The sequence below is a fragment of the Fringilla coelebs genome (assembly GCF_963513975.1).
Source record: "Fringilla coelebs genome assembly, chromosome: 2".
Taxonomy (NCBI): Eukaryota; Metazoa; Chordata; class Aves; order Passeriformes; family Fringillidae; genus Fringilla; species Fringilla coelebs.
Window position 1 is genome coordinate 2,874,530 of NC_140029.1, and position 144,179 is coordinate 3,018,708.

At 45.3% G+C, this 144,179-nt stretch overlaps 1 protein-coding gene across 1 annotated transcript; it reads right to left on the reverse strand.

Moving 5' to 3' along the window:
* Window positions 1–5,592: 5,592 nt before the first annotated feature.
* Window positions 5,593–119,243, reverse strand: KCNJ6 (potassium inwardly rectifying channel subfamily J member 6; the record flags this gene model as incomplete). Its single annotated transcript, XM_084226022.1, has 3 exons — window positions 5,593–5,918; window positions 42,623–43,543; window positions 119,219–119,243. 3 exons carry the CDS (start codon window positions 119,241–119,243, stop codon window positions 5,593–5,595), a joined length of 1,272 nt encoding a protein of 423 aa, XP_084082148.1.
* Window positions 119,244–144,179: the final 24,936 nt, after the last annotated feature.

Here is a 144,179-nt window from a genome sequence, read left to right on the forward strand (position 1 = left end):
CTTTATTCCTCCTTTCTTTTGGATTTCCATCCCTGGCAGTGCCCAAGGCCAGGTTGGACACTGGGGCTGGAGCAGCCTGGGGCAGTGAGAGGTGTCCCTGCCATGGCAGGGGGGGCTCTGGGTGGGCTTTGGGGTCCCTCCCAACCAATTCCAAGGGATTTTGGGAAGAGCTGGTCCATGTTCAGCATTCCTGAGGAGCACGAGCAGAGATCCAGCTCCATGATCCCATCCAGCTGAGCCAAGAATGTTGCTGTGAAGAGGAAATAACTTCCACCACCATCTGGGCAAGATTCCTTGGAGTGGCTCCAGACTGTGACAGTTTGGGCTCCCCAGCCCAAATCCCACTGATCTTCTCAGATTAGAGACTTCTCCTTGTGATATCATAATCTTCTTTTTTTTTTAAAAAAAATGCTATTTTTGTTTTGATCAGAGTTATATTTTGGGAAGATTTGGGAAGATTGAAGAGCTGTTGTAGGGATGTGATGCTCCAGTGAGGGATTTGGGATATGATGAAGATGGGGAAGTGGCCAGGGAAGGTGACTGTGAGGATCCATCCTGATGAGCCAGGAACACTCCTTGCCTGTGCTGGAAGGAGTCCAGAGGACTCCAACCCAACACATGAAGGAAAACTCGGTGGGATCACAGTTCTCCAGCAGTTCTCACAGCTTAAATTCCCCAGAAACTTAAATTTCCCCAGGAAAGCCAGTGCAAATGATTGCCTGTAATGATTTGAGGGAAAACAGCTTCAGCTGTGAGTTTGGAGCTGCTGCCTTTGATTTTAAAAAAGAAAAAAAGGAAAAACAGTAGGGAGAGCTCTCCCCATTCCTGCCCTCTGAAAAAACCCAAAAATCCCTAAAAAGCAGCTGATGTTACCAGAAACTCTGAAGCTTTTACTCTGTGTGGATGACACGTGAGCTGGGGAGAAGGAGGGATGAGCTGTGGTTTGTAGCTGTGAATTTGCTTGGAATAGAAACCAGATTTCACACTTGTGGTGAAATAGGAAGATCCGAGTCCCTCTGGAACTCTATTTTTGGATATGATGTCTCTGGGCTCTCCATGGGAAACTCTTGGAGCATCAACAGGCAACAAATGGGGCAGTGGAAGTGGTAAAATAACTGCACCTCTGCCCTGGAGTGGATTATAATTTCTGTAAATCCAGAGGATCTGATAAAACTGTGAGAATAAATCAGGAGAAAGAAAAGCTAAACCCACAAAATGACCTGTGAACGTCTGACACCACCTCTTCCCCCCAAAATACCAAACCCTGGAAGTTTAAAATCCACTCAGGAAATGATTAGCAAACAACAGCTCTCAGGGTTGTTTTTAGAATTATTTACAGCTCAAAGCCCAGATTTATGCCTGCTCTCCACGTGCTTCTTTCCAAAGAGGTGTTTGGGAGCTGAGAGGCCAACTCCTCGTGTTTTAGGTTTGATTTATGGCCTAAAAAGTGCCTGGGTGGGGTAAGCTGTTTTTAAGGAGGTTGATATTCTGAAAAGAAAGATATTTTGATGGCAGGGAGTGCCACAGCAGTAAAAATTCAACGTTTGACATCCAGAAGCTCTGCTGGTGGCTGCTAAGGAATGTCCAGGTGCCCAAAGAAAAGGAGACAAATTATGCTGAGCCTCTCATCCACAGCCACACCAAAGATCTGGAGGAAGTGATATAAATTCACCACTTCAAATCTCCCAGGAGCAGGAGGGACAGAGATCCCAGGTTTTCTGGGGATGGCACAGTGCATCCCCCAGGGCTGTGCCCTGCTGGACAGTGAGATCACACAGCTCCAGGTGAGGAGGTGACACACCTGGGCATTTTCCTGCCTCAGCCTGAGGCTGCCTTTGAGCCAGGAAATGCCTTCAGGGGTGGGCTGGGCCCAGGGAAGGAGGGATGTTCCCTTCTTCCATTAAAAACCCCAAAGATTTCACAGAATCCTGGAATTACAGAATTGGAGCAGAATGGTTTGGGTGTGAAGGCACCTTAAAGATCATCCAGCTCCACCCCTCTGCCAGGGGGAGGGATCCTTGCACAGTCAAAGGTGAAAGCTGAGAATTCCAGAGCAAGCAAGCCCTTGGCAGAGGGGCTGGTTTGTTTTTTGGGAGAAGTGGGATGTGGTTTTGGACATCCCTGGGCTGAAGGGAGCTCTGCTTCCAGTCCTTCCCCTTCCTAAACAGCCTAAAGTGCTGCCCTGTGGCTGGGAACAGAACAGGGATTTCAGGAATTTCATCCTTCCCTGGGTTTGGAAGGCTTGAGTGACCTCTTTAACTCCAACAGAGGAACATGAGCAACCCAGACTTGAAACCAAAAACTTGAAGTGAACTTCAGTAACTTTTTTTGTCCCTCCTGGGTTTGGCAGCTGCTGAATTTGTTGGGATGGCTCCCGTGGCTTTGGGGTTGTAGGGCAAAGATGCAGATCAGAACAGCTACAGACACCCACCAGGACATCTGCATCCTGGGGTGATACCTCAGAATCATGGTGGTGATTAATTTTAATTCTGACAGGGTGGTATTTGCTGGGAAATGATAAAGCTGAGCTTGGGGTGTTCGCTGAAGGTCACCTTCTCACTCAGCAGTGCTTCTGGTCAGGGAAGAAGGAATTGAGAGCTCCAGGGGATAACTGAGAGCTCACATTTACCTCTGGAAATCCTCTCTCTCCTGGAAATCACAAGATAATCCAAGAAAAAGCCATCAAAAGATATTAGTGAATGAAATAGAAGTGGAATGGGTCTGGATTAATTTTGTAGCCAATTACATGAAGACGTTACGTTATTATTCACATCCCTTAAATGTCATTTGCCACAAATATTCCCACAGGGAATTGAGCTTTCCTCAGAGATTGTTGAGCACCAAGAGCTGAAATTCCTGGGTTAAATGATTTACTGTCAATGAAAACACCACTCAGGATATACGGCTTGAAAATCCATTGTTAATTAACAGCATTCAATTCTTAATTGTCTTCGTACCAATTCAGTTGAAATCATTGACACAAAATACATTGTTAAACTGCTTAATCAATCATTGTAGAAAAATAGAGGTGTTTGATAGGGACATTCTAGTACAAAGTTTATGTGAAGCTTCCCCGTTGAAAGCTTTGGAGGCTTCTATATTTTTTTTTTTTAAAGCTTATGTTACAAAAATGAGATCTCATAAACTTTACAGTCCGTACTACATGGATACCAAAGACGAGAAAATGCAGGGGGAGAGAGAGAGAAAGAGACAAAACACACACACACCTTAAGCTGTAAGTGCCCTATTCACAAAAATAAAGCTTACACATGCGCATGCCCCGGTGGGGAAAGTCTCTTTTTTTTTAAAAAAAGCTTTCATCAGGGCCCTGAGCTGCAACACAGATTTTCTCAACCTGCAGCAACGGCTTCTGGAGTGGCCCAGTGAATTGTGAGAGCAAAAAGCAGGTTTGTCCTCGCAGGGAAAGCTTTGCTCTCAGCTCATGCACCTTTGGTGGGATGGATGCTTCCAGCGGGGCTCTGGAGCCACTTTTCCCTAAAATCCCTAAAAACCCTCGGCACCCCTGCTGGGGAGCCATGGGGGCAGGGATGGAGGGGCTGGAGCACGGGGCTGATGCTGGGGCAGGAGGATGAGCTTGTGCCCAAGCGCTGTCTCTCAGAAATGTCCCAACCTTCGCTGGGCTGCCAGAATCACCCGCCCAAAAAACCCTCATCCCACACCATTCCTCGCATCCTGGGAAAGCCTTTTAGGGCAAAAGAAACCAAAAACCCTCTTCCCATCCAGCCTGATCTGCCCTGGTGTGCAACCCTTCCCTTCCCTTCCCTTCCCTTCCCCAGGCCCTGCTGTGCCCTCCTCACCTGGAGGCACAGATCAGCCACCCTCTGAAAATTAGCAAGGGGCAGTTGTACCAGCAAAAAGGAAAATGAAAAAAAAAGGAAAAGAGGTGTGAATTTAATGCCAAAGCTATATCACAGTGCAAATTTTCCACCTGCCCACCAAGTTTCTCCTGAGGTTTATTTTTTTTTTTCTCTTTTATTTAAACGTAAAGTCTTCTGTACAAAAAAAAAAGAAAAAAAGAAAAAAAAAAAAAAGAGCTTCAGATTCTCTTCAGTGTTTTCTTTCTTCCTGGAGTAGGCAGGCATGAAAAAAACCCCAAAATTAAGGCTGCAGCTTCTCTTCCTTTGCTGGCAGAAATGCTGTTCTTGCTGGGGCTGAGCTCCCTCTGCCCCGTGGATGGAATGCCCAGGGTTTTCCAGGGATTTACTACAGCCAGGGAGCCACCTAAGGTGGAGGAACTCGCTGAGGAAGGGCTCCCCTGAGCCAGGCAGGATCCACCTGTGTGTTCTCCTGGGAATCCCGACGGAAGGACACCCCAAGGGATGTCGTGCCCCCCGTGCCCTCAGCGCCAGCAAATCGCAAATTCCATGGATTCCAGCTCCACACGAAATCCAGCTGTTTCTTTCCCAGCTGAAGGAGCTAAAATCTACTGGCTGAGGTGCAACATTCATTTTTCAATGGCTTGTGTGTGGGGTTTCTTTTGTGTGTAGCAAACCACTCCACTGAAATCCCACGGGAGCAGATTCCCTGGATATTGCACGTTAAGGATAACACCTCCACATGACACATGCTTGTTCTCTGAAGGGTACACAGGAAATTCTGGTTAGCCATGAGTTTGCCACAGCCTCAATTTTTCAGTTGAACTGCCCCCAGAAAAGAGTAACCAGGAAGGGTTTTGCCTTATTTGTAAACATTTTCACAGTATGTCAGGAGTACAATTCTCTACCCTGCCCTCTCCCAGACTTATGGCTTTTTAGAGTGAGTGAAACAATCTGTTTGGCCAACACTGAGGTACTCTAAATAGCTGCCAGTCTGGTACACTGAAGAAAATGTTATGCACTAGAAGAGTCGTAGAGGGGAGGGGAAAGAAAAATAAATTAAAATCAATTTTACACTGCAAGTATTTGAAGAGAAATGCCTACTCGATGGGTAGTTAGTTTTTGCATCCCAATATTTCTAGAGCTCTGTTTCTAAACCTACATTAATTACACAGCTGTGTACATTATTTAGAAGTTCTTTACTACAGTACTTTTGTACATGCGGCGTTTATTACTAAATGTAGAGAGAAATAGTTACATAAGGCATATGTACAGGGTCGTGGGGGATTGCAGGTCCCTCTGCTCACCTTCCTCTTAAAGCTGCAAGGCCCATTCCACTGTCACCCAGTCTGTGAAACTGTCCTGAAATACATAAAAACTCAGTCAAGGCCCATTGCTCTGATGGGCATTAATTAGTCTTTCCTTTAACATCCCTTGCATCCATTTCCTTTGCGTTCAGGGATTGGGTTTTGTGTGGCTGATGTGGAAAAACCTGGAGGTCTGCACTGGAGAGGGGCCACCAGTCACTGCCAGGGGGGGATTCCACCATCCCTGATGGGTGCTGCAGCTTTAACCCACGCCTTGGCTTAGTCTGGGAATCTCTTGGGTTGAACTTGGGATTTCTCATCTGAAGCGTTTATTTTCCATGAGTTACCAATAACAGGAAGAGAAGAAAAAATTAAAGGCGTGTCGCAGAAAGAAACAGGGAGCAGAGAGGGAGGAGACAAAGGAGGTGGCCTCGATTTCTCCTCTGGTTCTACACTTTGGACTCATTCTCCAAGTTGGCCACGTCTCCGTTTCTCTCGTTTTGGTCTTCTTGGTTCTTCTCCTCCTCCTCCGTTTCCAGCTCGGCGTGTTGGTCCAGCTTGCTGGAAACAGACCAGGTCAGGGGCAGTTCTGCTCGGCTGGCCATCTCTGCCAGCTCTTTGGCACTGTAAACGGGGGTGTTGGTCTCGTAGGTTTCGTGAAAACTGTTGTAGTCAACCTCATAGAAGCCGTCCTCCAGCGTGAGCACGGGGGTGAAGCGATAGCCCCAGAGGATCTCACTGGTGATGTAGGAGCTGCGAGCCTGGCAGGTCATCCCTGCAGCAACAGAGAAGGAACAAGTGCTGTAATCAGGACCCACGGCTTCCCCAAGGCTTTATTTATTTATTTATTTTATTTTCTGTCTGTAAGAAGGACAGAATGAGGTTTGACACCACACGAGGTGGAGCTCACACAGCAGGTTCGGGGAGCGCAAACTGACGCGCTTTCCTCCTCTGCATGTGCTGAATAAGAAGGGCTCAGCCTGCCAGCAAAGATTTTAATAATGATTTCTTTAATTAACATTGCTCTTCTGCCTGTGTTTCACCAACTCACCTGCTGTGGGTCTCAGGTGCAATGGGACACTGTGCCATCCTCTGTCCCCTGGCTGTCACAAACCCACTGCCACGCTCAGCACAGGAATTGTCATCAAAGCTTCCCTGTGCTGGAGCCCACCCTGATCCCATGACCCAAGGGTTCCCTTAATGCCTCAGCTTTGAGCTTTTCTATTTTTCAGGTTCTGTGCTGCTTTAGTGTGTGGGTCTGGGCTTCACATCAGGGGATGGTGAGCTCTGTGCACAGAGCAGGGAGACAAAACAATTCCTGCTCCAGCTGGGGACAGTGGTATTTTCTGGGTCCCCATTGTTGGGAGGAATGCTGAATCTGACTCCATGTTCTCAGAAGGCTAATGTATTATTTGATATGATATGATATGATATGATATGATATGATATGATATGATATGATATGATATGATATGATGTAACGCTATAGTAAACTATACTAAAGAACACAGAAAGGACACAGGCAGAAAGCTAAAAGATAATAATGAAAACTCGTGACTCTCTCCAGAGTCTGACACAGCTTGGCCCTGACTGGCCAGTAAGTAAAAACAATTCACATGTTGGATAAACAATCTCCAACCACGTTCCAAAGCAGCAAAACCCAGGAGAAGCAAATGAGATAATATTGTTTTCCTTTTCTCTGAGGCTTCTCAACTTCCCAGGAGAGAAATCCTGGGCAAAGGAATTGTTCAGAAAATGTGATGGTGACAGGGCACCAAGGACAAATGAGCCAAATCTCAGCCAGGAGCACAAACCCCGTGGGCTGGAGAGAGAAAAACAAGCAGGGTGGGACTGCAGGGGCTAAAGCTGGGATGGGACAATGAACTGCAAGGTGCAAATGGAGCAGAGCTGATCCCAGGGAGAGACCCCGTGCCCGGCCGGGCATTTTGGGGCCATTTTGGGTCATCTTGGGTGCAGCCCTGGCTGGGCTCTGGTGCTGCCCCAGGTGGGTCCATGCAGGAGATCCTTTGGATAAATCCCTGCTTTATTCTGGAGCTCTGCCCAGCCTCTGCTCTGGGTCAGCCTCACAGGGCATCACCCTTGGCTCCCCTAAAGGTGGGAGTCACTTTTTAGTCACCCTGACCTGAGAGTTGGGCTGGTGAGCAACACAAAAATATCAATAAAACTCCTGAAGGATGTTGGGATAGTGTCTGGTGGGAAATCGGGATAACTGGGGTTAATTTCTTCGTTACCTTCTCCTCACAGCTCTGCTGGACCTCACCCCAACAGGGCAGAAAAAGGCCATGCTTTGTCCAGAGGCAAAAAGAGAGGAGCTGATCCAAGCTCAGTTCACATTCCAGATCATCCTCAGGGTGAAGAAATCCCTGGGAATGGCAGGGACCTGTGACTTGGACCCTGCTCCCTCCCAGACCCACAGTTCAAGGAAGCACTGCAATAAAACATGGATGCTCAGGAGTGGAAAGGGAAAACCCAGCTGCTCAGGAAATATGGGAAACCCCGATTCCCAGGCAAAAATATCAGGAGAAGTGAATTTAAGAGGCCAAAAGTGATGCCAGCTTTGATTACTGCACATTATTAGCATTGTACTCCCAAGCTGAACAGTATATATGGAATATATCAACCCCTGGAGCTCAGGCTGGGCAGAGGGGCTGGAGAGCTGGAAAAGGCCCTGGGGGTGCTGCTGACAGGGGCTGGACACGAGCCCAGGGGTGCCCAGGGGGACAGGAGGGCACTGGCAGCTGGGCTGGGTGAGGAATTGTGTGTGCAGCAGGAGCAGGGCAGGGATTGTCCCTCTGTGCTGGGGTCCCTCCAGGGCTGGGTCCAGTTCTGCTCCTGCAGGAGAGCCCTGGAGGGGCTGGAGCGTGTCCAGGGCAGGGAACGGAGCTGGGAAGGGGCTGGAGAATTCCTGAGGGAGCTGGGCAGGGGCTGGAGAATTCCTGAGGGAGCTGGGAAGGGGCTGAGCCTGGAGCAAAGGAGGCTCAGGGGGCCCTTGTGGCTCTGCACAAGTCCCTGCCAGGAGGGGACAGCCGGGGGGTCGGGCTCTGCTCCCAGGGAACAGGGACAGGAGCAGAGGGAACGGCCTCAGGCTGGGCCAGGGCAGGCTCAGCTGGGACAGCAGCAGGAATTTGCCCATGGAAAGGGGGCTCAGGCCTTGGAACTGCCCAGGGAGGTGTTCCAGTCACCACAGCTGGAAATACCCAAAACCTGTGTGGATGTGGCCCCTGAGGACGCTGTTCAGTGCTGAGCATGGAGGTGGTGCTGGTTGATGGTTGGGCTTGAAGATCTGAAAGTTCTTTTCCAACCTAAATTATTTCATATTTCTCTGATTCCCTGATCTGACCAGAGAGCCCTGGATGGGTTTTCCCAAAGGAAGGTGCCATTCCTGAAAGTCATCTGCTCCTAATCCCTGTACTGCTGAAATTCAATATGGGAGAGAGTTGGAAATTTGGAATTTTCATTAAAGGAAAGCAAGCACTCAGAGATCCTGCTGCTTTGGTTAGGAAAAATTGTTCTGCCTGGTGGGAAAGAGGAGGGACAATTTTCTGCAGAAATCAAGAAGATTAATTGGACTATGTGAAAGTTATAGCTCATTAAAAACAATCCCTCCTCCAAAATGTTGATCTCCATTTTTAATTGAGGCTCCCATTCATCAATGATTTAATTCCTGTTCCTTTTCCCCAGCTGGATGGAACACTTTCAGTGATAGAATGGAAGTCAGGATTTTTCAAGTCAGTGAAATTAAATTATGGGGATTTGGTGAAGGAGAGTTTTAATTTTGGGCAGCCAAGCTACCCTGGCTTTTTGTTGTTTTATTATTATTTACTATTATTAAAAATTTTTATTGGTTTGCTTTTAAATGGGACCAAAAAAGATCGTTGATTCTACAAGAAATTGAACATTTCATGGTGGCTTAGACAACAAAATGTTGTGTCAGGCACTTGAACCATGCAGTGTTTCCCTTTGGGATGGGAGCCATTGAAAATAAAATGCTCTAAAACAATCAGGAGGAAAAGCTTGCTTCAGAACCAAGGTATCAAACCCATGTTTGGGCTGAAATACAGAGATTTTCCAGCCCTGTCACTTCCACACAGTGGCAACCTCATTCAGCTTTTGTTTGACTCAAGATAGGCCTTTTTTACAACAGCACCTTTTCTTTTCAAATTCCATTTCGGGGATGAAAAAAGGGCTCTCAGTGAAATGAGGAGCCAAGAATTATGGCCCACGACTGGCAGCACCTCCCTGGCAGTCACAGAGATTTCAGGTCCAGCAATTTGCTGCTGGCACTTGGCAGGACCAGGCAGAATTCCTGCTGCACTAAATCATCTGGGGTGTCTCACAAGAGTGGCTGTGTTCAATAATTTTGTGGGAATTCTGCTTCTCAGTTCAGCCTGGAGTAAAACCCAGCAGCAAATTGTGCATGGAGCACAGGGGTGTCCCCACTTTTGGGCTGAGTGGGGTTTCCCTCGTGCAGGAGGACAAACTTTGCTCTGGGGTCTCCACTTGGGAGCTGAGGCTTCCTGTGATGCTCCTGTTGAATTCCTTTCACTCTCTCTGTATCCACAGCATCCTTTGCTGAGGTATCCCTGCAGAGGTTTTGATTTGCTTTGTCAAAAGGTTAATTTGGATAATGAGAACCTGTCTCAGGTTGAAAGGTGTGGCTGGGCTGTGTGTTCTATCTCCATCTGTCAGAGCTGGGCAGTTCTCTGCTGTTCCCTGGACAGTTTTTCCTTTCTCTCTCCCACAGCCCATCCTCCCTGCAGGAGATCTCTGCTGTCCATGGCCAGTGAGTGTCCCTGCAGGGCTGATCAAATTCCATCATCCCATGGGGAGATGCTGCGCCCAGGGCAGGAGCCAAGCATTCCTACCTGGATACAATCTGGGATTTCACACATTCCTACCTGGATACAATCTGAGATTTCACACATTCCTACCTGGATACAATCTGAGATTTCACACATTCCTACCTGGATACAATCTGCCCTGGAACAGCACAGCAGCCTTTGCCCCCTGCATTCCCAGAGGAGCAGCTTTCTGCTGCCCTGCATTCCCAGAGGGAGAGCAGGCCCATCTCCAGCAGCCCTGGAGCTGCAGAGGAAAACTCCCCCCTTGTGCAGGATCCTGCTGCAGCAGAGCCACAGCTGGCACTGCAGGAGGGCTGAGCCCCCCTGGGATGGGGCTGTGCCCCCACCCTGACACACAGGGGACAGTGGTTTTTTTTTTTGTACTATTGCATTTTTATTTTTATTTTTTCCCTAGTAAAAAACTGTTATTCCTACTCCCATATTTTTGCCTGAAAGCCCCTCAATTTCAAAATTATAATAATTCATAGGGAGGCGGTTTATGTTTTCCATTTCAGGAGAAGATCTTGCCTTCCTTAGCAGACACCTGGCTTTTCAAACCAAGACAGAACCCTTTAAAACTAAAACTAAACGTGGAGGAAGTTCTCAACCCCTTGAGGTAAATTCCTGCATCCTGCTGATGGAGCTGTGGCTCTCAGGGAGCAGCAGAAGCCCTGACCTGTGGCCTTAGAGCTGAGTTTTGAACCTTGTCTGGGGCAGGGCGGAGAAGATGGGAGAATTCTGCTTCATCCCAGTGACCAAAGAATCTCAGATTGGTTTGGGCTGGAAGGGACATCAAAGCCCTTCCAGTTCCAACCCCTGCCATGGGTGGGGATCTTCTCTTAGGCCAGGCTGCTCTAAACCTCAGCGTCCAGCCTGGCCTTGGGCACTGCCAGGGATCCAGGGATGGAATTCCATCCCAGCCCCTGCCTACCCTGCCAGGGAACAATTCCTCATTCCCAACATCCCATCTGACGAGGTCTTTGGTGTTGAGATGACTCTGAGGTGTTAGAAAGTTTCTCTTTCTTGGCTTCAAGACCAAAGAAGAAGATGGGATTCTTTGGCTCTCATTCTCAAGGTTGTTTATTTGCTCTTCTTTAATACCTTGTCTTTGTGACTCACTGAGGTCTGTGAGGTACTCTGACCACCCTCAGGGCAGTGTTATTTCTTTATACTAAAAACTATGTGTACTTTATTTACAATCACTTTTCAATGCTTATCACTTATGTTTGGCAGTCTGTCTCTACTCTAAACTAATTTAAAAGTGCCACCATCCCAGCAGAAGATGGAGGACAAGAAGAAGAAGGAGAAAGATTGGACACACCCAGATTCCTCCATCTTGCCTCCTGAACCTGCATTCTAAAAACTTCAAAATTTTACTTTTCTACTTGTGACAAATTTACTGTCATTCTACTCAAACCCTTGTGGCTTGCAAATCTTCACACAAAGTTGGTAATTGTTTCCATGGGTTAAAATGGAAGGCACAGGGGTCTGTGACTCCATCCCAAGGTCTCTGAGCCCCTGCCAGGGTCTGGAATCACCCAGGGCAGCCAGAGGAATGTCCTGGGTCCCCACACCCATCCCTCCATCCCTCTGGCAGTGGGAGCCCTTCCCTGTGTCCCGTCCCTCCAGGCTGGTGTGAGAGGTCCCTCTGCAGAGAAATCCCTCTCCAATGACCCCAAAACTGAGGGGATTGGATGAACCTGCACCTCTTCTGCAGCTCCACCCAGGTGGATTTCCAGGACCCTACCCAGGACCCCGCTGACCTTTTGCACTCCAATCTGTTTGCTGAAGGATTTGTCACTTTTTTTGGGCTATTTTTGGGTGCTCAGGAGGAGAAGAAAGCAGCGTGGGCTATCAAAAACAAGCCAAAAGCTTGGAGTCAAGACCCCCTGCTCGATGCCCCTCTTCTCCTGCAGACCCTGTGTGGGCTTTGGCAAATTCCCCAGCTTTGCTTTCCTGGCTCTGTTTCACTGCTGCGAGATGGAAAAGCAGGAGATGTGCTGGCAGTGGATTCTCTTCCTCCTTCCTCCTCTAGAATATTTTTTTTTTTGCTGTCAAATTTGTACTAAACAGCTCTCCCTGGTGTGAAAATGATTGCCTCAAGAGAAGGAAAAAAAAAAAAAAAGAAAGGAAAAAGAGACAGAAATTTGGAATAAAATTTCCAGAGTGCCACCAAGTCGGTGTCAGAAACATTCCATGGGAGTTAATTGGTCCTCTTGAATCGAGCTACAAAGGAGGAAGAAAAAATGTGTTGGACCCTGAATTCACTGCAGCATTTTAAAGCTGGAAGCATAAAATCATAGAATTTAGGTAGAGCTGACAATAAAGCTATGGTAGTTCTGTTTATTTGAGTAAACAACCCACAAATATATATATTATATATATATATACATAAAAAATGAAATTATATCTATTTTTTATATATATATATATAAAATAGATTTTATATATATATATATGTAGATAGATAGATAGATAGATAGATAGATTATGTATATATATATATAAAAATATATATAAATAATTCAGAGGTAGCAAAGGGGAATTCCCAGAGGTGCTGATAACTTTGTTCAGAGCACACCTGGAAATTGGTTGTTTATCTTATCCTGAGAAATGTAAAAACGGGACAGGTGCCTGGGAGCCTCTTAAATATTTTAAATATCTTTGCTTCAGCATGTCTGGTGTGGAACCTTTGTGTTGTGGGGTTGTGAGCTGAGTGGGAGAGGAAGGGACTGAGGACAGATGTTTTCTATCATTATTAGAATACAAGGAGTTAACTTTTGCTGGGTTTTGTTTGTTTTCTTTTTCCTTTTATAACATTAAAACTGGTGTGTTTTTTTTTTTTTTTTCCCCTACAAACGATTTGTGTAATTTGATATTTCTATTTTCACCTTTCTCACTCGGGAGGAGGTCACCACATTTGAGATTTTATTTGCTGCCACCATCTGTGAATGCTGCTGGGGGGTCTCTGTGGTAGCTGGGGAGGGAGCAGGGACCAGCTCAATCCAGAAAATCCAAATTGCCATGGAGTGAGTGGGCTGGAGCAGCTGCTCTGACCACCCCACCCTGTAAGAAAATCACAGCTCTGCAGGAGAACACGCAGATTATCAGCTCCCATTTGCACAGAGATGAATATGCAAGGGAGATTGAAGCCATAATTTCAGTTGAACTTTTTGATGCCCTGAATTCTATGTCTTGCTAAAACAAATAACAGGCATCAAAAAAAAAAAAAAGAAGTTTATATTAAGTTAAATTCTAAACAAAATCTAACTTGAATCGGTCAAAGAATTCTGGTTTCATCCTGACTTCTTCAAATGTGATATATTGTGTAATGCAACACCTAAATAAGAAAAAAAATGGGCATGCTTTAGTCCTTTGCAAACTGTTAAAATGCATTTTTTCCCCCAGCAGGAGATTTCAATGCCAGTGAAATGATATTTTCCAGTGGAAAAACGCTGAATTAGAAATGCTTGATTTGCTTGGTTACTGTTTCTCCTATCAGGAATTAAATACTGGGTAATTTGTGTCTAATTCTTTGCTTTCTGACAAGTGGTACCTGCTGAGGCAGGAGGGTTTGTCTGATCCAGCCTCAAATGTGCTGCCACTTTCAGCAAAATGTACCAAAGTATTCTCAATAAACTGCTTGTATAGAGATGGTAATTTTACCCAAAAAATGCAATTTTACCATAAATTTACAATTCAGCCAATATTTTACCTCAATTTAGCCTCATACTCAGGCTGTGCCCAGCAAATCCTGATGTGTCTGAATTTTGATGTTGTTTTTCAGCTGATCTTTTCCCAATGGGCCATGATTACATTTTTCTGTCACCTAAATTTGGGAAAATTACTAAATCCAATAATGTCTGACCAGAGAGAGAGGAACTGGTTCCAGATCTGGAACATGAAATTCCAGGATTTTGTGCCCTGCTCTGTGTTTGGCTCTTGGGATGCATTTATGGATCCAGAGCTTCCCCAGATTTCAGATCAGCACCACACAAGAGCTTTATTTTTCCTTCTGGGTTCCCACCACGGGGGGATTAAAGGGAATTTTGGTCAAAAGAAGCTGCAGCTCCATTTTCCAAAGCATTGAGTGAGGAGAAGAGCTGTCCTGACCTTCTAAAATCACACTGTTACAACCCAAGGGCTTTCTCCCCAATCCTGCAGGTGGGATGCTCTCCCCTGCCATGGTTCACGGGCATCCTGCTCCACAATTCCATGAAAATATCCGGGAAGAGGCAGCAAGGCTCTGATTGCAACTGCTGCCTCCCTGGAGAAGGGTCCTGTGGGGTCTGTCAGTGAGCAGGGGGAGCTGAGGGGCTGAGGGAACCCTGGGGGGATGGGGATGGAGCTGAGACGATCCTGAGTGGATCAGGATGGAGCTGAGAGGATCCTGGATAGAGCTGAGAGGATCCTGGATGAATTTGGATAGAGCTGAGAGGATCCTGAGTGGATCAGGATGGAGCTGAGAGGATCCTGGATGGATCTGGATAGAGCTGAGAGGATCCTGGGTGGATCAGGATGGAGCTGAGAAGATCCTGGATGGAGCTGAGAGGATCCTGAGTGGATCAGGATGGAGCTGAGAGGATCCTGGATAGAGCTGAGAGGATCCTGGGTGGATCTGGATAGAGCTGAGAGGATCCTGAGTGGATCAGGCTGGAGCTGAGAGACCCTGGATGGATTTGGATAGAGCTGAGAGGTTCCTGAGTGGATCAGGATGGAGCTGAGAGACCCTGGATGGATGTGGATGGAGCTGAAAGGATCCTGAGTGGATCAGGATGGAGCTAAGACGATCCTGGATGGATCTGGATAGAGCTGAGAGGATCCTGGGTGGATGTGGATGGAGCTGAGAGACCCTGGATAGATTTGGATAGAGCTGAGAAGATCCTGGATGGATCTGGATGGAGCTGAGAGGATCCTGGATGGAGCTGAGAGGACCCTGGATAGATCTGGATGGAGCTGAGAGGATCCTGGATAGAGCTGACAGGACACTGGCCGGATGTGGATGGAGGTGAGAGGATCCTGGATGGATCTACATGGAGCTGAGAAGATGCTGGCTGGATCTGGATGGAGCTAAGATGATCCTGGCTGCATCTGGATGGAGATGAGAAGACCCTGGGTGGACCTGGGTGGAGCTGAGAGGATCCTGGATGGATTTGGATGGAGCTGAGAGGATCTTGGATGGATTTGGATAGAGCTGAGAGGATCCTGAGTGGATCAGGATGGACCTGAGAGGATCCTGGGTGAAGCTGAGAGGATCCTAGATGGATCTGCATGGAGCTGAAAAGATCCTGGATGGATGTGGATGGAGCTGAGAGAATCCTGGATGGAGCTGAGAGGATCCTGGATGGATCAGAAGCAGGTTCCTCTCTCTCCACTCCTTGCTGGGGAGGCAGAAGATGGGAACTGGGCACATATAAAATACAAGTAGGAAGTGAAGAATAGAAAATGCCCAACTCAGAAATGTGCATTTGCATCCCAGAAAGGCAAATGTGACCTGGGCTGCATCCAAAGCAGATGAGCAACAGGAAAGGGGTTGGGATCATGTCCCTGTGCCCCCACAGGTGAGAGCCCACCTGCAGAGCTGCCCCAGCCCTGGAGGAGCTGGAGCTGCTGCAGAGAGCCCAGAGGAGGCTCCAGGATGAGCAGAGGGCTGGAGCAGCTCTGCTGGCAGGAAAGGCTGGCACAGCTGGCATTGCTCACTGCACAGGAGAAGCTTTGGGCTGAGCTCAGGGTGGCCTTGCAGGGCCTGGAGGAGCCCCAGGAAAGCTGGAGAGAGACAATTTCCAGGGGATGCAGGGACAGCACACAGGGAATGGCTTCAGACTGAAAAATTACAGGTTTAGGTGGGATGTTGGGAAAAAATCCTTCCCTGTGAGGATGGGCAGGCCCTGGCACAGGGTGCCCAGAGCAGCTGGGGCTGCCCCTGGATCCCTGGCAGTGCCCAAGGCCAGGTTGGACACTGGGGCTGGGAGCAGCCTGGGACAGTGGGAGGTGTCCCTGCCATGGCAGGAGTGGCACTGGGTGGGATTTGAGGTCCCTCCCAACCCAAACCATTCTGAGATTCTGGGATTCTGTGAAATTCATTTGGCCTTGAGAAAGGATTGAACATTTTTTGTGCAGATGCTCTTGCAAGATGGCATCCTTCAAAGAATGTGCATGGAAAGTCAATCTTTAATGGAAAAATAACCACCACCCTCAACATCTGCACCTCTCTCAGCACCCAGTGCAATGGGACTGACACCAAAACAAGGCACTGCTGAATTCCTACTCATGGGAATTAATGCCAAGGCATGGCTGGGAGAAAAAAAATCCTTTCCTTGGAATGGTGAATTCTGCAAAAGAAACATTTTCTGTGACACTTTGTACCTGCTGCACACTTGTGCTGTCACAGCTGGGGGATGAACGTTTCATTAAAATAGAAGTGTGATCTACTCCACCACTTCTTCCACACCTAATTCCACTCTGCATGTCTGGGTGGCTTTTGTTCCTCTCCTTAAAATGCTGAACATCCAAGGTTTGCTCCGTGCTGAACTTTCCCAACTTGGAGCTTTATATAAAAATGTCACATTTTCCTGTGGAAACGTTCGCGACGCCAGGATTAAAGACAAACCAGTGTGAACAGGCAGCTTGGCATGCTGTAAAATCCAGGAAATAAGGCAGGATTGGGAGCTTTTTGACAGCAAGATCTGTGGGTCACCCACCAGATATTCTGGGGGTTGTTTTGAGGTTTGTGGCTGAAGACAGCAGAGGGGGAGATGAAAGAGAGCTCAGGTAAAGCAATTGTTCCTGCCAGGCAGAGGCTGGGGAGAAGGGATGCTTGGAAATGCAGCACGAGCAAATGTTCCAAAATCACTGGAAATTTTAGGAAGCAGCAGCCCAATTCCAGTTCCAAAATCCCTGGAATTTTTTGGAAGAAACAGCTCAATTCCAGTTCCAAAATCCCTGGAAGTTTTGGGAAGGCACAGCCCAATTCCAGTTCCAAAATCCCTGGAAGTTTGGGAAGCAGCAGCCCAATTCCAGTTCCAAAATCCCTGGAATTTTTTGGGAAGGCACAGCCCAATTCCAGTTCCAAAATCACTGGAATTTTTTGGGAAGGCACAGCCCAATTCCAGTTCCAAAATCACTGGAGCTTTTGGGAAGGCACAGCCCAATTCCAGTTCCAAAGTCCCTGGAATTTTTTGGGAAGCCTCAGCCCAATTCCAGTTCCAAAATCCCTGGAATTTTTGGGAAGAAACAGCTCAATTCCAGTTCCAAAATCCCTGGAATTTTTAGGAAGCAGCAGCCCAATTCCAGTTCCAAAATCCCTGGAAGTTTTGGGAAGAAACTGCCCAATTCCAGTTCCAAAATCACTGGAATTTTTAGGAAGCCTCAGCCCAATTCCAGTTCCAAAATCCCTGGAAGTTTGGGAAGGCACAGCCCCGCTCAGTTGGGTGCCCCGGGCGGTTTTGTAACGCTGCCTCCTTTTAGGTGGGCTGGGACAAGCCACACGTGGGTGGGTGGAACTTGATTTTTAGAAGAGAAAACTTGAAGAAATCAGCTTTTCTAAAGATATCCCGTGTTCAGAGCTGATATTTTTGTCCTCTGCTTCACCTGAAAGAGCAGCAAGAGGGCTGGGGGAGAGAGGAGCTCCATGGTTTGCAGAAGAATCTCTGAATCCCAAACTCTGGGAGGAGGAATATCTGGGGTGGTTTTGTTACTATTTTAAGTGATGGGCTTGGGTAGTAGATCTTATCCCCTTTCATTTTCTTAGTGGGAGAGGATTTAGGCAACCTAACATTTGTTCATGTCATTATTTAATGTGATTGATCAAGCCCTTTATAAAAATCTCTTTAAGGGGAACCATTAAACACCTTAAGCTCCGAGTTCATCGGACACAACAACGGTCTTTAATTAAAATTTAAATGAGGGTTTATTGATGTCTTGGCCACAACAAGAGGCTCAGCCAATGCCAGGCTCCCTGCAGCTCTGATTTTCGATGAACTTTTGCAGGCCTTCTTGCAGTTCTGCACAGAAAATCATCTGTGCTGTAAAATCCTCCCACTGAGTAGCAAGTGGGTTTTGATTTTTATTCTGAGTTGTTGGTTTTTTGGGTTTTGTTTTTTTTTTTCTGTTCATGGGATGAGACTTATTAAGTTGATGCTTTCAGGTTAATAATATTTGGCTATCTGACAATGTGAGCAGCATATTTTTGAGATGCAGGAGGGAGCAGAAAGTGGCTGCCTGGGGGAATGAGATGCAAAATCTTTCACTTCTGAAATGCTATTTAACATTTGAGTTATGTCAGATTTTGTATCCATATTTATCTGCTTGGCATCCTGTCCAATAGTAGAAGCTATTAATACACCTGCTGGTAGATCAACGACCATTTTGGAAAAATTAATATTCACTGGGTTTTCACTGAGTTTTGTTTTATTGGAGGGGGTGTGGAAGAAGCTGATTGGGATCTTTAATTACTGCCCACAATTAGCAATGAGTTCAATAAAGGAGAAGAGCAGCAATAGTTGGGATTTTAGGAAAGCTTCAGTTCTACTCTCCTGATATTTCTATTATGGAAAAAAAAACAGGAAAAACACCTTCAAGCTCTGGGCTCTGCAGTCTGGCACTTTCCTCAATCCCTGAATTCATTTGAAGTAGGGGAAGAGGGGACCAAAAATAGCAAAAAGCCAGCATAAAGCTATTATTTTCTATTTTTTCATATTTAAACTGATAATATTTAAACAAGTTGTTTCTGGAGTAGTGCAGACAAATCAATCTATTGCAAAATGTGTCACATTTTCCTCAAACAGTCCAAACTGGTGATGGAGCAGAGAAATTCTAAGTTTCTTCGACACCTGCACCTCACTTGTGGAAGCAAGAAAGAGTCATTAGGAGTTTTAAATTTTTCTTAGCTTAACATGAATTATCCCAGATGAAAAGTTTGAGGAAAAAATTGTTGGTTTTAGTAAGGAAAAAATAAAGAACTTGAGAAGAGTGTGAGTGGAAAGGGAAGCAAGGTGAGGGTGCTCACGTCCAAATTGCAGAATTCCCAGAGGAGAGGGGCTTAAGATGATGGGAAAGAGTCTGGAATTAAATGGGGGGGCTTTCAAAGCAGGAAAAACTTTGTATAAAATTCTCCATAATGCCAGCTCTCCCGAGTAAGGGATGAATTCCTGTCCAGCCCTGGGTTTTGTGTTCAGCAAAGCACACAACCCCGAGTTTTGGAGGGGGTGATGGTCTCAGGGTGCTGTGGGGCTGGATGAAAAGGGCAGGAGCTGTCCCTGCCCTGCTCCATCCCAGCTGCCCTGCTGGAGCTCCTTCCATCCTCAGCAGCAGTCATGAGGTGGCACTCTTCTCCCAGCAGAGATGCTTTGGAAGTGAGAGTGTGGCTAAGAAAAAAAAAAGAAAATAAAATTAAAAAAAAAAAGAAAAAGCAGCAATGCCTGGGAAATATGGGAAATATTGCCGAGGGATTATTGGCAATGTTGTTTGGGAATGCCTGGGCAGGGTGGGTGCTGTGGTGGGGGCAGGGATGGGTTGTTTGGAGGATGTGCCTTGCTGAGCTCTCTCTGGGCTGGGGATGGTGCTGTCCCTGCTCTCCTCCCGATTCCAGGTGGGATTGAGGCGCTGGTGACAGCAGCTGCAGCTCCTGCAGGACGCACACAGTGCCACAGCCTCTGTCTGCAGCTTCCACTCTGCTTTGGAGCCCTCCTTGCTCCAGACATTGGACAGGGAGCAGAAACTGCACATCCCTCAGTCCAGGTGTCCTGCCTCACCAAAATCAGGGCTCCCAGGGAAAAAGGGAACCCAGGCAATTCTGGCTAAAACTCTCTGTCTCTAATGTTCATGTGAATGTTTAATGAGAAAATTTTAAATTCCCTGATTCCAGCCCCAGTCAGCAGCAGTTCAAACCAGCAGCACCTTCCAAGGAAGGACCTTGGGACACTGAGCACATCCAGAGGGGCTGGGAACACAAACCCTGAGAGGAGCCCTGAGGGAGCTGGGGGTGCTCAGCCTGGAGAAAAGGAGACTCAGGGCTGCCCTCATGGCCCTGCACAGCTCCTGAAAGGTGCCTGTGCTCAGCTGGGCTGGGCTCTGTCTGCAGCAGCACTGACACAGCCAGAGCACACAGCCTGAGCTGCACCAAGGGAAATACAGGCTGGAGAGCAGGGAAAAGGTTTTGCAGCAAGGGAGAGAAAGTTCTGGAATGGCTGCCCGGGGAGGTGGTGGAGTGCCCATCCCTGGGTGTGTTTAACAAAGCCTGGATGTGGCACTGGGGGCCAGGGCTCAGCTGAGGGGTTGGGGCTGGGCTGGACTCGATGGCCTTGAAGGTCTCTCCCAACCCAGGGATTCTGGGAATTCTGGGAATGGGGATTTTGCTGTTCCACACTGCAGACCTGACTCAGATCTCCACAGTTTTACATCTCCATGGGATCCTTGTTAAGTCCCAGGCAGCCTAACCTCAGGTGTCTGCTCGTGGGGCAGCATCCCCCGGCTCCTGCTGGGCTCCTGAGGTCTGTTTAACCTCCAGGGCGGGAAAGAGAAATAAAATTTGGTGTGGTCTGTTTGAAAACTTCCCAAGCCCTCAGACAGGACAAGGGGGATGCCTTCAAACTGGCAGAAAGTCAGGGTTAGATGGGATATCAGGGAGAAATCCTTCCCTGGCAGGGTGGGCAGGGCTGGGATGGAATTCCATCCCTGGATCCCTGGCAGTGCCCAAGGCCAGGTTGGACACTGGGGCTGGAGCAGCCTGGGGCAGTGGGAGGTGTCCCTGCCATGGCACTGGGTGGGATTTAAGGTCCTTTCCAACCCAAACCAGTCTGGGATTCCATGATTCTCCTTCCTGCTTGCAGTGGGTCAGGTTTGGGTGCTGGGGGAGCTCAGGGATGGGTTGGTTCCCTCTGGTACTTCCTGCAGAGTCAACCACAACGTCTGGGAGGACTCATGGGACAGGCTGGACACAAGGCAGGTGGTGACAGGGATGTGAGTCTGGGAGGTGTTCAAGAAGACATTGGGATCATGAATCCAACCAGCTCTGAGCCCTTCTCTCCTCCCAGCACCAGGAGTTTTTCCCTGGCTGCCAAACCAAACACCCAGCCACTGCCCTCACTCCAAGAAGAGGAGTTTATTTTAACCAGGGAGACAAAAGGAGCAAACCTTGTGCACAAAGCCCTTTACTAAACCTGGGAGGTGCTCTGGGACAGGTGACAGATCAGTAGGGCCACCTTGGCTTCCCTTCAAAGCACAGCTGAACACCTGGGCCCCGAGGTGAGGAAATGCTCCATCACCCAGCCAGGCTCAACTCCTGCCTGGCTAAGCTGAGCTCAGCTTCTCAGAGCTGTCTCAAAGAATGAAGGCTCCTTTTTTCACCCTAATCACACATTTCTAAAAGGAAAAGAGAGACAAACCAGCAATTGCTTATTCCCAGTAGGAATGTGAGTACTGAAAATTAATTGGAAATACAACAACCCCATCCCAACCTAAATCCTGACATTGCACATGGCACATGCTGGGCCCTGCTTCCACAGAGCTCACTCAGCTCACTCAGCACAACCCAGATCATTTTGTTCTTGTGTTTCCTATCAATTTTCCAATTACATTTTATTCCAATTCTGCTGGAAGTGCAGGGCAATGGAAATACAACAATACAGGCACAGAAAGTGCTTTGCCTGTAAGAGGATCCAGCAGCCCAGCAGGGAATGAATTATTAAACTCAGGAAGAACAGGACCAGCAATATTTGGCTCTTATTTCATGACCTCATATTTCTTATTTCATGACCTTTTATCTGGAGGTCTCTGAGGTAGGGATGTGCTATTATTTTTCTTTTCCAGTGAGGAAGCTGAGGAAGGGAGCAGCAAACTTCCCCAATGCCTCATGGAAGGTGTTCAGCAAAGAAAGGCTGTGGTGAGGAGTTGAACATCCTGATGGCCAGGTGGAATTTTGGCCACTTTGGCTAGCTGGATTTTTGTTGGTCTTCGATGTAACCAGGAGGATTTTTTGGCCTGGAGCACTGATTTGGATTTCATGGAGAATTACAGTTTTGGAACAACTTTTTTTTTTTTTTTTTTCTCAGGTCCTGCTATTTCAACACAAGTTTTGGCACAGTGCTGGGGTCTCAGCAGATCTCAGCATCTTCCCCAAGACCTTTTCTCTCCTCTGCTTTAAGCAGGGCAGGGTATGGGTGGCAAAAGTGGCAGGGGAGCAGAAGGAAGATCAGATGAAGCAGTCACGGAACACCAAAGTGTTTTCCTGGAGCAGCAATTTTGCTTCCTCAGCCTTTTCCTCTTTGTGCAGCGGAGCTCTCTCCTTCTTTTAATCAAGATTGAAAATTCCCTGCTCCCAGAATAAGGGAGCCTTTCCCTGGGGGAGCTGGGGTGACAGGGGCTGTGGCATGTGCAGGGACACCAGGGCAGGGACTCCACCTTCCCCTGTGTCCAAAATGAGCCAATCCTTGGAAATCCTCAAATGCTTAAAGAGATCTGATGATTATCATCAAAGGAGAGAATTCCTTGTGTCATAAGAAGGGAGGAGAAGAGAATTTACCTGGCAGCAGGGAGAAGACAATGAACAGACCTCAGAGCAGCACTGGGAGGGTTAGGAAGTTGTTACAAGAAAATAATTGGGAAATCATGAATAGATCAGGTTGTGTGGATGCCTCATCCCTGGAAGTGCCCAAGGCCAGGCTGGATGGAGCTCTGAACAACCTGGGATGGTGGAAGGTGTCCTTGCTCATGGGAAGAGACTGGAACAAAATGATTTTTAAGGCCCCCTTCCGAGCCAAACCATTCTGGGGTTCCATGATTACAAACACATGGGGAAACTGAGCAAAAAATCACCACAAAATATCGTGGTGTGACAGGATTAAATCAGCCAACCCAAGGAGTGAACCTCCTTTGCACCAGAAATATTTGGGGTTTAGTATTTTTGGTGAAATCTAATGGCATTTCCTCACTTCCTCCCTCTCCCCACTCACAAAAACATTTGTAGTGCTGAAAGCTTCACTCCATTTCTAATTTGGGAAGATGCTGTGGCAAAGCTCATAATTCTTTTTCTGCAGTTTAGCAGGGTAGTGTTACACAATTTGGCTACAAGAAATCCCTGTAATAAATGACAGCTCTTTCCAGCCTCTTGGCAGTGTAGGGCCCAGCCATCAGTCTTGTAAATGTTCCCATAACCATCGAAAAGTTGAAATAATTTGGAACTGTGGCTTAACACATTATTAATCACAGAGCAAAGGGTTTGCTCTGGTCTCAGCAGGAGCATGAATGTAACCTGCTGTGACTCTCAGAGGGAGAAAAGCCCAGCTAACCAGGGGCTGCTGCCGTGACTGGACACAGAATTCAGGGCCAGCATTTCAGGGAGCAGGCTCAAAATTCAGCCAGGTACGAAGGATTTCACTTCATAAATCCCCTTGGGAATGTGGACAGGTTGGTTGTGTGTCCATGGGGGTGTTTGTGTCTGTCACTGAAAGGGGAGGTGGTTAATGCATCCTTCACTGTCCTGAGAGGGAGAAACTGGGGAGGCTCCAGGATGAGCAGAGGGCTGGAGCAGCTCTGCTGGCAGGAAAGGCTGGCACAGCTGGCATTGCTCACCTGCACAGGAGAAGCTTTGGGCTGAGCTCAGGGTGGCCTTGCAGGGCCTGCAGGAGCCCCAGGAAAGCTGGAGAGAGACAATTTCCAGGGGATGCAGGGACAGCACACAGGGAATGGCTGCCAGTGCCAGAGGGCAGGGCTGGGTGGGATCTGGGAATGAGGAATTGTTCCCTGGCAGGGTGGGAAGGGCTGGGATGGAATTCCATCTCTGGATCCCTGGCAGTGCCCAAGGCCAGGCTGGACACTGGGACACCCTGGGACAGTGGGAGGTGTCCTTGCCATGGCAGGAGTGGCTCTGGATGATCTTTGGGGTCCCCCCCAGCCCCAACCATCCCGTGGCTCTGTGAGCTGTGCTCCCCACACTCTGGGCTGGGATTCCCTCCTGGACAGGCTCCTTGTGCTCGGTGCTTTCTGGCCCCAGCAGTGGCTCCACTGTCCAGGCTCCCAGGCAGACAAAGGGGCCAAAGGCACCCACAAGGCAAAGACCCAAACCAAGCCTCACAAAAGCCCAAATGATCTCCTTGCTGCATCACTTGGCTGTCAGCAGGGAGTGGATTAAGTCTGGGTGAGAGCAGGTAGCAAAGCTCTCCGAGGGAATGGAATCGCCCTGCAGGATCCCATTTAGGATCTTTGGGGAAATTCTCGTTTTTCACGGGGCTGTTTAATCACACGGATGTTTTCTGAATGCAAATGTGTCAGAGTGACAACAGAAAGAACCTTCCAAAGGAAACAGCCCCAAGGTGAGGGTGCCATGCTGTGGCACTTGTTTTAATTGGCTTTAACTTCTGCAGCCTCTGAGGCCCAGCAGAATTTGGAAGGCTGCTGCTTCTAAAGATAGGCTCAGAATTTGGGAGTGCTGAGGGCTGGCAGAGCAGCAGCTAAAATTAGACCCCAGCAGACCATGTCAGATGTGTCAAGAACCCACTGCAACTTCAACATTTTTAATGTTTTTCAAGTGAGCCCTTCCACCCAGGCAGAGTGAAGTTCATTTCTGATCATGATGGGGACTCACTGCTCAGAATTTTTCCAAATTTCCAATTTCCAAATAAGTCAGGAGGAAAGGCCCTGCTCAGATCTGCTTTTTCCTCCTTCTCCTATGACCCCTCCTAAATCCTTGGTGGGATTTCAAACCACGCCATGCCTGGTTATTCACCTCTAGAAGGTTTAATTCACCTCATGAATAATGTGGCAACCATCCCACAAGTTCCCACCATATCCTGTGCCACACTCAAGCCCAACCAGCCTGGCCTGCTGCTGTTGAGAGGTACCTTTGGCTAAATTGCTGTGAACAATTGTCTCCAAAGAGGGAGCACAGTCAGAGCCCTGACACTGCAAAACTCTGGGATCATGCTGGAGCTTGTTGCTAACAGGAGGAGGATAGAGATTAAGATGACAACCGCAGGAGAAAATCCACTTTGCAGCCTTTTTTTTACCCTGTCATCTGTAGGAGAGAGAGCTACAAGCACAGCTGATGAGGTGTGATGCTTCAGAGGAGGGGAGTTTGGATTTGCAAGGAGCTTTGAATGTCTTGTTTTCCCACCAGCGCTGCCATCTCCCTGGATAAGCTCATTCCAAAAGTTAATGGAGCAGATCCTTCCCTGTGCTAGTGCTGCATTGTGCCGCTTCAGAGGGGCAAAACAGCACTGGAGCAATCTGCTCCTGCTCCTGGAGCTCTGCCCCTGTCCCAGGAAACAGGGATCAGCCAGAAGGGACCCTCCAAAAGCCCAGAGTCTGAGCAAATCCTTCTGGGGACCTGCTTTGGGTGGAGGAGCGGTGGTGATGCCAAACTTGGACTCTTTCAATGCTCTTCCAGTCCTGGGGAATGTTTGTTCCATCAGCAGCTTGTAAAATCCTTTCTGCCCTCAGCCTGCAGCCCCAAAGCAGCCCCAGAATCAGAGGGGGTGGTGGCACCTCTCCCCCCACTCCTCCACCCAAAGCAGGTCCCTGTGCTTTGGACTGCAGGCTCGGAGGGAGGCGTGAAAACCAGAGGGGGATAAATTCCTTTTTTCCCTCAGCTGTGCTGACTGAACAGACAATTCCCTGCTCTTTTTTGGTGCCAGCACGTGGCTGTGGCCGGGGCTGAGCAGGGCACCAGCTGCTCTGGGGGGTGAGGGGGAGGAGGATGACCCAGAGGGCACTGCCACATCCACTGTGACAGCTCCAACTGGACAACTTCAATAATTTCAATTTTAATTTTAGTCTGCTGCTGTAAATCAGACTCCAAGCCAGGGAGAGGCACTGGAGGAGGGACTGTGAGAGCCCACAGTGGCTCACCCTTGCCATGAGGATCCAAACCAGGCTGGCCACAGCAGCTGAAACAGGAGCAGCAGTGACAGCTATCACAGCTAGCAAACAATTCTGCTGATGAAGGGAAGGGCTGGACCACTTCTGATATTAAAAAAACCTTTCTTTCCTTTTCCTTTTTGCCTGTTCTTCTCTCTTTCCTCGTCAAAGGATGGCAGAATGTCAGACTGACACACCATCAGGTGTAATCCTGAGCTGAGTGAAGGCTGTAATTTGATTAAGGGGTTTGACAGGTTTTGAAACAGCAAATGAATGAACCTGGGGGATTTAATTCATTGCAAGTGTAGGTGCTGCATAATGCAGTTTTCATGAGCCTTTCCTGCTGCAGCAGCTGGAACATCCCTCCACCTTCCCATCCTCCTGAATTCGGGGGGATGTGAAACAGGACTTGTGAAGGGACAGCTAATGAGGTGAAAATGCAGGGAGGTGGACTCGGCAAATGAAGCCCTGCAGTGATCTGACAGCTGCTGAGAAAGCTGTGTGGAAAAGGAGCTGAAACTCCCCCAAAACACTGAATTGCTTTGAGGGTAATTCCTCATCTCTCAGCTCGGATCAGTGGCACAAAGTGAATAAACCACTGTCCCTTGACAAAGCCTGTGCTTGCACTGGGGGCTGCTGCAAAAACTTGTTGAAACTCGGTAAAGTTGATTAAAGCCCTCGGTGTGTCAGCACAGACACGGAGCTGGAGGTGAACAGCTGTAGGTCAGCACTGACGGGATTTTTTCCAATTAAAGTATTAAAATTTCCCTCTTCTGTGTCCAATATGAGGGGCTGAGCAGCTGGGTGGGAACCAGGCAGTGGATTAGACCTAATTACTCCTGGCTGTAACAAATCAGGGCTCTGGGTGGCAGATAAGGAGATGGGATGGCCTTGTGGAGGCTCCAGGGGGAAGTTTGGTTCATGCATTGCCTTTTTTTTTAGTATTTTGTATTTTGGCTAGAAGACTTTGAACACATTAATACCCAAGTATTTTTCCATTCATCCAGCACCAGGAAGGACTGGTCCCTAGGTTTGGTTTTTGTTTTTTCTGATGGAAATTCAGGTTTGGATCACTGTGGAACAGAAAATACTTCTGAGATGCTTTGCAGACGGAAAAAACATCATCATAACTACAGGTGTATGCTGGCCCCAGAGAGAAGGGAGGCTCAGTCCTCTGGTAGAAGTGAAGGAATCTCTTTTTCATTCCTGAGAGTTGACTTCAGCAGTACCCACGCACTGTTCCTTGTGTTGGAAACTTTAATAACTTCACTTGAAAATCCTGCCTTTTTGATGGCAGTGGAAATAACATGACTTTTAAACAAGTAGAGGAGACTGTCATTGAAGTCGAGCCAGCTATGTGGGAGTCAGATGATTAAGGTAGATGTGGTGTAGGAGGGGAGAAATACTATCATTTGGAAAAAAATACTGTATTTTGAACAGGTTTAATGTTCTCTTCCAGGAAAGGGGGGTTGTTATTATTAAGAGCATTACCAACATTAGATGCAGGGCTTGATTCTCTGTTGATGTGCCTTGGCTGTAATTGCTCCCATCCATGCAAATTGCCTAAAAACGAGTCTCAGTTATCACTGAGCTGTGCAGCTGAAGTCTGGAGGAGCTGTGTGCTCACTTTTTCAGGTGTGGAAACCACCAGGCAGAGGGTGAGAGGGGAGGGAGGGACCTGCTCTGTCCACCTGGGCCATGCCAGTGTCTGTGTCACACCAGGGATCCATTTCTGATCCTGGCAGAAAGTGTTTCATTCCTGTGGCCCAATCTGAGTTTTATCTCAAGGCTGTGTGATGCTGTTCCTTTATTTTTTGGGCAGAAATTGCTGCTCCAGCAAGGATGTCTCAGGTTGAAAGGTGTGGCTGGGGGGTGTGTGTTGTGTCACCACCTGTCAGAGCTGGGCAGTTCTCTGCTGTTCCCTGGGCAGTTTTCTCTTTCTCTCTCCCACAGCCCATCCTCCCTGCGGGAGATCTCTGCTGTCCATGGCCACTGAGTGTCCCTGCAGGGCTGATCAAATTCCACCATCCCATGGGGAGATGCTGCGCCCAGGGCAGGAGCCAAGCATTCCTACCTGGATACAATCTGAGATTTCACACATTCCTACCTGGATACAATCTGCCCTGGAACAGCACAGCAGCCTTTGCCCCCTGCATTCCCAGAGGAGCAGCTTTCTCCTGCCCTGCATTCCCAGAGGGAGAGCAGGCCCATCTCCAGCAGCCCTGGAGCTGCAGAGGAAAACTCCCCCCTTGTGCAGGATCCTGCTGCAGCAGAACCACAGCTGGCACTGCAGGAGGGCTGAGCCCCCTGGGATGGGGCTGTGCCCCCACCCTGACACACAGGGGACAGTGACTGCTCTGGCTCTGGCAGTGCTGCTTTGTATCACTGCATTTTTAATTTTATTTTTATTTTTTCTCTAATAAAAACTGTCATTCCTACTCCCACATCTTCACCCGAGAGCCCCTCAATTTCAAAGTTACAACAATTTGCAGGGAGGGGGTTTACATTTGACATTTTCCATTTCAGAGGAAGCTCTTGCCTTCCTTAGCAGACACCTGTCTGTTCAAACCAACAGAAAGGAAAACTCAGGATGTGCCCACAGCAGCAGGAGCAGCTGGAGGGCGGATGCAGCAATGTTGGGTTGATGCTGAAAGGTTCTGTTCTTGTCTGAAGCAGATTCCACCTCTGAATCTGCAGCCCCTCTGCTCCTCTCTTTCCTTCCCATCCTGCTTTTTGGAGCATGGCACCTGTGCTGGGCTCGTCACTGCTTTCCCTCTGTGGGATCTAGCCAAAGGCAGACGAGGCCAAAAGACAGACCTGGGCATTTCCCCTGCTCAGAATCTCATTCCAATGTGGAAGAAAAGCCCATTGTGTGAAATTTGGGCCTTCAAATTCAGAACTTGATGCACTGCTCACATTTTTTTCATTGTCAAGTGATCTTTAGTTCCATTGTTCTGAGATGAGACAGAGGGGAGGAAGTAGAAAACCTGCACCAACCCCTAGTAAATAGAACATCTGAGATAGATTTAGTGGGATATCTTTTGGTTGGATGTGAAATCTCAGTGCAGTGATTATGCAAAATCCTGGTGATGACGTGGCTAGACCTGACTCAAAGCAACAAATCTTTCTGCTGATTTAGTGAATTCAAGTGCTCTCACACGCCCTGAAAACTGCTCCAGCTCAGGATCTTGGCATTTTGAGACAAAAAAAGTGTCCTCTGGGCAGCAGCAAGGCTTTCCAAAAGGCTGTGTTTTACCCTGTGCCATAAACAAAGCCTTCTGCACCAGCAAATTTCCTTTTCTCCTCCTTGACAGACTTGTGCAACTTTTAAACTGGTAGGAAAAGAAGATAAACAATAATCTGTACTGGGAATGTTTTATACTGAGCAGATACTTTCTCAGCACAATTATTGGTCTGAGTCTACAGCAGAGGAATTGGTTGACATTAAACCTTAACCCAAATGACCACCACAAGGTGCTCTGTGTCAGCAAGTGAGTTTTGATTCATATCAATCCCTCTGCCTTTCTCCAGCCTTGCTTGCCACACATCCACAAGAAGATTTAGAGGACCTTGTTGCTCATTTTGAGGGATTTGAGGGCTCTTTCCTGGTGTTTATTGCAATCTTATGAACTCAGAGCTTTTCCAGCAATCTGTGGCAAAAAACTGACTGAGAAAATCACATTTCTTCCTTGACAGACTCCAGCTGTTCTCAGGCTCTCTTTAACACCAGGCCTTTGGGCTCACAATAATGAAAAAAGCAAGATTTTACAGCCTGGAGAACAGAAGGGAACTACCCCAGCACAAATAATACTTTTTTACAAGATTTCCCAGCCTGAGCTGACTGTGATTACACGACATCTATGGAAAACACAGTTGCTGCCTAATGCCACCACCTGCCTGGAATATCCTCTTTATATCAGCGTGGTTTCATCATTTCCTTCCAGTGGTCTCATGATAAACACTTTATAACACATATAATAAACACCAGCATGGATTCATAGCACAACCTGCATTTTCTGGGCTTTCATGGCCCCAGCTGCACACTAAGTGTCATTTTTGTGCCACTGCATCTGCTCCTCCTGCTCTTTTCTTCTCCTTTGGTCCAAACAACCTACAGGTATGTTGTGTATTTTGTCCATTGAAGTAAGCTATGGCCATCCTCCAGGAAATTGCTTTAAAATGGATTTATCCTTATCTTCTCCAGTCCTGCAGTAAGTAGAATAGTGCAGATAAGGTTTGTGGTGCTGGGCTCACCTGGGAGGTGTCTGGCTGAGGGGAGCTGCTCTCCCTGTGCTGGGGATCCTGACATCAGCATCCTGACATCAGCATCCTGACATCAGCATCCTGACATCAGCATCCTGACATCACCTTCCTGCCTGGGGATGCTGATATCCCCTGCAGTTCTGGGGAATGAGGCTGAAGGATGCTGCTCCAGCTGCCTCAGCACTTCCTGCAGTTTTGGGGATTCCATGGGGTCCCTCCTGCATCCCTGAAGGACAGTGCCCAGATTTTGGTGTCCTCAGCTCTCCCTGTGGGACACTGAGGGTGTGCTGAGGGAGGACAGAGGGGCCTGGTTACCTGACACAGATGATATTAATAAAATACTGTACAATCATGGAATGGGTTGGGTTGGAAGAGGCCCTGAAGCCCACCCAGTGCCACCCCTGCCATGCAGGGACACCTCCCACTGCCCCAGGCTGCTCCAGCCCCAGTGTCCAACCTGGCCTTGGGCACTGCCAGGGATGCAGGGATGGAATTCCATCCCAGCCCTGCCCACCCTGCCAGGGAACAATTCCTCATTCCCAATATCCCATCTAACCCTATTCTCCTTTTTTTTTTTTTTAATTCTTTCCCATTTTTCCTCAGTCCCACAGCTCCCCTTTACTCTCGGTGCAAATCAGCCAAGAATTTTCCCCCTGTCCTGGCTGCTGTTGCCTCCCTGGGGATTTGTTTCAGCCCCTGAAGGATGATCAGGCTCATTTTGTGCTGCCCTCGGGCTGTTTCCATGTCCCAGTGGATAAAGCTGGGAATCAGAGCTGGCTGAGGAGCCAGGGGTCAGCAGCACCAACCCCTCCTGCCCTGGCTGTGGTGCAGCCCCTGGGGAGAAGGTGCTGGGCAGAAATTGCTCTGATTATTTAAAGCTTTCTGTGCTTTGGATTCTGGCCACGTTGTAGGCATCAGTAAAGCTTGACTGGTGTCTTTTCCCCATCCAGCATCAGAGGCTCTTCAGAAGATACTCTGAAATATCAGGATTCTCTCTGTCTCCTGGGTCCTGCCAGCATGAAGTGAAGGAATTTAATCTGCACAAAAAAATTCCAGGGGAACTCCTGGAAATGTTTTAATTTATTTTTTTTTTCCTTACCACGTTACTCTGTTCTGCTGGGTGTGATATTTACAGGATATAATGAAAAGAGGTTAAGGAGAGATCTGATATCTGTCTTGGCTGCCATAAAGACAGATAATCTGAATTTCTGAGATCTGTGTTTTCAGAAATATCTGCCCCAGTTCTGGTACCTTTCCAATGGAATTCTTAGCCCATATTTGCAATGGACCCGCTACACTGGCTGGAATTTTGGCTTTTGGTTCCTTTCTTGATGACAGATTAAGCATCAAACCACGGATGACAGATGGAAGGTGGTGGGAGGGATGAACTCAGAACACAAGGAAGGGCAAAAGAGGAAGGAGAACTTCCACAGAGTGAGAATTTTTGTCCATTCCAGGGTCTCTATTTGCCAGGGGACACTTTGTACAATGAAATATCCCAGGTTTGTTGGGTCTGTCCTTGTGGAATGGCTCTTTCCATCCATCTGCAGAAGGGGCAGAGGAGGAAACTCAGTGCTGCAGGACAGATTTCCTGAGGGAAGGACACCCTGCATGGATCCACCCTTCCTCCTCCCCTGGCTGTGAAGTCACCTCAGATCTTGCAGAGCCAAAACTTCCAGTGTGGGTACTTTATCTAGATTACAAACATTCATCTGCTTCTAACCTTCCTTTGCCTCTTAATTAGAGCCTTAATTGCTTCTTCTCTGAGACCATTAAGGAGCTGACAGGCACTGCACAGCTCAATTCAGTCCTTTAGGGTCCTAATTCAGAGGCCACCAGAGACTGAGTCCTGCTCCACAGGTTTGGGAGGGCTTTGCATTAAAACTGTGCAGTAAACCTTGGATCCACACTGGGAGGGGAGGGTCTGGGACTGAATTTCTACCTCTGCTGGCTTTTGAATGCTTGGTAGGTATTTTATGTCCCTTTGGAGGGTAAAGGAAGATGTAGCAAGGTTAAAATTCATGTTTTATGTCTCAAACCTTGGATCTTGACCAATTATGAGGGGTTTAAAATCCTGATTTAGTTGTGATCAAGCCCTGATGGGAGTGTCTAAAGGAGGAGATTCAGCCCTTGACTCATGGTGGGAGAAGAGCATTTTCCTTAAAATGTAAAGCAAAACCTCCTCCCCTTCGCAGCTGTGGAGTTGGGGCTGCTGCCTTTGAAGCAGATTTTTGGCCAGACAAGGACCTTTGACTGCCTCAAAACCTTTGGCTTTGGACTCTTCTACACTTTTTCATGGCATCTGTCACAGCCCTATTGGCAGCTAGAGACTCATGGCTGCACTTAATATCTGAGAAAGTGGCTAATTTGTTGTCTCCCCACTGGAAAAGGAGATTGATGGAAACAGAATTGGAAAACGATGAAAATGGATGGGGGTTTTTCCCACTCTGGAGATCTAAGTGTAATAAATTAATACTTATGCAAGGTTGCAAAAAAAAAAAAAAAGAAGCTAATGGCTGGTTAAAAAAAGTGCCAGCACAATTTAATTGGAGTGGCTGACTCATAAATCTTTTAATCTTTTTTTTTTTTTTGTTCTGGTGGTGCCTGGCAGCTCTGCCACAGTCAGATGGAATTTATTTTAGGGGAAGTCCCCTTCTCTCTCTCTCCCTCTCCCCAGTTCACACTGGTCTGCAGCAGTCAGAAATGTGGACTCAAAGTTGTCAACCTTGATGTTGTTTAAGGCTCCCCTCAGAAAGTCTGGAATGTCCTGTTAGACACAGTTGTGATGATAACAATGATAACAATGATAATAATGATAATAATGACAACTCAGCAATTGTTTGTAGCTGGGTTTTTGCTGGCAGCTGGAATCACAGGCAGCCAGGGAGAGAGGAGCAATCCATGGCCAATCCGTGCTGGACACTCATCTCCACCTCCAGAGGGGCAAAAAGATGCCAAAGATGCATAAACCACAATTTCTTCAGTGGTGACAGAGGAGAACAATGAAAGCTCTGAGCTGGGCTATGAAGTTTTCAAAGTCACTCAATTCTTCACAGCTCTAACAAAAACAAGGAGGAGCCACCTTGGAGTTTTATAATCACAGGCAAATTTAGGCCACTTTTGTGATAGTGGAGCCCATGGAAAATGTTAAAGATAGAATCTGAAAATGTTAAGCTTTGTGTTTTCCCAGATCAACTGCACCTGTGTAAGCAGTATAATAAATGATAAAATTGTTAGATGTGATGATTGTTTAGTAATTAAATATAATTATTATATAACCATAAGAAGACTCATGAGAAACTGTTGGAAATTTACGGGGGGCTTTGCTTAGCTGAAATCTGTGTATACAATAGAACAATATAAGTGTTAATAATTAACATGAAAATTATATAACAATAGAATATAAAAACATGTTCATCTCGACTGTATGGTCAGATTTGGGTTTGTACCCCTGACACCCAGAGCTCTTCAATAAAAGCACCTGCACATCATCATTCTCCTGATTACGTGTTCCTGAATGCTAACAATACCAGGCCCACCCTGATATCTTCTTGGATATCCCCACCCTCTTCCAGCTCTGTTTATTACATCTCTGAATTCCCTGACAAATCCCTGGAGCTTTGGCTTCCTTGGCTCCTGCCATGGAGTGTCCTCCAGAAGAGATTTGGGCTGCTCTGACTTCCCTCAGCTCCTGGTGGGAGATAAATGCTGATCAGACCTGCCAGTGGAAATTATTTGTCCAGTTCATCACTTTGTAAATTCAAACTGCTGGGAGGAGCCTGGGAGGAGCCTGCAAAATACTTCAGAGTGTGAGCTACCCTCCCCACTACTCACTTCTGGGAGGCTCATGGAATTCAGCCAAATATTCCCTCCGAATTCATTTTTCTAAATCAAATTTTAGCATTCCTCAGGTATCTCCAACGTGTTCCTCATGAGCACTGGAGTTTTGGTTTTGGAGATCTCCTTCCCTTTTGCTTCGTTTCAAATGTTTCTTTCTGGTGTGAGTTGTAAGGATGGGGTGTGTCATATTCAACAATCCTGTATTTATTAAAATCCCATTTTTTTACAACGAAAGGTGTATGCCGTTCTAGAGAAATCCCAAGGAAAGTTGCCAAAATCAGGAAGAAAAGAAAACTTGGAGAGAATTGTGACTTTCTTTACATCATTCTTGGGAATATTGGGAATGAAGGAAAAGGCATGGCAGGGAATCCAAACTTTGTCTGGTTTTCCTTGGAATGCTGTGATTGAGACCACTGAGATCACTGCAATTCTTTGTGATTTGTTTTTCCTTAAATCCCCTGAGGACTTTTCTCAGAGGTCTTGGGAATCCAAGAACTCTGCCCTGATGGGAGTTTTTAGTGCTGGCAGCTGCTTTCTAGGATAAAAATTTTAAACCCATGAATTTTCTGTATTTTTTTCATGTCCTTTTTAAAGGCCTGCAGTCCATAGCCTTGTTCTTTTTAATCTATCAACTGCTGAGTTTGAATTTCTGGTTTAATTCACTTTGCTCATTCTTTAAACTTTTAGGTCACTTTTGGCTTTCCAGCTGCTGCTCTATCCAATTTTGTGAAAACTTTCTGCTGAAGGTGGATAATCTTTCTGCTCACATTCTTTAGAAACAGATGTAAATATTTGTAATTTTAGAGAGGCCTTCTGGTTATCAGGGAGTGTAATGCAAAGTGATTCCAGACACTTCAACTCTTAAAATCCCATGATTCCAGACACTTAAAATCTTCTTAAAATCTTGTGATTTCAGACACTTAAACTCTTCCTAAAATCCTTCCTTTTATCCTTCATTACAATTCAGGGAGACAGGAGGAAAGAATATTATACAGCTGGAAGTAGATAAGCACCAAGGGGAGAAGTGAAAAGATCTTTTAGAAATATGGGAGGGAGCAGAGTTCACAAAAAACACTTCCCAGGGTTTTGAACTGCAGGCTGCCTGGACAGACTTCATATGTGGAAATCAAGCTGAGCAAACAAAGTAATCAGCCTGAAAGAATCAGTTCATTCCAGCAAAATTCCAGGGGTGAGACCCTGCCCTGGCTCAGATCCGTGCTGGGATTTCTCCACCGTCATCTCCAGGCAGGTAAGAACCCCGGATGACCAAAAGTGAAGGTCTAAAATTAGAAATGCCAGCAAAATATTTCCTTTTCCAGGAAAATATTTCAGTGCTGAGCCTTTTCTTGCACTGTTCCTGGAGCAAGGGGGGAAGCTGGGCATGCTCAGGTTCCTGGTGTCATCTTGGGAAGTGCTCTGGAATGGAAAAGGCGCTCCAGTGGCCCCCAGCACATCTCTGCGGGGCTCAGGAATCACATCTGCACTCAGAGAGCAGGTGGAACATGTTCAGTGAGCTAATCCTGCCTGGGGAATGCTCTGACCTGGATAAGGCTGGGGTGCCCTCTGCAGAGCATCCTCCCTTTGCTTTGCCAGGTGGGATTGTGTGGGACACGGGCACTGGTCCCTCCTGTTGTTCCCTGGGGTCTGAGCTGGGTCTAGAGCTCCAGGGACTGAGCAGGAACAGCTCTGCAGGGAGTTCTGGGCTGAAACTGCCAGGAAATGTGCTTGAAATTAGGCTGGATGCAAAGGAGATCAAGTGTCTGCAACCACAGGATGCTAGGAAGAGTTTAAGTGTCTGGGATCACAGGATTTTAGGAAGAGTTTAAGCATCTGGAATCACAGGACTTCAAGAAGAGTTTAGGTGTCTGGAATAACAGGATTCTAGGAAGACTTGAAGTGTCTGGAATCTCAGGATTCTAGGAAGAGTTTAAGTGTCTGGGATCACAGGGTTTTAGGAAGAGTTTAAGCATCTGGAATCCCAGGATTCTAGGAAGAGTTTAAGTGTCTGGGATCACAGGATTTTAGAAAGACTTGAAGTGTCTGGAATCCCAGGATTTTAGGAAGAAGAGTTTAGGTGCCTGGAATCACTGGGTTTTAAGAAGAATTTATGTGACTGGAATCAGAGGATTTTAGGAAGAATTTATGTGTCTGGAATCAGAGGATTTTAGGAAGAGTTGAAGTGTCTGGAATCAGGGATTCTAGGAAGAGTTTAAGTGTCTGAGATCTCAGGATTTTAGGAAGAGTTTAAGTATCTAGAATCACAGGATTTTAGGAAGTATTTAAGTGTTTGGGATGACAGGATTTAAGGAAGAAGAGTTTAGGTGTCTGGAATCACAGAATTTTAAGAGGAGTTTAGGTGTCTGGAAACACAGGGTTTTAGGAAGAGTTTATGTGTCTGGAATCACAGGATTTTAAGAGGAGTTTAGGTGTCTGGAAACACAGGATTTTAGGAAGAAGAGTTTAGGTTTCTGGAATCACAGGATTCTAGGAAGAGTTTAAGTGTCTGGATTCAGAGGATTTTAAGAAGAGTTTAGGTGTCTGGAATAACAGGGTTTTAAGAAGAATTTATGTGACTGGAAACAGAGGGTTTTAGGAAGAGTTTAGGTGTCTGGATTCACAGTATTTTAAGAAGAGTTTAGGTGTCTGGAATAACAGGATTTTAAAAAGAGTTTAAGTGTCTGGAATCAGAGGATTTTAAGAGGAGTTGATGTGTCTGCAATCCCAGGATTTTAGGAAGAGTTTGGGTGTCTGGAAACACAGGATTTTAAGGAAGTTTATGTGTCTGGAATGACGGGATTTTAGGAAGAAGAGTTTAAATATCTGAAATCATGGGGTTTTAAGAATTTGTGTGTCTGGAATCAGAGGATTTTAGGAAGAATTTATGTGTCTGGAATCACAGATTTTGAGAAGAGTTTCAGTGTCTGGAATCATGTGATTCTAGGAAGACACTGCTGGTCAATGAAGAGGATTCCAGCCCAGCTTCCCACTGTGCTTGGAAAACAGGAGCAGGGCCAGAGTTAAAGCAAATTTTGGGATCCTGTCACTGCTCTGGCCGTGGAGATCATGAGCCCTACAGGGAATGAGCTGTGTAGGCTCAGCTGTGATGAGCAAAGACAGGATTTTGGGGCAGCCCTCTGTGCTTGGCCCTGGTTTAGGAAGGAACAATGTACAGGGAAGGGTGGTGGGAGGGTGGAAAGAACTGGGACCTGCCCTTTGTCCATGCCCAGAGAGATCCTGGAGGGGTTGCAAAGACAGGAGGTGCAAAATGAAGCTCTTCTTGTGCAAGTCTGATATGTGGTCAGCACAGAATTATTTCATAATATCTGACCTGTTAGGTAATCCCTAAATACCTGTCTTTTAGAGATCTTACCTTTTAGTATGAGGTACTGCTTGAATCTGAATATTATATTTGAACATTTAGGGCTGAGGGAGCAGCTGGAGTTGTGAAGAGCTGAGGAATTAATTGGTGAGAAAGGTGTGAGAGATGGGCAAAAAGCCATTCTCAAACATTCATAACGGGTTTGCAAAGTACAGCACTACCCAGAGAATAAAGCTGCTAAACAAAAGTGTCATCCCTTTTCCCTGAAAGTGAGATACAGCAACATTTTAGTTGAAATTCTCCTAATCAGCATCTCCTTTTTATTTCCCACAAACACTGCTGCCTGATTTCTTGCTATTCCTCATAGTTTTGACTATTGTGAAATTGTAATCGCCTCCTTTAAGTCTCACAATCCTCTTCAGCAATGAAACTCATCTTTTCCCACCTGTAGAGAAATCCTCCTGAAAGAAACATGCCAATGAGATGGGGATTCCTTTCCCTGCTGGCATTTAGAACTCCTCTCCTGCTAATGCCTGTAATTTTCAGTGTGAGAATAAATAACAATGGAACGCTTTGTTAGACTCAGTAAAATCAAAAGGGGATGGAAATGACAGGAATTGCTGGCAACTCCAGGGAAGTGGGGATGTGTGAGAAGTTCAACCTTGTCCAAGTCTAGCACCCAGCAGGAGGAGATGGTAAAACTCTTAAAAATAGAAAGGGAAGCTGCAGACTGGAGAGCCCTTGTGTTCTGATCATTTCTGGAATGAAGATGACCCAGTTTGGAGCAGAAGCCACTTGTTCCTGACCCTGCTCAAACTGCATTTCAGTCACATCCTGCAGCACAGTGAAACCCACTTTTGTTCCTTGTCTTGCAGAAACATTCAGGTGGGAGAAATACTGGTGTTTTTATTCCTGTCACCTGCATGCCCTTGAGAGGCAGTTGGAGAGGATAAATATTTCTTCCTTGAAGAGCGGTAGAAAATTCAAGTGAGAAACTCTAACCCCAGCAATTTTTATTTGGAGAGACAGCAAAGTCTGCTGAGAGGTTTTGAAGGGTTGGAACTGCTTAAATCCATATCAGAGGGAGATATTTGCTAGGACTGGGCAAGGCTAAGGGGTAAATATAGCATTTCATCCCAGAGATATCAAACCCACAATAAACCAGTCAGTCAAAGGGCCTGTAGTGAAGAGGGGAACAGCTTTATACAATATTTGTCTGGTTGATAACACTGTTTACTGTGTAAATAACCATCCAAGTGAACATTTTATTGCTTTGCACACACATTTTCTTCTGCAGATGCTGCTCTCAAAGCTGCCCCAGTGTCAGAATTATAAATGAACCCTATTCTGAGTTTATTTGTAGAATTATCCTTCTGAACCTGAAGTTCTCTGCCTGGCTTTGTTGCTTGTTTTTTTGTTTGTTTTTTTTTGACAGCTACAAATGTGCAGATCATTTTCTTTTCTTGGAACTGCTCAATGCTCAAATGTTTATTTTTAGGCAGAGGGAATTGCCAGAGTGTCACCAAGTGCATCCCACTGGCCAGATACAACTTCACAAGTCCTGTTCAGAATTTTCCTCTTTCTCACCATTCCCCCCCCCCTTTCTTTTTTTCATCTCTCTCTCTCTCTGAGTTTCTTTCTCTCAGTTTCTCTTGCTATTGTACACTGCCTGACCTTCCCACTACACCTTCCAAATTTAAAAGGCTTTCCTTTCCTTCTTATGGGTCTATTTCCTTATCAGAATTATACATTTGCTTAATTTTTAAAAATACCTACTTTGCTTGTGATGATAGGGCTTCCCTTAGAAAGAGATTTCACCAGGTGAAAAAGACTTTAAAAGTTTAAGCCTATGGCTAGGATTTAATTATCATAAAATATTCCTAACTGTAGATTATTTTACATTTAAAACTCTGGGAAATGGGGCTGCAAAATGTGGAAATACCAGATGTGTCCTCCAGCTGCAGTGAAGCTTGGTTGGATTTTTTTCCCCACATTCCTCAAGGCTCCTCAGTGGTTCCACGGCAGCCTAATGTGATTTTGTGTCACAAAATCAATGCTTTTGGACACTGGAGAGATGTGCACCACCACCAGGAAAAGCACAGAGATAAATCTTTGCAAAAGTTTTATCCTTCAAATCCAAAGAGATATTTTTGAATATTGTTATAAATAAATCAAGAAAAATGCATATTGAAAGGATCCATAACAACATTTTTTAAAACCAGCCTTTTTCTGAGTGTTTGATGGTGCTGGTTGAAGGATTCAGATTGACTTCATGTTTTTGGAAAACACCTTGCTGAGGGTTCTCCCTCAAAGTGATTTTCATGGCAGAAAGAATGGGAATAACCAAGGTGTAGGGATTCTCCCTGGGATAATACTTTGTTATGTGCCTTAGAAAAGACACATCCACTTCTTTTTGCATCTCAGGAAGTTATGGCATTGCTTCCATGGGGAATTAAGGGCTCCTTGAGTTGAACTTTCTGCTGAATTTTAATTTGGTTCATTATTTTAATGTCATTTAAGAGCATGCATTATTCTTAATTTCATATCCTAACACACAATGCAGAACTCCCATGACAATCCATAAAAAATGTGTTTCATACAACAGATAAATGTGATTTTGGAGCACTTAGGGTGGAAAGTATTATAAATGTATTTACCTGTTGAGTCAAATTCAAGCAGAATCAATAATTAATAACAATATTAGCAAAGGTTTACCCTTATCATTTCCCATTTTATTTCTCATTGAAGCTGTATCTGAATGGGGAAGCTCTGAAAACAGATAAAGGATTGTTTTCCCTGCTCAGATTTGGGAGTGGCTTTTCTGATGGATGACACAACCTGATGACCTCAGTCTGGTTTGGATCCCTCAGCAATGACACCAAATGAGGACACTGCTGTAGGTGACATCACATTTTCCTGGCTTCAGCTTTTATAATTTTAGATCACATAACTCTGCTGGCAGGAATGCAGGGTTGGGCTTTGCTGCTGTGAGCAGCTTCTTTCCCTGCTCTCACTCTGGTGGAAGAAGGAAAGGTGAATATTTGACTGCCTAAATTGGCTTTCATTGTTTGCCAGGATGCAAATAAATATTTGTAATATTTGTGTAAATTTGTGTAATATTTGTGTAAATATTTGTAAATTAAGAGTGTGAACATTCCTAGTGTTGGTAGAAGGCTGGCCTGATGGTGCTTTCAACAAAAGTAACTCAATGCAAGGGGTCAGAGTCCAGCACAAGAAGCTCCTTCTGCACAAATATGTTTTAGAAATTGTGCTGGTGGTTCTGACATTATTTGATGCCCTCTGCTCATATCTCACTCAGCAGGAGACTCTACCCAAACAGAACAGCCTAAAATGGGAAATGGACCCATCCAGTGCAGGGGAAACTCTTTAATCCTGGATATCTTCCGTGGGTTTCCAAATCACTGCACTCAGTTCTTCTCATGATAAGGACTGGAAAGGTGTGAGATAATGACAAATGTGATTTTATCTCAAACCCTGCCAGCCCGAGCAGTCTAAGGGTTTTGTGCTGCAGGGGAGGCTGGTGATGGCTGAGTGGGAGAGGTGGTCAGGCAAAGAACAGAGCAGCAAAGAACACCCCTGGGAGAGAGCCCTGGGGTGAACATGAGGTGAGGAGAGGGGGGGTCACAAACTGAGAGAGATGAGACTCCAAACCAACAAATCCACATTTGCTGCACTGCAGAAATATTCTGTCTTTTGATCTCGTAGGTGGTTTTGGTGAGGCATTTTTTATTCTGCCACTACTTGCCAATCACTTTGCTGGAAAACACGCTGTTCAGCAAACCTGAAAATATCCCCCACCCCCTTGGGATGTCAAGTTCCTTCAGCTGCAATTCTGAGATCTCAGGATGGTTCCAGGGAACAAACAGCAATTTCCTCATTGTCTCACCCAAAGGTGATGCAGATGTTTGAAATCTCAGTGCCTACTGCACAGATCAGGAGCACTAAACATTTCATCTTGATTTTTCTTCAGCACCACCTACTTCCTGGAAAATTTGGAAGCCTTGCATTTACCACTTCAAACCCCCTGCCAAGTTCCTTTCAGTTTTTTGTTTTTTGTTTTTTTTTTTTTTCCCTGCTCCATTTTTGTCTCACACGTTTATTATATGGTGACAAATGCAGTTTTCTTCTGACACCACATAATAGATGTGTGAAACACACACACATGTTCTAGTAAGAGACTGCTCTTTATTTCCTGGCTCCAGTTGCAAAACATGAGTCAGGGTTGGAAAGGTTGTGCTTCTGTCAGAGCTGTGGAATCCACGTGCTCAAACTTTCCTGGGTTTTGCTGCAGTTGTGGGGAAAAATGGCAAATCTCATTCTTTTATTTCTATAATCAGTGTATTCTCCTCCCCCAAGCACATCAAATCTTCATTTTATAATAGCCATTCCCATGTGTTGATTATATTTACTCATTTCAGGCATTGAGGCTGTTATTAACAGGAAAAAAAACACCTCCAGCTTCTAAAACACAGATAAAAGTACCCTCCTATGATTCCGGCTTTAATACAAAAAAGAAACCTTATTTTAGTGGTGCATTTGCTGTGGATTTCAAGCACTTTTTTCCCCTGCACCAAGTGATTTCTGCTGTTCTGCTGCATAATTGCAGGTAACAACCACCCAGCACCTCCACAAGACCCCGGTGACACAACGTTCCTTGTTTGTACATCCCAGCTTCCAGCGTTCTGGGCGCTCCTGTGGGGGCCCCAGTGCAACTCCAAATCAGACGAGACCTTTTGTGAGCTAGAGTGGAACAAGCCCCACGTTACAAGTTAAAACAAAAACCAAGGAAAACGAGCAGGCAAAAAAAAAAAAAAAGAAAAAAAAAAGAGAGAGAACTGAACACATTATCACTTCCTACTGGATCCAGCCTTGGAATGCCACAGGGCTGGCAGTTGTTCTGTAGATACCCAGGGGTGATTGGAAGCAGCAGGACCACGGTGCTTCCATGTTAATCACAAACAGAGTTTTTGCACTGAAATTTTTTTTGTTTTTCCCTAAGCAATTTTATCCCACAAGGTCCCTGTGGTTGAGCTGCTCCTGCAATAGAATGACAAATAACTGGGTGACATGCTGTGAAAAATTTAGAAAATGAGAGATGCTATCCCATTTTCCAAACAGAGCAGAAACAACACTAATTCCGTTAGGCAAGATGGAACAGACAATTAAACTGGGCATGCTTTTAATTTTGAAGCTCACCAGAGAACGGATGCCTTTTTCAAACGTAACGACTGTGGAAGTGATTCCTTTAAAACGAAGAAAAACCACTGATTTTCCTTGCTAAAATTAAAGCATTTACCTCATACAAAGTATAAGAAATGTTACCTGTTGCCTCCACCATTCCTTCTAGGATTACAACAATTTCTAGCTCCTCTTTGGGCAACTGGGCTTTGGAAATCTCCCAGAAAGGACTCTGCTGGTTAATCTCATGGCTGATGATCAGTGGTGAAACCAAAAAGAGACGATCATCCCCTGTGTAATAACCTACGTTGATATCTGTCTGGTTGAGTGGTATAAATTCCCCCTCCTTTGTCTGTTTGGATTTGATCAACTTGGCTCGTATTGATGCCTCTACAATGTGTGAATTCCTAAGGTCTCCTACTCGGAACATCAGACACAGCTTTCCATCCCGCATGGAAATGACTGCGTTTGTAGAAAAAACCAAGGTTTCTGCCCTCTTCTTGGGTTGGGATATTTTCACAAACATGCAGCCAACCATGAAGGCGTTGACGATAGAACCTAGGACAGACTGCACTAAAAGCAGGATAATTCCCTCGGGACACTTGTCCGTGATGACCCGGTAACCGTACCCAATGGTGGTTTCGGTCTCGATTGAGAATAAAAAGGCTGAGACAAACCCATTGAGGTTGCTGACGCAGGGGGTCCACGTGCTGTCCCCTATGTGATCCATGTCCCCTCGCATGTAGGCAATGAGCCACCAGATCATGCCGAAGAAGAGCCAGGTCACCGTGTAAACCATGACAAAGATCAGCAGGTTGAACCTCCACTTGAGATCCACCAGGGTGGTGAAGATGTCAGTCAAGTACCGGTAAGTCTCTCTGACATTCCCGTGGTGGACGTTGCATTTCCCATCTTTCCGAACGTACCTCTGGATTTTCCTCTTGGCACATTCTTTGCTGATGTTTTTTGGCAGATCCTCTCTCGCTTGTTTGGGCAACTTTGGTTGATGGATTGTGACAGGGCTCTCGATGTCCTGCTCCATTGAGTCTTCTTCCAGGACGTTGGCTGCCACGGAAAACAAAAAAACATGGAAAAGTCGTTATTCCCCTTATTATTGCTCTAAGTCAACGCACAACCTTTTCCTGTGTTAATCAATAAAATTATCATCCTTGTTCTTTGCTAATCAGACACCAAGCACCCTCATTTTATTGCTACACAGAAATAAAATTACAGCAAACTCTTGTTTCTTATCAGGTCATCCTACCCACACCCATATTTAAATTTTTCAGGATGGGTTTAAGCAGATATTCCTTCCCCCCTCTTTCCTTTGCAGTTTAATGAATGAAATTTTTTATGCACCAAAAAAGATCTTACGGAGATAAAAGATATAAATGAGGCAATGGATTCACTTGGGGGTGAGCAGAGAAAATGAGCTATTGCTGAGCTATTTTTTCCCATCAATTCCATTGCTGTGGGGAAAGTATTAAATAAGTACAAGGAGGTTTTTTTTAAAAAAAAAAAAGCCAACAGTTTTTAGAAAGAACCAATACTCCTCTCGTTGAAGGAAAGTTGTAATATCTATCAAGAGCAATTCAAGCACACTTCCACAGGAAATCAATGTCTTGCTGATAATGAGACATGGAATTGTGTGTCCTTCTCCCAGCAGCGTAAAACCTACGGTACTTCAGATTTCATTTGAATTCACTGTGCCTCTGGCCTTCAATTCAAGTGTACCTTGTCCTCTAATGATCTGGGCCTTTTTTTTAGTTTCTCAGCCTTTAGAGATAAATAGCTTTGTTATGGTTGTGTGCCAGAGAAAAAAAGAGTGCACTGAGGAGGAGAGTGCTTTAATTGAATGTGTTTTGCATGGAGCACATGGTGAGGTCTGGGGTAATTGTTGTTTTCAACTGAAATCCTTCTGCTTTCTGGGGCTTCTTCCTGCAGGAATTTCAGCTCTTGAATTCCTAATTCTTTCTCTTCTGGCTAGCTGCTGTCATTCTGCCAGACTGTAAAGGGAAAAGTCTTCTAGTGGGTCTGCTTGTCAGGGGCTTGGCTTTGCACAGAGAACTTCAGAATGGTTTGGGTGGGAAGGGACGTTAAAGTTACCCAGTCCCCACCTCGTGCCATGGTCAGGGACACCTTCCACTACCCCAGGTTGCTCCAAAACCTGTCCAACCTGGCCTTGGACACTTCCAGGGATCCAGGGGCAGCCACAGCTGCTCTGGGCACCCTGTGCCAGGGCCTCGTTACTCTCACAGGGAAGGATTTCTTCCCGATATCCCATCTAAAAAGCAGCACTGCTGTGATTTTGTACCATTCCGTGTGGAGTGTTGCTCTCAGTTGGGTCAGCGTGGCTCTAGAAGCCTTTTTCCCTCCTAGAAACATGGGCTGTGCTGCAGATCCTGTGTGGAGTCTCACAGCACCTGCAGCTTTTTCATGACGTGCAGGTTCACCCCTGTAGAGAAAGATCACAGACTCTGGCAGAGTTTTATGGAAATATCCAGGGGGATAAAGGGGTTGTAGCCTGGTTGTCTCTCCTCCTGACCTGCTCTTCTTTCAAAGAAAGTCTCCAAGCCCTACAGTAGCACAGAATCTGAGAGCAGTTCCATGTTTTAGGGCCGTGCCCCCCATCCTGTCACCTTTTCAGTTTGCTGTGTGTCTCAGGAGAGCCTTATCAGGGCTGATGGCAGTGGCAGCACTGGGAGCTGTGTCCCAGGGCCCTCAGCTCTGAATGAACTCCCCCAGCCAGTGACAGTGTGCCTGCTTGCATTATCCCTGATGCTGGGCAATGCATGACAAAACACAATCAAAAGGCATTGCAGGGCCTTTGTGAGGCAGACTTAAGCCAAAGCCAGAAAATTTGAAGTTAAGGCTTTGCATTTTATGCTCAGCTCTCCGTTGTGCCTAAGGAAATTCCAGTCCACAGGAGTTATCACATCACTGCAGCAACAGAATCCTCAAATAATTATGAACAACCTCTGAAGGCTCTGGCTTTTGAGGCTTTATGTTAAACTACTAATGCTGATATAATGGGGTTCATTATCTTTCAGGCATTATGAATAATTTGCTTTCCCTTCCCAGTCAGAGCCTGGCATGGACACAGAGACCAGGAGTGGGAGAATCCTGTTGGTTTGGAGAATATTCCTTACTCCTGGCCCTGCTGTGAGAAGGGAATCATGTCCCAGACCTCCCTGTCTGAGCATCTCTTACCAGAAATTATCCTGGGAGGGCACCCAGGTGCTGAGGAATGTGAAGGGACATCCAGGGCTGCCCTCCCACCACACCACTCCTGCTTTCCATGCAGTGTTTATTTCCTATGGAACTATATGAGCACCTTTAATTCAGACAGCAAATTTTTACTGATGCTTTCCAAATGCTCTTGGTGGATTTGTGCATCACAACCAGCCTGAGCTGGCTTTCACAGCATGAGGGAAGGACCACACTTTGTCAAGTGTCCATGGGTTTGTAGGAGCAGGGAGCTGCTGTCACAGTGAGTGGGATCAGCTGCTGACAATTCCAATGTGGGAGGTTTTTCTTCACCTGGAGAGGTTGTAGTGGAGCTGGTTCTCGTCTGGCTTTGTAAGGGGGCAGCTTTGGACAACAAAAAACCCAGTGTTTAACCAAGATGTCTCTCATTACAGCATTTATTTGACACTCTTGCAGACATTTCAATCTTCCTGAGGGCATCTGGCCATTTCTAAACTCTCCAGGCTCTTCCCAGTGCTGTCGTTTCTCAATTCTCAGTCTCTGAGAGGAAAAAATTAAGGTCAAGTTTTTGTCTTTTTTTCTTTTTTGCAAGATGCCCTTTCCTTCTTTCCCTCACCCAATCCTCCTATGGATGAATTCCTTTGTGGAGAGGTTTCTGGATCAGAACCACAGTTTGTTACCCTCTCCTGGACTGAGCTTTCACTCCAGAGAGAACCTTGGGAGCAGCAATTCCCAAAATAAGTGATCCAAAGGTTATGCATCTGTGTGTTTCCATGGAAATGCTTGATGAATAAGTTTTAAACACATGGCAGGATCCCTGCTCACCACTGAGGCTGAGGAACAGCCACATACTGTCAGTGCCTTTGCCACAAAATACTTTGACTAATTATATTTTTACTTGCTATCGACCCAATTAACTTCTGCTGTTTATTTCATCTAATTTTCCTTTTGGTTACATAATGGCTGTCATGGATCCAGGAACAGGGGAGTGAGTAGCAGCAGCCTCACTTGAGAGCTATTTTTGCTCTCTCTGCTTTTCTTCCTGACAAAAATATATACATATTATTAATCTGCACTGCAAAAAAAAAAAAAAAAAATTATTTCTGAACTCTTCCTCCTCTCCAGTAAACATGATGTTTGTTTGAACACAACAGCCAGGTAATGAGCCAATCCAGGCCAATTTAGAGGATTCTGTTCAAGTGATCTGCTTTGGTTACTCTCTGAGGCAAAACCTACAAGACATATGAGATTTCAGTGATTTGTTTAATTTCCCAGCAAATGACAAGGACTTCTCCTAAACAAGTCCCTGAGCAGTTCATTTGTGTCCTGGCTGTGGCCAAATTAGCTAATTAAGTGTGCCCAGACCTATTATTTAGTGTGGAGGGCAAAGAGTGGTGCAGCCCACACTTGGATTATTGAACTCCAATTGTTTTCCAGGCAGGTTAGTGTCATACAACCTGCCAAACAGGAATAATCTGGGTCCTGAAATGGAGCCAGGAATTGTGTCTGCTCGGTTCTGCACTGGTCCAAACCATGCCAGGGACTTTTGAACTGTGCCAGCGCTCAGAACATTTTAATTTTCTGGTAAAATCGCAGCAAATGTTGTTGTCATGTTCTTGTCTGCTCCAAAGCAGCACTGGAAAGGCACAGCCCTGATTTTCCAAGCACATCCTTTTATTTAGAGCCTGTAGAACAACACGGAACCAGTGTCAACAACAAACAGGACAGGACACGCTCTCTCCCTCTGAAGCTGTGAATGTAACACATCAATATAACCCTTAAGCCATCATTTCATCATCAACAATGTGATTTTTGGTGTATTTTGGTAGTGCTGCAGAGAACTTGTGGTGGTGCTGTGCAAGCACAAAGAGAAAGGAGGAACATGAAGGGCCTGCTTGTCCAATTTAGTACTGTAAGCCTATTTTGGTTGTGAATGATTTGCAAAATAATGAGGAGCTTCAACAGAGAATGTTTCAAATCAAAACTGACCTTTCTGTAACAGAAGCTGACCTAGAAAGTTCCGTGGACTTTTCACTGCAATTTAGTGATTTCAACTCTTTTAACACAGTTGTGAACATTTTCTGTGCAAATTCATTGAAAATGTCCTGATTGCCAAAATCATTTACAATCTAAAATTGCTCTCATGGGCTTTACTGCACGTAGAGAAATGTGTTGAGCAGCCACTGTGATTCCTGTCTGCATTCCCCCCTTTCCTGGTGGGATGAGGGATGCTTTTAAGTGAAGGTCCAAGTTTGGTTTTTGGGAAGTCTCGAGTGTTTTACCTCTCAATTTGCTGTGGTCCCCAACCTCCCTGGCACTGCATCCATCTGTGGAATATTTGGCAGGACCTGGTGGCTCTTTGGGCTCCCCTGTGGGGTTGTTGGGCTGTGCACAGCACAAGGAATTTCTTGTAGCCTTCAACACCCTAAATCAGCGTTGTTCCATCTCTCCTCTTGGTTGCAGTAGAAGAAGTCAGGGAAGGGGAGATTTTGGAATGCTTTGCCTCATCTCTGGATGGCTTTTGTTTCAGAGCTCTTCAAAATTTTGTTTGTGATGAGCCCAGGGGGCACAGGAACACAGGAATTTTGGGAATAGAGGGGGATTTGTCTGTGGGATGAGCCCAGTCACATAATCCACACTGCAAGGCACCACAAGATATGAGGAGAAAGAGTCTTGTTCAGAGAAAAAAAGGGGAATCTTTTATGATCAGCTACCAACTGTAAGCAGTCATTATCACAGAGCACAGATCCTTTTCCTGAAAAAGAAAAGAATTAGGATCTGGTCTTGTGGAAATCAATGCAAGATTGACTATTCACTCAGCTGGAAGCGTTGCTGGGCCTCACTTTGAAATGATGGAGTGCTCAATAAACACTGACTTGGCAAATCTCTTCAAGACCCAAATTGCTTCTTTGCACCCATGGAATCATAAACCTAATTTCAGAGGGAGCATGTGTGTGACTGAGATTTATCTCAGCAGCAGCTTTCACTAAAAAAGACCTGAAATGAGATATATTTATTATTAGAAAAGAGACTGTAAGGATGACACTTTGTTTTTTTCACATTACCTGCTTCATCACTGCCTTCTAATCCAACTTGATAAAAATAAAGTTCTACTATTTTCATTTCTTTTAAGCCTGTACAGCTGCAAGAAATCAGTCTGAGTAACACTCTGTGTCCCTGCAGTACAAACATTTCCATTCATTCCTGATTCTTGGCCCTTTTATTATGAAGGGTGGAAAAATGAATCTGATAACTCAAATTTAAAAACACATGACTCCATTTTTGGTAGTCATTTGACCTTGTAGTTTCTGTCTTGGATTCTAACCAACTTCATTGCAGAATTTACCACTGAAGGCTCCAGAATGCTGTTTTTACATCTGCTTTGCTAAATTTATCTTCGTTTGAATCACAGGGAAGCCAAACAGCCTTGGCTGGGTAATGTTTATGGGGCAATGTAAGAAGTCTGCACCTGGCTGTAGGAAGGTTGTGAACCTGCAAAGATGTGCAGGGACAGTTGATTATCAATATCTTCAGCCTTTCACAAGGCTGTGGGGCCCAAATTAGATTATGAAACTTGTTTGCTCCCTGAAGCCTGAGCTCTTGGAGTCAGCATTTATTCAGAGCCACCTCTAGAGCAAATACCTGGCACTGAGCACAGATTTCTGTTTCCTGTCAGATTAGTCTTTTACCAGGTTTCTGGCTCCCAGAAAAGCTTGAGCTCGAGCTTCAGAGCAGGTATTTCTGTGTCCAAGGCCAGGCTGAACTGGGCTTGGAGCAACCTGGTCTAGTGGAAGGTTCCCTGCCCTTGGAACTGGATGACCTTTAAGGCCCCTCCAACCCAAATAATTCTTTGATCCCATCATGTCCTTGTCCTATCCACAACCACTGCAGAGATCAGCCTCCTCAGAGCCCTGTTTCCTCTGACAAGGTGACAAAGCTGAGATACAGCATTTCTGCACTCGGAAAATGCTTACTATTGTCAGTGCTGCTGCCAGCAGTGGCACAAGGACAGCAGCAGAGACAGCCCAGGTGTGCCAGCCTGAGTTGTGCCACCTGGCAACACCAGAGCTGGGCTCCTCTCTGGTATTTCCACATGCCAAACTAGTGCCAGGTGCTGCCAGAGGGATAACAGGGATCACTGATGGATCGTGGTGCTGCCAGGCCTCAGCAGCTGTGTCTGAGTTTGGAAATGGGGGTGTGTGCTCTGTTAAAGGTGCAGCAGTTATCTTCTGTTAATTAGTCAGTTTTTCTTATCTCTCCCACAGCCCATCCTCCCTGCAGGAGATCTCTGCTGTCCATGGCCAGTGAGTGTCCCTGCAGGGCTGATCCAATTCCATCATCCCATGGGGAGATGCTGTGCCCAGGGCAGGAGCCGAGCATTCCTACCTGGATACAATCTGAGATTTCACACATTCCTACCTGGATACAATCTGAGATTTCACACATTCCTGCCTGGATACAATCTGAGATTTCACACATTCCTACCTGGATACAATCTGAGATTTCACACATTCCTACCTGGATACAATCTGCCCTGGAACAGCACAGCAGCCTTTGCCCCCTGCATTCCCAGAGGAGCAGCTTTCTCCTGCCCTGCATTCCCAGAGGGAGAGCAGGCCCATCTCCAGCAGCCCTGGAGCTGCAGAGGAAAACTCCCCCCTTGTGCAGGATCCTGCTGCAGCAGAGCCACAGCTGGCACTGCAGGAGGGCTGAGCCCCCCTGGGATGGGGCTGTGCCCCCACCCTGACACACAGGGGACAGGCACTGCTCTCTGGCAGAAGTTTTTTCTGTTTGTACTATTATGATTGTATTTTCAGTTTTCCTAATACAGAACTGTTATTTCTACTCCCATATCTTTGCCTGAGAGCCTCTTAATTTCAAAATTATAATAATTCAGAGGGAGAGGGTTTACATTTTCCAATTCAAGGGAGGCTCCTGCCTTCCTTAGCAGACACCTGGCTATTCACACCAAGACAAGCTGCAAATCCTGGCTGTAGCTATGATATTTTACGAAAAATCTTTTTATCTTTTTTTTAGGATTTTTCCTCCTGAGAAGCTGAGAGGCCTCAGGAACAAGATGTAAACAATGATTATCTGCTGCTGTGGAATGCCACACGTGGATCTGGGATTGGTCTCATGTGGTAGTTTCTAATTAATGGCCAATCACAGTCCAGCTGTCCAGACTGTCTCGGTCAGAGATAAACCTTTGTTATTCATTCCTTTTCTATTCTTAGCAAGCCTTCTGATTAAATTCTTCCTTCTATTGTTTTAGTATAGTTTTTAATATAATATATATCATAAAATAATAAATCAGCCTTCTGAACATGGAGTCAACTTTCTCGTCTCTTCCCTCACCCTGGTACCCCTGTGATTGCTGTCACTCCTGGCCACACTTTTGCCTTCTGATGCCTCTGGGTCAGACGTGTCCCCTGACTTGCTGCAAGGTGTCCTTGTCTAACATGATCCCTGAGACTTCTTTTTCCAGTTACCCAACCCCAATTATTTCTGCCAGTTGCTATCAGGTGTCTGTATGCCAGAATTTTTGTCAGTTACAAAATTTCTTCAAAAATGTCCTGAGAGCTCAGCTTTTCTTCTCCATGGGGTGTACCAGAAAAAGGAGAAAGCGTGAAAGACTTGTATTGACCTCATTGCTATCAATTTTAAACTGTGTTTATATGCTTTAGCTGCTAGAAATAATGAATAAATTAATTCAAAATCTGCTTAAATCAGTGAATATTCTGGGTTGTAAGGAACCTCTACAGGTTACAATGTGCTGCTCAACACAGAACCACTACAGAGTGCACCTCTGAGAAGAGCAGGGCTTAATTTTATCTGCAGCTTCATTTTTGCACCTGAACACAGCCTTACAGAGAAATTACATGAGGGCTGGTTAAATCCTGATTTCTCCAGGTATTCTCTTTACTGATTACATGGAAAAAGAGTATTCCCAACTTTTGTGGGAAGAGATTCTCAAGATTTTTTTCTCATCACAATTTTCCCAACTGAAAACTCTGGGAACAAAAATGAGCTGATCAGCTGAGCTATTTTGTGTAGATAATTCCAGCCCAAACATTTCACACAGATAATCCTGACTCATTTAATTCTTCACTATGTAATATCTCTGATATCTGGGGAGTTCTCCTGGTTGTTTCTGGAAGTGTAAATAGGAGTTTGGCTGCCCTGTCCAGGGGTGACTGCACTGCTAATTTAGCAAATTGATTGTTTTGGCTTTGGCCCAATTAGTGCTCCAAGAAAATACCTGGGAAGGGTTTGGGAGACAGGATGTGCTTCCATTTAGCAGCATGGATGAGATTGAATCAGATTTGGCTTTTTTCACTCTTGTCTGCCAACACAGTTCCACCTTTGCTCCCTCAGACACATCCAGGCTCTCATCTCACCCCTACTTAAAGCAACATAAACCCCTGGCCTGCAACACAGACCTCACCTTGTTCCAGATAATTTGAAGTGGCAAAAAAAAAAAAATCACTGTTAATAAACTAATTATGTCTTAAAACCAAGAGAAAGTCCCCACAAGACTCAGGGCCAGGGGCTCTGCAGTATGACTTGGATATCTTGTACAGCTTGATCTCAAGGCTGCAGAACCATTCCTGGTTTTATTTAACATTGTAGATGGAGTCAGCTTGGGGGTGAGGCTGGTGCATGTTCCAGCTTGGGAAAAGTTTGGAAGCAAGGCAGGCAGCTTGTCAAAGTCTGTGTGTCCAGTTAGGTCATCAGAGAAGAGAGAAATGCACCCTCTCAGAAGGAGCTGTTGTCACCAATTTTCGTGCTGGCAGGAGAAGCCAGCCCCTCTCTCCTTGCTGTTTTCTATCCCAACTCTGTTCCTGTCCTTTCCTCCCTTTTCCCCTGAAGTCAGGGTGTTTTCACTTGAATCTTTGTCCTTGGCATAGCCAAATCCAATATTTTCCTGCATTGCTGAACAACCTTGAGGCAGCCTTGAGCCTGAATATTCACAGAGCTCCTTGGGCAGGCGCTGGAACCACCTTGACTACGCCAACACTCTCTGACAGCTCCCTTGCTTTGATCAATGAACTCTCCTAAATAAAAGGCAGGGGAATGATGGAGAGGAATATTTTTGGTCAGAAAGGAAGCGCTTGATTCAATCAAGATGTTGAAGCAGTTGAGTGAAACCAATAACTTATGCAATGGTCTAAGGCTGAGGACCAAGGCCAAGAGCTTCCAGCACTTTCCTACCAAAAGGGGCAGAAGAGTTGAGATGTTGATAAAGACCTTGGATCTGATCAGTGTCAGGTTAGAGGACATGAGATGGCTTTGAGAGTGTTCACAAAGCATTGTTTGCACTGTATAACCTTTCAGGATGGTCACTGGCTGGGGAAAGCCCTGCCACTTGGACCAATGCAAAGCAAATATTTCCACACTCCTGACTGCCCTTTGATACCAATTTTTGCAGCTTCCTTGGGCAGCAAAATTTTGGGAGAACAGTTCAAATCCCACTGGTAAAGACGAAGTGTTTGAGCTAAGAAGAGCTGTCAATTTCTATTTTTTTTTTTTCCAAAAAAATACAGACTACAGGGAACAGAATGACTTTGGAGCACAGATATATGATTCCTCCTGCCCTCCAATTCTTGACAGAAGAATGAAAACATGTCAGAAACTTCCCTCCTGAAATTATATTCTTTTCCTCTCTCAGTTTCCAGCCAATCTGGCTGCCCCCAGGACACAGATACTGCCCAAGCATATTGGTTTGCTTGCTGCTGTTACTGCTGCACAAAGTTAAAGAAGGGGTTGAAAAGACTGGAAAAATTGAAACAGAGAAGGATAATAATTACTTTTTAAATCTGATAATGGAGATTTCTTTCTTGACAACTTCCCTGAAGCCAAAGAAGAATTTTGATGGCTTTTGCTTCTATTTCAGGAGAGCAGGGTGCTCCTCCTATACAAAAATCAGGCAGGACTTTAATTTTTACACACTTGAGAAGAAAAATTACTGTAATGTTTCACATGGATGCTGGGGAAACAACATTTCTGTGGCTTCTGCTGTCCCACATAGTGGTGATGACTTGCTGGGTGTTCACAGTTTTCTGTTGGTTGAGGTGGCCTAAGATGCAAACCCAAACTCTGGCATCCAAATGTTGCCTCAAATAATATCTCAGGGGCCAGACAATTACCCCCCTTACAATTAGTTTATCTCAACAGCTCTTGTGTTCTTTCCATGCTGCTCCTTTACCATTTTTTCAGGTGATAATGGGATTTTGGCTGCTTTTTTTAAGCTAAATAATGAGGCCATCACTGCCTTCACCCCCTTTCCATGCCAAAAGAAGTCACAGTGAAATACAGAGACCTGGTTTCTTACTAATGATTTCCCCTTTTGTGCAGTTTATAGACTGCAGAGGAGAAAATAACTGAGAAATCAGGCTGGAAGTGACATTCAGAAAAAAGAAATTTTTAAAAACCCTGCATAATTTCAGCTGGGTCGGCGTTTGGTTTCAGGCTGTGGTGTTTTGATAACCTGGAAATGGTGAGTTCAGAATGGCACTTTAGCAATGTTTCCTAAGGAAATGAGCCTTATCCATCACCCTGTCTGGCCTCCTCTGAATCATTTCTGAAACTGTGGTTGGTATTTAGGCTTTTGGATCTCTTTCAGAACTTCAGTGAGATTTTGGAGCCCTTAGAAATACTAAATTCCTACCAATGTCATGAAAACAAGCTGAGTTAACCACAGCATTGGACACTAAGAAATCCATCTCTGTAAAAGGGAGCTGCAAGAAACATTTCTTTTTTTTTTTTCATGAGTGCTGCTGCTCCCAAAGCTCCAGCAAATATTTTTCAGTCAAATATTCCAGTCAAGTATTTTTTCCAACCACGATTCCCCTCCATGTCCCTGTGAAGTATCTTCAAGAGGAAAAAGCCCTGCTCCTGCTTTGTGTGCTTGGATTTTCCAGGCTGCATCTGCCTGATTCTCATTCTCCACCTCAGCTTAGTTTAGGTCAGACTTTGTGGGTTTGTCCACAAAACAACTGGAGTGCAAGGAAATTAAACTGACTCAACTCATGCTTTTTATTTTTAAGTAAGAGTTTGAGTAAACATAAGTTTGGTTTCAATCCAGATTTTTTTCTTACTTTTGTTTAATTTGAATGAAAAAACTCATATTTTTTCTGCAATGAGCATCAGCCCCACAGGATTTTATACTCATTTTATACCCATCTAAGAAGTTGTTCAAAGATGTATTCACACAAGGACAATATCAGACCCAACAAGAGTAGAAATAGAAGTTAAAACCACAAAAAAAAATCTTTCCATGTTAACAAATAACAATATTTTGTCTTGAAATAAGCAATTCAGTGGTGTCTAAATTACCATTTACTGTGCTATTTCACTTAAGATACATAATAAAGTAAATAGGTCTATAAATTTGCTTGAAAAAAATCTCAAAGGAGTTGCTGTGAAATTGCTATAATTGTTCTAATTGCAATTATCCTTTTTTATAGGGATATAAGTAGTGGAAAAAAAAAAGATTTAGAAGCAGGGAAATATTTTTTGTAAATTGGATTTGATTTGATCATCAGCATTTTCCAAAATACCTTACAAGGGAAAATAAATTTAATTTCAAACTTTCAAAAAGGTTTTATTTTGGCTGTGAAATGCTGAAATTCTGATACCTTTAACAACAGTTTCATAATTCAGATTTGCACTTCTTTTTCACAGTAATATTTTACCCAACTTTAGGAAACAGAGTTGTTCAGAAGAATGAAATAAACTCAAAATGGAGGGATTATATGAAAAACTCTGTAATCTCTATTTTGAGTGAAGTAGGGATTTTCTGCTTGTTTTTCTTACTTTGCTAAAAAGTATAAAAGACTTTTTGATTGCCCTTGATTTTTCCTGTAGGTTTTTCTAATCTGGCTAAAAATAATCCATCATTCCCCAGGATTTTTCCATGCACGAGTCACCAGTTTCCTCTCTAAAAATAAAGGTCCTTTGAGGGCTAACTGGAAGCTTTTGGAAAAAGGAGAAAGATTTGGCTGTGCTGGATTTTCCCGTTACCCCAGATTGCAACATGCAATTTCTTGCAAATATCTGAGGGAGTCTTGATGGCCTTTGATTCTGGGTGGCTGAGTGGAGAGTTTAACATAAAAATAAAATGCTATTGTGGAGTTGTGTTTTATTTCTATGGTGTGGATGGGTCTCACCAGAACAGGCTGCACCAGTGTTATGATTTTTAAATAATTGAGATTTTAGATGGTACATTCAGCTTGCAAAGCCCATCTATCCCTTCTGGAGCAGGCAAAGCGCAGCAGAAGCACAAATAATTCAAAGCTTTGTAGCCTTCAGATGTCTTGAGAGAAAAAGGGGAGTTTCTGCTTTTCCCATCTCTCCTGAGTTGTGCAGGGAAAGTGAAATGAGCCAGCTGCCTTTCAGGGATGTGGCCATGGACAGCAGAAATACAGATTGCTCTTGTTAGAGCTGCTACGTGAGACAAGGAATGTGCTGCACTAAAATGTGAATTTCATGTCTTTTTTAGACAGGTACAGGCTCACTTAAAGACATAGTTGATAAAGGAGCTGACCTTTTCAAGAGGAAACAGTAAACAAAAACATTGAGCCCACGGGAGGGGAGCTTCTGATAAATGAAGAGACTGGTAATGAGAATGCGCTTCTTGTGCATCCAAACCCAAAATTAAATGGAGAACTGACATGGTAAAAATAGACATTGGCTGCTTCAGAGCAGCTTTCAGTGCATGAAATAAGGCTTGAACATTTGCAAACAACTTAGGCAGTGTGTTGAGTGAACGTTTCTGGTTCTCTTCTGTGTTAGGATAACTCATTAGAACATTTAACTCAAAGACCCATCCATGAGGTGGAGGCCAGTGGCAGAATGGAGATGCTTTTCTGGGGATGATGATGGAATCTCAGAATCATTTGGGTAGAAAAACACTTCCAAGCTCATCGAGTCCCAGCTGTGCCCCATGCCCACCTTGTCCCCAGAGCTCTGAGTGCCACCTCCAGCCCTTCCTTGGGCACCTCTCGGGGTGGGCTCTCCAGAGCTCCCTGGGCAGCCCCTGCCAAGGCCTGAGCACCCTTTCCATGGGGAAATTCCTGGGATCCAATCTGAAGGGACTGATGGGGCTTTTTCTGCCTTCCCTGGTGCCCAAGCACCATGAAAGCCACCCTGGATGGTCTAAAAGTTGGACTGGTGGCTTTGTAGATGCCCAGACATTCTCAGTATGGACAAGTTGCAAGTGAGGTCTTCCCGATCAGAGCACGTTCTGATGCCTTAAGTTTTAGCTTTCATATTTTCCAGATCCTGTACTGCATTAGTGTGTAACTCTGAAGTTCATATGAAGTGTTAGCAAGTTCTCCTCACAGTTTAGTCAGAAAAAACAATCCTTTTCCAGCCTGAGAACCAACTTGCAACTTCAGGCCCAAAAAGTGCAAACAGCAGTGAACTGAGGAGAGCAATCTGGGAGGATGGGACTGCATAACCTGGAGCTATAACTGGACAATTAACCCCAATATGGAAATGGACTAAAACCTCTAAAAATGTGAAAACTCATGACCCAGGGTCCATCTTGGGTGTAGCCCCAGCTGGGCCCTTGTTCTGCCCGAGGTGGTTCCTTTAAAGGGCTTTTTAAATAAATCCCTGCTTTATTCCTTTAACTCTGCCTGGCCTCTGTTCCAGGAAGCCTCTCAAGGCCATGGCAGAAATGCACCTGGATTCATTTTTAGTGACATGGCAAAAGCTTCAAAGAGCCTTCCCTGGAGGTCTGGTTGTGCTCTGGTTTGCATTGAAGCATCAGAGGACATGGATGTGTGGGAAAGAAATAAGGGTGCTGGAATGCCCAAGATTTGGGGGAATGGTGGGCAGAGTGAAATATTTGGGACTTTAATGAGTGTGTTTTAACAGAGAGAAGGAGAAAGAGAAGCAGCTGGTGAGGAAGGAGGAAGGGGGAAGGAAGAAGGAAGGAAGAAGGAAGGAGGCACTACAGCAACAGAGAGAAGAGACCATGTTTGTATTTGAGGGGTGACAGGAAAGAGTTTGCAGGATCCAGCCTAGCCTGTTTGTTCACAGGGTGAGATAATTGTTTGTGTGTTATGGAGAATATTTCTGTTTAATTAATTTTATATCTGGTGGCAAAACAGCCTCTTATCTTTCTGCTGTGGTTTCCTTATCTTTGTCCAGGATGAAGTTTTCCAGGCCAGGTTGGATGGAGTTTGGAGCAACCTGGGACAGTGGAACAGGCCATCAAACAAATGTTAAGGAAAGCCTGGAATGTTCAGCCTAAAGAGGGTGAAGGCTGAAAGGATTGACATGGAGGTGGAAAATGGAAAATCCCCAGGATCTCACATAATGAGTTTGGTTTTAAAGCAGCTGAAGTTTTCTTTTTTAAAATAACTAAGTTTTTCTTTAACAGCAGGTAGTGGCTTCTGTGGCTTGTTCGCTCTGGAAGGCTGTGGATTTGGATAATGTAGAAAATCTGGAAGTTTGGCAAACCCATTGAATCCTAGAATGGCCTGGGCTGAAAGAGATCATCCAGTGCCATCCATAACTAACACTGTTAAGACTCTTTCAAAATTCTGCTTTTCTACCCAAAACTGTGAAACTCAAGATTTGCTGGATTATTATTTTAGTAAGGAGAATTTGACACCAAATAACTTGAAGTGTTCAGGTTTTTGGGCCGATGAATGACATCAGCCAGGCTTGGACCTGGATAACTCATGGAATCATGGAATCACTGAGAGGTTTGGGTGGAAGGATCCCAAAGATCATCCAGTGCCACCCCTGCCATGGCAGGGACACCTCCCACTGTCCCAGGCTGCTCCAGCCCCAGTGTCCAACCTGGCCTTGGGCACTGCCAGGGATGCAGGGATGGAATTCCATCCCAGCCCTGCCCATCCTGCCAGGGAACAATTCCTCATTCCCAAGATCCCATCTAACCATTCCCTCATCCTCATTCAGTTTAAGCATAGCAAAGGTCTTTGAATAGACATGGTTAGACTCTCCAAGGGCTCTAATGCCAGTTTACACAGGAATAAGTGAGAAATGGATCACCAGGCTCATGTGCTCCTTCTGTCACGGCATTTTTACTTTTTTTTATATTTTCCCAGCTGTCCAATACACACATTTCTCTTCCTGAAGCCATGGGCACCCTCTCCAATGCTCACAGGGGGTTCATTAGAAGTGGACAGATGCTAGGCAAGATATTTTGCCTCTCCTCTGAGAGAATGTTGTTAATGTAAATACTGTGATCAGTTGACATCAGAAATGATTTGGTCCTAATTCAGTGCTAAAAAAACAATTTCTGAGTTCAAATATAGAGTCTTACATTTATTTTTTTCCTAGCCTCGCTAGTTTCCAAGGAGATCTAACCATGTAGATTGTCTGCAAAGGTGGTAATTAGCCAGCAATGAACAAGATGGACACAAAGAACTTACTGGCAAAAATCAAAATTTTCAAGCAGTTCTGTCAGAGCATTCCTTTTCAGACATCCCAATTTGCCTCACACCATGGTTTTGTAAACAAATGGCTTTCAGATCACGGCTTGAGCAGAAAAATGAAAAATGTCCTCAGACTGATGCAGATGGGATATTTTTCAGAATATCTAGCAATTAAAAATAAGATCCAAGAAATTCTACTGACTATAAATAACAGTTTGGGCTTATAACCCAGTGTTCAGAAAAAATGACAAAGGGAGGAGCAAAGGCTGGGTATAAAACATGTTCCCCTTTTTATACAACAGACTTGGAGTGAGAAATCTTGGATTTACCTTTGGAGTAAAGCAAAGACAGGATCTGAACTTGGGCTGTTCTTTATAGTTGATGGGAGTGAAGAAGAGTGAAGGAGAGATAGGAAGGGTCTTTACTCTCTGACTCTTGGGAATATCACCTGAATTTCTTTATTAATCTAACCCACCAATATAACATCATTTCAGTATGCAATATCTATATTTTCCTCCTTAGAAAAGCTGCTGTTTAGTTGAAAAGTATTTCCTAGTTTGATGAAAATATGTAGATTTTCAGCTAGAATATTAAAGCTAGAATATTAAAGCTAGAATATTAAAGCTAGAATATGATGTTCAGTAAAAAGGCTTTTTCCTGTTAAATTTCCTCATATTTCAGGCACATCTGGAATCACACTAAAGGAGAAGCCTTAGAAGAGAAGTTCTTTGAAATATCAATAGTGGAAGGGTCAGTGTGGCTCAGAATTAATTCCTGAGAGTTTCCTGGACACAGCCTGTGTGGAAGAAAGGGGGAAATCCTCCAGTTTGTATCTGGATTATCACTTTGAGAAGCTGGAGTGACGTGGGGGTTGGTTATTTCTGCTGCCCTGTCCCAAGGGAAAGGAGGAGAGGAAATGGCCTCAAATGGCACCAGGGCAGGCTCAGGTTGGAGACTGGGACAGAAAATGTCCCTGGCAGAGTGGTCAGGCCTTGGCAGGAGCTGCCCAGGGAGGTTTGGAGTGCCTGGAATTGTCCCAGAGCAGCCTGGATGTGGCCTTGGGGACAGGGTTTGGGTGATGCTGGTGGGGCTGGGGTGGCACTGAAGGTCTCTTAATGATTCTGAGATTCTGTGATGATTGTTATGATTTTCAAAAGGCCTGGATGAAGTTTTGGACCTTGTTTCTGACTTTCACACCTCCCTGTATCCCAAGATGGATCTCCTTTGTGTTAACAAATGGATATTTATTTCCATCTACACAGAATGTGTGGGAATCATGTGTGAAATGAATAGTGAGGACCTGAGGTATGTGGAGCACAAAACAAGGAATGTGCATTCAGGAGGAGTGGGGGAGATGCACAGAAACCTCTCTCTCTATTTTTTCTTTTTCCTTTTTTTTTTTTTTCCTGTATGTAAACACAAGTTTTTTCCCACTGGATACTGAGCTCTGAAATGGTGACTAAACCCTTTATTTTGAAGCTGTTACTCCTCCTCCAGCCTGTGAGACTGGTGTTTTGTACTGTACATGAAGCTGCATCACAGACATTTTTATCTGATGCTTCCTCCAGCCGGCAACAGGGAGCAGCAGCAGAACAAACATTTCCCTCTGGCTGCTGGACACAGCCCCGGAGCCCGAGAGGGCAGTGAGTTTGTAACTCAGGATTTGTGGTGGAAGCTGGAATGACCAGCAGCAGCAGGGTGAAGAGGAGAAAGCGCTGGTTTATATAATCCCAGCCTCTGGCAGCAGAGGGGGTTGGAGGATTTACCTGCTCACATTCACAGCACGGGAGGATTGAGAGGTTTTTTCACTCTCTTTGCACCTCTGCAGATGTTGGGATAAAAAAGAAAACGGCCTAAGAACTTTCTGTGGGTTGTTATGTAATGAGATATTGGGCTCCTCACATTTCTTATTCTTGTTTATCTGCCAGAACTCTAAAGAGAGCTACAGCAGAGGGTCCCCAATGAGATTCCTTGAAGTTTGATAAATTTGGGATTGGGAGCAAAGAGAATTCCTGCTGCATGGACACCCAACCCTTCCAGGGCCTCAGAGACCACCTCTGAAAGAGAGAGTCACTTATGGACCTTCAGAGCCATGGGATGGGTGAGGATGGCAGGGACCACAGCGGGTCCCTGGTGCCACCTCCCTGCTCCAGCAGGGCCATCCCAGGGCACAGGGCACAGGGCTGGGTCCAGGTGGCTCTGGAATATTCCAGAGAGGAGCCCCCAGAGCCCCTCTGGGCTCTGCTCAGGGCTGGGCACTGCCCAGGGCAGAAGTTGTGCCTCCTGTGCAGGGGAATTGCTGGGCTCAGCCCCTGCCCGTGGCTCTGGGGCCATGGCTGGGCCTGGAGCAGAGCCTGGGCCTGCTCTGACCTCTGCACACAGGGACAGACACAGGGACAGACCCAGGGACAGACACCGGGACAGCCAGGCCAGGCAGGGCTGAGGCCCCTCTCTCTCCCAGGGCTCCTCTCCAGGCTGAGCACCCCCAGCTCCCTCAGGGCTCCTCTCAGGGTTTGTGTTCCCAGCCCCTCTCCAGCCCCGCTGTCCCCTCTGGATGTGCTCAGTGTCCCAAGGTCCTTCCCAAGCTGAGGGGCCAGAGCTGGGCACAGCACTGCAGGTGTGCCCTGAGCAGTGCCCAGGGCAGGGACAGAATGACCTCCCTGCTCCTGGGACAGCAGGGACAGACACAGGGACAGCCAGGGACAGCCAGGGACAGACACAGGGACAGACCCAGGGACAGACCCAGGGACAGACACAGGGACAGACCCAGGGACAGACCCAGGGACAGACACAGGGACAGCCAGGGACAGACCCAGGGACAGCAGGGACAGACCCAGGGCCAGCCCCAGGCCCAGCCAGGCCAGGCAGGGCTGAGGCCCCTCTCTCTCCCGGGCTCCTCTCCAGGCTGAGCAGCCCCAGCTCCCTCAGCCTTTCCTGGGCACGGAGCTGCTCCAGGCCCTTGCTCAGCTCCAGCAGCTCCTGGCCCTGCTGTGCTGAGGAGCCAGAGCTGGGCACAGCAGCCAGAGGAGCCCCCAGGGCTGGCACAGGGGCAGGATCACCCCTGACCTGCTGGCAGTGCCCATCCCAGGGCACCCCAGGACACCAGAGACAGTGAAAGGGAAAGGAAAAGTGTAACCACCCACGCTGGGGGTTATTTGTGTGGGTACCAAAGAGGCTGCAACCCTGTTTCTAAGTTAATCTAAGCTGCAACCCCGTTTTTAAGTTCTAACACCCCGTTTGAAGTTAATCTTAAATCTGGGGTTGATCCACAGCAGGAGCTGATGGCCTGACCGGCCACACAGGGCAGCACAGCTTTCCCCTGGTCCCGTGTTTATCAATTATCTCTGTCTTCTCCCACGGAGCAACATCTGCAAGCCATGAATAAAGCTGATGTGATAAATGCCCATCAGTTACAGCTGGTTTCAGGCTGACCCGAGCCGGCAGTCTGACCTCAGTGCCGTTCACATGGAAATGAAGTACAAGCTCCTATTGCAGGGATGCTGGGGCTAAATGGGAAACATCTTGTTTTCCTTCTGTGATCGCTTTTAACAAATTGCCTGACTCGCTGGCTTTCACCTTCTTTCTTCTGCAATTACCTTGATTATTTGCTTTTACATTTAGTATTCGTGCGACTTGTGTCTGGTAAAGCTTCCCCGTGGAATCAATGAATGAATCAATCAATTTCTCACTCACCCCGCTCATCCTCTCAGTCCAGTTTGAGTGTGCTGGTGTTATTTGGTCCAGACAAAATTAATAACTGGAGCTAGAAACTGCAGCTGGGTGCACTGGTGTGTTGGTAGGAGGCAGAAATATATTATATTATCTCCACACTGGTAGGGGAAAAACAGTGCTTTGTGTTGTTCAGAAAATTTTCCCTCTCTTTGGCAGGCTGAACGCATTTAATCTTCCGTGGTGTTATCCCAGGAACATTAATGCAAATAAAGCTGGCCTGGAATTTAGTCTAAGGGAAGTAATGGCTCAGCCAGGAGTGGCAGAGTGACATTTCAGGGCCATACTATGCTGTGCATCAGATCCAGCAATTTTAAAAGACCTTTTTGACCTTTTGATTAAAAGGACTCCCAGCATTTGTTCTTCTCCACCTCCTCATAAAGCTGTCACTGTTTTCAGTCCTTCTGTTGCATTCTCTTTCTGCCTAAAATAAAATGAAACTGCTGCCCTCTGGGCAAGTGACTTGGAGCTGGAGAACCAGGCTGTGTCCACAGGAGCGCTCACCCACACTGTTCCCTGTGGAGAGCAGAACCAGGGGACAAACAGGGCACTGGGATCCTGTCCATGGCATCTCTGGCCCAGCAAGGCACCTAAGGCTGGGCCCAGAACTGCCTTCAGATCCAGTTTTACTCGGGCAAGTGCTCGACTTGTCAGACCCAAAAGCACAGGGTGAGCTGGGCACGGACACTTTGGGCTCTTGGCAACCTCTGTAGAATCACAGAATGTCCTGAACTGTGAGGCACCCACAGGATCATTGAGTTCAGCCCCTGGCTCAGCCCAGACCCTCCCACCAAGCCCAGCCTGGGCATCCCTGGCAGCGCTGGCCAAAGGCTCCTGGAGCTCTGGCAGCCTGGGGGCCGTGCCCATTGCCTGGGCAGCCTGGGCAGTGCCAGCACCCTCTGGGGAAGAGCCTTGCCCTAAAATCCAACCTAAACCCCTCCTGGCCCAGCCCCAGCTGCTCCCTGGGTGCTGTCCCTGGTCACTGGAGGTGAGGCTTTTGTCCAAGTGGCCACTGCTAAAGTGGCCTGGTGCTTTCAGAGGGCTCAGAGATGATCAGAGAAAAGGAAAAGTAAAAGCTGTCTTGGTAATTCAGTAAACTCCCGGCCAGACTGATGCCTTGTGCAGGCTGCCCTGGATCAGAGGCTGGGCAGAGCTAAAGAACAAAGCAGGGATTTATCCAAAGGATCTCCTGCATGGACCCACCTGGGGCAGCACCAGAGCCCAGCCAGGGCTGCACCCAAGATGACCCAAAACGGCCCCAAAATGCCCGGCCGGGCACGGGGTCTCTCCCTGGGATCAGCTCTGCTCCATTTGCACCTTGCAGTTCATTGTCCCATCCCAGCTTCAGCCCCTGCAGTCCCACCCTGCTTGTTTTTCTCTCTCCAGCCCATGGGATTTGTGCTCCTGGGCTGAGATTTGGCTCATTTGTCCTTGGTGCCCAGCTGGAGCAGGAATTGTTTTGTCTCCCTGCTCTGTGCACAGAGCTCACCATCCCATAATATGAACCCAGACCCACACACTAAAGCAGCACAGAACCTGAAAAATAGAAAAGCTCAAAGCTGAGGCATCATTTCCCCCCTTTAGATGCTCAACAAGGCCTTTACCTTGTCAAATCTCTATTCTAAATATTTACTAATAATAGGTATTTGATAACAGATAAGTATCTAACAATAGATACTAGATTCTATTTAATAGAATCATTAAGGTCGGAAAAGCCCTCCCAGCCATGGAGTCCCAGCTGTGCCTGATCCCCACCTTGTCCCCAGCCCAGAGCACTGAGTGCCACCTTGCACACCTGCAGGGATGGGCACTCCAAACCTCCCTGGGCAGCTCTTTCCAATTTCCTGCAGCTCAGGCTCTCCCTGCTGGGTTGGTGTCGGGGTGCTGGGGGGAGCTCCTGGGCTCTCCTGGGTCTCTGCTCCTGCTAATGCCAAGCAGGGCTGCCAGGGCAGAGAGGGGTGCCAGGGAGGAGGAGTGGGGAGTTGCTGCACCAGGTGCTTGAACAGGGGGGTTCCATGGTGGAGGCACTCAGGAGGAGACAATTTTCCACTGAGGGAGCTGAGGGGGGTTTACCTGGAGAAAAGGAGGCTCAGGGGGGACCTCATTGCTCTGTACAACTCCTGACAGAAGGGGCAGTGAGGGGGGTTGTGCTCTGCTGCCCTGTCCCAAGGGATAGGAGGAGAGGAAATGGCCTCAAATGGCACCAGGGCAGGCTCAGGTTGGAGACTGGGACAGAAAATGTCCCTGGCAGAGTGGTCAGGCCTTGGGCTGAGCTGCCCAGGGAGGTTTGGAGTCCCTGGAATTGTCCCAGAGCAGCCTGGATGTGGCCTTGGGGACAGGGACAGGGTTTGGGGTGATGCTGGTGGGGCTGGGTGAGGGTGGGACTGATTTTTGATGATTTTTTCTCACATCAAAGACTGAAAAGAAACATCCAAGTAGTTCCATGGTGGAAAACCAAAGGGAAATACAACTGAGGAAGAACAGCCTTCTTTTGGTGTGAATGTTCTGATATTCCGAAGAGATTATGCATTTACAACATTTAGAAATTAAAAATCCTATTCCTACTGTGGAGACTGGTAAAAAGATCACATTTCTGGCTCTTCTAAATCCATCACAGTGCCCAGAATCCCCAAGGTTCTTCCTGTTTCAGTTGTGTTCCTATTTCAGTGACCTTTGCCCCAGTTTAAAAGTTTTTTTCAGAATGGAACTCTTGAGGTGAATCTTCCAGACTGGGATCTGTAACATCCTGACCAGTTTTTAAAAACTGCATAAATGTAATCTATTCACTCATTTTTTTTTAAATGGATGTGCTGATATTTAGCTTTAATAAATCCACTTCCTGCTAGCTGCAAATTCCAAAGAAACTCTCTTATGGAAAAGGACATTAGGAGGATTGCAAGCATTTAATTTTTCTCCTGACCCTTGCAAACATGAGTATGAAAGGAGGGTGATGATCACACTGTTGACAAGGGGTATAATTAGCATTTGCTTACACTTCATAGTTCCTGCTCTGGGTGAAGTGGTGGATGGATAAATTCTTTGGAATGGAAAAGAGAGGCTTTGGAAAGGGAGAGAATCTGTTGTTATAAATGAGGGAATTTAAAAAGGGCAAAACCATAAGTAGAGTTTAATAGATGTGGGAAATAATAACAATTCCAGTTGTGTTTTTCTTCTATAGGCTCTTCATCCTTAATAACTTTTCTGTCTAAAATAAAACAGGAATACAGTTGATTTCCCAGTTGCTCTGGGATGTCTCTGAAAGTAAAATCCAATTTTGATATTCTATCATTTTTCTTTGCATTTTTTTAGAGCTCCCTCTAAATTTTAGGGCTTTCTAGCGCAGGGTTTGTTACAAAAGTGGTGGAAATCAATACCACTACAATACCTTGTTTTCTCAGGTTCTTTTTTGGACTGAGCACTATTCCTCCATGTTTTAAAGGAGCTGACAAGGCCACCAGGATGAGCAGAGGGCTGGAGCAGCTCTGCTGGCAGGAAAGGCTGGCACAGCTGGCATTGCTCACCTGCACAGGAGAAGCTTTGGGCTGAGCTCAGGGTGGCCTTGCAGGGCCTGGAGGAGCCCCAGGAAAGCTGGAGAGAGACAATTTCCAGGGGATGCAGGGACAGCACACAGGGAATGGCTGCCAGTGCCAGAGGGCAGGGCTGGGTGGGATCTTGGCAATGAGGAATTGTTCCCTGGCAGGGTGGGCAGGGCTGGGATGGAATTCCATCCCTGGATCCCTGGCAGTGCCCAAGGCCAGGTTGGACACTGGGGCTGGAGCAGCCTGGGACAGTGGGAGGTGTCCCTGCCATGGCATGGGTGGCGCTGGATGATCTTTGGGATCCCTTTCAACCCAAACCTCTCAGTGGTTCCATGATTCCATGAGTTATCCAGGTCCAAGCCTGGCTGATGTCATTCATCAGCCCAAAAACCTGAACACTTCAAGTTATCAGATGTCAAACTCTCCTCACCAAAATAATAACCCAGCAAGTCTTGAGCTTCACAGTTTTGGGCAGAAAAGCAGAATTTTGAAAGAGTCTTAACAGTGTTAATTATGGAGGAAAAATGACTAACAGCCAAGGAGAAATCAGGGAAGCCACAGCAGAAATGCTGCTCTGCCTTTTCAAACAGAGTTTACTGACCAAACCCTGTGTACAAAAAAGTCTTCCAGCATTCAGTACCTCACATTAATGAAATTATTCACTCCAGCTGTGGAATTTGTCAGCATTTTGGGTGAGGCAGTTGGCAACTTTATGTCAAGCACTGGCCTAATGTCCAGAAAGCAATAAATCCTCCTACCAGTCCTACTAGTCTCACATACTTTTTCAGGAAGAAAAAAATATTCTTTCCCTCATACAAGATATTTTGATTTTCATCCTAAATAATATTTTTAAATTCCAATCTCTCCCCCAAAAGCTCCAAGAATAAGGATGCCCCTTGCATTGGGGTTAAACAGGACATTTTACTCAAGTGGATTCACAGTTGTTAATTTCAAACTGGAGAGGGGACAAGGGAAGAAGATTTTTCCTTTCCATGTCTGATGTTTCCTCCTCAAATAGCATTTCATATTTTTGAACTTTTTCTTAGATGACCCCATAGAAATTAAAGCTTTTCTATTGCAAAATCGATGAGAATGCTACCCTTTTTTTTCTAGCTATGACTTTTTGAACTTCAAGTTCAAATTACTGCTCTCTCCTCTCCTCTCCTCTCCTCTCCTCTCCTCTCCTCTCCTCTCCTCTCCTCTCCTCTCCTCTCCTCTCCTCTCCTCTCCTCTCCTCTCCTCTCCTCTCCTCTCCTCTCCTCTCCTCTCCTCTCCTCTCCTCTCCTCTCCTCTCCTCTCCTCTCCTCTCCTCTCCTCTCCTCTCCTCTCCTCTCCTCTCCTCTCCTCTCCTCTCCTCTCCTCTCCTCTCCTCTCCTCTCCTCTCCTCTCCTCTCCTCTCCTCTCCTCTCCTCTCCTCTCCTCTCCTCTCCTCTCCTCTCCTCTCCTCTCCTCCTCCTTTTCCTTCCTTTTTCCTTAATTTTTTCTTTTTCTTTTCTTTCTTTTCCTTTAATTCCTTTTCATTTCCCTTCATTCCTTTTCTTTTCCCCTTTCCCTTCATTCCTCTCTCTTCCTCTTTCTCTTTCTCTTTCTCTTTCTCTTTCTCTTTCTCTTTCTCTTTCTCTTTCTCTTTCTCTTTCTCTTTCTCTCTCTTTCTCTTTCTCTTTCTCTTTCTCTCTTTCTCTTTCTCTTTCTCTTTCTCTTTCTCTTTCTCTTTCTCTTTCTCTTTCTCTCTCTTTTTTTCTCCCTCCCTTCACATTCAATGATTAAAACTTCAGCACTTATAAGGGCAATATGAATGTTTTGCTCAGGAACTTTTCAGGGAAACCATTCCTCCTTCATCTCTGTGCTTTCCACCCTGCCCTTCCAAGATCTCTCTCTTGTGCCAGATCTCTTGGGCTCTTTCCCCATTTGTGGAGCTGTAAGTGGAAAGCAAAGGTGCAGCTGAGCAGGAGATGCTCTGTCATGCAAGGTGATTTTTGTTCAGCAAGGAGTTAAAGTTCTTCCAAATCTACTTAATCATTGTTTCTTTTTGCTACCTAAATCTAATTTTTAAAATATTGTTTTGATTGCACTGTCCTGTCTTGTTAGAGTAGATTTAGTTCTTATGCTGTGTAGTAAATTATTCTGAGTTCCATTTGTCTAATAATTTGTCACAATAAACAATTAATTTTTATATAGATACACCTGATGTGCCGTCATGAAAACCTGCAGGACAAGGTTGTAAAACTCAAAATAATGGGAATGTTTTGGGAATATTTTGGAAATACTCTCCCACATCCAGTCCAGCTCACCCAGCCCAGCTTTCCTGACAGGGATGTTCAAATTGCCTTTTAGCAAAGCCTGTCCTGACAAATGTCTGCTGAGTCTTTTTATTAAAAGAATTATTTCATTTGCTTTTAACAATCTTCAGCCTCAGGATGGTGTTCAGGAAAAGCCCCAACCCTACTAAAATATTAACATAAGCTGCTGCTCCCAGACTCTTAAAAGGTACAACAAACCAACCATTAACTGGTGGTAACCAGTGATTAAGAAAATCTTGCACAGCTCAGTGTTGGGTGGATTATTCAGTGCTCAGTCATCCTTTGTGCTTCCTGATCTTGAGAAGATATAAAAGATTTAAGCTTAATTCAAGTATTACCTTTAGGCTGCAGAACTTTATCAAAGCATCTTAACTTTTGTTTTCCTAGCACATAAAAATTCGAAAACTTACAGGGACAGAAAATAGAAAATCAAGGAAATGAAGTTGATTTGCTCTGTTAATACTGATTTCTGTTAATACTGATTTCTCAAATTATTTTATTTCTGTTAATTGTTTGTTGAGTCTGTTCTAAATACCAGACAAGCACTAATGCAATTTTTCACTTTGGTAAAGTTTAAAAAAAAAAACCATTGCATGTAGGTTTTTGTACTTTTATATTGACTCTACATTTATGACAGAGAAGAAATTCCTCTTTTGTTTTGAGATTTTCACATAATGGGTGATTCTAGAAAGTGAAAAACCCCAACAGTGTTCAAAGACCTGTGGGCAGGACAGTGAAAATTCCTTTTCAGGAATCTTTTCCTTTCTTTCCCTTCCTGCTCAGGCTCCCAGTCTGAGCTGAGTCATAGAAAATCTGAATATATTCCTGCCTGCTGTCCTCATCTAGACCCTAATTTTCATTTGTTCTGTAACCTGCCTTAGGTGGGTGATTACAAAAAGAGTAAAAAGCAGATTTGTAAGGTTTGGTCTCTAAGCATGGCTGGCTTGCAGCTGAGACAGGAAGTGTTTAGTGGGCATCCAGCACCACCAAAATGTATCCTGAAATTCCAGTGTGGGCTCATTATAAAAACACAGCACTTGGAAATTGCTCATCCATAAAGTGCTTTGAATTACACCTTTTTTGTTTGTTTGTTTGTTTTTTCTCCCCAGTTGTCTAAAAACCCAAGAAAACTTCTTTATGGTGTGTTTTATGCTGCACTGGAGCTTGGCAGTCCGGCACAACTCAGTGCTGAGATCAAGATACACTTTTAAATTAAACTGATTGGTTTAAAGCCATAAATTAACAAAGCTGGGAAGCACAGAATGCATGGAAACCAGAAGTAGCTCAATCAATACAGATCTAAAATCAAATCCCCAAATCCCTGGTGCTGGCAAAGCCCTGCCAGCGCAGGCAGTGCCAGCTGTGCCCAGTGCCCACCTTGTCCCCAGCCCAGAGCACTCAGTGCCACCTGCAGGGCACACCTGCAGGGATGGGCACTGCAGAGCTCCCTGGGCAGCCCCTGCCAAGGCCTGAGCCCCCTTTCCATGGGCAAATTCCTCCTGAATGTATATTTCTTCATTGTAATCATGCCTAGCAAGTAATTTGCAGAGTAATTTTCCCTGCTGTCTTTGGGGGGGCCTGGAAATCAGGTACAACTGGCAAGGTTTAAGAAACAAAGCAAAACACCCCCCCAAAAAAACTCCAAGAAACTGAGAGTTAAAACAAACAAACAAATAAATAGACACTGAAAAAGTTTGAAGCTGTTGTTTCAGCTCCATCTTCCGAACATGGAAAGGATTTCTTGGTCCCAACTCTGGTGTTAGTTGGGGTTTGTAGCTGTTTACCCATGACTTGCCCACAACCATCCTGTGAAATCCTAACCTGCAGGATGCTTCCTGACTTTTCTGCCTCTTTCCCAGCCTAAACTTTGATCCTGTGCCTGTTTGAAGACTTGTGGGTAAAGCTGGCCAAGGAATAATGTGTGTTTTATGGCAGCTTCTGTGGTTTTGGTGAGGTAGTGAAGTTTTAATTCTGCGTTGCAGGAAAACCAAATCCTTAGAAATGGTTTTTGCAAAACATCTACTGTGGAAAACATCTCTTTTTTGTCTTGGCAGGACCAGACTTTTCCAGCTGGCTTCCTTTCTGCAGTCCCTCTGACATGACATCCCCTTAGAAACCCCTTTTCCAGTGCTGTTCTTCCTGCAACTGGAACTCACCTTGCTAAACATTTTGGCTTGCAAAGAAAAACACTTTTCAAGATTTTTTTGGTGAGAACCTTTCCAGCAAGTTTGACTTCCCAGACTGCCCGTCTCCTGCTTCCCTATGTGTGAAAAGAGTGTAAAACACAGGGGCTTAATGGGATCTTCCCAGTGTAAAACACAGGGGCTTAATGAGATCTTCACAGTGTAAAATAGAGGGGCTTAATGGGATCTTCCCAGTGGAAAATAGAGGGGATAATGGGATCTTCCCAGTGTAAAATACAGGGGCTTAATGGGATCTTCCCAGTGTAAAACACAGGGGATAATGGGATCTTCCCAGTGTAAAATAGAGGGGCTTAATGGGATCTTCCCAGTGTCAAACACAGGGGCTTAATGGGATCTTCCCAGTGTCAAACACAGGGGCTTAATGGGATGTAGGACCTTCCCCTGACTGTCCTCATGTTAATTTATGTGTAGTATGAAGATACCGTAGGAAATACAGGGTGGGATAAAGATTTTGTGCAGAATCTGCAGAGAGCCCTGAAGATTTGCACTTCTTTGCACAGAAATCTGGGAAAGTAAGGAGGAGCAAGATTGAGAGAAGTGCAAAACGTTTCTACAGCTGTCACCATGATATTTTCTGAAAAATCCCTTTGCCAGGATTTCTTCTCCTGGGAAGCTAAGAGGCCTCAGAAAAGAATGAAAACAATAATTATCTGCTGCTTTGGAATATGGTCTGGACATTGTTTACCAACAGGTGAATGTCTGAGTGGTTCCATGTGAATTGTTTTTAATTAATGACCAATCACCATCAGCTGTGTCAGACTCAAGGAGGAGTCAGTCACAAGTTTTTCATTCTCATTCTTGTCTAGCCTTCTGATGCACCCTTTCTCTTTCTTGACTATAGCTTTAGTATATCATTTTCTTTTAATATAATATCATAAAAAACAAATCAGCCTTCCGAGAACTTGGAGTCAAATTCTCATCTCTCACCTCATCCTGGGGAACCTCACAAAACCACACACAGCTTTGCTGTGCCTGTGCCTTTTCCCTCTCCTATTGACTCAAGCTCTTACTCACACTGAGCTCCTTGGGCTTCTCACATGAGAGGCACCACGTTGTACCAGAATTTTGAGGAGTAGCCAAGGTCTGCACGAGGCACAGCAGTGCTTGGAACACTGTCTCCCACCCAGGAACTGCCAGCTCTTGTGTCCTACATCATAAATGAACCACTGGGTGCTGCAATGCGTGAAATAGAAGCTTCTCTGAGTCCCTCAGAGAGAGAAAGGAAAGCAGAGATTGAATTAGAAACTTTGGAGAAGCTAAAATCTATTAGTCATGAAGTAGGGATGTGAGTTTTAGTTTTAAGTAAGTAGAAATATATTTTAAGTGCCTTAAAAGACTGTGTTAGCTAGTGAAAGCCCCAGTTTAATGGTCAGTAGTGTTACCTTTCACAAAGTTAACTTCCTTCCAGACAAACATAGCAGAACAGTGCTTACATATCTAGATAGAGCAGATAGAAACATTTGTGTGAATAGATAAAACTGAATGTGTAGGTTTTGTCTAAGAACTGACACTACTTTCATACATTAGAATCAAGCCAGGATAGGTTCAGGAAGGACATTTTAGAATTGTGTTTTTAGCTGATTGGATGATTTATGAATGAAAATCCCCAATATTTGCACCCCGATAGTCATACATTGGGAATTTGCACCCCAATTTTCATAGATGTATGAACACTGGGGTGCAACAACAAAAAAGGAAGAAGAAAAAAAGGCGTGGGAGCTGCTGCTGCTGCTGCTGCTGAGAACATTGGGACTTTATGCCAGAAAGCTTTTAGCTTGGACTTTCATACCCTGAACCTTCAAGCCTGATGTATCCACTCAATAAACAACTTTACAGCAACCAACAACTGCTCTTGCCTCTTTGAAGACCCGAGGCCCACAAAAAACTCGACAGCTGGGGACAAGGGACTGGAGGAAGAGATTTTCTGGGACGAGCAGAGTAATCAGCGAGGGAGCTGAGGTTTTTCTGGGTTACCTCTGATTTAAGAAGGCGCTAATGTGACTGTGGAGCAGCGAGCAGCCTTTGATCTGTGAGTCATTCCGTTCTGCGCCCGAGCAGGGAGCATCTGCTCTCTTTGATCCACGGGCACCCTCTGCTCTCATGATCTGCTGTCCCCAGGGCTCTGGGGCTGGCTGCAATCTGTTAAGTGGACACGGGGAAGTTGCCTTGGCAAGGGCTGGGAGCTTCACAGAATCCCAGAAGTTTTTTGGCAACAGATGCTCTTGTCGATTCAATTTGCCTTCCGAGGCTGCTCGGACAACTGCAGCGTGTGCAGCACATTAGACATGATCTAAAGCAGAAAATTTATGCTGTTGGGTGACACCAGAAGTACAAATTAGTCTCTTCTCTGCTCCAGCTGGGCCGCTGCTGCTCCCCCTCTGTCACATCCACTCCTTCAATCCATTCACTGCAGGAACCTGTCACCTCCTTGGTGACAATATTGAGGCAGGTTGGCCTGTTCTCTCTTGGCACCATCCCACTGTGCTCTGCTCCCTCCTCCACCTCTCCTCGTCCTACTCAGTTTTCCCTCCCCAAAATAGCCCCTTTTGTTTGCTTTGAGGGGAAAAAGATAGAATTTGTGCTAAATAAAGCCTATCCAAATTTGTTCTGTTTAGTCCTACCCTTCTGTGGAGGGGGGATGGATTACAGGTTGTTTACACCCTGAGATGAGCCAGAAGTATTTACTGATTTTTATTGCTGGTGCTGCAGTGAGTCAATGCATTAGGACAAAATGCTATTTAGAGCAATGGAAGGAATGGACACTTCAGTGACAGCATTGATTTTGATCTAACACAGACTAATATCCCGTGCTGGCACGATGCAGATCACAGCCAAACGAGATCTTCGCTTGCTGCAATGGAAAATTATTAAAAAGCAGCCCTCAGTAAATGCATTAGCATATGGTGGTGTGGCTGTGGCTCTGTCTGCCCTCCACAGGCTCATGGAGAATGGGAGAAGCTCTTCTCCCCCCTCCCCCAACTCCTTATCCAGAACTTTCCCACTTGGACAAGAGCAGTGAAAAGAGGCCAGAGCTCCTGTTTCAAACTTCTGTGCTGGACACAGGTATGGACTCTTCCTCCAGTTGCCCAAAGCCACAGCTGGATCCACCTTTCCCATTTAGACTCCAAGGAAGAGGTCGCCCAGAGGAGAACACTTCCATCACTGGAGGTGTCCAGGGGCAGGGTGGCTCTGAGCAGCCTGGTCCCTGTCCATGGCAGTGGGGTTGGACTATGTGGCCTTTGAAGGTCCCTTCCAACCCAAACTGTTCTGATTTATTTTCCTTTCTTGACAACATATTATTTAAATAAACCTCATCAGCCATGGTTGCCACGCTGTTTTTGCAAAGTAAAATAAAAATCCTCCACATGCAAGATTGATCTGAAGGTAATTTCAGTTTTCTGTCCCATTTGTACATAGAATTCCAGGGCTGCAGAAATTCAAGGCACCCAAGACTGCCCTCTGCAATTCATGGAAGGAATTAAAAAGATATAATGGTAACCAGGAGAGCAGCAACCATAGAACCAGCCTTAACTTTTGACTTCCAGTTTCATACTCCAGGTATAAATCATAAAATCAGAATAGACTGGCTTGGAAGGGACTCCAAGGGACTCCAACTCCCACTAGACCAGGTTGCTCAGAACCACATCCAGCCTGGACTTGAACACTTCCAGGGATGGGGCAGCCACAGCTTCTCTGGGAAAACTGTGCCAGGGCCCCACCATCCTCATTGTAAAACAAAAAAAAAAATCTTCCTTAAAACTAATCTAAATTGAGTCTCTTTTATTTTAAACCCATTATTCCTTGTCCTACTGCAACAGCACTTGGCCTTGTTGAGCTCAGACCTCATGAGGTTTGCTTGGCCCCACTCCTGAGCTTGTCCAGAACCCTCTGGGTGGCAAATAAAACTCCTAAAAAAGACTGTTAAATGAGATTCCTCTTCTGGTCATGGCAATGATTGACCTGGTGGGTGATTTTCAATTTTTGGCTCTCCTGTGAGAAGCAGGTACATTTTGAGCACTGGTGGTTCCTGACATCTGGATAAATTCCCAGTGAATCCTAGGTACACTCACCCAAGCCTCAGAAACTTCCTGTGTTTAATGTTATTAATGTAGAATTTCCAGTTTCTGTTGGACTCAGGGTCTGATCAAATCCCTACAATCTCTCTAATCATACCTAAAAGTCATTCAGGTTCTTACTGAAGGCTCACAGAAACACACTAGAGAAAAAAAACCAAACCAACAGAAATTAGGACAGTTAAGGAAAACTATTCTGAGAGTGGGAGAGTAAAGTAATTAACTAGATGCTTTCCTTCCTCCTGAAAGTCCAATCTTAGGGTTTCCTGAAGGAAACACAAATAAAAGGAAGCACTTCCTTCCTTCCTTCCTATGTAGCAAAACCAGCCTGTCCTAATCCAATGTGCTTTCAACAGACTCCTCAGCTTCCAAAAACACAAATGAACATCAGTTACAGTGCAAGGCAAATTTTAAAGTTTTGTGTCTCCCAGCCATTGAGGTCTTTATTTAGGGGAAATCTCTGGTGTGCACAGCAGTGTTCCAGCGCAGCTGGGGAGCCTGGGGCAAAGGGAAGGGTCCCAGTGACTCCTCTGTGCCTTTCCCACAGCTCTGCAACCCCTGGCACAAAGCAGCTCTGCCCAGTCTCCTCCTGCAGCAGGACAGGGAGCCCTGGAGAGAGAGCTGGGAGTGAGGAAAACTGCTGGGAGAGAAACCACAGAATCATGGAATGGGTTGGATTGGATTGGATTGGATTGGATTGGATTGGATTGGATTGGATTGGAGGGCACCTTAAAGATCCTCCACTGTCCCAGGCTGTCCACACCTCCCACTGTCCCAGGTGCTCCAGCCCCAGTGTCCAGCCTGACCTTGGGCACTGCCAGGGATCCAGGGGCAGCCCCAGCTGCTCTGGGCACCCTGTGCCAGGGCTGCCCACCCTGCCAAGGAACAATTCCTTTCCAATATCCCATCTAATCCCACTCTCTGTCAGTTTGAAGCCATTTCCCCTCATCCTGATGCTCCATCCTTTGTAAATCGTCCCTCTCCACTTTCTCCCTTCAGGTCCTGGAAGGCCACAGTGAGGTCACCCTGAAGCCTTCTGTAGGCTGAACAAAACAATTCAGCTTAGATGATCCATAAGGCCCCTTCCAACCCAAACTGTTACCAGTAGATGAGGCTTTATGAAGAGAAAACCTAAAAAACAGGCTGGAGCCATGTTACAAGGCCTTCCCTTTATAAATCCTTACTATCAATAACATAAAACCATTCCATGATTCTGGGGTGACTCAGCCTCTGCCCTGGGCCACCAGTCCCAGTGCCTGAGCACCTATTTCATGAAGAAATGATTCCTAATAGCCAAACTCAAACTTCCCTGTCTGTGTCCAGAGGTAAAGGCCAGCCAGTGCTCAATGTCCTTTAGGGTCAAGTCTGAAGGTTGCTCACCCTGTGCTATCAGGGCAGTTTTGAATTTTGTTAAAATGTGATTTTCTTTTGATGGTTTGTGCAGGCTGTCCCAGAGCAGGGGCTGGGCAGTCCCAGAACAAAGCAGGGATTTATCCAAAGGATCTCCTCCATGGATCCACCTGGGGCAGCACCAGAGCCCAGCCAGGGCTGCACCCAAGATGAACCAAAATGGCCCCAAAATGCCCGGCCGGGCACGGGGTCCTCCACCCCCATTGGAGTCAAGTGTCCAACCACAGCTCCAGGCCATGAAGTCCCATCCTTCCTGTCCCTTTCTCTGCTGCCATCCACACTCCTGGGCCTGGATTTGGGTCATTTGTCCTTGGTCCCCAGCTAGAGAAGGAGCTGCCCTGTGCACCCACTCTGTGCAGAGCTCACCATCCCCCAACATGAGCTCAGACCCACACACCAAAGCAGCACAGAATCTGGAAAACACAGAAGCCAAAACCCAGGGCATCACTTTCACCAGCTGCTGCTTTTTGGCTGCTTTACCCAGAGGGAGGGAGAGCTGTGAGCTCCTGGTTTCTGTGGGTTCCTGTCTCTGGGTTTTCCTGGTTTGTGTGGCTGCTGCAAGGGCAGCACTTGGTGGGGGAGAGAGGAAGGAGGGAAGAGGGGAAAAAGGAAGGAAGATGGGAAAGGAATGAGAGAGGGAAGGTTTCTCTGCCTGGGGCTGGCACTCTGCACTGCTCAGTGTCCTGGGAAGGAGTGAAATCCCCCTCCAGAATTCAGTGCCTCGATACTTTCCTGTTTTATTTTGCTTTTCTCCTTGTGCCAACTCTCTGACCTGACAAGGCTTCCCTTTGCTTGCTGAACAACACAAGTCCCTCCTTTGCCTGCTGCCTGCCTGCTCTCCTTTCTCCCATCTTTCCTGGGAAAGAGATATTCTCTCCTTTTGTGTCCACATCTTTGTGCATCCTCTTTGATTGCCCAAACTTTCCTGCATTCAGTGGCTCCATCAGTTCCCAGATGTTTATTTGCATATATATATCTACACCCCGGGACTACTCCCCCCCCACCCCCAACTTTTGTAAAAAACATATAAATATTTGAAGCAGAAACCCATGAATGCAATTTCCCCACTTTTGTTATTTTTAAAAAGTGCTTCAGACATTGCAGTGGTGGTGGTGGGGAGGAGAAAACAAAAACCCTGCAGAACCCACAGTGGGATGGAGCCTTTATATTGTGTATTAATAGGGAAGGGCTGTGCTGCTCCTTCAACAGGAGCTCAGTGCTGTGTTCCTCCAGTTCAGGGAGGGTTTGTTTGGTCAGGGCTCTCCTGGGATCCATTCCACACCCTGCCTGAGACAGAGACTGGGCAGGAGCCCCCTCCCTGCCCTCTGGGAATGGCTCAGTGCCCCCAGCCAGAAGGAGGAAGGTGCGCTGGATGACAAAGCCTGTGTTGGTGCCAAGCAGGGACTGGTTCCTGGAGGGAAAAACACAGCCTGCAGCCACCCTGAGGAAGCTTCCCCTTCATCCCCCAGCCCTTACAAATGTACAAATGTGCTGTCAGGCACATCTCCCTCGTGAAGTGCTGGGCTTGAAAGCTGAGACAGGTGCAAGGAAGGATGAGATGCACGGGAAAATGAGGAGCTGTGGGTACACGTGGGCACGGAAAGGAACACTTCAGCAAAAAAAGCTGGATTTCTATTCTGGGGGTTTGTTGCTTTTTTGTGTCTCCTTCGCTCTGAGGTAGTGCTCAGATGGATTTCTCCTTTGCTCATAATACTGGCAACTTTCTTTTGGACTTGCATGGGAATCAGGATGAGAAAGAGGAAGAAATTATGGGGCTGCCAAGGGCTGGAGTCCCAAAAGAAACCTCAACAAGAAAGGAGTGGCTTATTTTTAACGGGGTAGGAAACTGCTCCTGGAGTTCCACTCACACAGGAGGTAAGGTGACTCCACACTGCCTGTGGAAGGTAATTATATCTTCTAATAGATCAGCTCACATAATTGGGGTCAAACCCAACCAAACAAACATGCTTATAGGCAGAAACACTCTCTTTTAGTTTGGAAATGGAGTGTGGGAGGAATGTATTAGCAAAGTCATAACCTCCCCACAGGGGTAACTGGATGAAATATTCTTGCAAGTGTTACACAGAACCTTTGGTCTCTTCTGGCCTTAAAAGCAGGAGAGAAAGCAGGAAAAAAAAATCCTCCTTCCAGCACAGAATAATCTGTATTTCTTGCTGATGTGAAGCTGTGGGTTTATTGAGAAGGGTGACCTGCACAGCACTTGTGCTTTCAACTGCAGAAGGAAATCCCTTTTTCTTTCCCCTTGACCTCACTGGGGCTGCCTCATCCCCTGCCAGAGCCTGAATGATGCAGGTCTTTGCAAATGACACAATTTCCTTTTCCACAGCCAGATTTGGTTTGTTTTGCTTTTTTTGCAGGATAGTTGGGGAGCTTTCTTTAATGAAATCAGGTGGATGTCTCTGCAAAAATCATCTAACTCTGTTCTTCTCTTTGCTGTCCTTTTTACCAGGGCTCAGTTGTCTCCTTGAAGAGCAACAGTGCAAAGAGGGCCCTGCAAGGGCTTGTAAAATACAGAAACACAGGCTGTGAAAATGGTTTTATGGAAGAAAAGGAGAGGGATGGGGCTTTGGCTTTGTGATTTTTCTTGGATGAACTGCTGGATGTCTGATGAAATCCAAAATGCAGGGAACTCTCAGAACTCTGGGCCTGGAAGCCAGAGCTTAGAATTAAACCCAGGATTTGATCTGGGACCTTGGGAAAGGCTCCCAAACCGAGGGGCTGGAAGGGAGAATGTGGATTTGTGGTTTAAAGCAGAGACACGTTAAGTAAAGGAAAGTTTAGAGTTTTAGAGTTTATGATATAAAAATAAAAGTAGTTCCAGAGGTAAACAAGGATTTTAGAATGCAGCACTGAGGGTTTGTGTGTCAGAACATGAATGGCTAAGAAAGCTCACACTGTAACATGGGTCCAGAAGATGAAATATTTAAGGATTGGGTCAAAACCATAAATATCCTTGTTGGTAGTGTTTTATTGGTCAATAACTCCCTAAAAGCTCTTGGAACTGAGGGTCTTGGGACCTTCTGAACCATTCTGTAACAATGTGAGCTGAACTCACCCTTCCTGCCTATAGAAAATAAAATAAACCACATCATCAAAAACAACTCAGAGGTCCCATCTCAAATTCCTTCCAAAATTCCCCACAAGTGAATGATCACATCTGATGGCACACAGAATTCTACTGGGACATCTTTGACAGGAAGAGAGGGAAAGATCAGGATATGGAAAGCATAACAAAGAAAACCTCTGCACTTGAATTACAACAACCCCGTGGAGATCCAGGTTGGGCTGGAGAGCTGGAAAAGGCCCTGGGGGTGCTCTGACAGGGGCTGGACACGAGCCCAGGGGTGCCCAGGGGGGCAGGAGGGCACTGGCAGCTGGGCTGGGTGAGGAATTGTGTGTGCAGCAGGAGCAGGGCAGGGATTGTCCCTCTGTGCTGGGGTCCCTCTGTGCTGGGTCCAGTTCTGCTCCTGCAGGAGAGCCCTGGAGGGGCTGGAGCGTGTCCAGGGCAGGGAACGGAGCTGGGAAGGGGCTGGGGCCCCAGCAGGGGCTGAAAACAAATCTGGCTTTAAATCTATACTGCATAGATAGAGTGATTTCCCCTCCTTCAGCTCTATCTTGCCTTGTTGAATTCAGCAGAGGCTGCTGCAGGGGCCACCGTGAACAGAGCAAGCTGCAGAGTCACCACCCAAATTATTCTTATTATAGGGAGGAAAAAGATATTAAGAAGGAGGAGGCCAGAGGATGCAAAACCCACATGATTTTAGTTAATGTAACCAACTATTTAGAGTATAATTGAACCATTAAGTGGACCTGGGTGTTAATTGAGAGAGGGATATTCTTTGGTAATATAATTATCTACTGCCATTTCTCTCTTGGCTGTCATGCATTCAAGCCTGGCTCAATTATCTATTGTTCCACTGAGTTTATTACTAAGGTCAGGCTCTGCAACACAGAGCAAATTCCTGTCAGTTTGCCTTTGTCTGGCTGTGGCTGTGTGGCAGAGCCCACGAGGGAGTCAGTAATTCTGTCTGCTGAGCTGTGGGTAAATGGTCCTCAAGAAAAAGAGTGAAAAGCCACACTGAATAATGAGAATGAAACAAAATCCTGGGCAGCTGAGCACTGTTCATATTTGTGCAGTGAATGAGACAGGGCCCATGGAAACAAGAGATGGTGTCAGTGTTTAATTAATTGATCCTCCATAATTAATGTGCTCAGGCAGGTGGGGAGGCAAAGTTCTCCTGTACCTTCTGAATAAGCACATTTCCTCATTTCTCTTCTCTTCTCCCTGCCACATCCAGTAAAATATTTTGCCTGAAGCTGACCCTCAGCATGGAAGATTTCAGCCCAAGCAGCGACTCTAAGGGGAGTTAAAACAAGCTGAAAATGTTGCTGTAATGAAAATTACAAGGCAGCTTTAACAATAGGTGATACAGCTGGGAGCTCCAATTAGGTTAATTTGGCCACCTTTGAATCCACTGTGAGCAGGAGGAGGTGTCCCTAACTCCTTGTGTTTGCCCAAAGCTAGATTAGGGATTAGGACAGCAAGCCCAAATATTTGCTTGGCCCCAGACAAGCAACAATGGCAAATTTAGTCCCTCTTGTAGCCTGAAGAAATTTGTATTAGCAGAGGGTAAAATATCAGGCTGCAACCAGAACTGCAGAATGTTCTGCTCTGGGAGGCACAGGTGAGGAGATGGCAAATGGAGATTTCAGGTGTCACAGCTGCCTGTCAGCCTGCTGGCCTGGAGCAGCCTCTGAGCTGAGAGAAACTCCAATTGAGAGGCTGCTGCAGTGGAGCAGAGCTCCTGGAGAGCGACAGGGGCCAGCCTGGAGGGTGATGCACCTCGGGCTCAGTCCTCCTGCTCCACAGGGATGTCACCTGCCTGACACTCCAGCATGAATAAGTGCCAATGATTTGCATTCCTTCTGGTGTCTCCATAGACCTTAAAACTCAGTAATTCTAAAATCTGAACTCATCACCAGGTTAGAGCTGCCCCAGCCCTGCCCCAGCCCTGGAGGAGCTGGAGCTGCTGCAGAGCCCAGAGGAGGCTCCAGGATGAGCAGAGGGCTGGAGCAGCTCTGCTGGCAGGAAAGGCTGGCACAGCTGGCATTGCTCACCTGCACAGGAGAAGCTTCGGGCTGAGCTCAGGGTGGCCTTGCAGGGCCTGGAGGAGCCCCAGGAAACCTGGAGAGAGACAATTTCCAGGGGATGCAGGGACAGCACACAGGGAATGGCTGCCAGTGCCAGAGGGCAGGGCTGGGGGGGATCTTGGCAATGAGGAATTGTTCCCTGGCAGGGTGGGCAGGGCTGGGATGGAATTCCATCCCTGCATCCCTGGCAGTGCCCAAGGCCAGGTTGGAGCAGCCTGGGACAGTGGGAGGTGTCCCTGCCATGGCAGGGGTGGCATTGGATGATTTTCAAGGTCCCTTCCAGCCCAAACCATTCTCGGATTCTGGGATAGACTGGAAAATCCAAGTGCCAAGTTTATACTGTGCTCTGAAGTGAACTGATCCAAAATTTTCCCTCTTAGTTCCTGGAGCTGCCTTTGACAGGGAGAAGCTGAGTGTGGATTGGTCTAACCAGGCCTTCTGGAAACGTGACAATCTCTCCTTGAGGGGTGAAAGACACTGCCAGTGCAGCTGACTCTCTTAACAGCACTTGTGGGAGTGCTTTATTATTCAGTTTATTCAGAGCATGATAAACATCCTAAAAACTGTTGTTCTAAATAATGAGCTCAACCTCGACAATCTGCAAAAGGCAGAAATCAAATCTTCAAAGAAAACCCACAAAGGTGCTGGAATGAGGAGCCACCTCAATTATTCTCACAGTGCCTTCTGAAAACAAAGCCAGCAGATTAACAGGTATGTTTGCCTTTAGCTTTGCATTTTCATTCTATTTAATTGTATATTAATGGCTTTTGTCTGATATGAATTATTCTCAAGTAAGAGAATGATTTTTTGATGTGCAAGGTGTGATAGATATGTAAATATGGCTGAAATTCAGGAAATGCAGGAAGAAGGATGAAGTGAAGAACTTTGGGTGATGGGAGATGGTTTTCTAATTCAATCATGAGATGTGAGCTTTCTTTTCTCCTGCAGGAATGGGAGATGAAGATAATAAAGGCATTGTTGCATGTGCTGAATTAATTTAATTTTTCTAATTAGGGTGAATTTTCAGATGCTGGAAATTTCCTAATGTTGCTCCAAATTTGCAGCTTCCCTATCATAACAGCTCTGTTTAGTGTGATCAAATCCCTGCAAATTTATTTGCCTTCCTGACTTCCTCTGCTCCTTTGGGCTTCCCTGAGCTCTTTCTTTCTCTCTCCATAATTTGGAGACTTTAGGCAGCGTTTAATCAATCTAGGATAGCCCAAGGTTTCATCAGTGTTGCTTGGCCCTTTCTATACTGAAGCAGCTCCAATTCTCTCACCTTTCCAAAGGGTGACTGGGATTGAGGCTGCTGAGATATTTGCACTGTCCCTCCTTCACTTTTGGGGTTACCCACAGGCCACACAACTCACAGAAAATGAAAATGGAGGTGTGCTGATCTAAACATGGAAGAGGCAGAGAGAGTGAGAGAGGAAAAGGGAGTGTTCCCTATTTAATGAAGAAAAAGGGGAGGGAAGAGGATGCAACCTCCTCAAGGGAGCTGCAGCTCAGAGCATGACGTGGCTTTTTGCCAACAGGTTGGTTTAGGTGAGTTATTCCTGAATTTGGAGAGTGTGCAGCTCTTGCTCTCTGCCTTAAAGTCACCCTGCTCTGGTGGAATGGGGCACAGATATCTGTGTCACCAAGCCAGCAGTGCCACAGGATCCTTCAGGTGCCTGCTCCTCCTCAAGCTGAATGGCAAAGTGAGACCTTTCCCCTCTGCTCAGCAGCTGCCAAATCAAGGAAATCTGTGCAGTGCAGAAGGAAATGAAGCAGAGTTGAACATCAGCCTCCTTGCCTGGAGGTCCTTCTGGTGCCTGTCCAAACAATTGGGAAGGATGAAGGAAGAGGAAATAAGAAGCCTTGGGAAGAAGGTGGTGGGCAGGTTCAGACTGAAAAACTGCCTGCTGTTGAGAGAGTATTTTGATGCACTCTTTTTCAGATAAAATGGTTATTTGGAAGTCTTAGAGATGTGTGACTGTGCCTGGTCAGGAAAAGTTGCTCTGCTTCCTTGATGATCCAGTGAGCAGCTGTCATGAATGGCTCCAATTTCCCAGAATTATGGAATGGTTTGGGTTAAGGATCACCCAGTGCCAGTCCTGCCATGGCAGGGACACCTCCCACTGTCCCAGGCTGCTCCAGCCCCAGTGTCCAGCCTGGCCCTGGGCACTGCCAGGGATCCAGGGGCAGCCCCAGCTGCTCTGGGAATTCCATCCCAGCCCTGCCCACCCTGCCAGGGAACAATTCTTCATTCCCAAGATCCCATCTAACCCTATTCTTCTTTTTTTTTTAAATTCTTTCCCATTTTTCCTCACTCCCACAGCTCCCCTTTACTCTCAGTGCAAATCAGCCAAGAATTTTTCCCCCTCTCTTGGCTGCTGTTGCCTCCCTGGGGATTTGTTTCAGCCCCTGAAGGATGATCAGGCTCATTTTGTGCTGCCCTCGGGCTGTTTCCATGTCCCAGTGGATAAAGCTGGGAATCAGAGCTGGCTGAGGAGCGAGGGGTCAGCAGCACCAACCCCTCGTGCCCTGGCTGGGTGCAGCCCCTGGGGAGAAGGTGCTGGGCAGAAATTGCTCTGATTATTTAAAGCTTTCTGTGCTTTGGATTCTGGCCCCTTTGTAGGCATCAGTAAAGCTTGACTGGTGTCTTTTCCCCATCAGAGGTCCTTTCCTTGGGCACTGCCAGGGATCCAGGGGCAGCCCCAGCTGCTCTGGGCACCCTGTGCCAGGGCCTGCCCACCCTGCCAGGGAACAATTCCTAATTCCCAATATCCCATCCATCCCTGCCCTCCTTCATCTTGAAACCCTTCCCTGTGTCCTGGCACTCCATGCCCTCATGAAAAGTCCCTCTCCAGCTCTCTTGGAGCTCCTTTAGGAACCCAAAGTGGTTCTGAGTTCTCCAAATTCCCCTTATTTCTCCTTGTCACCCTGCTCTGCCTTTCTGCTGCAGAGAGAAGTCACAGCCAAGAGAAAACAGCCCACAAAAATCTGGATTTTGTGCTGAGGCTTCCAAATATACAGTCAGGAGGGAGGAAAAAAAATCCTTAACACTTAAAGGCAAGGTTCTAACTTCCCTCTGTGTTCCCATCACTGAAGTGCACATCAACACTAAGTTACTATGTCTTTAATTAGGTTTTGTGTTATTTTGACAGTTCATCATCCTCTTCATGAATTATATAGGAATTTGGATATGCTCTGCTTGTTTCTGAGGGCAGAAATTTAATTGCAGGAGTTTTGTTCTCAGGTTGTCTTGAGAAGTTTTTCTGTCAGTTTGTCTTACCAGTGCTTTCTCTGCAGTGACAACTGTTGAAATGTATTCTTAGTTAGCCAAAAAAAGCACTTTTGTTATGAATAATGAGAACAAAGCTTTGACATGCAATGAAAACCTCAGCAGCGGCAGAATTAAGGTTTGTTTTACCATGGTTTGCTGGGAAGCTGTTGAATTTTCATATAGAATCATTAAGGTTGGAGACCTCCAGGATCATGGAGTCCAACCTTTAAATGTGACATGAAATTTGAATATTTTAAATACTTCTTTTGACTGTCAGGTGGAAAGAGCTGGAGATGTGATGTGCAGGTATCTTGGCCTGCTCTGGATGGATTTATTGGATTTAATCAGAGAGGTTTAGGGGACTCTGGGTCTACAATGGGAAGAAAACTCATCTTGCCCTTGCAAATACTTCCCAAAATGCTGCAGAGCACCGTCAGAGATGTAGAAATATGCACTGCTGCCCCAGAAATACCCATGTGGGTTATTTCTCCCTCAGCCAGGTCTCTGAGGCACCTCAGATCTCATTGCAGCAGCAGTTTTCATCTGCTCAGATGGCTGAGATCATGAGTGATACCTGCAGAAAATGAGAAAATTCACTTGATATTCCATGACACAGAGAACATCTTGGCTTTTGATCACTGGCAGGAGAACGAGGAGGGAGCAAGGAGAGAATGTGAATAATTAAACCCATTGACTAATGCCTTCCTGCAGTTTCAAAGTGCTAAGTCTGATATAGCTGTTTAATTTCAAAGGCAACTGAATTAAGTTTCCTCTGTTTGTAGAGCAGAACTTGGAACCAGCAAGACAACAGCAGGCGAGAGCAAAATGAGTGATTTTCTCCCAGGTCAGCACTTAGCCCTCTCAGAGTTAAACATTTGCTGGAGATTATGTTTATAAATCATTTAGAGCCCAAGTTCACTGCTAATCCTGAAACAGGAGCAATGGAAGCCCTTTCTTTGCACAGAACATTTCAGACCTAGGACCCTCGGGGGAAAAGGAAGAATTTCTTTCTGCAGGAAGCCAAAATCTCCACAAGAGAGCTGTGCCTTGGTGGTGACAGAGCACATCCCACCTCAGACTCGTTTTGCAGCTTCACTCTCAAACTTTGGTCAGGATTTGCTTCTTCTCCAGGAAGGGGACAAGGGGTGGCAAAGGAGGGAATGATTCTCAAGAGATCTGGTTTTGAGCTGGAGTTCAGACCCTGGGGTTTAACTCCTGGTCTGTTCTACTCCTTTCTGCTCTTGGTCACTTGGAATGAAAAAATTATATGAAGGATGTGAATGGACACAGCTGAGTGAAGGTAAAAGGAAAAGAATCCCTGGGAGAAGATGTCAGTCTTCTTCAGCACAGGGAGAGAGCCCAGAGGAGGCTCCAGGATGGGCAGAGGGCTGGAGCAGCTCTGCTGGCAGGAAAGGCTGGCACAGCTGGCATTGCTCACCTGCACAGGAGAAGCTTTGGGCTGAGCTCAGGGTGGCCTTGCAGGGCCTGCAGGAGCCCCAGGAGAGGGACAATTTCCAGGGGATGCAGGGACAGCACACAGGGAATGGCTGCCAGTGCCAGAGGGCAGGGCTGGGTGGGATCTTGGCAATGAGGAATTGTTCCCTGGCAGGGTGGGCAGGGCTGGGATGGAATTCCATCCCTGGATCCCTGGCAGTGCCCAAGGCCAGGCTGGACACTGGGGCTGGAGCAGCCTGGGGCAGTGGAAGGTGTCCCTGCCGGAGCTGCATGGTCTTGCAGTGACCTGACTAATGAAGGGATGGAGCCAGCCAATCTTTACAAGTTTAAGAATCATCTTCTTGATCCTCCTAAATTTGGAAAATCCAGAAAATTATGCTTCCCTGATGCCTTGTGAAGGCTGACCCAGAGCAGAGGCTGGGCAGAGCTAAAGAATAAAGCAGGGATTTATCCAAAGGATCTCCTGCATGGACCCACCTGGGGCAGCACCAGAGCCCAGCCAGGGCTGCACCCAAGATGACCCAAAACGGCCCCAAAATGCCCGGCCGGGCACGGGGTCTCTCCCTGGGATCAGCTCTGCTCCATTTGCACCTTGCAGTTCATTGTCCCATCCCAGCTTTAGCCCCTGCAGTCCCACCCTGCTTGTTTTTCTCTCTGCAGCCCACGGGGTTTGTGCTCCTGGCTGAGATTTGGCTCATTTGTCCTTGGTGCCCAGCTGGAGCAGGAATTGTTTTGTCTCCCTGCTCTGTGCACAGAGCTCACCATCCCATAATATGAACCCAGACCCACACACTAAAGCAGCACAGAACCTGAAAAATAGAAAAGCTAAACCTGAGGCATCCTCCCGTGTAATTATAAATCTTGTGAGGGCCTGGAGGATGGTCTTCTATATTTTATTGGTGATCAATGAAAGGAGGAGGAGACCTTTTAGATTCCAGATTGTTCCAGTGTGAGGCCAGGGCTGATGGCACAGCATTCCTCATGGAGAGCCTGAGCTTTCCATCAGCAGGAATACCTGCTCCCAAAGAACTGACAAGCTCAGAAATCAGCTCCTTTTCCTTCTGCCCAGCCCTTGGTTTTCCTCATTGAACAAATCTTGGACACTAAAGGAAATATTTTGCTGTAGCTGAGGCTGTGCCCACTGCCCAGCTCTCACAGGACCTCAGCTCCTGTGCACAGAAATCTGACATTTCACCTCCCAGGCAGTAAGTGAGGCTTTGGCAGGAAAGCAGAAAGTGGCTGGGTGACATCCTCCAAGGAGGGGACTCGGGTCTGAAATCAGTGTAATAAGAAGTGGGGTGAAAACTCCAAAGTACACTTTTGCTCTGTGTCAGAAGAGGAGGATAATTTAGGGAATTGATGTTGCCCCTCAGTCCTGTGCCTTCTCCTTTCACCCTGAGAACTCTGCATCAGGCTGTGATGCAACCTGTGTTATTAAAATGGAATTCCTGGCTGTGAGCCGAGACAGCCACGTCCTGATCCCATGTGTGTCACCCAAAGGATGTCACTTTGCATCCTCCTCCCTGAAACACTTAGACTTACAAAGAACTCCTGATGTGTTTTCACATGAAATAAGCCAACCCTAATGACTGCTGAAGGATTCAGCCAGCAGGCTGCAAAACTCTTAAAATAATTTTTTTTTTTTAAGGGCTCTTCAGGAAAAGACTACTGGGAAAATGACACACATGGGCCTTCCTTGGCTCGTGGTGTGGAGTCACAGCAGCTGCTGTGTTTCCTTCTGTATTTTTTAGGTGAGCTCTCAGCACAAATCTTTCCTCTCCGAGGAGGAGGAAGTTGGATGTTAATTGGAACAGAAACCTTAATTCGCTGCGATGCAAATCCCAGCACACAGAGTGTGCTGCACTGCCTTTGCAAAACATGCTAAGTACCAAAAGGCTTTTCACAGAACTAGTTTTTCAGTTTTTAAAAACTGTTCTTGCATTGCATTCCACTTTCAGCACCACTAGAAGATGACACATGGTGAAGATCCCATGGGCTGAGTGCACTACACTCCCAGGCTCTCTTTGTTCCCCACTACATTCTTATTTCCTGCAGGGATTGGGATTTTCCTCACTGCCTTCCCTTGGTGAAAAATACCTATTTTATGATTGGCTTTTCTGCAAATATTAAAATGAATGTTATATGTGTAATGTTAGAAAGCTATGCTGTATTAATTCTCTTAAGTAGTGCTGTATTAACATTTTAATAGTATGGTAAATGTAGTTTTGTAGTTAAAATGTAACTTTTGTAGTTAAAATAGGAACTACGTATGTGGGATGTTTTTTTAAAGAAAGGAATGAGGTGCTTGCGCCAGATAGCAGCCCCAGGACACCTGAATCTTTCAGAGAAAGAGAATTTATTGCTCCCTAATCCGAAGAAATGAACTTCTTCCTGCCTTGCTCAGCCCTGCAGATGCCATCAGGATTCAGAGGAAGAAGCTGACAGTGCCCAGACAGAATCCTGTGTGTGAATGGAATTGATGCACCATGGGTGAGGTGTATTGTTCAAGACTGCAAGGCAAGATGTACTCTATCACCATCTGTATGGCAGTTGCCTTTTGTCAAGTGGGCAGTTTGCCTTATCTCTCTCTGAGTGATCACACCCACTCCTCCCTCTGGGGACACATCTGCTGATAACAGCTGTTGAATGTCACTGCATGGCTGATAAGAGCTACAGCATCCCATTGGGAGATGTGAGCCCAGGGGGAGGAGCCAAGCATTCCTACCTGGATAGAATCTGGAGATTCTGCAACACCAGCACGGCTTCTCCACTAGATTCCCAGAGGAACAGCAGCTGCCTCTCCCACTGGACCTTCAGAGGAAGATGCCACCTTTTCTCCAGGATCCCTGCTCCAGCAGAACCACCCCTGGCACTGCAGGAGGGCTGCAGCCACAATTCCAATGGCCCTGCTGCAGCACCCTGACCCACAGGGTGTCAGGGTGTGCTCTGACTCTGGCAGTGCTGTTCTATGTATTGCATTATTTATTTTATCCTTTTATTTTCTTCCCTAGTAAAGAACTGTTATTCCTGCTCCCATATTTTTTGCCGGAGAGCCCCTAAATTTAGAATTTACTGCAATTCAGAGGGAGGGGGTTTGCATTTTCCATTTCAGGGAAGGCTCCTGCCTTCCTTAGCAGACACCTGGCTTCCCAAACTGAGACATGTATGAATATGCAACAGGCTGTTGCTTTTAATGGTTAATCCTCTGTTAACGTGGATCCTTTTTTGGGCTTATTTTGCCCAGAAAAGGTACCCAGACTGTCCATAACTCTTTGTTTTTATTGTGTCATATTGTCCTAATCCCAATTGTCTAAATTTTTATTACTCTAATTATATTAATATTTTTATAACCATTTTATTACTACTAAACTTTTAAAATTCTAAAAACAAGTGATTGGTGTTTTTCACAGCTTCCCCTCCCCTGGCTGCTCCACAGCAAGCTGCCTTGGTGGCTCTGTGGACTGGTTTTGACTGGGATAGAGTTAATTTTCTTCTCAGCAGCTGTGTTTGAGATTTGTGATTAATAACCCAGGGGTATTTCAGCTGTTCCTGACCAGTGCTTGCACTGCATCGATGTCTGTATTTTGTTCTTACCAAGGCCCTTAGGAACAAACTTCATATTTAAAGGTTTTGGAGTTAATTTAGTGAAGGAAATTATTTTCACTCGGCAATATATTAGATGTAACTACTCAATTTCTTTCTTTTATTATCTTCCCACATGGAGCTTCTTTTTCTGTCACAATAAATGAATGGCTGGGCAGCTCTGAATATCCTGCCTAGAAAGCTGTAAACTATAGAGCTCTTTGTGTGTTTGACCACACTTTTCCAAATTTTCTGGATTTGATTAGGAAGGATAAGATAAATTTTAATTTTTTTTTACCTCTAAGGGTGACAGAGGTTGGCTTGGCTTCCAGCTTGGATGCCAATCTCTCCAAATTTTTTCTGTTGTGGAAACAGAAATGGAGGGAAAGGGTTTTCTCCAGAACTCCCCAATCCAGATTCCCAAAATGGACATTTTTAGCTATGCAGAAGCCTTGGAAAAGCTTTCTGACACAGCACTGGGAGTTAGATGGTGTCAGTTCTTGCTTTGGTATTTCATTCAATGCCCCCTGGACAATGTTAGGCAAAAGGAAACAGCTGGCAAACGTCAAGGAAAAGCTAAAATTAAATTCCTTAGTGAGGAACACGGGTGGATTTTCCAAGCAGGCAGTGTTTGATGGTGCTACAGGAAAGTTTTCTATTTGTCCATACTTCATGGAGGCAGGAAAATGGGGAGAATTGATTCTTGTAAAGGAATTTAGGAGACTACAGATTCAATTCTCATTTGCCGGCTCTTGTATGAAGCAGGGAAAGAGTTTGCTCCTTTCATGGAGCAATTGCCAAGGACTGATCTCCAGCCTGAGCTCCTGTGCTTTCATTGCAAAGATCATGAGAATATCTGAGACCAAACCACAGCCAAGAAAGCCATGAGAGCTCTGAATGGAAGGAAAATGGAATATATGCACGAGCTTGATTTAGCTCTAAAATGCAGATTATTAAAAGTGCCTTCTTGATGACACAATCCAAGTGACATTTAATGAAAGATGGGATATTTTGAAGTGGAAGGATTGGAAAATATCTCAGTGATAGCAATGAAAACAAGACACCAAACTGCCCTGCATACGAGGGTCATGCATCACTAAAATAGATGAAGGTATTAAGAATAAAGGACTGACTGTATTTTGGAAGGTGAACAAAGGAAGAAATAACTAATGGTTCTATGACACAGTTTGAGGGTCTTCTTGTTTCTTTTTAACCAGCAGGAAGGTGTCACAAAAATGACACACCCAAAACCCCTCACAAAAAGGGTGGTTGCATTGTGTTTCTAAGGTCTTTTCTCTCAGTGGCTGAATCAGTGTTTCAGTAACAACCATCAGATAAAGGCTCCCAGGGATCTGAGGTCCTCTTGATATCTCTTGTCAGGGAAAATTGGGGAAATTTGCCTGGCTCCTTCTGTCTATTCCTTTACAGGGAGGGAGTGTCAGGCATTTATTTGGCTTTTGTTTCTAGCTCTGGGAAAACTCTGTGTCTGTCTGTCCATGTAAATCTGTCCTTGTACCCACTTGTTCATGCCCATATGTGTATCACTCTTTTTCTAATAAAAGCAGGTACAAGAGGCTGTTAATCCAACAATTTGGAACACTGCAATCAAATCAAATGGATGTATTAATATTACTGCTCACTGCAAGCACGAGCATATGCTGAATTTTATGCCCATTTTATTGGGATCAGCAGGTTCCTTGATACATTTGGAGCTGCAGCTGAACAGATCAGTTTTATTTGCATTTTCGTGGGCACCAACTCAATTGCAGGAGCTGCTCTGCCAGACATCACGAGGTGCTCGGGGGCAAGGTTTGATTTGGATCTCTGCTTGTCTCTCCTTAGTGTGGTGCTTCAAAAGCTCTGCTTGTGTGAGTGACAGATTTCACTCAGTCCCAGCCAGGAGAGATAAAACCTCTGCTTTCCTTCAGAAATACTTCTTGCTATGAGCTGGCACTAAGGGAGCCCCGGGCTCTTCAAGCATTGAGTTGCAGCACCGTGAAGGAAGAGGGGTCAGGCTGTTTGAATGCTCAGGCTTGAGAGGTGAGAGAACAGTGGATTTGTCTTTACAAACAGGCTGTGGGTCTGCTGGTAGATAAAACCAGCACTGGGAGAGAAAAGAAACAATGGGAAGGATTCCACTGATTGAGGAATGGAAAAAGAGATTTGCTTTTAGAAATAAACTTTAGGTTTGCTGATAAATGAAATTAGACATTAAGAGATGAAAGAAACAATGGGGAAGAAAAACCCCTAAACTCAGGAAGAATTAAAAATTAAAAGGGAGGGTTGTACATTAGAGGGGAATCTCTGGTATCATGCGTTTCAGGAAGTCTGAACCTCTCAAGAACCTCAGAAATGGGGAAAGAGAGAAGGAAAATGCAGCTGGGAAATTGGGATAAAAAGGAGTCTGTGTCCTCCAAAAATTTGAGAGATCCCAGGGGAATGCCCCATGGCCTCTCCCTTTACTCCAATAAAGACAGAAAGGACTCCTCTGTCTCCTTTTTTGACATAAACTTCTGGTGTTTGTGGATTAATTTTCCTAACAGAGGGAAGGAGAAATTCTGGATTTTCCTGCCATAGCATCCACTTGGCAGTGACTGCCAGCTGCCATGGGGCTGTGTCATCTGCAGGCTCTGCACCCTGAGACTCAGAGCTATTTCTGAGCTGCCTTCAAAGCCCTCACTCCCTGCAAAGGAACACTAAAACCCCCTCCCTGTGCCTGAGCACTCTCTGGGAATTCAGTGAAAGGATCACCCCAGGGCATTTCTGACTGAAGGCAGTGAGAGCAGCTCCTGTGGATGTGCTGTTAGCTGAGTATTTAATGGCACTTTGGCACATCCCCGAGGGCCTTTTCTGGCACAGATACAGAGCTCTGCACCTCTGGCCCCAGGGGATCTGCCAGGAGATGGTTCCTGGGTTTATGCTGCGATTCTTCTTCCCTTTACCCTTCTGCTCAGAGCTGCCTCCGCTGCAAATATGCAGAGAAACCTTCCTGACTGGAAAATCTCATGGAATCCCAGACTGGTTTGGGTTGGAAGGGGCACTTTTCACTGTATCAGGATGCTCCAAGCCCTGTCCAAGCTGGCCTTGGACACTGCCAGGGCTGGAGCAGCCACAGCTTCTCTGGGTGTTTGTTTGAACTGAGCCGTGCACACAGCCAAGAGAGGAATTGCTGTTCATGCCCTAATAATGAAAAGCAAAATAAAGCTTCTGAACTGAGTGTTTACTGGTGTTTTTCAGTCCCATCTTAAAGGCCAAATGGACACCAGGCTGCTTTCAATCCAGTGGAGGGGTGGAGAACCCCAAAATCCAAACAGCATGCGAACTGCGGAACCAGATTTTGTATGAGAACAGCAGGGGTGTTTTTTGTCAACCTTAAAAAACTCACTTTCTAGTGGGAAATACATATGGAGAAAGTACCATTCTCACAGGAACCATTCCATTCCACCAGCTCCCTGTGTTTCCAGGTGAGATGATGTGTAGCTGAGGGTAAGCAGGGCAGTGCATTCCTCATGTGTGAAGGAATAACAGGATCAGGCTGAAGTTATCAACTCTGCCTTGGCTTCCTGTCCTGGGTGTGCAGGCAGGGATTCCTCTGAGGATAACTGGGATATTTACACTTTTTGGGGAGCTGGCAATGAGCACTCAAGGTGGCCTGAGGTGTTTCTGTTAACAGCCTCAGTTACATTTCTTCAGCGATGTGTCTCAGAAGACAGCTCCACTTCTGCCCCAGGCACAGAAATCTGTTCCCAGCTTTTCCCTAAATATCTTTTGGGTTCTCCAGCAAGTCTCATTAGCAGATTTATTTGACTCTGGCACCATTGAAACCAGGGGCTTTGCTGCCCCTCAAACACACAGGTTCCTGCAGTGCCCCACAGCTCTTTTGGAAATACAAAGCCACGTTTGCACCTCAGTCCCGCCCTGAAGTCCTTTGGAAAGGAAAAATGAATGTTTCAGAGCAGCTGAAATAATGTGGCAGTGCCTTTAAACAGCAACAAAATTAAATAAATTGAATTCTTATTGCCAAACATTCTTGGTAAATTGGCTATTTTCTTTTTTTGCCCACACAAACAGCTAAAGAAGGATTATTAAATCTAAGGAATACAAATGCTAAGTAATATGAAGAGCTTGAATCAGACCCAGAGTTAAAGCTGGAAGTAATTCTGTCCCTAATCCTCTCTGTGGTGCCCTGTGGTAAGATTGGTTGTCATGCCAAAATCTAATAGTCTGCTTTTATCCTCCTTGGACAGCGGGACAAATTGGCCAGGGTACATTTTCACTGCATTTGGGCTCCTCACTGCACTCCTAGTTGGCTTTTAGAGGAGCATTTCAAATGTTCCTATCATTATCACCTGAAAAGAAGGTTTCTCTCTGTATAAATGCTAAATGGAAATGGAAGTTCGGGTTTCTTATGGAATAAATAATTTTTAATTGACTTTTAAAAAAATTTATTTTACCCTTGCACATTTAAGTAAGGCTTAAGGTGTTATCAAAAGCTTCAAACTGCAGGCTCTTTAGTCTTTTGTTTCTATTCATGTCTCTTTTTTTTTGGCTTTAATCAGTGAATTTCTTGGCTTGGAAAACTTTCACACATAGCAACACCTTCAAACTGCGCACGCAATATATTGATATAGAGATGTGTGGAAGGCATTTGGGTACTGAAATCCTCTTGAAATATTTTTAAACAACCTTGGAAATGTGTATATAACACATCATCTCTGTAGCAACGCTCTTTAAAGACAAATTAGCGTGCTTACCTCTTCTTATACCTACTGGTATGGAAATGGATTAACTGGGAGAGACTGGGAGGTGCTGGCAATGAAATTACTGATGCCAAGTTCAGATTCCCTGTGGGATCTGATGATTTTTTTTTTTTTTCCAGCTGAAAATAAAAGGTATAGCCTGGGACTGCTGCAGTGATTCATTGATTGACCTCTCCAATGCTGGGTGGCAGCTGCTGCAGCAAATGTTGCTGTGGCTGGTCAATAGCTGGGAGGGCTTTAGACAGTCCCTGCTGGCCCTGGTCACCCTGCCCAGGCTTTCTTTTTGTGCTAATTGGTGAAACTGGCTTGGGACCAGCTGGAGAATCAGACAATGGAAGGAGTGGGTCAGATACCTTTGATTAGTTCTTGAAGCAGAGAGGAATTTCTCCCAGGTTTTCTGGCTGCTCCCTCCACTCCTGCTTATGGCTGGCAGTTGACAGGAAGGAAATCATTTCCCTGGGTCTGTAACTGCAGGGTAAAACAGCCAGAAAGTCTGGAATGTCTGCAGGAATCACAGAATGTTGGGTTGGAAGGGACCTTGAAGATGATTCAGCTACACCCCTACCATGGGAAGGGACATCTTCTACTGTCCCAGGCTGCTCCAAGCCCTGTCCAGCCTGGCCTTGGACACTTCCAGGGATGAGGAGTCCACAACTTCTCTGGGAAAACTGTTCCAGTGCCTCTCTACCCTCACAGCAAAGAATTTTTTCCTAATATCCCATCTAACTCTACTCCCTTTCAGTGTGGAGCCGTTCCCCCTTGTCCTGTCACTCCATCCCTTGGAAATAATCTCTCTCCATCCTTCTTGTTGGCTCCCTTCAGGTACCAAAGTGAGTTAATAATCAATAAAGAGCATAAGAAATAAAATTCCAGTACTTTTCTGCTAAGTTATCTCCTGCTCTGAGTTGCATAAGTGGTTTTAGTTTCTCTGATCCTGTGCCCTGGGGCAGGGACTGCTCAATTTCCGTAGAGAGTAAGGAACATCACACTTCTTATCAGACAGCTTTCCAAACAAGTGATGTGGATGCTTGGGATTCTGTCAAACTGTGAGAGCATCAATGGCTCAGGATGGAGAGTTCACTTCAGACACTGCTCTTGAAAATAGGTGTGTGCTCCTCAGGGATGTCCTTCCCAAGACTTCTGCTCCAGCTGGGAGGGAGTTGCTAATCCTGGTCTGGTACAGAGTTAAGCCAGGCAGATGATCCCAGGGGAGACCTGAAGCACCTGGAAGTGGATGGGTGAAGGGGGATGATGAACCTTCCCAGGAGGATCCACAAAACCCTGCAGATGATCCCAGGAGGGACCTGAAGCACCTGGAAGTGGATGGGTGAAGGGGGGGATGAACCTTCCCAGGAGGATCCACAAAACCCTGCAGATGATCCCAGGAGGGACCTGAAGCACCTGGAAGTGGATGGGTGAAGGGGGAGATGAACCTTCCCAGGAGGATCCACAAAACCCTGCAGGCTGAGCTGCCTCTGCTGCTACTGAGAGGGAAAAGCTGGCTCTGCTTAGTCCAGACTAAGTGCTTCAGTCATTGTCAGCTTCTTGATTGATGGTGGGGCAGACTGAGCCTGGAATGTCCTGGACACTGCTGATTATTCCCTTAAAATGCCCTGCTGTGAACTGCAGTGCTTGGAGAGCCCCTGAGGATGATCAGAACATCCTGGGGAATCCTCTTTGCCCGAGAGCAGCCTTTCCCCCTCTCTGCCAGACCCACCACCTGACCAGGCAGGTTTTGTGCCTGGTGTCACCTTCCAGGCTGGTTTTTACAACGAGCCAGGTCTAACCCAGCTGGTTTAAAACCAGCAGGGAATGTTGGCAGGAGCCATGGCCACAACAGGGAACGCACTGCAGGTGCATCCTGAGCCTCCAGTGCAATGATCCACCCATGAGGACTTTAAAGTTTGTCCTGGAATACTGGAGGCAAAAAAAACAAACAAAAAACAAACCAACAACAACCAAAAAAAAAAAACCCCTATGATGGCTAATTAGATAAAAAATATATTGATGTTTTCCTGGCTAATTCCTGATAACCAGAGCTCTGATCTTACATGACATTCATTTCTCCAGAAAGGAAGTCCTTCTGCCCAGGAGGATTGATTTCAGATGGAAGTTATGGAATTAAATGTAAATTACAAATAGAGAAAGGGTAAATAAATAGCCTTAATAAATTGGTGTGTTCCTACACATAAATAATGGAATGGTGGAGTGGTTTGGGTTGGAAAGGACCCTAAAGTTCACCCAGTTCCACCTCAGGGACATCTTCCATCAGACCAGGCTGCTCCAAGCCCCATCCAACCTGGCCTTTTCTGTCTCTCATCCTTCCATCCACTTCTACAAATGAATTTTTTTTTTTTTTCCCTGGGGGCAGAGTCAATTTTCAAATAGCACTCAGAGAATTACAAAATAGCCCTGGTTCAAATGGACCTTAAAGAGCCATCTGGTCTTCCCCATTTTGTGGGGAAGGGAACCCACTGAGATTATTTACCACCCTGTCCAATCACCTCTGGAAAATCTCCAGCAATGGGGACAGGAGATGTCCCTGAGGATGTTTTTCCAGTGGCTGGCTATTCTTACTGTAAAAATTTTATTTTTAGGCCAAAATGACGTTGAGATTTTTCAATTCTGCTCCTGTTTTCAACAACCAGTGCGACGAGGTGCTCAAGCTCTATTGCAGCAGGAACATGGATATTTGTTTGTTGGCTGGAAAGTTTATTAGTTCTAAACCTCTGTTTTAGGCAATTTTATTAGGAATGTAGGCATTAAGTCAGGTAACACAACAAAATTGTGGTGGTGGAAATATCATTAGGCATTTCACAAGCGGGTGGATTTGTGCTGTGATCTCTTCCTGAGGGATTGTTAAGGTTTCACATGAAATCTGGGATGCCAAATTCCAGCCTGCTATTTGGCTATTTTAGCCTGGAAAAAAATACAAATGCATTTTCAAAGAGAAACACCAGGTGCCCAGAGCCATTCCAGTCGTTGTGTGAAATGCTGTGGGTTTCAGTTCATGAATGCTGTTGTTTGATGTACTTCAACTTCCTTTTTTTTTTTTCTTTTATTTTCTTTTCTTTGTGGTTCCTACTCCCTGTGTGCATTTTGTGCAATATTGCTGACGGGTTTTTTTGAACTTGCCTGGTTTGTAGGCAAGGGTTGAAATGGTCCCTGAACAGGATCTGCAGGCAAAGGTGTCCATGTGCATCAGGAAACACCCCTGGCCCAAACTATTGCCAGCATTGCAGATAGCACAGGGTTGGAGACAGATTTTTTTTTGTCTTGCAGGGGAAATTTTGGCCATGCAGAGGTAAAGGAGCTGGATCCAAGGTAACCACTCAAATGAGCATGTGCTCTGATTTTTTATAAATTTATTTCTACATTATTTTGCTTTCTCTGTTAATTCATTCCCATATTATGGCTCTGACCTTGTGATATGAAGTATAATGGATTTTAACTTACTGTTGCACTGGCTTCAGCATCAGTGACCAGAAATCTGCTCCTGAGCTCCAAAACCAAATTCCCTGCAGGAAGAAGGGCTTTTGATAGACCTGTAGTTCTTTTTTATAGGCCTTGCAACAGCTCCTGAAGAACCTTTGATTTAAGCAGCATCTTTTATCTGCTGTGCTACTTCTGCTGAAGAGAATGTTTATTTTTCAGTTTTTTTCCTGGGGTTTATTTTCAGGCAGGTTTTCAGGCAGGTTTTGTTTTTTTTTTTTTTAAAGACTTTAGGTTTTTACTTGCTACTGACGTCAACAGGATATTCTGTTTTCTTTGGAAAACTTGGAATTCTTGTGATGGGAGAACAGAGGGTTCTCTTGGCTTTTTCACCTCCAGTCTTGCCTGTGGTGTGACCAGGAGCTCTCAGCAAGAGGAGCAAGGAGAAGACAGAGAGAGCAGAGGTTTGAGACATTAAATTCTGACATGAAATTGAGAGGTTTGAGACATTAAATTCTGAGTGGTGGTGGGAGATGTGGCTCCCTCCTGTGCAAAAAAACACTGGAAGAGGAAAGAGGTGATGATTCAGTTTGTGTGTTCCAGCTGAGGGCAAAATCCATCCTGAACCAACTGGAATTCCTGCACTTGTGCTTAGGAAAGAGTGTGGGAACACGGTGGAGCTCTGTGGGTGCAGGAGGGAACACACAGATGGAAAAACATGGGAGAGGGTGGATTTCCCTCAGGAGGCTCAGCTGGTGGAGCACTGGGGCCATCCTGCCCAGCCACCCTGGGAAATGAGTAATGGCACCCTGAGAGCACCATGGAAAGGATGGAAGGATTCCAGGAAGGATTCCAGGAAGGAAGTTGTGCACCTTGTTTGGTTCTGTGAAGGAGCATGGGAGGTGTATCAGGCTGAGCAAAGTGTGTGTGTGCACTGAAATTCCTAGGAATTCTCCAGGAAGAGATGGAGCTCCTTGGGGGATCCCACACTGACAGCCATCAGCGCCCAGAATCACAGACTCTGCCCCTGCCACGCTGCTTGTGTGGGGCAGGTTTGCCCTGCTGAGAGACACTGACAGCCCTAAATGCTGCCAAGGATCTTCCAGGGCACTTTGGGAATGAAGCTGCAGAACTTGGAGGTGGAGAATCAACCATTCCTAAAAATGTTTGAGAGAAGCAGGGCCTGCAGGGCCAGGAGGGATATCATGGAATCAGCATGGTTTGGGTTGGAAGGGACCTTAAAGTTCTTTCCATGGCAGGAACTGTCCCAGGCTGCTCCAGCCCCAGTGTTCAGCCTGACCTTGGGCACTGCCAGGGATGCAGGGATGGAATTCCATCCCAGCCCTGCCCACCCTGCCAGGGAACAATTCCTCATTGCCAAGATCCCACCCAGCCCTGCCCTCTGGCACTGGCAGCCATTCCCTGTGTGCTGTCCCTGCATCCCCTGGAAATTGTCTCTCTCCAGGTTTCCTGGGGCTCCTGCAGGCCCTGCAAGGCCACCCTGAGCTCAGCCCAAAGCTTCTCCTGTGCAGGTGAGCAATGCCAGCTGTGCCAGCCTTTCCTGCCAGCAGACCTGCTCCAGCCCTCTGCTCATCCTGGAGCCTCCTCTGGGCTCTCTGCAGCAGCTCCAGCTCCTCCCTGGGCTGGGGCAGCTCTGCAGGTAGGCTCTCACCTGAGCAGGGCACAGGGACACAACCCCAATCCCTTCCCTGCTGCCCACCCTGGAGCTCAGCCCAGGGCATGGGGGGTTGCGGGGCAGGTCCAGCTCTCACCCACCAGCACCCCTGAGTCATCCTCCTCCCCACATGGCAGGGAAAGGATGGGATGTGCTGGAAAACTTGTCAGGGGAAGCTTGCAATGCTTGTTCTCCCCTTCTCTCCCGCTCCTGGCTTTATCTCCTGCATTTGCATTTGCATAAGCACCAAGTCAGAACAGAAGTTGCAAATCTCCCAGACAGCAGTGATTTGAAGTGCTGCCTGTACAACTTTGCTGAAATATGCATGGAAGGAATTTCAGCTAATACATTGTGAATTTTGGTAATGCCACGTCTCTGGCAACCTCAGATACAGATCCTGAACATGAATATTTAGAAAATATTCACACAGTGAGGGTCGGGCTCTGCTGCCAGGGAACAGGGACAGGAGCAGAGGGAACGGCCTCAGGCTGGGCCAGGGCAGGCTCAGCTGGGACAGCAGCAGGAATTTGCCCATGGAAAGGGGGCTCAGGCCTTGGCACTGCCCAGGGAGCTCTGCAGTGCCCATCCCTGCAGGTGTGCCCTGGAGGTGGCACTGAGTGCTCTGGGCTGGGGACAAGGTGGGCACTGGGCACAGCTGGCACTGCCTGGGCTGGCAGGGCTTTGCCAGCCCCAGGGATTTTGGGATTCTGTGAAAATTTGTTGTGTGTGTCTGTCTGAACCTGCCTGTGCACATGCCCGTGTGTCACACAAATGAGATTCTGGTTTTTTGCAATCACTCCAGGGTTTGGTTTTATAATCACAGAAGATTCTGTCTCGATGCACGCTGGAGATAAAAATATTTGTATCAATTTTTCCTTTTATCCCTTCAGTTCCTGTTTAGTGACTCTCTGTTCTTAATGCATTTATGGAATGGAAATGAATGATTTCATGAGCTATTTATAGGAAAAACCTTTAAAATAATACTTAAGGGGGATTTTTTTCATGGAAGATTTTATTTATAAAATTGGAATAAATAATTGCACACTGCACAGAGCAACAATTCCTTTCTGTCATGCTTTTGCAGTCTTCATAATCATATATTTAAAAAATTGGAGTGATAACTTTCCTGTGGTGCCTTCCATCAAGACTAGTTAGAACATATATTAAAATGACAGTTCATTAGGGTGTTGCCAATGTAGCTGCAAAGCTTTCTATCATTTTCTGAACTGTTATTGCTTATATAATAAAGCTACCAGCAAATAATAATCTTCATGTCACACTCTGCTCTTGGGATGGATTTATTGAGGTGAATATAAAATAATGTGAAGTAATGATTACAGGATAGAAAAACAAGGAGTTGCCCCATCAGTCTTCTACACCACTAAAAATGAAATGACTGCTGCAGTAAAATAATACTGTGACAACTTTGTCACTTTATTCTCAAGATGGTGCTAAAGGACTGTGATCCATTTAAATTGGGGGCTAAACTGCCAAAAAATCACATATTTTCCTTTGTATTAATTGATGTAATGGAAAAAAAATAGATTAATTTTTGTTTTAAAACGTGTGTGTGTGCTTGGAGTGACACCAATTGGCTTTGTTAAACTGACTTTCCTCACACTCTGATGCAGCTGAGTCCATCAGGTGACCAAATTTCACGATCAATTGAAGATGAAACTCTTAATATATAAAAAATTCTGCTCCACTGATTCAAACACGAGCTCAAACCACATGAACAGCCTGGATTTTGAGGTGAAAATGCAGCACAGGTTGTAATAGTTGAATAATTGCTGGGTTTTACCATGCAGGCCGTGCTAACGAGCAGCACTCAGACCTTGTAGCTCCAAAGGTTCTGGTGCAGCACCCTTGGGAGAGCCCACGGAGAGGGCAGAGCCTCTGGCAGCTGCTTTAGCTTGGATTTCAGGACATTTGTGGCTGTTTCTCTCTGTAAAATAACCAGCTGGCCTGCTGCTGTTGGTTTTTTTGGGAGTGCCTCTGGACTGGGGGATAAATCCCATCCCCTCTCCAGAGCTGTGGGTGATGGTCCTCACCTCACTGTGAGGAGGGGGGGATGAATTCCCTGCCTTGGAGGCAGGGAAAGATGGAAAATGTGAAAAATTCAAGTGTTTCCCTGCTCTACCTGTGAGAACACACTCCTGGGGATTCTCCTGGATGGCTTTTCAAAGGCAAACACGTCTTCAACTTGCCTGCCTTTGATCTTCCATCTCCAACAGGCATTTTAACAACAGCCTCTTGATTTATTTGAGTTCATGAAGACTGTTTTCTTTATTCTTACAGGACTGGTGGACAGAAGCAGCCCAGAAATTCTGCCCAAAATGAAAGAGGGGAAGCTGATTTTGTCTGTGTGGGGAACACAGAAGGTGCTGAGGGCTCTTCTCCATCCCTGCAGCAGGGGCAGGTGTCTGCCTGAGTGAGATTAATGATCTCTGCTGCTTCCTTCTTCCCTGGCTGTCACTCTCTGCCCATATTTTATAGTCCCCCAAGAGGCAGAGTTCTCCCAAAACCATCAGCAATGGGTGCCTTGTTCCAGCACCTCACTAGGGAGGATGAGGAGTCTGATAAGGAATAGATAAGGTGGGGATGTCTGGCCATGAGTGCCACGTGCTTTCTCTGCCAGAAACCAAGAAGGAAGAGAATTCCTCAGAGCTGTGAAATCAGAAGCTGTTCCTCAGCAAAGGCTCTTCATTAATGGGAGCCAGGCATTGCCTTTCATGGGCTGGGCCAGAGCTGGCAGCAGAATCAGATCAGGGTTCAGCAGCACCTCTGAATGGTTTGGGTGGGAAGGGACCTCAAAGCCCACCCAGTGCCACCCCTGCCATGGCAGGGACACCTCCCACTGCCCCAGGCTGCTCCAGCCCCAATGTCCAACCTGGCCTTGGGCACTGCCAGGGATCCAGGGGCAGCCCCAGCTGCTCTGGGTTGTAAGATGTGGTTTGGGGCTGTGTGTTCTATTTCCATCTGTCAGAGCTGGGCAGTTCTCTGCTGTTCCCTGGGCAGTTTTTCCTTTCTCTCTCCCACAGCCCATCCTCCCTGCAGGAGATCTCTGCTGTCCATGGCCAGTGAGTGTCCCTGCAGGGCTGATCAAATTCCACCATCCCATGGGGAGATGCTGCGCCCAGGGCAGGAGCCAAGCATTCCTACCTGGATACAATCTGAGATTTCACACATTCCTACCTGGATCCAATCTGCCCTGGAACAGCACAGCAGCCTTTGCCCCCTGCATTCCCAGAGGAGCAGCTTTCTCCTGCCCTGCATTCCCAGAGGGAGAGCAGGCCCATCTCCAGCAGCCCTGGAGCTGCAGAGGAAAACTCCCCCCTTGTGCAGGATCCTGCTGCAGCAGAACCACAGCTGGCACTGCAGGAGGGCTGAGCCCCCCTGGGATGGGGCTGTGCCCCCACCCTGACACACTGGGGACAGGGACTGCTCTGGCTCTGGCAGGGCTGCTTTGTATCACTGCATTAATTATTTTTTTCCCCTAATAGAGAACTGTTATTCCTACTCCCATATTTTTGCCTGAGAGTCCCTTAATTTCAAAATGATAATAATTCAGAGGGAGGGGGTTTACATTTTCTATTTCAGGGGAGGCTCCTGCCTTCCTTAGCAGACTCCTGGCTTTTCACACCAAGACACACACCTTCTTTGGGCACCCTGTGCCAGGGTCTCTCCACCCTCCCAGGGAAGGATTTTTATGTCACTGGCATATATCCTAAAAAATCTTCACCCTGAATTCAGCCCATCACCACCTCCTGCAATCTAACAAAAGGTTGTGCAAGATCCACAAATATTTATACACCCTCAAATATATGCCTATATATCTGTGTTTGTACAGATCCATTTCAGACACCGAAGAAAAACTTTGTGGCCACGGAAATTGCTCCCTTTTAAATGAAAAAACATAGAACTAGGTCTTTAATTTCTAGTACATCAAATATTACCTCTAGTTATGCAGGAAGAGAATTGAGGAGATTATTAAAGCTTGAAATTACTGAGCTGTTTGTAGAAGTAGTTAGTGAATGTGGGCAATAATCTGTTGTTTAAAAAGCGAAATCCCCAAGGATCTGGAGTCCATGTGTTCAGTGTGCAGGCATGGGGTGTCTATCTAATAGATTAATATTTCACAGGCCAAGAGCAATTTGCATGACAGACTGTAAATTAGAATGGCTCCCAAACCAGCCAGTACAAATGGATTCTGAGCAGTGTGAATCAATAACAGACAGTTCTCTAACAGCTTCCCCTCTGCTGGGGGCTCACAAAAGCTCAAGCACCACATCTGTCGTGCTGTTGTCACCTTGGGAATGTCTGATAAGACACATCCCTCCCACATCTTTGTTCTCGTCAATTCTTTGACATTTTTTGTTGAAAATCCTGGCACAGAAACCTAACCCCATGTGGAAAATTCAGCTCTTCCCAGTCCATGCCTAAGAAAATCAAATTTTTTATACACAGGTGTGCAGCTGGCATTTATTTGAGCACAGTGGCCTCATAGCCATGATCAGTGGTGATCATGGAGAGACACACCATGGATGAGGATTTCCAAAGGGACACCAGCTCTCTGTTTCCCTGTGTCCCACCCACAAAGCATTCACTGGAGCTGCTCCTCAGAAAGAGCTCCTGCTCCCTTTGGTAATGGCACCTTTAATTTGTTTGTTCTCATCAAGGAGTCCATGAACCCCTCCTGTGCTTTTGCAGATCTCTAAAGAGTTTTCTGTGCTTTTCTCTTGCTGATCCTCAGCTCCTGTGCTCTTTCTCCTTGGGTCTCATTTACAAGCACCTTTTATTTTCTTCTTTTTCTTTGTTTGTTTTACAAACTCGTGTTCATTCCCAATGATCCTACATCCTTCTTCTATGATAGGATGAATCTTGTTGTCCTTTATTTTGTGTGAGTTTTTATTACAAAAACTGCTTTCCCCTTTAAAAAAACCCAACCCAAAACAAAACACCACAAAACCAACGAAAAATCCCAAAATCTCTTTTGGTTGCCTCTATCCCTGGGGTCACTGCTCATTTAGCTCCACTGCCATCAGCTGGATCCCTCTGTTCCAAAAATCATGGAATCCCAGAATGGTTTGGGTTGGAAGGGACCTTAGAGATGATTCAGTTCCACCCCAGGGACACCTTCCACTGTCCCAAGCTGCTCCAAGCCCAGTGTCCAACCTGGCCTTGGACATTCCAGGGGTGTGGAATCCACAACTTCTCTCTACTTTTGTCCCTGTTCATTATCCCTCACTCCAAAGCCTGATGGTTTTGAACAGTGAGTGATTCAAGGCCATACTTCTCGTGCCTGTACTTCCAAAGAAATGTGGATTTGAGGAGGTTATCCATGTGGAAATAGGATATTAAGACTCTCACCTTTCTCTTCCCTCCTTGCAACTTTTTGCTATTTCTGTTGGACTGTAATTAATTCTCTGAATTTTAGTTTAATTTCTTTCAGGTCTATCTGACAGCTGATTATTAATATGCCTGATAAAGGATTTTTTTACTCTCCTCCTCTCTTCCAAACCTCTCTCTTGTCTTCATTCCCAGCTCTGGCTGTTGGTGTGAACAGAGGGCTCTGTTATTTCTGTCACAACAGCGCTTCACCATTTCAGCATCACCTTGAATTCCTCTGCTTTCCCTCACTCTTTCACTGCTTGGTTGGGTGTTCTGGTATTTCTTCTCTATCTGATCACATCCCTGGGACTCTTGCAATGCAAACTCTGTGTGACACACAGAGAGTGAAGCACAGCCTGCAAAGCTGCTGCCAAGATATCCCTTTCCTGCCTCTGTCATCCCACTCCACTCTTCCCTGCCCCAATGGTGTTCCCACTTTTTTCTGCCCTCTGCCTGTATTTTTTTTTCTCTCTCTCTCTGAAGTTTCTACTGCCTTTCAGAAAGCATGAGGAATCAGATCCTGGTTTTAGAGCTGCTCTTTTCTCCTCTGCCTCTTCACCCTGCACCTTTTACAAGTCTTTTCCCTCAGGAAAAGTCCCATCCTAGGGAATCTCCAGCTACTGAATGACACATTTTGTGCTCTTCCTTGTGAGTGTGAACTCTCAGATGTAAGAGCTGCATTCATGGCTTGCCACAGTATGGTGTGATTGTCTGATATCCCAAGAAATATAAAACTCTGATGTATGGCTGGCGTGAAAGGAGGAGGAAAGAGTGGCTGGGAAGTGAAGCATCCCCAGGGACAGTCACAGCTGCCTGGTCAGTCTTATTGAACAGGTTCTTTCTAAGCCTCAAGGCAAACACTATGGATTTATCAGTGCATTTCTGTGCATAAGGGGAAGAAACAAAGCAGCCTTTTTTTCTTTTTTTTTTAACTCTGCAGCAATCCATAGATGCTCGGCTGAGATGGGCTAATATTAAAAAGAAAGCACATTGTCGCACTCTTCCCACACCTCCGAGCTACAGACTGAACTCTCCAGAAGAGACAGCACTCCCTAACATCTGACTGAAGCACATTGGCTTTCCCTGTGCCAAGAGGAGGATGGAAACGGTATCAACACCTTGCTTTAAAAACGCTGTGAGCAAAGATTAACAAAAAAAAAAAAATCTCCCCCAAAAAAACAGAACAGGAGAAGGCGGCTTATATTTGGAGCTCAAATTGTGATTTACACTGACAATTTCAGTGGTAAGCAATTTCATTGCTTTACTTTTTAAATTTTTTAAAATTCATTTTAGAGGTTTTTACCTCTTAGCTGTCCCTGAGGTTATAAATTACCTGGAGCACAGCAAAGCACCAGCAGCTCTGGCAGCACTGCCCATTCTCCCTTTCCCATCTCTAAAAGCAAGATATGCTCTGAAGGTAGGAGATAAAATCCTTCCTTCCTTCCTTCCTTCCTTCCTTCCTTCCTTCCTTCCTTCCTTCCTTCCTTCCTTCCTTCCTTCCTTCCTTCCTTCCTTCCTTCCTTCCTTCCTTCCTTCCTTCCTTCCTTCCTTCCTTCCTTCCTTCCTTCCTTCCTTCCTTCCTTCCTTCCTTCCTTCCTTCCTTCCTTCCTTCCTTCCTTCCTTCCTTCCTTCCTTCCTTCCTTCCTTCCTTCCTTCCTTCCTTCCTTCCTTCCTTCCTTCCTTCCTTCCTTCCTTCCTTCCTTCCTTCCTTCCTTCCTTCCTTCCTTCCTTCCTTCCTTCCTTCCTTCCTTCCTTCCTTCCTTCCTTCCTTCCTTCCTTCCTTCCTTCCTTCCTTCCTTCCTTCCTTCCTTCCTTCCTTCCTTCCTTCCTTCCTTCCTTCCTTCCTTCCTTCCTTCCTTCCTTCCTTCCTTCCCTCCCTCCCTCCCTCCCTCCCTCCCTCCCTCCCTCCCTCCCTCCCTCCCTCCCTCCCTCCTTCCCTCCCTCCTTCCCTCCTTCCCTCCTTTTCCCCTTCCCTCCCTCCTTTTTTCCCTTCCTTCCCTCTCCCTCTCTCTCCCTCTCCCTTTCCCAGTTTCCCCATTCCCTTCACTCCTCACTGATCCACATCCCATTGTGATTCCTCACCACTCACAAATTCCAGTCCTTCCCCAGATCCTCCCCCCAGCAGATTCTGCTGTTTCAGTTCCCCAACATCCCTGGCTATATTTAGACAATTTGTCTAACTGAGTAGGGAAAAAAAAAATCCTTTACTTTCTGTAGGGAATACCAGCAAAGCAGCAAATATTGCCATGGCAACCAGCCTCTCAATCCATCAGGCTCCTGCAGTATCTAATACATAATCTGGAAGGCAGGGACTGGCATGGATAAATGAACATAACATATTGGCACTTCAGGATTTAATATCCCTTCCCTGTGACCTTAATTAGCTCACCTTATTTGGGGTAATTATCCAATTTTGGAGAGAAACTTCTCTTTTATTTGGCTTTCCCGAGGAAAGCCAATGTGTGATCTGCCTTCATTAAAATGCAACTTTTGACTTTTTCCCCACAAACATGCCACAAAATGGGAGTTTCTATAGTAACACACAATGCAGGCTCAATTTGAAATTATAATCTTTTGATAAAAATGAGTTTCCCCCAGCCCCCTTCTCTATATATTTCCTTTTTCTTAAAAATTTGGTTTTGCCACTCTGGTTTACCTCTCCTCTGTTCCTAAGGAAGTTTGAAAAGAGTTCCTTAAAATTAAAAAGCGCTGCTGAATTTAAAATCACACATTCCCACCCCTCATTTTCACTTGCACATGATAAATTTTATATCATTTGGTAACTTTTTCACCTCGTCTTATTCTTCAATTATTAAATTTGTTTGCTATGACTTTTTTTATCCCATGGGAAAAAGAGAAGTGCAAGGATTGCTAGAAAGGCCTTATCAAGTTTAGGGATGGGCCTTGGATTTTTAATTTCATTTTTTTTAAGACAAATTATGTTATGGGGTCTGTTTATCACTCATTAAATTAAAAATAAAATTAAAAGAAATTAATCCCTGACCAGTTTCAATAACATTTAAGAAGTATTTCCAGGCATTCTGCTGCTGAGTGGGAAGATGTAGATCCATAAAATCTTTTGTCAAGGCTTTAGGAGTGGAATTGGGAGGGAAGGAGAAGAGAAGGGTTTGATTGGAGTTGGGGTGTCCAAAATAGGAGCTTGCAGGAGTGAAATGTTTCATGGAGAGCCAACCTGGCCCTAAAGTTTTCCAGGAAATCCACAACTTTTCTGGATAAACTCTTGTTCCCTGATATACCTGACTAGCAATGAGAGAGGTCACACCTCACTGGGATTTACCCACTCAGATTTATTGGGGTAAAGAAATAATTTAGATAAAGAATACTTCAAATAGATTAAATAACTCTTGTTCCCTGATATAGCAATCAGAGAGGTCACACCTCACTGGGATTTACCCGCTCAGATTTATTGGGGTACAGAAATGCTTCAGCAGTGTTCATGAACCTCTCCCTTTCCTTTTCATGTTATGATCATGGGCACCTGATCAAATTAGGAGGCAGAGAAACAGTAGGAGTTTTTCTGTTCACTTTCAGGGGGTTTGTATGGTGCTTTTCAAGATTTCACTTTGAAACATTACAGCCCAGCACACATGATTGAATGGATTCTAAAAATACACAGCCTGCACCCACAAATTAGTGCACCAGCATGAGTTACTTGTGCCTTAAATAGGAATACTCCCCTAAATAATAATGTTGTCACCAAAAAGACACTCAACTGCATGCAAGAGCAATATGCCATAGAAAGCTAACTTAGCAGGAGGTCTGGAGATAGTTCTGTTCTGCTTTATTAAAAAAAAAAAAATAAAAAGGAAAATTTGCCAGTACACCATCCAGGAGATCTCAGAGGAAATTATTCTTTACCTGTCATTAAAAGAACTACTCAAACAATACTAAAACACAGAGCACAAGGAGAAATTTAAACTGCCACCCAAACTGTCAAGTGAAAGTATAGGTTTTAAACCTCAATAAAACTGTGGCATTTCTAAGGACAGGGAGTGATGTTGTTTGTTGTCCTTTGGTTTGCAGGTAGGTGAGCAAATGTTTCTCGACACATGACATAATTTCATTGTGTAGGATCCCAGGAGAAACAGAGGAATCCTGTGATGTAGAGAGAGCAGGCTCAGCCTGACAATGATAAATATGTCAGACAGTGACAATCATTGTGTGATTTAGCTCTTGTGAATGAAGGAAAATGGTAATTGAAAGTGTCATGATTTGGAAGCACAATCATCTCCCCATCACTCATCCTCAGGCAGTGGGAGGTGAACGCAGCTCCCCTTTGCTCCATGGGTGAAGTGGGAGCTGCCTGGAGACATGGAGGGACACTTGGAGTCAGGCAGGAGGGTCAGATCTGACCTCCCAGATCATGGAATCTCAGAGTCCTTAAGGCTGGAAAAGTCTTCCAGTGTCACAGAGTCCCAGCTGTGCTGTCACCTTTTCCCCAGCCCAGAGCACTCAGTGCCACCTCCAGGGCACACCTGCAGGGATGGGCACTGCAGAGCTCCCTGGGCAGTTCCAAGGCCTGAGCCCCCTTTCCATGGGCAAATTCCTGCTGCTGTCCCAGCTGAGCCTGCCCTGGCCCAGCCTGAGGCCGTTCCCTCTGCTCCTGTCCCTGTTCCCTGGCAGCAGAGCCCGACCCCCCGGCTGTCCCCTCCTGGCAGGGACTTGTGCAGAGCCACAAGGGCCCCCTGAGCCTCCTTTGCTCCAGGCTCAGGCCCTGCCCAGCTCCCTCAGGAATTCTCCAGCCCCTTCCCAGCTCCCTCAGGAATTCTCCAGCCCCTTCCCAGCTCCGTTCCCTGCCCTGGACACGCTCCAGCCCCTCCAGGGCTCTCCTGCACTGAGGATTTGAGGTGTCTCAGCACCTCAGTGGTGTCAGGGGGGGCAAGGAGAAGTGCACCTATCTGAGGTACTTTACCACCAGCTGTGTCTGCCCTGAAGGAGCACAGGGTTTTATTTGGGATGAACTTTTCTGGTTTGCACTATTTTTCTCACAGGTATGTGCATTATAAATGTACTTAAGGAGTGTGAGGATGATAAAGTGGGGGGAGTTCAGCAAAGAACAACCAGGACTGCAGGCTCTGGATGCTGATTTGGATTATAAAATCTAACAGGCTGATTAGAGAGAAGTTCTGCAAGCTGGCAAATGTTTGAAGAAGGGAGATAGGGGAATTATTTAGGAAGAAAGAGCAATCTCTCATTACATGGCAGAATTTCAGTGCAGTGCCAACAGTGAGGATCAGCAGGTGAACACAGCTGTGTCCTCCTTTTCCTGCAGAGAGAGAAGCCTGTGAGACATTCCTGGGCAGGAACAGCAAAGGGAGGAATGCTGAAACCAGGGACTGACTGATTTGGAGGAGCAGAACAGCCCCATTGTGCAACCCCTGGCTCTGAAAACAGTGCTGGGCTCCCTCAGAAGGGGACAGATCTTGCAGGTCTCTGCCTTCTTGTTGGTTTATATTTTAACAGCTCTCTCACTGTGGGGAATGACTCTCACTGGAGTCTTTCTGGTTTTCTTCACCATGTAGTTCAAGATATTTTATGGTGAAAGGAATAGTGGTAAATAAAGTTAGAAGAGGCTGAGCTGTGAGTATGGGCAGTCACTTGGCAATAACACTTTGAATTAATGTGTTCTGTGCACACACTTCCAGGCATTATTTGCCTTTAGTATGGGTAATATTGTCCCTGTTATCCCCTATCAAACGTTTGGAGAGCAATGGAGGCAGGTGAAAAATACAGGGAGAACATAGTCCAGCTTCAGGGATTACTTTAATACCTGATTAAAAGGCAATTAAAAGACATCTGTCCAAAACAGCCTGAAAAAACCTTTCTCTCATTGTTTATATGGGAAAGTGCAACTGGGCCCTTTTTCCAATGAAGTTGGACATTTCTCTTTCACATCAAATAGTTTATGTTGCCATGCTCTATGATATTTTCCAGTCATTGATTCTGGACACCTTTGCAAACAATTTTCAAAGTCCAAGGTTTTAAAAATCCAATACTTTATGGTACTACTTGTTTAACAGCTGTACTTGTAGAGCTCACATACCTTTTTTTTTTTTTTTCTGGTTTGTTTTTCCCTTAGCTGTTGACCAGCATTCTTTGCTGTCTCTCACATTCTATTTCCTAGAACTAAAATCCATTATGGTCTTTTCTCTGCTTGATAAGGCTGATCCAGGACAGAAAGGTTTCTACAGCTTTCAGAAACATTGATCCTTTTTTTCACCCCTGAATTTGACTCATCTGCTCTCTGTGGAGACAATTGATTAGACGTTTTTAATGACTTTTTTTTATCCTGAGTGAGTATGAACTTTCTGCTCTTTACAGGTGGAAGCTGCATTTCCAGCACTGCACAATGTTCACTTCTCCAGCTGAAGAAGTTGGTTGGCACCTCTGGAAGATTTAAGTGGATTTGAAATAAAATCCACAGAAAAAGCTCTGCATTAGAAAAACGTTTAAATTATGAAACCAAGCCCCAAAGTGAATCAGGGAATGGTTTGGGCCGGGACAGACCTTAAAGATCATCCAGTGCCACCCCTGCCATGGACAGGGACACCTTCCACTGTCCCAGGCTGCTCCAAGCTGGATTTGAACACTTCCAGGGACAGTTAAGGGGCAATTCTCCCTGGCCCACAATTGAACATACATTTATTATTTGTGTATGATGAGAAAGTGATGTCTCAGTAAAGGCTTAAACCATTTAATTGACATTTTTGACCAAGGTCCTCAAAATCTGGTCCTTAAAATCTGAAGTGACTTCAGCTTTCAATATTAAATTTCTGCACATGCTTAAATTAATTATAATTTCCAACTGCCCTGGGCATATATTTGCCCTCTGAAGAAAATTTAATTCCTAAGTGTATCTCGTACCACAACTCATCCAGAGTCACAAATTTTCCCTTCAGAAGGTGCTGTTGCAACAGAACATGGATTGGGATCTGTAGAGAGCAGTGTCCTGGGAAGCAGGAAAAGTATTTCAGCTAAAAGTGTTTTATCTTTGTACCTAAACAACTTAGATGCAGAAGGAAATCAAATCCCACTTTGTCCTGGGAAGGATGGGACTGGAAAACCCAGCTTGACTCTTTTGTGGGCCACAGGAATGCAAAGGAACATTGAGAATTTTGAAATAGTGGCAGCCTGACTGCAGCCTCTATTTTAGAAGTGGGTGATTTAGCAATGGGTGAGCTGGAGCTAATAAAAAGAAAATAAAATATATATATATAAAGGTGGAAGGAACAGGAAAAACTGTTTCAAGGAGAAGGAGTCCAGTGTAGCTTATATGTAATCACTGTTCCTAACTGGAAAACCAGAAATTTTTGCTTCATTCATAATTCAGCTCTTGGTTATCTCATCCCTGAGATTTGGAATTTAATTTTCACAAAGATTTTTAGCTTAGCCAAGGAATATTAGCAGTGCTATCAAAATTTAATATGCTTTTGAAAAATCCAAGCTTCTAGAATCAAATGACTTTGTGAGAGTCTTGGTTTTCATTTGGGGAAAAAAACCAACCAATTTTTGTCTTTCACACTTGCAGAGAAAAGGTAAAGATAAGACCCTTAAAAGCTCAGGGAATGCCAAGGAAATGCTCTTCACAATGTTATATACCCAGGACTGGAAAAGCTGTCAATCATCTTCCTGCCTAAGACAAGTTTCCTTTGTTAATTATTGCATAAATAAGTTCACAGCTCTTCTAGGCCCCTGTCAGTGCATCACTGAGACAATAAAATTCTTGCTTTCCTGCATAATGAATTCCTGCTTTAGAATTTCATTGTCCCCTCAAAACCTGACCTTTGCCTCAAAGAATACACTGGGTTTTTTTCATTTAATAACAGCAGTGTTCTTTCTGTTCTTTTGACTGTATGCATCAGCTGATTTCTGCTGAAACAAGCAAAACAACAACAATAATAAAATCATACATATTCTGGTCACTTGTAATTCAAATTTGACCAGAGATTTAGGGAGTTAAGTTGAAAATAAATATTATTAACCTACATAAACAGTATAGAACCAACAATAATTAGATGTATCACTTCCATCTGTAGCTTAATATTTGGTACAAAACTTCTTCTCCAGTAATAACTGTAACAACAGAACATGAGATAAGGAAAATGCACATTGTGGGAAAAGCAGCCTTCCTGTTCTGCCTTGGGCACACCTCAAAAAAAAAAAAAAAGGACAACCAGAGGATATCTGGATGTTTTCAAAATAAATGACTCCCCCAAGCACAGGCAAATGTCTTTCTTGAGTAAGTTTTCCAAGTGTTCTGGAGTTTTTGCTTTTGAATTTTGCACTTTGTAACAAACGGGTGGCACAGTCTAAAATGTTCAGCTGGAAGTTTGTCCTTGGCAATGCTTTCTGAGAGTGAATGATCAGGGCTCTGGAGTGAGGAGGTGAAAGCCAGGCTTTAGGATCAGCTCTGAAAGGCCCGGTTCTGTACCTGCACAGGGGGTGCTGTGCTCACACAGGGCAGCATTGCTGCACCACTGACTGCTGGTGTGAGCATGAAAAGGTTAAAATCACAGAATTAAAGGATGGCCCTAAAGATCATCCCATCCCACCCCTGCCATGGCAGGGACACCTCCCACTGTGCCAGGCTGCTCCAGCCCCAGTGTCCAACCTGGCCTTGGGCACTGCCAGGGATCCAGGGATGGAATTCCATCCCAGCCCTGCCCACCCTGCCAGGGAACAATTCCTCATTCCCAAGATCTCATCCAGCCCTGCCCTCTGGCACTGGGAGCCATTCCCTGTCCCTGTCATATTTTCTGGAAAAATCCCTTTGCCCAGGATTTCTTCTCCTGGGAAGATGAGAAGTCTCAGAGAAAAAAACCAATATTATCTCATTTGCTTCTCCCTGTTTTGTTGCTTTGGAATGTGGCTGGAGATGGTTTACCAATAGGTTTGGTTGGTTTCATGTGAATTGTTTTTACTTGATGACCAATCACCATCAGCTGTGTTGGACTCTGAGGAGAGTCACGAGTTTTTATTATTCATTCTTGTTAAGCCTTCTGTCTGTATCCTTTCTTTTTCCTTAATACAGTTTTAGTATAGGATTGTTTAATAGAATACAATATCATAAAATAATAAATTAGCCTTCTGAGAACATGGGGTCAGATTCTCATCTCTTCCTTTATCCTGGGGACCCTCACAAGCTCAACAATTCCCTGTGTGCTGTCCCTGCATCCCCTGGAAATTGTCTCTCTCCAGGTTTCCTGGGGCTCCTGCAGGCCCTGCAAGGCCACCCTGAGCTCAGCCCAAAGCTTCTCCTGTGCAGGTGAGCAATGCCAGCTGTGCCAGCCTTTCCTGCCAGCAGAGCTGCTCCAGCCCTCTGCTCATCCTGGAGCCTCCTCTGGGCTCTCTGCAGCAGCTCCAGCTCCTCCCTGGGCTGGGACAGCTCTGCAGGTGGGCTCTCACCTGTGGGGCACAGGGGCAGATTGTCCCCCTAAATTCCTGCCAACAATTCTGTAGATGCAGCCCAGGAAACAGAACAAAAGGCAAAGATAAAAGGTGTAGTACTGGAGGGAAAAAAGGTGGAAGAAGGAATTTTACTATGTCCTAGAGCAAGAGAGAAGGTTGGATTTGTATTTGCTGTAATGTACCATACAGCAAACATTCTTACATGTCATAAAACACTAATTCAAAATCATCAGAACTGCTCAAAAAATTCCAGACTACCCTGGCACATGTAAATCTGGAAATGCTGTGACTTTCAAGTAACTCAAAGCAGAAACATTTTTTCTCTTTATAAATTCTCCCTACGAGTCTGAGAGAGCAATAGGGACACTTCAGGCTCAGACACCGAAGACAAGAAAAAGAAACCTTTAGGGAAAAGCACTTCATGATAAACCAACACTCTCCTGGGGTTTGTCTGCTCCTGAAATTCCTTCAGGTTGGCTTATATTCCTTCTACCCTCCCTGAGTAAAATTCAATGGCATCCATAATTCAGAAGGGTTTATCTGGAGTCATCTGAGGTCTCAGTATTCATCATTTGGAAATACATCCACGGACATTTGGAGCTCCCATTTTTGTAACAAATGAAGGAAGAGCCTTATTTTAAAGCAGCTCTGCTGCCTCTGGCCGTCCTCAGGCAGGTGTGTGTGTGTGTGTGTGTGTGACTGGGCAGCAGAGCAGACAGAGCTGGTCCCTGCTGAGTCCCTGCTGGGGGAGCAGATCTGAGCTGGATGTCAGGGTCAGACACCCAGCCCTGCCCATTTCCCATCCCTTCCCAGCCTGGAGCAGCTTCCCTCTGCTCATGGCACACCAGATCCACATTTCTGCAAAGCTGAGAACTTTGTCAGCCTCAAAATTACCTTTCTTAAATACACCAACATATTTGGCTACTCACTAAACATCTTGTAGTGCTCATTCCACAAAGCATTCCCAATGAGGATCATTCCTGAGGACTGGAGAGTTCTGTAGAGGATGTTTCTCTAAATAATTTTTTTTATTGGACAAATAGGTCAGGGTGAGCATTTGATCCCTTCCTCTGCTGTTAAATATTTGCTCTCCTACCTTCCCTGCTGGAATTCAGCCATTTGCAAGTCTGGTGATGGAATTTGGGTTAAAAATGATCACTGGGGCATGGGGAGCTCGAGAGCAACAGGGAAAGAACAAAACAAAAGTTGCAAGGAAAATAATTTCATTCTTGGCTTCCTGGATGTGCTCAGCTTTTAAGCATTCTGAGGTTATATGAGGAAAACTGACTAATTCAAGCTATAAAGAAATTTTAAAATGCTTATGGATTTTAAGGCATTATAAAGGAATTCTTGGACAGTTCCCTGGGGCTCAGTGTAATTGTGGTGGCTTTCTATTAATTCTGTGCAAGAGTTGTAAAGTAATAACTTGAGGCAAAGAGTGATGTTATTTGGTATTCATTTCTGCTTCTGTATCAGCTCTTAGGGACTATCCTGAAAAATTTAGCAGAACATTTCTTGCTAGTTTGTACTTTAACTGTTGTATTAAAATGATTTTCGTCCTCACTTTTTTTTTTTTTAACTTTCAAGGAAAAACAGGTCTCAAGTACAAGGCTCTGTCATGATACCTCATCTCTTTCCATCACCATAAAAGTTCTATGGAAAGAGGACAGAAAATAACAATAATGCAATTTTTTTCCTTACCAGTGTTCCCTACAACGTGACAGAGCCTCTGAGAATGGAAATGCAAAATGTGACAAAAATACAGACTTATTCCTGCTGGCAAAAAATATATATATATATATATATATATATATATATATATAAAACAGCCTTGGAACAACCTCTGCATCAGTGTTCCTTCAGTCTCCCTCTTGGTGTGTGGTGTGATGTGAATCTCAGGTCCAGGGGCTTTGATTAGTGCAGAAACATCCAGAAAATCTTTATGGAGGAGAAGGGGCAGTGAGCAGTGCTTGGCAACTTCAGCAGGGTGTTCTGAGAGAGAGAAAATACAGAGCAGTGCAGGGAAAGGGATTGATTTTTCCTGGGGCTGTGCAAAGAACAGAGGGAAGAGAGGAGAGCAGCTCTTGAGCGAAACAGGAAGGCAAGTAATAATTCCATTATATTGGTACTGTGGTCAAGCCATTTCTCAAGGTCTCTGAAACTCTCTCATGCCTTGAATGGCCTCCTTTATTTTCTCAGTTCCAAGAAAAAGGCCCTTCAGTCCAAGCCAGAGGTTCATTTATCCACTCCGTTTATCTCATTTTATTTTGCACCAGCTTTAAATAAGTATTTTATTTACACCTTGCAATGCTGTCTAGGATATATTAAAAATATTTTAAAATGCCATGAAATTATCTGAAAATTTCATAGAAGCCTCCTCGCATGAATTATGGAAAAGTCCTCACACAAAGCAGCAGTAAAACCCTTTAAGCACCATCCTGGCTCAAAGTTAAGTCAGATAAAATAATTGGCAGGACAAACACAATGAAGGAACGGCACAGGGCATTTTGGGGTTTTGTTCCCAATCAGTTACAAAGTGTTCTGGGCCTCTCCTCTGACTCCTCAGAGCACTCAGTGGGTCTGATTGCTTTCCCCTAACACTTTTTGGCAATATTCCTTCACCTTGTTTCAGAAGGGCTGTGCAAAGTCCAGCAAGTCCCTCATGAACAGGGGAGATATTATTTATCTGCTTCCACCTTTGATAAGAGGTTCCTCCATCCATCAGGACATAATTACACATCAATCCAACATGCAGCAGCCCCTGATGGGGTCCTGGAATGCTTCTAGGGGTGACACTGAGCATCCACAGATATTGAAGGAGCAGAATGACCATTCTTACAGCAGAGGGTTCCTCTGGGGCCTGGGGCCATGATAGTGGAAACAGGCAATCCCCCAGCCAGGGAATAATGTGCTCTGACTCCATGATCCAGGAGGCTGAATTTGCTTTATTAAGCTATCCTATATTACACTAATACTATGCTGAATTGCATACTAAAGAGATACTACACTAAAGAATATTCTACTAAAGAACACTAAAGAAAACCTGTGACTGAGACAGCCAGGACACAGCTTTGACCCAGCTGGCCAAGAAATCAAAATCACCTTCACCAGTGTCCAATTAACCAAATCACTTTGGGTAAACAATCCCCATAACACATTCCACACGTGCAAAAACAACAGGGGCAGTGGATAGAGAAAAGAATTGTTTTCTCTTCTTTTCTGAGCTTCTCACTGCCTTTCCCAGGAAAAATCCTGGGAGAGAGTTGTGTCTGCTGCTCTCTTTGAAGAGAGCTGTGGCCACACTGGCACTGTCCTTTTTTGGGCCTTGCTAAGCAGTAATTTTGTGATTTCCTTTGTTACTACTCAGCTTGGCTGTGCCATGGAGAAATACTTTATATTTGTGTATATATTTATACTTTTATATATATACTGCAGCAATATAAAATCAGAGAATCCCAGAATAGTTTGGCTTGGAAGTGACCTTAAAATTCATCCAGTACCACCCTGGACACCTCCCACTGTGCCAGGCTGCTTCCAGCCCCAGTGTCCAACCTGGATCCCAGGGATCCAGGGGCAGCCACAGCTGCTCTGGGAATTCCATCCCAGCCCTGCCCACCACCCTTGGCAGGAGGGTTGGAACAAGATCTTTGAGATCTCCCAGGCCTGCTGCACCTTTTTGTGAGATTGGCTGTTTCTGATACTGAACTAATTTTTTAATAGCTTGTAGTGGTGGCTCTGCCCTGCAATGACACAGGTAAGGAGATAGAGGGAATGATTTTGAAAGGTAACAAAGGGATTTGAGAGAGTAAAAAGTCAGGGAAGTGCTGCCCTAGGAGCAAGCCTTCTGTACAGAAGCAGAAAAAAGTAACTGGAAAGAAATTTCTGATATAAACAAGTTGTGCATACCTGTGTTTCTGTCTTTCTGTAGTCTCTGGTTAAGCAGAGTGAAATATTTCTCCCTTTTGAGTCCCATTTAAGCTTCCATAGCTTTGGAGCTGATAAACTTTGGGCAAGAGGGAGTGGCCTACCAGGATCCCACCCTAAAGGGTCTCCAGATTTTGTCCACAAATGAATTATCCAGCCTGAATCTCTCAGCTACAAAAGCTTACAGCCATACTCCATTAGCTTATTCCACTACTCCTAGACCCCAAAATATGGAAAAAAATACAAATTCTTTCTTGCTGGGCATACATTTAAGACAACACAAACCTCTCAAAAACCAGGGAAACCAACTGAAAGCTTTCCAGATACATCTCTGGCCATAATTCCTGTTGGATGAATGTGGCACAGGCAACAATCCTGAATAATTGCACTGGATTTAGAGTGACCTTCTGTAAGCTTGTAAAGGAACACATGGATCAAGTAAATTAGGCACTTATTAAATCCACAATTAGTTACATTCTATTTAAAAACCCCCTCAGGCTTACAAAGTCAAGCATGGAGCAGGTTCTTTGCTGGATTTAAGCCCAAATAGAAGTGATTTAAGGAGTGCATGAAGAAAATAGCAGCCCTTGTTCTGGGGATTCCTATTTTCTTTTGGATTTTTTTAGGAGTGGAATGATTTATGATGAATTTGGGAGGGAAGACAGGGCTGAATGAGATCCCTGGATGCAAGCACTGCGTTCTGGGTTTGTGGCTTTATGAGAGGGAGGGGGACAGATGGAAAAAGAAAGTGGTTGAACTTCCTATTTGTACTCACTCATCGACTCTGTCAATTTGGCCATCTCTGTTTCTCTTTGGGGCTTCTCCTGGGGGAACAGACAAAATGAAAAACAAATATATATATATATATATATGTATTATAGAAATAGAAATACACCTGAGTGCAAGTGGCAGTGTGAGGGGAGGACATTCATCCATTATAAATTTCTATTTTATTTTAGGGATTTAACTTCACTCCTAAATAGCCTGAACTTCTGTGGGCTTTTTTTTTTTTTTTGTCCCTTGTAATTTCTCAATTTTTCCTACTATGAATCTTGAAGCTTGTATTTATTTATCTGTGTGTATCTAGCTGAAGAAATTGAAATTATTCAGTCAAAGTGATAACGGAGGAGGAAGTCCTCCCCTGTTTTTCACTCTCTGCTAAAATACTCCAGTGTGTTAGGCCTTCCTGACAAAAGAGCAACCCACAAACCACTTATGCTGCAGGAAAAAAGCACTTAATTGGAAATAAATAGATTTGATATGGGAGCTGGACTGTGTGGTGTGGTCCTGGCCTGATGCTGAGAGGAACTGAGGTCCCTGGGGGACTCCCGAGCAAAGCTGCTGGTCTTTGTCTCTTGTTCCTTGCATTATTTTCTTTTAATTTAATTATTTTTTCCATTTCAGACATTTGTAGCTGAGACAGAGGCTTGGTCAATCAAAAGCCCTTGAATTTGGTGAAAATCCAATATCTCAAAGCACAGGTCAGCCAGAGCAGTGGAGGCTGATTTCAAAGCCAAAGTTTGGGCTGAATGAAAACTGCAAAGCCCTTGAAACTCCAGTGAAGTGGTTTTGAGAGGATGTGGTGGGGCTGTTGTGACCCCTCTGTGACTCCTCACCTCCCCACCCCTCCACCTGTGTCAAGGCTGTGAGTGTGGCTCTCCTGGGCACAGGTGAGCAGATCTCAGCTCTTTTTCCCTCAAAAAACCTCAGTAAGGGAGAGAATTCCCACAAAAATATGACTTTATTGGGCAGTATGCCCAAACAGAAGCTCCTTATCTCAGCTCTGGGACAAGGTGCAGCTTTTGGGCAGGGTGACCTTCAGTAGGTGCTGGGGTGGCTGGGGACAGCAGTCAGCATGGTGACATCTCCCTTTGACTGGGTCTGTGCTAAAAATGGCTCCAGGGAAAGGCACAGGCTGAGAATTCCCAGAATCCCAGAATCCCTGGGTTGGAAGAGACCTCCAAGGCCATCGAGTCCAGCCCAGCCCCAGCAGCTCAGCTGAGCCCTGGCCCCCAGTGCCACATCCAGGCTTTGTTAAACACACCCAGGGATGGGCACTCCACCACCTCCCCGGGCAGCCATTCCAGAACTTTCTCACCCTTGCTGGAAAACCTTTTCCCTGCTCTCCAGCCTGTATTTCCCTTGGTGCAGCTCAGGCTGTGTGCTCTGGCTGTGTCAGTGCTGCTGCAGACAGAGCCCAGCCCAGCTGAGCACAGGCACCTTTCAGGAGCTGTGCAGGGCCATGAGGGCAGCCCTGAGTCTCCTTTTCTCCAGGCTGAGCACCCCCAGCTCCCTCAGGGCTCCTCTCAGGGTTTGTGTTCCATTTGCCACAAATTGTCCCTGCCAGGTGTTATTTGGCAGCACAATGTGGCTTCCCAAGGGCTGCTTGGGTGCGACATGAGCAGACCCTGCTGCAGGAGTGCCAGGCTGCTCAAGGGCAGGATCATTTCTTGACTCCAGAGGAATTGAGGTCTGTCCACCTCTGATTTAGAATTCCTGGTGCTGGCAAAGCCCTGCCAGCCCAGGCAGTGCCAGCTGTGCCCAGTGCCCACCTTGTCCCCAGCCCAGAGCACTCAGTGCCACCTCCAGGGCACACCTGCAGGGATGGGCACTGCAGAGCTCCCTGGGCAGTTCCAAGGCCTGAGCCCCCTTTCCATGGGCAAATTCCTGCTGCTGTCCCAGCTGAGCCTGCCCTGGCCCAGCCTGAGGCCGTTCCCTCTGCTCCTGTCCCTGTTCCCTGGCAGCACAGCCCGACCCCCCCGGCTGTCCCCTCCTGGCAGGGACTTGTGCAGAGCCACAAGGGCCCCCTGAGCCTCCTTTGCTCCAGGCTCAGCCCCTGCCCAGCTCCCTCAGGAATTCTCCAGCCCTTTCCCAGCTCTCTCAGCTTCCCCTCACACCCTCTCCTGTTTCCTAAACACCTTATCCAATCCTGGCTTTTATCTGGTACAAAAACTTCAAGAAATATTTTCTATACCAAACAAGCCACCACTTGCACTTCACAAAGTTGGACTTCTACTGAAAAAAAGAAAAAAGGCTCAAATGTCACAGTAATAGGAGTGAATGGCATTCATGAAACAAGCAGATAATGCTTCAGAACTGCATTTATGCACCCCTGAGAGCATTTTATATGAAAAGAAAGGTTTAAGGTTATGTCCTGGATCTCAGTGAGGACAATGCCCTAAGCCATGCTGATAATGTGGAATCCAGCATCAGATTCATGCTTTGCTATGAAAGCAAAAAAAAAAAAAAGAAAAAGGAAGGAAGAAAGAAAGAGCACAAGAGTGTATTTTGTTTTACAAAAAAAAGGTCCTCTGTGAAAGTTTTTTTGCATGGCATTAATCATCAAAGGGAAGAACAGCACTCTGAAAACCATCAGGAATTTGTGTCTGTGGTGATTTATAATGTGACCTTAAAACACCTCCTTTTGCTACAGAACTCAGACTTTATCAGGAGTGAACAGTTGGGAAAGATCAATTTGAGCCCTGGAGATGGAGGGCTGGATTTATTAGACTAATAACAAATTGATATTTAATATTATTACTTTCCTCTTGCTTATTATTAAATACATTTTACTAATGATGAAGTCTCTTGTCAAAGGAGACGTGAATGGCATTTCATTTTAAAGTAAAATTATATTATTAAACATAAAAGTGTATTATTAAATATAATATCAAAGGGCAAATTTAGAAGGTTTTGAGTTTATTTGACTTTTCTTAAAAGAAATGCCCAGGACTACTGAAGTTCTGATCTTCCTTCTTTAGTAGATAAAAGTATGTTTGTATGCATCCAATTTCTGAATACTGCAAGTTTTTTAATTACATCAAATTTCCAGATACTTTTATTGAAAAAAAATTAACCTTTGGTACTGTTATCAATGAACTTCAGACTCGATGAATTTATTATATAAAAATTTGTCCTTTTTTCTTTCTCTACTGATCATAAGAATGTGCACACATACACCCATGAAAAAAATTTTTCCACTCATCTGTTTCTTCAAAATGGAATATTTTAAGGCAGCTAGAACACCTCTAAGAAATTTGTTTTTTGATGGCAGATAAAGAAGGAATTCCACCCTCTCTGACAGAATGAGTTCTAGCAGATTAACTTGGGGGAGAATCAAACATTAAAACATACTTTTGTTCCTGATTTTAGCAGATTGAACACAGGCTGACAGCAGAGTGAGATTTGCTGCCTTCAAAAAAAAAGCCCAAATCCAAACCACAAAACAAAACAACAAAGAAAGCAAACAACAAAACGAAACAAGATTAAAAAAAAAGCAAACAACACCGTGTTTCATTTCAGGACAGGAGTTGCCTTTAAGGGCTGACTGTGGCTGTATTTCCTCTGGAGATTGCTGGGTAAACAAGAATTGCCACCTCAGAAAACACATCAAGAGAAGGAGGACTCATTTTTTATCTCTCCTAACACAGTGATGCTCATATTTCAGGTTTTTCATAGCTCTGTAGTCAGCACAGAGTGATTTCTGCAGGGAATTTTGGATCCATGGGCTGTTGCTGCCAGTGCCTGCTCTGAGGTGAAGGACCCAAATCTTGCACAAACCCAGAGGAGCAGCAGAGCCAGACCCTGCTCCTGCTCTGTCTGGATGGCTCACATGGTTACTGACTTCTGGGGGTCTGAAAAGCAGCAAATCCTGCTTTTCATACTTGAAATGACGTGAACTTTCCAAAGTGCCAGCAATAGGAGATGTTGTGGTGCAAGGAGGGACGTGTGAAATTTAAATTAAGTGAAGCATGATAACTTCAACTAGACAAAATGGCCATTTAAAATTCTGCTTTGTACTTTTTGCATTGTTTGTGAGGACTTTCATTCATGAGGGTATAAGAAAGAAGATGCAAACTAGTTTTCTAATTTTTTCTTTCTTTTTTTTAAAGCCATTTCCTTTCTATCAACTTCCTTCAGACCAAAGAGTGGTTGCCCAGTCCTGCAGTATCTGAGGCTGTGATGTCCTGCCTTGCACTCAATCTAATCTCAAATTATTGTCATGATGTTGCAACATTTATGGGTTTAGAGGGGACAACACAGAAAGTGTGGCCCTCACGTCACTCTTTCCCTTTTCAGCCAAAGAAAATCAAAGAAAATCAGGCACTTTTGGATAAAACTCTCCTTGTCTGACAGCCTGTGCTGCAGAGTCTGCCATGCTTCTGTCAGAGGGGTACAAGAAGACGTCAGGCAGCACAAAAATAACATTTTCAATGTCAAGCAGGAGAGGATTGAATCAAATTCCAGATGGGAATCAAAACATTGAGTTGCCAGGTCACTTGTCTCGTAATGGAACAGTCTCGGACAAGACAGTGGATGATCTCCTTGTGATTTTTCTAATGGAAGGACAAGGGCACATCCTGAAACTCCCTCTCCAGTGGCTGTTGGCTTCAGCTGGCACTAATTAATGAGATCATTATATTTATTTTCACAGGGTGACAGGATGGGTCAGGCTGGCAGGGCCCACAGAGGGTCCCTGGTGCCACCTCCCTGCTCCAGCAGGGCCATCCCAGGGCACAGGGCACAGGGCTGGGTCCAGGTGGCTCTGGAATATTCCAGAGAGGAGCCCCCAGAGCCCCTCTGGGCTCTGCTCAGGGCTGGGCACTGCCCAGGGCAGAAGTTGTGCCTCCTGTGCAGGGGAATTGCTGGGCTCAGCCCCTGCCCGTGGCTCTGGGGCCATGGCTGGGCCTGGAGCAGAGCCTGGGCTGCTCTGACCTCTGCACACAGGGACAGACACAGGGACAGACAGGGACAGACAGGGACAGACAGGGACAGACACAGGGACAGCCAGAATTCCCAGAATTCCCAGAATCCCTGGGTTGGAAGAGACCTTCCAGACCATCTAGTCCAGCCCAGCCCCAGCAGCTCAGCTGAGCCCTGGCCCCCAGTGCCACATCCAGGCTTTGTTAAACACACCCAGGGATGGGCACTCCACCACCTCCCCAGGCAGCCATTCCAGAACTTTCTCACCCTTGCTGGAAAACCTTTTCCCTGCTCTCCAGCCTGTATTTCCCTTGGTGCAGCTCAGGCTGTGTGCTCTGGCTGTGTCAGTGCTGCTGCAGACAGAGCCCAGCCCAGCTGAGCACAGGCACCTTTCAGGAGCTGTGCAGGGCCATGAGGGCAGCCCTGAGTCTCCTTTTCTCCAGGCTGAGCACCCCCAGCTCCCTCAGGGCTCCTCTCAGGGTTTGTGTTCCAGCCCCTCTGGATGTGCTCAGTGTCCCAAGGTCCCTCCCAAGCTGAGGGGCCAGAGCTGGGCACAGCACTGCAGGTGTGCCCTGAGCAGGGCCCAGGGCAGGGACAGAATGACCTCCCTGCTCCTGGGACAGCCAGGGACAGACACAGGGACAGACAGGGACAGCCAGAGACAGACACAGGGACAGACACAGGGACACACACAGGGACAGACCCAGGGACAGACAGGGACAGACAGGGACAGACACAGGGACAGCCAGGGACAGACCCAGGGACAGCCCCAGGGCCAGCCCCAGGCCCAGCCAGGCCAGGAAGGGCTGAGGCCCCTCTCTCTCCCGGGCTCCTCTCCAGGCTGAGCAGCCCCAGCTCCCTCAGCCTTTCCTGGGCACGGAGCTGCTCCAGGCCCTTGCTCAGCTCCAGCAGCTCCTGGCCCTGCTGTGCTGAGGAGCCAGAGCTGGGCACAGCAGCCAGAGGAGCCCCCAGGGCTGGCACAGGGGCAGGATCACCCCTGACCTGCTGGCACTGCCCATCCCAATGTCCCCAGGTCACCATTGACCTTCCTGCCCCAGGACACTCTGCTGGCCCAGGGACAGCTCGGTGTCCCTCAGGACTCCACATCCTGCTCCAGCAGGTCACCCCCAGCCTGTGCTGGTGCCTGGAGTTGTTTATTCCCAGGTGCAGGACCCTGATTTTGCCCTGGCTGAGTTTCAGACAGTTCTTCTCTGCCCATCTCTCCAGCCTGTCACAGTCCCTCTGAAAGCCTGCACAGCCTTTTCCTTTGTTTCCTGCATGGCTAAAACATCTCTTGTACTTCTGAAGTGCAGAGGTTCACCAACACATCAGGAATCTGCTGAGGTAATCCAAAACTTTGGCTCAAATTTCTGACAGTATTTCATCAGCTGTGGATCAGAGCTCACATCCATTATATCCATTACACATCATTTTATGAAGCTTTCTTACTTCTGAAGTAGCAAATCCCTGGTAATTCAATTGACACATCCTTGAAGGCAATAGCTCCCCAATCACTAAATACAAATTCAATGAACAAGAAGCAAAGAAGAACCTTTTTGGAAATTTTAGCTCAGAGTAATCTATCTTGGGATATCTTCAATTACTTCCCAAACTACACGGAAACGGTTTCATGTTGGAAACATTATTAAGTGAGAATAATAGAATTTAATTTTATGGAGTGCCTTTCCTCCTCGTGACATCTCTAACTGCTCTGCAGTAATGAATTAGACACAGGTTCTGGGGTGATGGTGTGTAGGCAAATGCAGCTCTCATTATGTGCTATTCATTCCAGCAATAGCCTACACTCAGTTCTCAAAAGCAGGGCTTATTTTAGGTGGAGAAGGATTGTTGGAAGTTGCTGGAGCTCTTCCTTTGGAAAAATGCCGTAGGAACTTCCATTTCTATCTGCAAACATATCCAACAAAGGAAAAAAATAGCTTAATAGCCCATCTTTAGGGCCTTGAACAATGAGATACTCTGTGTTATTGCATTATTTTACTATTACTAGAATTCCAGCTTCATGGAAGGCCTGCCTAAGCCTGTAGGAGTTGCTTTTCCTGCCTCCCTGTCCCAAAATAAGAAATAATTCATATTTTGTTTATCTTTCCTTTTCTGTCTTGCCCATCCCAAGAAAGGAGGTTGGTCCCCACTGCCTGTTTTTTTTTTTCTGGTTTTCCAGAATTAAGTGTTGGGGCAGGGCCTATAAAGACAATTTTGTGCAGCTCTGTGTGATCTCCAGCAAATTGGCTTCATCCTCAGCCTCAAAGCTGAGCACTAATCTGCACTCCCTTGCAGTGATCCCAGCACTTGAATGGCTCAGAGCGTGTTTCATAGGAATATCCTGTGCTTGGCACAAGAGGTGATTTCAATTTGCATCAGCTGGAATGAGCTTAAAATACAATATTTGAATAGATGGAGTGAGCAGAGTTCAAGGAGGGAGTGCCTGAGCTGGGTTCAGCAGGGTTATGGAGCAGCAGGGGTGAGTTGGGCTCATTAATGTGTTCAGACCTCATAAAACACTCTCAGGAGCTCTAAGATGTCTTACATGGAGGAAATTTGCATTAGCAGCAGGAGGAACTGAATTTATTTCCCTGGGTTCTAGAATTGAGGGTTTTTTTTTTTTTTACATTTCTCATAATTTTTGGTGAACTTACTCATCATTCACACTTGGTCTGTGAAATATGGATGGAAAAATCTCTGGTTTTTTCCAAGCAGAAAATCAAGCAGCAGTTCTAGAGGAGCTTGTCAGGTCCCCTCAGACTCAAGGGACAAAGCTCACAGAATTGTGGGTTAAAGCCACTGCAAATGCAGTGTCATTGTCTGAGTAGGAGGAACAAATATTCACATATTAAACAGTGGGGATGGTGTGTGGTGGTTCTGAGTGCAGGAAACCCTTTTAGGAGCAGAATCAGCAGATAAATGTTACTATCTGCTGTGCAGTAAACAGGAACAGTTACTGATGCTCTTGTATCTACCAGGCCATAAATAAATAAAATAAAATTTGAACAAGATAAGGAGAAAAAAAATGAGCATTTGCAGGAGAGAGAATATTCATATCTATGAAAAAAAAGAGCGAGAGAGAGACAGACTTTATGGTTTTGACATTTGAAGTAAGATCTAAGCTGTAACAAGTCTCAGGTTTTCAGTTTTACTTAACCTGAAGAACTTCACAATTTTAGACTATAAAATTCTATAGCAGAGAACATGAAACTGAAAACTTATTAAAAAACCCTGCCTTTGGCAGTGAAACCTCAGAGCTGCAGGAATTTGAGTATCCTTAACTTACAGGGGTGACAGTGTCAGTATTGCAGATTATTTTAGCAACAATTCTGGCTTAGGTTAATAAAATAAATAAATTTGGGTATCTACAGAAGCAAAGTGGGAGCAAAGCAATGTTGTGGTGTGATTACATGATTAAAGACAGTTATATTTCCTTAGTTCCTTTGCTCTAGAGGGTGAACTCCAACAGCTGAATTTTCTTCTCCCACTACAAAAATCCCACAGGGAGTCAAAAGATTTATTTGATTCCCTCAGATCCCAGTAAAAATACATCTATTCCAAGACAATGAGTTGGGCTGACTGAGCACCATGAGAGCTTCCACTCCTGTGTTTTCCAGCCAACAAGCTGTGTGTTCTGCCTGCTTTTGAGAAGCTCAGCTTGGATGTTCTGACAAATTATGGATGCAGGTAATTGCAGTGGAGGATTTCAGTCGTACAGCCAGCATTTCCTGCCTGCACTGTGAAATGAAGCAAGTGTAAGTTCTCCCTGGAAATCAAGGAGAATATCCAGGCAACAAAGTGAGGCAGGGATGCTACACTGAGAAGGTTTGAAAGCTTTTTTACTTAGGCTTGGACAAACCAGCATAAATTACATCTCAGCAAAAGGTCTTCAAGGCAGAGTGGATAATCTTCTGTGTGCTGTGCCATGGAAATAGGCTGCAGGTGGGGTGGCTGTGTGCAGTTAATGCATGCTGAAAAGCTCTATTTTCAGTGGGAATGTTCTCACCAATGCAGAGAGACCTTTGGATCAAACTCTTAAGAAACTCTCTGCTGTTTTTCTTTTTAGGGCATAAATCATGAATATATTCTGAATTGTAATAGGAAAAATGTAAGTTACCTTGAGATAACAGCAGCTACCTTGTTTTTTTTAAAAAAAAGAGTTGGTAGAAACCCAAAAGAGGAGATTCTCTATAGAAAAGAGACTTAAAAATGCTTATCCAATCTTTTCAGCTGTTAATAATGCATATGTAGGGTTTTTAATGGGCTCATTGCTCCTGTGCCCCCCAAAGGGAAAGTCTCAACCGGTTGCTTGTATTCTTGTAGCAATAAATTCCAAATTTCAATAAGAATCACTTTAAGAATATTTACAGACTGAGGATTTCTGATGAAAAATATAAGTAGAAGCATTGCCTGAACTAATCTAGAAACCATTATTTAAGCTATTTAGGAGAATAATGATCTAATAAAAGAAGTTTTGTTTGTTACTAGCCTTGATGCATTATAAAAATAACTCATACCTACACAGAGCAGATCAAGCATCTCAAACCTGAACCTATTTCCTTGGGTACCTTGTGAGACTGAAATGATGAACACAGAACAAGGGGAACTGACATTTTTCTTTGTTTTGTGCTGTGATCATGTTCCCTCAATGAAAATTCTCAAACAAGAACTGTCTGCAGTGTCAGGTTTGGCTCTGATTGAATAATACCAAAGTGTCTCACACAGTTTCCAATTTTAGCAGCCTTTTGTTGTTAAATCTATCTCAAAAAAAAAAAAAAAAAAAAAAGAAGAAGAAAATCTTCAAAAGCTATGAGATGCTGGAAAAGAACAAGTAACGTGTCAGATGAATGCAAGAATGCTAATAATGATAATACCTCCCTGTCCTACTGAAAAATACCTGAAAATACCTCCCATTTATTACTCCCTGAGAGAAAATAAAATTTTTGGTTGCTGGCGCAGATCTTTTTGGGCCAAACTGAAAAAAGTAATAAAAAAGAGAAATGCTGATGTAAAGCAGCTTTTGCTTTATCCTCACCATCAACTTTTCAGACCTAAAGAAGGCAAAAATGGGAACTGCGGCAGAAATGGTGCAAGTGTGGAAATTTGGACACAGCCTTGGGGTTGATGTCCCTAAGTTCAGCCTACTGAAAATTTGGGTTCAGGGTCTGAGTGGGGTTTTTGTAGCCCCAACAGAGGGAAACCAGCACCTCCACAGGGGAGTTATCCAGGAATAAGCAAAGGAATCCCTGGGGGAAGTGCTCAGCTCATTGAGGATGGAGTCGAGCTGATTAAATATGTGTTAAATGGGTAAGACAGGGGTGGGAGGACACCTCTCCCTGAAATCCTGGAGCTTTTGTGCTCCTTGTGCCATGCCAAGGGTTTGCTCCCACCCCTCCCCTCCTGTTCTCTTCTCCCCCACCTTCAGCCTTGAGAGGAACAGTGGATTTGTCTTTCCAAACAGGCTGTGGGTCTGCTGGTAGATAAAACCAGCACTGGGAGAGAAAAAAACAATGGGAAGGATTCCATTGATTGAGGAATGGAAAAAGAGATTTGCTTTTAGAAATAAACTTTAGGTTTGCTGATAAATGAAATTAGACATTGAGAGACGAAAGAAACAATCAGGAAGAAAAACCCCCGAATTCCATAAGAATTAAAAATTAAAAGGGAGGGTTGTACATTAGAGGGGAATCTTTGGGATCAGGTGTTTCAGGGAGTCTGAACCTCTCAAGTACCTCAGAAATGGGGAAAGAGATAAGGGAAATGGAGCTGGGAAATTGGGATAAAAAGGAGGCTGCATCCTCCAGAAATTGCAGAGATCCCAGGGGAATGCCCCATGGCCTCTCCCTTTATTCCAATAAAGCCAAAGGACTCCTCTGTCTCCTTTTTGGACATAAACCTCTGGTGTTGGTGGATAAATTTTCCTAACAGCCTCTTCATTTCCTCCTCTCTTGTCTTACCCAGCCCGTCACCTTTCCTAAAACAGTCTCCTTTTCCTTTTCTCTGCATCTAACTTTATCCCTCACCTCTCTCCTGCCTCTCTTCACACTCCCACACTCCCAAAGGAGCAGGTGTGGAAGGAGCTGTCACAGGGAGCATCCTCCCTCTGTGCCCCCAGTCCCACACGTGGGATTATCCTCCCTGAGCAGCCTCGGGGCAGGGGCTGCTCTGCCTGAACCCCAGGGCTCTGTCACCTCCTCACTTCAGACTGAGGAGATATTTTAGTAATTAATGTCTGCAAGGAATTATCACAGAATCACAGAATGGGTTGGGTTGGAAGGGACCTCAAAGATTATCTCATCCCACCCCTGCAGGGACACCTTCCACTGTGCCAGGTGCTCCCAGCCCCAGTGTCCAACCTGGCCTTAGATGCTTCCAGGGATGTGGAATCCACAACTTCCCTCTATTTTTGGCTCCTGCTCATTATCCCTCACCCCAAAGCCTGGATTGTTATTTTGGTGAGGAGAGTTTGACACCTGATAACTTGAACTGTTCAGGTTCTTGGGCTGATGAATGACATCAGCCAGGCTTGGACCTGGATAGCTCATGGAATCATGGAATCACTGAGAGGTTTGGGTTGGAAGGGACCCCAAAGATCATCCCATCCCATCCCACCCCTGCCATGGCAGGGACACCTCCCACTGTCCCAGGCTGCTCCAAGAAAAATCCAACCTGGCCTTGGGCACTGCCAGGGATCCAGGGATGGAATTCCATCCCAGCCCTGCCCACCCTCCCAGGGAACAATTCCTCATTGCCAAGATCCCATCCAGCCCTGCCCTCTGGCACTGGCAGCCATTCCCTATCACTGTCATATTTTCTGGAAAAATCCCTTTGCCCAGGATTTCTTCTCCTGGGAAGATGAGAAGTCTCAGAGAAAAAACCAATATTATCTCATTTGCTTCTCCCTGTTTTGCTGCTTTGGAATGTGGCTGGAGATTGTTTACCAATAGGTTTGGTTGGTTTCATGTGAATTGTTTTTAGTTAATGGCCAATCACCATCAGCTGTGTTGGACTCTGAGGAGAGTCACGAGTTTTTATTATTCATTCTTGTTAAGCCTTCTGTCTGTATCCTTTCTTTTTCCTTAATATAGTTTTAGTATAGGATTGTTTAATAGAATACAATATCATAAAATAATAAATTAGCCATCTGAGAACATGGGGTCAGATTCTCATCTCTTCCTTTATCCTGGGGACCCTCACAAGCTCAACAATTCCCTGTGTGCTGTCCCTGCATCCCCTGGAAATTGTCTCTCTCCAGCTTTCCTGGGGCTCCTGCAGGCCCTGCAAGGCCACCCTGAGCTCAGCCCAAAGCTTCTCCTGTGCAGGTGAGCAATGCCAGCTGTGCCAGCCTTTCCTGCCAGCAGAGCTGCTCCAGCCCTCTGCTCATCCTGGAGCCTCCTCTGGGCTCTCTGCAGCAGCTCCAGCTCCTCCAGGGCTGGGGCAGCTCTGCAGGTGGGCTCTCACCCCAGTGCTGATATACAGTATATAAATCTATTTATGTCATAGATAAGGATTAAGTGTACTGTAAATGACAGAGAAATGTGAATAAAAAAGCAGAACAGGGTGAAATTCGTTGCCCTGTGGCTCTCCTGGTGCTCAGACCAAGCTGCCCAAGCTGTGACTGTTCCAAGAGGCTCCTGCTTGCCATCAGCTGAGGATAGAGACAGAATCCACATTTCCTGTCCAAGCCAGCCCCAAGGGCTGCTCCCTGTGAGGGAATGCCAGCTCAGCACAGTGAGAGCCTGCCTGGAGATCCCCAGGGAGCCTCAGGAAGCCACAATTCCTGTCAACAAGTCAATTATCCTGCAGGAGCCTTGTCCTGGTGCTGTTCCTGCTGCAGCTCTTCACCTCAGCAGGTTTTGTACTGTGTGTGTCTGGGGGATTGGGATATATTTTAAGGATGTATTTTAACTGGAATTTCCAGACAAGCTCTGGGTGAGTCAGACTAAAGATTTACAGCAAATCTGTGTGTTCTTCAGGCAGTGCAGCTGATGGCACTTCCACTGTGCAGAGTGTGCTTCAGACACAGTGCTCTGTGATGGAGATGTTTCAAACTGTGCTAACTCGAGTTCTCCCTGAGTTTAAACACCTCCAAAATAATGCATCCTGCCAGTGATTAAAGGTCAGCTCACAGAGCTGGCCACTGCTGCTGCTTTTAATCTTATTAAGTGTTAATAATGATAAAATATTCATAGCTGTAAACTTATAAAGGGAAAAATTATGTGCTCAAATGGAGATAAGGCATTTTATTCCATTGCAGGCAACAAACAGCGATGGGGGAGGTTTCTGGCAGCTCCTCAGAGGATCCACCCCTGCAGTTCACCAAAACCTTGCCATGCCAACCCAAATCCAGTACAAGCTCCATTGTCTCCTGCATTTTAAAATTATGAGGAAGCTCAATGTTAGTCAGAATTACATTCCCTGAGAGCTGGTTTGTGAAATTTTAATCAAGAGTAAATGCAATCAGGAGGAGTACTTAATTTGTTTCTCCATTTTTAAAAAACCCTCTTATTTCCTATTGTAATGCTATCTTTTCTCCTCCCCAAATTCTAGGTTATGCCCAGAATTCATTCAGTTGTGTGCAAACCTGGTTAATAAAAAGATAAGCACCCAACCATTCTCGTGCTGTCCTATTAACATAAGTGTTCTACCACTCTGCAGACTGGATGTGATGCACAAAAATCTCCTGAGTTTTGCAGCTTGACTTGATTTTAATGTCTGCTGCATAATTCTCAAATGTTTAACACTTCAGAAAACTCTGTGTGATTTAAGGGTAAATTAATCTTTACTCACTGAAAACTGGAGCAAGATTTAGGTAAGATATTTTGCCATTCCTTGATGATTTTAATTAAAATTCCTTCTTGTTTGTTTTGAAAAATTCAAAGCTCTGCTCCTAGGCATTTGTACCAGAAGAGATCAGTTCCAGGCTTTCCTAAGGAACATGGAACAGCTCGTTTTTCTTTGCAAAGCCTAGATGTGCAGCTTTATGGACAATTTTTCACCTCTTTCCCTTTTTTTTTTGTGTATCTACCCAGCACAACTTCAGCTGCAGAACCTGGAGGGTGTGATCCAGCCCAGGCAGGTGCACCCTGACTGTGGAATTATCTGCAGGCAGATCCATTCTCCATCTTCATGGAGCTCTGCTGGATGTGCCAGAGCGAGGTAAGGCTCAGTCTAGACAGAGATGTCTCAGTGCAGGGCCAGGCTTAGAGCTCCAAATTCCTTCCTGCTTCTTCTGTGGGGGTTAAAAAGCCCCAAATTAAAGTATTAAAGAGACTACATTGGTTTGCATTGTACTGAAGAGGAATCTCCTTTTCTGGCTTTATTAGTAATAAGATATCTTTATTTTTCTGTCCACCCTCTGAAATCAAGGCTGCGGATGCAATTCCTCAGACCAGGGTGATTTTCACTTTGCTACATTATTTGCTATGTAATTATTAATTTGATGCTGGTGGGAAACATGGCTGCACAAGGTTTCATAGGAAAAAAAATGTTAAAAAAATAAGATGAGCAACAGCAGGATGGGCAGAGGGCTGGAGCAGCTCTGCTGGCAGGAAAGGCTGGCACAGCTGGCATTGCTCACCTGCACAGGAGAAGCTTTGGGCTGAGCTCAGGGTGGCCTTGCAGGGCCTGCAGGAGCCCCAGGAAACCTGGAGAGAGACAATTTCCAGGGGATGCAGGGACAGCACACAGGGAATGGCTTCCAACTGAAAAATTACAGGTTTAGGTGGGATGGTAGGAAAAAATCCTTCCCTGGCAGGGTGGGCAGGGCTGGGATGGAATTCCATCCCTGGATCCCTGGCAGTGCCCAAGGCCAGGCTGGACACTGGGCCTGGAGCAGCCTGGCACAGGGGAAGGTGTCCCTGCCTGAGGCATTTCAGAGTTGCAGCCTTGAAAATCTTCATCCAGCCCTTCTGAGAGTCTGCTCTAATCCCACCTGCCTTTTCCATATTTTTCCATTCTTTCTGACAATCTCTCCTGGTGAAAAATTCAACTCACCTTGCAGCTCATCTAGAAACCTTAGAATTCAGTTTCTAATTTGTATTTTTCTTTCTACTTCTGAACAAAGTTGCTGATGTAACTCCCAGAAAAATAATTTATTGCTGATTTCTTTCTTTTTTTCTTCGTGAAAGGAAACAAAACTTTCCCCTCTCACATTTCCCCTGTATTCTAGTTTTTCTCAAAATTATTAATTTAAAATTTGTTGTTGCTCTTCATTTTGTCACCATCACACTGTGCCTTTCAGATAATTCCTTCTTGGCAGTTTTTACACTCAAATTATGACAAGTCCAAATTTTCCAAGCTACCAAAAGTTTCCTGATCCCAACAGCAGTGCTGATTTCTTTAGAAATCAGGCTCTGAGTGTTTTAATAGAATCATTATCCCTGTGTGCTGTCCCCACAACCAGAACCTTTCAGTGATTTGGATCCAATTTGAAAATCACATCCCAAATTACAATAAATGTGGGGACATGCAATTACCAGCCCAGAAGGCACTGCAGTTTCCAGGCTCATTTAGCCATGTTTTCCCCAGCTGAGCCTGCCAGCCAGGGCATTAATTAATGTTTTATTCTAATGGGGACACCTGCCCATTAGGAGCTACCAATTCTTTGTCTACAAAGAAAGCTGTCAGAGGGTAATTTCCTTTTGTTTCCCACTGCTCAGGTCTCTGAAAGACAAATTTTTCATTATCAGACAGGAATGAGACCTCTAGCACCTCTGGATAATGTAAAATTTTCTACTTAGGAATGGTTCTTTTGGTGGGTTTTTGAGTTTTGTTGTGATTTTTTGGTTGGTGGGTTGTTTTTTTGGGTTTATTTTGGTCTCTATTTCATCTTTTCCACAAGGTCACCTCATTTCTACAATCACTTTTGTGATTTTTGGGGAATTTTAGATTCAAGGAGACAGAAATTATTGACATATTACTAAGCTGGCCCAGAAAATTATTTTGGCATGCTGAAACACATAATTAACAGTAGTCAACAACTACTGGATTTCTCACTTCATACTCCAAAAAAATGTACAGAGAATATTTAACCCCAGAAGTTTGTAATTAACTTTTCCTAGATGGAAAAGAGAAACAGCCCACAGCACATTTTTAGTGAATAAAATCTGTCTTGCTTTAAGATCCATCAATGAATTCTTCAGCACATCCTTTATTATTTTGATTTTAAGTCCTTTTTTTCATTCTGCCTGGCACCCTGCAGCACATTCTTTATTACAGATGTTATAGGTATAAAAGCTCCAATTTTGCAAGTCCTGGTGACCATCTGAGCTAGATCAGAGAAATTCAGAAGAGCCACAAACCATCACCCAGGGTTTTATGTCACCCTGTGTCCCCTCTCTTGGTACATACAAAGGCAAATACACCTTTCTCTGTGTTTGGATTTTTATCATGATTTAAATCTGATTTCTTTGCTGTTCTCAGAATCCAGAGGTCTCTGATCTACAGGAGGGGTTGGATTTGAAATTTACTGCTTTTCTCTCACTTCTCCCTCTTGTTGCTGCTGCTGCTGATTTTAGTGAGCTGAAATCTTGGACTCCCCCTGACAGAGCCCCATTGAGAGGGACTTTGTGCCACAAGAGAGGAGTGGGGCTGATTATGGGAAGAAACAACAGAATTTGGCTCTCTGTACTCAACCTGGAGAAGGGGAGGCTCAGGGGGGACCTCACTGACCTCATTATAGGTTGGATATTAGGAAAAAGTGAGAAAGTTCTGGAATGGCTGCCTGGGGAGGTGGTGGAGTGCCCATCCCTGGGTGTGTTTAACAAAGCCTGGATGTGGCACTGGGGGCCAGGGCTCAGCTGAGCTGCTGGGGCTGGGCTGGACTCGATGGCCTTGGAGGTCTCTTCTAACCCAGGGATTCTGGAAATTCTGTAATTAATTAAATGGCACCAGGGCAGGCTCAGGTTGGAGACTGGGACAGAAAATGTCCCTGGCAGAGTGGTCAGGCCTTGGGCTGGGCGGCCAAGGGAGGTTTGGAGTCCCTGGAATTGTCCCAGAGCAGCCTGGATGTGGCCTTGGGGACAGGGACAGGGTTTGGGGTGATGGCACTGGGTGATCCTGGAGGGCTCTTCCAACCCTGATGATTTTGGGATCTCCTGCAGAGAAGCTGTTTCCAGGCTTGGCCACAGCTCTGTGCTGAGTTTGGGACGTGGCCAGGAATTTGTGGGAGATGCTCAGTGTGAGGGGGTCCCTCCTGCTCAGACCCTTCCCTGACTGAACACTTTGGGTGGGTCAGTGCGTGATACAGGAGGGAAAGGGGAAAAATCAGCTTTTGGTGCTTCACTTCAGACCTTGAAAGTCCCAAATTCTTCTACTTTGATGGAAGAGTATAAAAACAGCTTAATGGGGAGGAGACCTGAATGAAATCACTCCAGGATGAGGTAATGTGCAGTTTCAAGTAGATTATGTGGACATGTGCATCCAAAGAACACTTTTTTTTTCTTTTTAGGATTTTTTTTCCCCCCAGCCAAAACACTGACACTTAGATGGATGAATCATTGGTCTTATCTGGCAGTGCTGAAGGAAAATTTAAACTGGTGACTTCTGCTTTGTAGTTTAATGGTGTCATTACAACAAAGATTTGTATTTGATGGGTCTGAAAAAAAAAAGTCTAATCTCTCATGTTTGGACATATTGATGGTAATAATTTTGTTTGCCAGCTTCTGTATTGTTATGGCTTTTTTTTTTTTTTAATTTAAACATTTTGAAATGCAATATTTTATAAATAACCTCGGGGCTATCTTTTTTTATTCTGTTTTTCTGCTGCAACAAGTCTGTTGTGACTGGTGTAATTTTTTAACCCCTTCTAGCAGCATTTCTACAGTTTGCAGATCAGTTTCAACCCCATTTTTCAGCATGAATGAAGGCTTCAACCACATTAATTTATTGGAATTTCACTGACATTTGGCAGCTGAGAAGGAGCCATTGCTATTAAGCAGTGGAGGATTGCATGGGACAGTTCCACAGGAATTTGTGCCTTTTGCTCCTCCAAAAAAAAATTCTCCACAAATGGTGGAGAATATTCAGCTTCAGGGGCTCAAATGGTGAAAGTTCTGTGATTCATTAATTTTCAGTGGCTTCCCTGAAGGTCTCAGTAAGTTGTGATAATCAATAAATTTACCCCAGGGCCCAGTTTCAGCTCTAGAGTAAGTCTTGTCTTGGGTGTATTTGGTTAAGTTGTAAATTTTTAGGTCTGGGCTGAATTTTTTAATCAGGGAACAATTTTTATGGAAATGTTTTGCAAGGAGCTTTGCTAGCACAGCTTCCTGTGGCTGTGCAGCTTTTTGTATTTCTCATTTTGCTACTCCAAAGTTACATCCTCCTTGCTCTAGATGAGATAGGAGGAGCTCCCTGTGTAACTCTCCTTGTCAGAATGGTTTGGGTTATTGTTGTTTTGTTTTTTAAAATTTTTAATAGATGTCTCTCAGAATTTACATCACCCATAGAAAAATGAGTTTGATTTTTCATTTTATCCATCCCCACGTAAATTTGTTCAGCAGCAGAATGAGAGGACCAGTTTGATGTAAAAAAGGCATTAATTAATGAATCCCTTTCAGAACTCAATTAAATGCTATTTTCTCTCTTCTTCTGCAATAGTATAAATTCCTTATTTTAAGTTCCTTTGGTACTTCCTGGGATGATCTACTGCTGACTGTACAATGACTGTAATGTAAAATGGAGCATTTTTTGGCTAAACCAAATTCCTGGTGATCTAAAATCCTTGACAAAGCCTGTTCAGCTGCTTGCCAGCTTAATCATAGATTTGGGCAGTAATAATTTATGGATTTAGTCAGTGATAGTGCAAAACCTCTGCAGCCAGGACAGGAATTGCACACCTGTTTCAGCAGCTGCTTGAATGCCACTGGAATTGTTTTGAGGTGGCATCATGAAGGTTTGAACTGATAGAACACTTCCACTATGGATGGATGGTCCTCAAATGAGAAAACCCTATGAAATTATGAAAAGCAGGTGCAGATGGTGCCTCAGGTTTGAGCTTTTCTGTTTTTCAGGTTCTGTGCTGCTTTAGTGTGTGGGTCTGGGTTCATATTATGGGATGGTGAGCTCTGTGCACAGAGCAGGGAGACAAAACAATTCCTGCTCCAGCTGGGCACCAAGGACAAATGAGCCAAATCTCAGCCAGGAGCACAAACCCCGTGGGCTGGAGAGAGAAAAACAAGCAGGGTGGGACTGCAGGGGCTGAAGCTGGGATGGGACAATGAACTGCAAGGTGCAAATGGAGCAGAGCTGATCCCAGGGAGAGACCCCGTGCCTGGCCGGGCATTTTGGGGCCATTTTGGGTCATCTTGGGTGCAGCCCTGGCTGGGCTCTGGTGCTGCCCCAGGTGGGTCCATGCAGGAGATCCTTTGGATAAATCCCTGCTTTGTTCTGGGACTCTGCCCAGCCTCTGCTCTAGGGCAGCCTTCCCAAGGCATCACAGATGGATTTTGGAATGGAGGAGGAGAGGCAGGGAACACACCTTGGTGTTTTATCCCATATTGTGCACAAAGACCAGTCCAGTTGATTCTGGATCAGAATTATGAAGGGTGATTTATTTTTTTTTTCCCCCATCAATTTGGGCTTTTTCTGCTCATCAGGACAGCTCCAGACAGATTGTGTGATGACAATCTTCTGTGTGCTGTTTGAATATATAATAGGAATGGGATCCAGCAGCATGTGCATACGTGGTGCAGAACAAAATGTTCTGCAAACCTTGACAGAAAAGTCTGTGTCCTTGCCAGAAATAAATACCCTTGAAAGACATAAAAAGCTGTTAATTTGTGTACAGTCTATCAGGAGGGGGAATTCAGAGGTGAGACAGGGGGGATTTTGTGGCCTCTATTACCTTTTACCACTTTTTAATTTTTTTTTTCAATAACCCACCAAGATCCCCAGTCTCTTTTTAGGACAATTGCTGAGCTTCCTGCAGGGAATTCATCCCAATCCCTGTGAATTATTTAACTCCTTCAGGGCTGCTCAGAAGAGTGTTACTTTGGTGTAACTTTGATTGGAAAAGGCACCTTCTTTTACCTTCTATTCGTGGTTTCTTTTGGTTGTTCTTTCACACCCTGCCAGCCTGGTGAGCACAGTGCAAATTATAAAAATCATTGATCTGCTTGCAGCACAGATGGAAACTGGTGGAATATTCACCCAGGCAGGTGCTGGCACTCTGAAATAAAATGGGAGTAGATGTCCAGCCAGCTCTGAAAGCACCTTGTGGGACACACCTACTTATTTTGGCGCTTAAACACCTCAAAAAACAACTGTCACTCTTTTATTTTAAACACTAAAGACATCAGATTAAATTTCTAGAAATGATAATGTATAAGAACCATGAAAAGGTTGTATTGCTACTCCTGTTAGTACTAAAATACTAATTTTTCTAAGCAAGACCTTTAATCTATGCTGTGAGCAACACCAAGTGTGCACTGGCAGTGCTGAAAAATGAGTTTGAAATATGTTTTGAGAGGTTTATGGGCTTTTGTTGCACTCTCTGTGTTACATATTTTATTCTAAGGGCTGTGTTTACTTGAGGATCTCTGTACTTGGCTGATAATGTTTCACATTTTAGTGGAAATTACTTCTGGAGTCGTAGTAAAAGCTATCACCTCTGTGGCAACTTCATGTGTCCCAAATGAAATGAGGTGTCATCTAAAGGAATTTATTGGAGTGGATGTGTCTGTCCCAGGGTGTCCTGCTAGGAGAGATCTGTCAACACATTGTCACATCTCTAACAGGTGCAAAAATAGCCAATAAAATGATGATACAGCCCTGACAAATGTTCTTTGTTATCACACTTCAGCGTGGATTAGGAAAATTGCAGCCTCAATTCCTGTGTTCAACATTCCTTATCAATTACCCAACACCGTGTCCTGCATTTTTCTTAGTTGTTGGGAAAAAAAAAATAAAAATCATTAGGTTAAAACATTGATTTTTTTTTTTTCCAAGCTGGCTAAATGAAAATTTAATTGTAGCAAATGCCAGCAATGCTTCCTACGAAGCAAAGATTTCAGAAGCAAAATGGGCCTTTGAAATACCCATTTGATTTTTGCCCCAAAGTCATCTCTTTAGGCTCCCAGCCAAACATCTGAACTGGCTGGAATAGAAACCAATCCATAGAGCTTTTCCAATTGTGTCTAAAAATAAATGAACTGATTGGGATTATGGACAAATCCTTCAATTTGGGTAAAACAGGGAGCTACACTCCTCCAAATTTTGCGGGCAGGGTGGGTATTTTTGACCTCTAGTCCAAAGACAATTGCTCTGAGTCCTGTCTTCTATCCCAAAAAGCTTGTATCCATTTTCTGATCAGAAAAAGGGAAAACAGTGCTATGAAAAATCCTAATTCTTTTATCTTTGTGGATGCAGAGAGAACCACAGTGCTGGAACCCTCTGGAAATTTTAGTTAATTTTATTTAAAAAAAAGAAAGAATTGTAAGTGTCTGAAGAGAAAGTTTTTGCAGTTTTCCTATCTTTTCTTTGGGGAGATTGATTTTGTATATTAACCTGTAATTTTTTAATTTCTTTAGGAACTCTTGGTGTTTATAAATTCTTTTTTGAGTTCTGTCTTTGGAGGAAGGAGTTAGACACGGATGGTGACATCATGTTTAGGAGTGTTTTATGTGCAGATTTTTTAAGGCTGTGAGGGTAAGTTGCTTTGCAAAGTGAGATCAATATTTTATTTGGTCAAATTATGATGCATCCCCTAATAATACAAATTCTTCTTGTCTGCAGAGGGGAAAATCTCTTTATTTTTGTTCTACACTTTTGCTGATTTTCTCTGTATTAAGATTTTTACTCTAACTTTTCTAGATTTTGCATTTTTGGCTTGCTCATTTCTTTTTCAAGAAAAAAGGATTAATTATCAGAATCACCTATCAAGAAATCATTGACAGAAAACAAAAGATAATAAAATAACATCTAAGAAGTGAATCTGAATGAATTTCAAGCAGGAGGAAGCACCCACAAAAGTAATGATAATCTAAAATCAGTGATTCCCTCTACTCAGAACACATCAGCTAATTTTGGTCACATTTATTTTCCTGTCATGGTCAGCTCAGTCTTCTGCACAGCAGTGCTGGTTTATAAGGCAGGTTTGGGATTGAGATGTACCATTCATAGGCCAATTTGTAGATTCAAGAATAAAATAAAACCAAAATGAAAATAATAATATTAAATATAAACAATAATTATAATATAACGGGACAACATTACGACATCTTTATTTTTATTTTTATTTTTATTTTTATTTTTATTTTTATTTTTATTTTTATTTTTATTTTTATTTTTATTTTTATTTTTATTTTTATTATTATTTTTCAGATTGACTGGTTTTTCTTTTATTGCTCATTGGGACTGATTTTTTCCCAGCTTGTGCCCTTATGTTGTTGTTTTCTGGCTGGAGCTGAGGGCATTCTTTTATTTTGATTAAAACTGGAGGATTACATCTGACTTGCCTGGCATGTGGAGCTCCAGCATTCCTGGGGTTTAAATAATTTGCCATTGCACCACTCTCTCCTAATTTAACTTCCTCCTTCTAGTCAGGCTGAAGAGGGTATTAAAAGTTGGCAGAGTCCACGACTTTAAACTAACTTGTGCAATCACTTGATAAATAATTCTGACAAATCCTTGTCTCCTGCCTACTAATCCCCTTTTTGTGGGAAAAGAACATGCATTTTGCAGCTTAGATTTGCTCCAGCAATGGGAAGAAGATCCCTTTTCCAGCCTGGGTGGTTTCTCACGTGTCACTTTTCTTGCTGCTCGCAGAATTAAGACCAGAATGAATCGTGTTCTGGGATTTTTTTTTTGCTTATGGATGAGTGAGTTTTTCTTTTAACTGTGTGTTAACATATTGCCTCGTTTCTTCTCTGATCTGCTGACTCAGAATACAAGGGAGTAAACAGATGTTGTAGGGTAGGTTTTGATTTATTTCTGCTTTGTGGTAGGGAAAAGGTGTGGTGGCCCCAGACAGTTTGGATTCACACTTTGAAAAAAGATGTGAAAAAACAGGAGTAGAACCCTGGAAATCCAAGGTTTCATTCTTCATGCTCCTATTTCAAATAACCTTTCAAATGAGGCTTGTTTTTCACCTGTGATTTCAATGTCTCAACTTTTGCAGCTCTGTCACAGCCTCTGAGTGACCTCAGGAAAAGGCACAGACTGTGGTGGAGGCTGAGGAGAATATTTATTCCCTCAGAACTAAGCTAATGTCCTATAAATGGCTGAAAAATAAATTTAAAAAAGCACTTGTGGAACCTAAGGACTGATATTTAATGCAGTTGGGGCTCTTCTGTTCTCTGCAAACAGTTCATCACCGAACCAGTCAGGATTCTGAGATAAAGAAGTTATAAAATAAATGCCAAATGAACTTCCCCAACCTCCACAGGCAACCTGTGGCAGTCCCCAGTTTCCCTCAGAGTAAAACAAGTGTTTCCTGCTATCCAGACAAAGCCTCCTGTGTTTCAGGTTGTGAAAAGCTCCTTTGTACCCTCATTTCAGGTGTTTATAGACACTGATAAACCCTCCCTGAGTTCCTTTTCTCCAGGCTGAGCACACCCAGCCTTTCCTCAGGGAAGAGAAGTTCCAGTTCCTTTTGTAGCCTTTCCAGTGTATTTGTGTATTTTTTAGACTGAGGAGCCCAGAACAGCTCCAGGTGTGTTGGAACCCAGTTCATCCCTCTGGCCCCAGCCCCTGCCAGGGGGCTCAGAGACCTTGGCACAGAGCCCAAGACCCCTGTGCCTTTGATTCTGACCTATGGAAAAAATTACCAACCCTCTATGAGGATTTACAGGCCAGGAAAGTTTAAATAGAATGAAAGTTGGTTTGTCACAGGGTGAAAAGGAGAATTTTGGGGTTTTTAGAAGGGGGGCTCGGGGTCCCAGGATGGAGGAATCTGGGTGTGCCTTGTCCTTCCTTCTCCTTCTTCCTTGCCTCCATCTTCTGGGTGATGGTGGCACTTTTGGATTGGTTTAGAGACAGACTGTCTAACACAGGTGATAGGTATTGGAAAATTATTGTAAATAAAGAACATGTAGGTTTTAGTACAAAAAGCCAACACCACCCTGAGGGTGGGCAGTGTGCACAGACTGACCTGCTGGACAGACCTCAGCAGGCCAGGGAGAGAATGTGATAGAGAACAGCAAATAAACAACCTTGAGAGCCAGAACAGAAGAACCCTGACTCCTTCTTTGGGTGCTGGGCTGGGAAAAGAGACTCTGACACATCTCAGGGTCATCCTGGCCACAGAGAGCCCCAAGACAGCTGTGCTGAAAAGAAGGAAATTCTCATTTCTGCTCCTTCTCCCACCAGTGTCAAGAGCAGCACAGGAATGGCTCAGCCCAGCCTTCCCCAAGCCCTGTCTCTACCATTTTATCCATTTATCCTTCTCAGACCAAGAACAGCTTTCACAGACCTCTTTAATTTGGAGAAAGAACCTCTGACTTTGCTCCAGAGTAGCTCAGAGCTGGCCCTAGCATCCTTCAGGCAGCCCTGGCTGAGGGCAGACCGTGGTTTTAATGCAGTCATATTTACACTCCACGCACTCAGAGCTGATCCAAAGCCATCTGAAACCAGTGGGAAGCTTTCTCTTGGCTTCAACGGGACCCTGATCAGACCCTTAATTAGTTATACTTCCATTATTGCTCAGCAGGAGTCTGAAGGCAGAACCTTGCACATTGCTGTCTCTTTTTTCCTTTCCTGTTATTGAAACACAGAGTGACAAACCAGCCTAAGGTACAGTAAAAAAGGGTTTTTTTTTTTTTCCCTTTCATGGTTTCACAGAAATCCAGAGCTCCTTTTGTTTTCCTTTTGTTTGTTCCCTCCCACAGTTAGCACAATAATTACTTGCTTTTTCAGCCTTTCTGCTTGCAGTTACAACAACCTTACTGAAAAGGGAGAGAACCTGGATCCAGACTTAAGCTAAAAGCAGCTTAATCTATAAAATCGTGAGGGTGAAACTGGTTCTGTTATCCCATTTTGAGAAGTAACTTCTGAGCCTAAAATTCCAAGTGCAAGCCTGTGGGTGTTTGGAGTGC